We start from the raw sequence: 142,390 nt of genomic DNA, 5'->3' as shown, positions 1-142,390 counted from the left end.
TACCCCCCTCATCAGGCTCTGTCGGTGAGCCCAATAAACCCATTGGCTTGGGTTAGAATAGTCCTTTGCCATTCTATGTCCAAGCTGCATAAAGAGAGGTAGACGTGTCCCGGAGTGTCCACAACACCCAGGCTGACCTCAGTTTCATGACCCTTCTGCCTCAGCCTCCTGAGTTGCTAGGATTAAGACCTGTGCCACCTCCTGCTTCCGGAGTCAAGGCTTCCTTAGTGATGTTTACTGAGTCCCAGGGAGTCGGGCTTTTATTGTATGAATTATTGTCTCATCGCTACAACAAAAGACACCCCCACCCCCACCCCACCCCCGCAAAGGCAAGTTAAGGGAAACTCTCTTTTGGCTCACAGTTTGAAGGCACGCCCATCATGGAGAGGAAGGGACGATGGGAGGAGCCTAAGGCAGCTGGTCACATGGCATCCACTGTCACCGAGAGATGAATGCTGGTTAGTGCTCAACTCAATTTCTCATTTTAATGCAGTCCAGGACTCCAGCCCATGGGATGGTGCCACCTAAATTAGAGTAGGTCTTCCCGCCCCGGCTAACCAATCCAGACAGACATGGCGATTCTGTATCCCATTAAGTTGATGAGACTAACCGTCCCACTTGCCTTCCACCTGAATCAAGTAATGGGGAAAAAATGAAGGGGGTCAGGAGCCCCCTCTTTTATTTTATTTTTAATTTTTATTGTATGTGTGTGGGTGTTTTGCCTGCATGTGTATCTGTGTACCGGGTACCTGCCGGGTGCATGGACAACCAGAAGAGGACATCTGATCTCAGGAACTGGAGTTACAGGCAGTTGTAGGCTGCCACGTGGGTACTGGGAATTAAATCAGTACTCTTGATCCATCTCTCCACGCATCCCCCTTTAAATACTTATTTATTTTTATTTATATTTATTTATTATTTAATTAACTGAATTAATTAATTTTTTATTGTATGTGTATGGGTATCTTTACCTGCATATATGTCTGTGCAGTTTATGTGTGTCTGGTACCTGCAGAGGCCAGAAGAGACCTGTCAGATCCCCTGGAATTGGAGTTACAGACTGTTGTGAGGCGCCATGTGGGTGCTGGGTATGAAACCTGGGTCCTCGGAAGAAGCAGCCAGAGTTCTTCACCCTCCCCTGGAAGCCCCTCCCCTTTGAAAGTATCCATGGCCTGACTCCATGAGAGGAGAATGGGCCTGAGGAAAAGAATGCTCATGGTTAGCCGTTGGGGGGAAACTGAGGCTTGGTGGCCAAGAGCTTGATTGAAGTACAAGGTCAGTAGAGAAGCTGGGCAGGAGTCACAGCTGCAGAGGAGGAGAATCTTAGGATTCACTGATCTTGTAGAAGTTGATGTGTGGCTTAAAACAAGACACCCAGGGGGCTGGAGCACTGACTGCTCTTCCAAAGGGCCTGGGTTCAATTCCCAGCAACCACATGGTGGCTCACAACTGTCTATAACTCCAGTTCTAGGGATCTAGACCCTCACACAGACATACATGCAGGTAAAACACCAATACACATAAAATTATTAAAAAAAAAAAAAAGCGGGGCAGTGGTGGCACACACCCTTGATCCCAGCACTCAGGAGGCAGAGGCAGGCGGATCAGGACAGCCAGGAATACACAGAGAACCCCCCCCCAAAAAAAAAACAGTGAATACATTAAAAAATATGTAAATATATAAAAATGTAAAAGCTGGGCATTATAGCACATATCTGTAATTCCTGCACTCAGGAGGCAGAAGCCAGAAAGAGGAGTACAAGGTCAAGGCTTGGTTTACATAGCATCTTCCGGCCCAGACAGAGCTATTTAGTGAGAACCTGACTCATTAAAAAACTAGCAAGCTGGGGCTAGAGGGATGGCTCAGCGGTTAAGAAGACTGGCTACTGGTCCAGGGGACCTGAGTTCAATTCCCAGCACCCACACAGTAGCTCACAACCATCTGTAACTCCAGTTCCAAGGGATCTGCTCCTCTCTTCTGGCCTCTGCAGGCACCAGGCACCAATCTGGTGCACAGATGTGCGTGCAGACAGAACACCATACACATAAAAATAAAACCTAGGCTGGGCGGTGGTGGCATATGCCTTTAATCCCAGCACTCGGGAGGCAGAGCCAAGTGGATTTCTGTGAGTTCGAGCCTGGTCTACGGAGCGAGATCCAGGACAGGCACCAAAACTACACGGAGAAACCCTGTCTTGAAAAACCAAAATAAATAAATAAAAACAATTCCTAATTTAAAAATTAAAAAAAGCAAGCAGCTGGGCTGTGGTGGCACACGCTTTTAAACCCAGAAGCAGAGGCAGGCTGATCTCTGAATTTGAGGCCAGCCTGGTCTACAGAGTGAGTTCTTGGATAGCCAGGTTACACAGAGAAACTCTATCTGGAGAACATAAACAAACATCCCCCCCCCCCCGAAAAAAGAAAAGAAAACAGAGCCAGGCAGCGGTGGCACACACCTTTGATCCCAGCACTTGGGAGGCAGAGTCAGGTGTATTTCTGTGAGTTTGAGGCCAGCCTGGTCTACAAAACGAGATCCAGGACAGGCACCAAAACTACACGGAGAAATCCTGTCTCAAAAAAACTAAAAACAAAAACAAAAAAAAAAAGAAAGAAAGAAAAGAAAACAGGACCTAGGGAGATGGCTTTGTGGATAAAGTGTCGTAATGCAAGCCTGAGGACCCGAGTTCAGATCCCCAGCATCCATGTAAAATTGGGGTAGGCAAGGCAGTCCTGCTCTATTCCAAGCACTTGGGAGGCAGAGACAGATCATCTCTGGGATAAACTAGCTAACTAGATTAGCCAGAATTGGCCAGCTCCGGGTTCAGCAAAAGTCTTTGCCTAGGTAAATAAAGTAAGGAAAGATGGAGGAAGACACCATTCAGCAATTTCAGGCCCCCCCAAGCACACATGGACACACACACACACACACACACACACACACAGTAATGTTGTGGACTATTAGTTTAAGACGCGTTACATAAGCCGGGTGGTGGTGGCGCACACCTTTAATCCCAGCACTCGGGAGGCAGAGCCAGGCAGATCTCTGTGAGTTCAAGGCCGGCTTGGTCTACAAAGCAGTTCCAGGAAAGGCACAAAGCTACACAGAGAAACCCTGTCTCGAAAAAAAAACAAAATGTGTTACATTTGTTTATGCTGTGGAACATTTGTTTTAATGATGCAAAGATGTGTTGCATTCTTTATGTTGCATTTAACTCTGTAAAGGTGTGTTACTGTGCCCGTCTAAAACACCGGATTGGTCTAATAAAGAGCTGAACGGTCAATAGCAAGGCAGGAGAGAGATAGGCAGGGCTGCCAGGCAGAGAGAATACATAGGAGGAGAAATCTAGGTTTGAGAGCGAAGAGAAAGGAGCGAGAAAAGGAAGAGAGAGGAAGCCAGGGGCCAGCCATGGGGTAAGAAGGAAAGCAACAATATATCAAATAAAGAAAGGTAAAAAGCCCAGAGTCAAGACATAGCTAAAGAGAAACAGGATAATTTAAGTTAGAAAAGCAGAATAGAAACAAGCCAAGCTACGGCCACGTATTCATAAGTAAAAATAAGTGTCTGTGTATTTATTTGGGAGCTGGGTGGTGGGTCCCCAAAGAATTAAAAAAAAAATAACAAAAACTCACAGTCACTTAAAGTGCTCCCGTTTCTGATGACAGTACCAACCACCACCGGGTAGAGACATGCCACCAGCAGTGCCACCTGTTGGCAGCCTGTACAGGTCCTCGGCAGCGGCTGGCACAGGATAGGGGCCAGATGCCAGGCTCTGTAGTATATGATTCCCTGTGTGAAAGTGGAGGCCAGAGCCTGGAGAGATGGTTCAGACCTAAGAGCCCTTGCTGCTCTTCTAGAGGACCTGGGTTCCATTCTCAGTCCACAAATACCATCTCCAGGGGACCCAACACCTCCTTCTGCTCTCCTCCAACACCTGCCCACATGTACACATACGCAGTCAGACATGGGCACATGAATAAAAACAATTTAAAAAAAAAGAAAAGAAAAGAAGGGCTGAGAGGTGGCTCAAGAGGTTAAGAGCAGGGGCTGCTCTTCCAGAGGTCCTGAGTTCAATTCCCAGCAACCACATGGTGACTCACAACCATCTATAATGAGATCTGGTGCCCTCTTCTGGCATTCAGGCATAGATGCAGGCAGAACACTGTATATGTATATATAATGAGTAAATAAATAAGTCTTTAAAAAAGAAAAAGAAAAGAGCTGGGGGGGTGGCGGCGGGGGCGGCAGCGGTGGTGGCGCACGCCTTTAAACCCAGTACTCGGGAGGCAGAGCCAGGCGGATCTCTGTGAGTTCGAGGCCAGCCTGGGCTACAGAGTGAGTTCCAGGACAGGCTTCAAAGCTACACAGAGAAACCCTGTCTCGAAAACCAAAAAAAAAAAAAAAAAAAGAAAGAAAGAAAGAAAGAAAGAAAGAAAGAAAGAAAGAAAGAAAGAAACCCAGGTGGCGGTGGTGGCGCATGCCTTCAATCCCAGCACTTGGGAGACCAAGCAGATCTCTGTGAGTTCGAGGCCAGCCTGGTCTACAAAGGTAAGTTCCAGGACAGGCACCAAAACTACACAGAGAAACCCTGTCTCAAAAAAAAAAAAAAAAAAAAAAAAAACAGAAAGAGAGAGAGAGAGAGACAGAGAGAGAGAGAGAAAGGAAGGAAGGAAGGAAGGAAGGAAGGAAGGAAGAAAGAAAGAAAGAAAGAAAGAAAGAAAGAAAGAAAGAAAGAAAGAAAGAAAGAAGAGGCCAAATTCTGCCTCTCTGGACGGTGGAGATATGTTGACAGGTTTCCGTCTCCCACAAGCCCGCTGCTTACCAGCTCAGGGATGAGGCAGTCTTAGCCCCTCCCAGGGCTTGGACCAGGCGTCCCCAAGGAGTTGCTAGAGCTTCAAGGCAGTGACATGTGACTGCCATCCCAGCACTGGAAAGGGAGAAGCAAGAGAAGTGTGGATGAAAGACCAGCTTCGGGTACATATGGAGTTTGAGGCTAGCCTGGGCTACCTGAGACCTGCCTTAAAAAGCAAAACAAAAATAAACACAATACAGACCTGTGCCACCAGGCCTGGCTAAAAAGTCATTCTTGGCAGGAATTGCAATCCATGCAAAATATATTGATTTAGGCTGGGCATAGTGGCTCAGTACTTTAACCCCAGAATTCTGGAGGTAGAGGCAGGTAGAGCTCTGTGAGTTTAGGGCCAGACAAGACTCCATAATAAGACCCTGGCTCAAAAACAAAATAAAAGTGGGGAGGGGGGGTGCTGGTGGCACATGCCTTTAATCCCAGCAAGGAGGCAGAGGCAGGCAGATCTTGGTGAGCTCAAGGCTAGCCTGGTCTACAGAGTGAGATCTAGGACATCCAGAGCTGTTACACAGAGAAGCCCTGTCTCCAGAAAAAAAAAAAAAATGTCTTTTTAATTAATTATGGACTATGGTGGTGCACACCTTTAGTCCCAGCACTCAGGAGGAAGCGGCAGGTGGATCTCTGAGTTCAAGGCCAGCCTGGTCTACAGAGTGAGTTCCAGGACAGCCAGGGGGTACACAGAGAAACCCTGTCTCTTCGCCCCCCTCAAAAAAATTAAATTAAAAATAATGAATGGCAAGCCGGGCGGTGGTGGCGCACGCCTTTAATCCCAGCACTCGGGAGGCAGAGCCTGGCGGATCTCTGTGAGTTCGAGGCCAGCCTGGGCTACCAAGTGAGTCCCAGGAAAGGCGCAAAGCTACACAGAGAAACCCTGTCTCGAAAAACCAAAAAAAAAAAAAAAAAAAAAAAATGAATGGCTCATTGGATAAAAGCACTAGCGGCAGATCGTGGCGACAGTCTGAGTTTGATCCCTGGGACCCACGAGGTGGAAGGAGAGAACTGACTCTTGCAAATTGTCCTCTGATATTCACAAATACACAAGCAAGTGTGTATGTCCTCATTCAAGCATGCAAGTCCGTCCCCCCCACAACGTCTCTTTTTTGTTTGTTTTTCGAGACAGGGTTTCTCTGTATAACAGCCCTGGCTGTCATGGACCTAGCTCTGTAGACCAGACTAGCCTCGAACTCACAGAGATCTGCCTGCCACTTCCTCCTGAGTGCTGGGATTTAAGGCGGATGCCACCACCGCCCGGCTCCACACACACACTTCTAATAAATAATTTCAATGAAGAAGTTGGGAAGAAGGAGGAGGAAGAGGAGGAGGAAATCCCCCCACCTCTGACTGGTGAGGAGAAGAAGCAGAAGAAAGCCAGATGGAATTCTGAAAAACGTCCCCTCCTAGTCCCCCAGAACCTTGCTTGGTCTCTAAAGATTGCCTGTTACCTTGTCTCTGAACCCTCAAAGTGCCGTGCCCTGTGCCCTGCCCCGTGCCCTGCCCCAGCCAAAGGGAAGCCATTCAGGCACCTGCTGTGAGACACTAAGTGATGACTGAGGAAGCCACTCAGACAGGGAAGCTGGGGCTGCAGGAGAGGAAATAGAAACAGGGAGGCTGGAACGTGAGAGGACATTGTCACCCCTGTCCCAGACTGCCCAGCAGCCCATGAAGGGGAGGTGGTGTCAGGATGGCGCTGAGGAGCCAAGATCTGTTGACTGAAGTGAGAAGCCCAGTGTACGGTCAGCTACACTGTGGGTGTGGGATATATGCCTGTATATGTGTGTATGTGTGCGTGTGGGGGTGTGCTCATGGGTGTACATATGCGGATGTGGAGGTCAGAGGTCATCCTTTGGCGTCCTTCCTCAGGAGCCATCTATCTTGTTTGGTAGATTTTCTTTTTAGATTTATGTTGACTATCTATTTGTGCGTTTGTGTGTGCGCCCAAGCTCTCGAATGTGGACTGGTACCCTGCGAGATCAGAGGAGAGCTTTGGATCCTCAGTTGTCGGAGTTATAGACAGTTGTGAGCCATCTGATGTGAGCTCTGGGCTCTGCAAGAGCAGCAAGTGTTTTTAATCACTGATTCGTCTCTCCCGACCTTGTTTTAGTCTTTGATCGGGGTGTCTCAGTGCTCTGGGGCTGGCCAAGTAAACTAGGCTTGCTGGCCAAAGAGTCCAAGGGACAGTGCTACCTTCACCTCCCCAGCACTGGGATTACAACCACATGACACCTCTCCTAGGTTTTGTTTTGGGTTTTTCGAGACGGTTTCTCTGTGTAGCTTTGAAGCCTGTCCTGGATCTCACTCTGTAGACCAGGCTGGCCTGGAACTCACAGAGATCCGCCTGGCTCTGCCTCGCAAGTGCTGGGATTAAAGGCAAGTGGCACCACCACCCAGCTTGTTTCTTTATTTTTTTAGTTAAAAAAATTATTTGTAGGGCTGGAGAGATGGCTCAGCAGTTAAGAGCACTGACTGCTCTTCCAGAGGACCCAGGTTCAGTTCCCAGCACCCATATGGTAACTAACAACTGTCTGAAACTCCAAGATCTGACACCGTCACACAGATATATACATGCAGGCAAAACACCAATGCACATAAAATAAAAATTAAAAAAATTTAAAAATAACTTATTTGTGGTGGTGCATACCTTTAATCCCAGCACTCAAGAGGCAAAGGCAGGTGGATCTCTTGAGTTCGAGGCCAGCCTGGTCTACAGAGCAAGTTCCAGGACAGCCAGGGCTACACAGAGAAACCCTGTCTTGAAAAACAAAGAAAAATTATTTGTGGAGCTGGAGAGAGGGCTCAACAGTTAAGAGCACTGGCTGCTATTCCAGAGAACCCAGGTTCAATTCCCAGTGCCCACATGGCAGCTCACTGTCTGTAACTCCAGTTCCAGGAGATCTGACACCCTCACAACAATGCACATAAAAAAAATTATTTTATTAAAAAAAAAAAAAAAAAAAAGAACACTCACTCCTCTTACTGAAGAACCAGTTTTGGTTCCCAGCGTCTATATCATCACTCCTGTTCCAGGGGATCTGATGCCCCCTCCAGGAGGACATCTAGCAACTGAGGTGTCTACTGTCATGGTTCGAATTAGAGGCATCTGTCACTAGGAAAGTGAGCCTGAAGTCAGAGTTTATACAGAATCTCCATAAGATGGCAGCAATTCTTCACAGACACGTGAAAAACGCTCTTACTTGAAATTTTAATTATTTTTACTGGCAACTGAGATTGGTTTTTAGGGACTTCAACTTTGCCTGCCTTGAACTAAAATGTATAATTTAACAATGTTGAAACTGGACCAGGCATGGGGTGGTGTATGTCTGTAATCCCAATACTTCAGAGGTCAAAGGTCTGAAGTTCAGGGCCAGTCAGGGCTACAGGAAATCCTGTCTAAAGATGACAGAGATGGGCTGCCGAGATGGCTGGGTGGGTAAATGTGCTTGCCGCCAAGCCTCACGAGCTGGGTTTAGATCTCTGGGAACCACGTGGTAGGAAGAAAGAACCAACTCCCATGAGTTGTCCTCTGACCTCCATATGAGCACATGGCACACGTGCACCCCCATGCACAAATACACAAATAGATTTAAAAAAAAAAAGATGGAGAATGGTTAAGGGAGACATGGGGTGAGAGGTGGCGCACACCTTTAATCCCAGCACTTGGGAGGCAGAGGCAGGCGGATCTTTGTGAGTTCGAGGCCAGCCTGGACTATAGGGCGAGTTTCAGGATAGCCAAAGCTGTTACACAGTGAAACCCTGTCTCTAAAATAAAACAAAAAACCCAAACAAAAAGACATGGGACATTGAGCTCTATGCACATGCATAGCACATGCGCACGAGCACACACACACACACACACACACACACACCACAAATCTCTGAGTTGGAGGCCAGCCTGATCTACAGAGTGAGTTCCAGGACAGCAGGGCTATACACAGAAAAGACCAAAAAAAAAAAAAAAAAAAAAAAAAAAAAGAAAAGAAAGAAAGAAAGAAAGAAAAGAAAAGAAAATAGCTCCATTTGTGCATTTGTGTGTGTGAGTGCACATGAGGGCATGCCTGTATGGGCACAGGAGTACCATGGCATGTGTAGGTCAGAGGACTACCTGCTGGAGTTGGTTTTCTCCTTCTCAAATGGGGGTCCTATAGATCAACTCAGGTCGTCTGCTTTTGTGGCGAGTCCCTTAACCCGCCGAGCTGTCTTGTTGTTGTTGTTGTTGTTGTTACTGTTGTTTTTGGTTTTTCCAGACAGGGCTTCTCTGTGGAGCTTTGGAGCCTGTCCTGGATCTCGCTCTGTAGACCAGGCTGGGATCCAAGGTATGTGCCACCACCACCTGGCTTTCCCAGGTAATTTCTAAATTAAAAATTCAATTCCTAACAAGTGGAAACAGTATTTGTTGCCCTGGTGAATAAAATGAAGCGAGCTGTGAGTGATTTTTATCCATGGAAGTGTCTCATGCTTTGGAACCGATGGAGTCTGTCCGGTTTTCCTTCCTCAAGCAGGCTGCCCTGTTTGTTTTTTCTTCTCTCTCTCTCTCTCTCTCTCTCTCTCTCTCTCTCTCTCTCTCTCTCTCTCTCTCTCTCTCTCTCTCTGTTTTGTTTTGTTTTGCTTTTCAGGACAGAGTTTCTCTGTGTAGCCCTGGCTGTCCTGGAACTCACTCTGTAGACCAGGCTGGCCTCGAACTCATCTGCCTAGTACTGGGATGACAGGCCTGCGCCACTACCACCCGGTCTCTTTTTCCTTCAAAATTAATTTATGTATCAGCCGAAGTGCATTATTTAGTAGTGTGTGTATCCACTGGCATGCCCTTGTGTCTGTGCCTGTCACGTGGCATGCATGTGGAGGTCAGAGCTGGTTCTCTTCTCCCACCATGCGGATTCCAGGATCACCAGGGGCTGGACCAAAGGTCACCAGGCTTGGCCGCGAGCGAGCGCCTTTACCCGCTGGGCCACCTCTCCAGCTTTTGTGTCTGTGTTCTCCAGATTGATACTCTTCTCAGATTACATGGGGAGGAAACCAGTCAACAAATGGCCAGCCCTACCAGATTGTGACTGAGAACAGAACACAGAACGGGGCAGTCCTGACCCAAGAGAAGGGCTTCAGCCTGGGAGCCCACGGCTGGGAAGAAAGAGCATCTGAGCCCCCCGCTCCCCCTCCCCTTCTGACTCGCTAAGCAGTTTTGTTTTTGACAAGATCTTCTAGAGCCTAGAATGACCTTGAACTTCTGAGCCTCCTGCATCCGTCTCCTGAGTGCTGGGATGACAGAATTGTACAACCAAGCCTAGCTCTGTTTTTTAATGGTGTGTGTGTGTGTGTGTGTGTGTGTGTGTGTGTGTGTGTCTTCACATATTTGAAGTGAAGATCAAAGGAGTGATTTGCAAGAGTCACTTTTTGCCTATGGTGGGCTCTAAGCTCAAACTCATATTTCAGGCTTTTATGGCAAGCACCTTCACCGGATGAACCATCTCACCTGCTTTGGATTACTGTTTTGTTTTTTGTTTTTGTTTGTTTGTTTGTTTTTTAAAGACATTTTCTTTTCTTTTTAAAGATGTATTTGTTTAGAAGAGTGCATCAGATCTCATTACAGATGGTTGTGAGCCACCATATGGGTGCTGGGAATTGAACTCAGGACCTCCGAAAGAGCAGCCAGTTCTTAACCTCTGAGCTATCTCTCCAGCCCCTGAATTGCTGTTTGAGACCATATTACACTATAGCCCAGGCTAGTCTGGGATTCACTGTGTATCCCAGACTGGCCTTAAACACCTGCAATCCTCCTGCCTCAACCTCCTGGCTGCTGGGTTTCATTAAGATTCCATAGAGGCTGATTGGTGGTGGCGCATACCTTTTAATCCCAGCATTCAGGAGGCAGAGGCAGGAGGAGGATCTCTGTGAATTCAAGGCCAGTCTGGTCTACCGCCAAAGCTACACTTAGTAACTGTATCTCGAAAAACCAAAAAGAAAAAAAAAAGATTCCATAGCAAATTTTCATTCTTTGAAATGACATTGTTTTGTTGGGGGGAGGTCCACATCCACGGGTGTGGAGGTTAGAGGACAACCTGTAGGAATCATTTTCTTTTTCCACCATGTGGGTTGTGGGGTTCGAACTCGGGTCCTCGGCCTTGGCGGCAAGCACTTTTACCAGCTGAGCCTTCTCACTGGCCCCAGAGCAGCACTTTAACCATCCTTTTGGCAGAATGACTCAGCATTGAAAGGGGTTTGCTGGTGACCTGTAATTTGCTAGATCTTTAATTTAATATAATTATGACGCTCCTGAAATTCGTGCCTCTCTAACTGAAGCCATTGACGTGATCCTTGAGGACGTCACTGCTTTCCTGCCATTGACCCCTTGGTGTCTCTTCCCTAAAATGGTGCCTAAAATAAGATTGCATTCAGGGTAGTTGTTGTTTTACTTCATTATTATTATTGTTGTTGTCGTTATTGTTTTGTTTTCCAGACAGGGTTTCTCTGTGTAGCCCTGGCTGTCCTGGAACTCACTTAGTAGCCCAGGCTGGACTCGAACTCACAGAGATCCACCTGCCTCTGCCTCCTGAGTGCTGAGATTAGAGGCGTGCCCCATGACTGCCAGGCCACTTAACTGTTCTTACAGAGGACCTAGGTTTAGTTTCTCGTACCTATATGACTGTTCACAGCCATCTGTCACACTAGTTCCAGGGAATCTGATGCCCTCCTCTGGCCCCTAAGGACACTAGGCATGTTGCACAGGCAAACATTCTTACACATTTTGAAAAAATAAACCCAAATAGAGCAGGTGAGGGAGGGCCTTGCTGCCAAGCCCAGCTGGAATTCTAGCCCTAGGACTTAAATGGTAGAAAGAGAGAACAAACTCCTGAAAATCATCCTCTGACACAGACACACACACACACACACACAAACACATACAGACACACACACAAACACATACACACAGAGAAAGACACAGACACACACACACACACATAGTCACGCACACACACAAACACACAGATGCACACAGACACAAACACACATACACTCACACACAAAGACACAGGCACACACTCACACACAAACAGACACAAACACACATACACTCATCACACAGAAAGACACAGTCACACACACACTCACACACTCACAGAGACAGATGTACATACACACACAGTTGCACGCTCACACACACATTCTCACACACACACAGACACACTCACACAATGTAATTTTTAAAAATCAAAATAAACAAATGTCTCTCTGTTTGAACCGGTGCATACCCACAGAGAGGTTTCTCACAACACAATGTCAAGCAGAAACCGGACACGAAACCAGACATAAAAGAACGGAGGGGGGGGGGGGCTGGGGTGGGGCTTAGCAGTGTGCTTGCCGAGCACACACACAAGCTTGAGGTACATCCCCAGGGCTGCAAAACAAAACAAAGAAAGCCCAGCATTTTGGAGATCAAAACCCGAGTGCAGGTGTGGGAGGAGGCCCGGGGCTCAGTGCTGGGGCCTGGGAAACTCACAAAGAAAATTCTGGTTCTGCCGGTTTACCTAGGAGGGGTTTGTCTCAGCCCGCCTCTCTAATGCTGTCCTCCCCTGCCAAGTTGGCAAACGGTCAAGAAAGGTTAGATCTGGAAGGAACCAGGGGGAAGTGCCCTTGAGAACAGCAACAGAAACCAGCTAAAAGTTCTATACACATTCCGTGTCAGAGACTGCTATGGTTTTCTTTCTTCTCCTTTTTTGTTTTTGTTTTTTTTGTTTGTTTGTTTGTTTTGGTTTTGTTTTTTTGTTTTGTTTTTCGAGACAGGGTTTCTCTGTGTAGTTTTGTGCCTTTCCTGGGACTCACTTGGTAGCCCAGGCTGGCCTCGAACTCACAGAGATCCGCCTGGCTCTGCCTCCCGAGTGCTGGGATTAAAGGCGTGCGCCACCACCACCCGGCTGTTTTGTTTTTTTGAGACAGGGTTTTTCTGTGCAGCTCTGATTGTCCTGGAACTCACTCTGTAGACCAGAGGCTGGCCCTAAACTCACAGAGATCTACCTACCTCTACCTCCTGAGTGCTGGGATTAAAGGTGTGTACCACCATGCCAGGCCACCTTTTTTTTTTTTTTAAGATAGGGTCTCATGTAGCCCAGGCTAGCCTCGAATTCAAACTTGCTATGTAGCCAGAGATGACCTTGAATTCCTGAGCCTTCTACTTCCACTTCCTGAGTCCTGGCATTACAGGCATGCATCACTACATCTGGTTTTTGCAGTGCTGGGATTTGAACTCAGTACTTCTGTACTTCTTCCATGGTAGGACAGAACTCTACCATCTGAGCTACTACGTGCCCGGCCCCCTCTGTGTTCTTGTTCTAGACATTTGAAAACAAAAAACAAAAACAGGGATGCCTAGGGACAGTGATGAGATGGCTCAGTAGGTTAAGGTGCTTGCTGCCAAGCCTGAGGATCTGAGTTCAATCCCCGGAGCTCACACAGTGGAAGAAAAGAACCAGCCCTTCCAAGTTGTCCTCTGACGGCCACACACAAGCTGTGGCATGTGTATGCCCACACACATTAAATATATAAATGTAATAATAATAATAATAAAAAACAACAACACAGTGGCACCTAACCATCTCACCCTCCTTTAAAACTAAAGTCACAAAGGTGAGTGTTTGACGTAGCTTGCTGTCCACTTTTTTATTCTTTTTTTTTTTTTTAAGATTTATTAAAAATAAATATACAACATTCTGCCTCCATGTATCCTTGCATGCCAGAAGAGGGCACCAGATCTCATTATGAGCTCTCTGTGAGCCACCATGTGGGTGCTGGGAATTGAACTCAGGACCTCTGGAAGGGCAGTCAATGCTCTTAACCTCTGAGCCATCTCTCCAGCCCCACTTTTTTATTCTTTTTGAGAAAAGGTTTTACCGTGCAGCTCAGGCTGGCCTCCGACTTTGCATTGGTCTTCGCCTCCTGGCGCTGGTGCACCTCCACGCCTAACTACTGACTCTCCACTCTTACAACATCTGTGTTCAGAACCCCCAAAGGCATGCGAGAAGCCCCAGTTGCCTGGGGTCCCAGGAACAGCAAAACCTCACTGAGAGCTCACACTGTGATGAAATCACCTCCGAGAAGAAGCAGTTGCTTTGTGGGAACAAGCTTGTCCCCTCAAGCAACGGAGACTTCTTCAGAAACCTTGCAGAATGAGAGCTGAGATGTCAATCATGCAGACCTCAGCTTGACCATGCCTGCTTAATTACACAGAGCTCTCGAACCAGCCCCCATGCTTCCAGTGTTTAAACCTAGAGCTCCTGTCAGTACCCCCAAAGATGGATTTGGGGGCCAACGGCCCCTTTGTCTAGACTTTTTAATATGGAGTCTCTTTTTTATGATTTTCACAATTGTTCCCCCTCTTCCTCCTCCATTATCTTCTATATTTTCCCCTTTATTTTGTATGTATATGTATGTGCACATAGGTACCATAGTGCTTGTGTGGCACTCAGAGGACAACGGGCAGGAGTTTTTTCTCTCCTACCATGTAGGTGCCAGGGATTAAACGCAAGCTGTCCATCTTGACGGCAAGCACCTTTACTCACTGAACTAACTTGACAGCTCTTGTTTTTATTTTTGAGACAGGGTTTCCCATAGCCCAGGATAGCCTAGAACTTATGGCTGAGGATGAACCTTGAATTTTTTTTTTTTGAATTTTTTTTTTAAAGATTTATTTATTTGCTGGGTGGTGGTGGCCCATGCCTTTAATCCTCAGCACTCAGGAGACAGAGCTAGGTGGATCATTGTGAGTTCGAGCCCAGCCTGGTCTACAGAGTAAGTTCAGGACAGGCTACAAAGCTACACAGAGAAACCCTGTCTTGAAAAACAAACAATGAAAACAACAAAAATGTATTTATTTAATGCACATTGGGGTTTTGCCTGCATGTATCTCTGTATGGGGGTGTCAGATCCCCTGGAACTAGAGTCACAGACAGTTGTGTGTAGGAGTTTTCTGTTCCTCCAACTGCTCCCCAAATAAACACAGAGACTTAATATTAATTATAAACGATCAGCTGATAGCTTAGGATTATTTTTTAGCTAGCTTTTAGAAATTAAATTAACCCATTTCTTTCTTTTTTTTTTTTTTTTTTTTTTGGTTTTTCGAGACAGGGTTTCTCTGTGTAGCTTTGCGCCTTTCCTGGAACTCACTTGGTAGTCCAGGCTGGCCTCGAACTCACAGAGATCCGCCTGGCTCTGCCTCCCTAGTGCTGGGATTAAAGGCGTGCGCCACCACCGCCCGGCTTTTTTTTTGGTTTTTTGAGACAGGGTTTCTCTGTGTAGCTTTGGCACCTTTCCTGAAACTCACTTTGTAGCCCAGGCTAGCCTCAAACTCACAGAGATCTGCCTGCCTCTGCCTCCCAAGTGCTAGGATTAAAGGTATGTGCCACACCGCCCGGCTTAAATTAACCCATTTCTATTCATCTATGTGCTGCCCTGTGAGGGGTCCCTGAACCTAAGTCCCAGTTCAGGGCACCATCAGTGGGAGGACAGCTCCCACTTTTTCCTATACAGAGGAGAGAGGGATAAGAAATACCAGGTAGAGAGAGAGCTAGACAAGGAGAAGAAAGACAGAAACACAGGATATCTTCCAGGAGGACCTGGATCAAAATCCACTGGCCCAGAACTTTATTCAAAAGGGTTTTTTATAGCAATGCCAAGGGGTGAGGCAAAAGACCTCCCCCTTGCTAGATACAGCCAAGTGTAGACCCTTTCAAACACCTACTAAACACACCCATGGGTAAATCATCCCCATATGCAGCCCTGCTGGGTAAAGCAAGCTCAGATTATCTGATCCTGAGTAATTTGGACCTCCACAAATTCCCTCTTCTTAATAATATAAATCTCAGTCAGGCAGTGGTGGTACACGTCTTTAATCCCAGCACTTGGGAAGCAGAGCCAGGTGAATCTCTGTGAGTTCAAGGCCTGTCTGTTCTACATAGTGAGTTCCAGGACAGGCTCCAAAGCTACACAGAGAAACTCTGTCTCAAAAAAAACAAAAACGGGCTGGAGAGATGGCTCAGCGGTTAAGAGCACTGGCTGTTCTTCCGGAGGTCCTGGGTTCAGTTCCCAGCAACCACATGGTGGCTCACAACCATCTGTAATGAGATCTGGCGCCCTCTTCTGGCCTGCAGGCATACATGCAGGCAGAACATTGTATACATAATAAATAAATAAATCCTTAAAAAAATAATTTAAAAAAAAAAAAAAAAAAAAAAAAAAACAAGCCGGGCGGTGGTGGCATGCACCTTTAATCCTAGCACTTGGGAGACAGAGGCAAGCGGATCTCTGTGAGTTCGAGGCCAGCCTGGGCTACAGAGTGAGTTCCAGGACAGGCTCCAAAGCTACACATAGAAACCCTGTCTCGAAACCCCCCCCAAAAAAAACCCAACAAAAAACAATAACATAAATCTCAAGTGAGGGTACAGAACTTATTTCTATGCAGCTCTGAATCCACTAAGAGCTTGCAAGTATCTGGAATAATTATAGCAATACACCTGCTGCTTATAGCTGTTATGCCTCCTAGCAAAGGAGTAGAGGATGATAAAGATGGAATGGCCTTTTTGAATGGGTCTAAGATGTAGTCTTAGCTGTACCAAGCTCTTCTTTAAATCAACAAACTCCTGATGCAAACACATCAAATAAATCAGTAAACTCCTGATGCATTTGCATCAAACCTAAAAACTTCCTTAGCTTCACCAAACCATGGGTCATCAATATCAACAGGTTAACATAATTCTAGCATGAATATTACTACACACAATTACAATTCTTTTTTCTTTTTAATTTTTTTTTTTGTTGTTGTTGTTGTTGCTTTGAGACAGGGTTTCTCTGTGTAGCTTTGCACCTTTCCTGGAACTCACTCTGTAGTCTAGGCTGGCCTTGAACTCACAAAGATCTGCCTACCTCTGCCTCCCCAGTGCTGGGATTAAAGGCATGCATCACCATGGCCTGGCTTCTTTATGATTTTTTTAAACTTCATCTTGAGCCTAGTTAGAAAAAAAAAACCAAACTTCTACATTTTTACCCAAAACAGTTCATAAGTCATCACAGTTAATAGAGTCTATGGGTGAACCCAAAATTCCATTGCAATTGAATCACTCCTGTCTGTCCCATTTCTCAAGTCTGAAAAGTTTAAAAAGACAGTTTTGGTACCAGTTTTAAACATTCAAACTCAGAGCATGGCTCGTCAGCCACCCCTAAGTCTTTGTACAGCTGTCAGAGTCATAATGACTCTAAAGCAAACAGCTCCAAAAATGAGGAGTCCCATAACCAAAACGTTTTTTGTTTTCAGTTCAAGCAAGACTCCCTGAAACTTTCGTTCTCTGCTACAGCTGTGCTTTGCAGTCTGTAGCCTTTCCCCTAAGGCCATTTTTGCTCCAGGGCAAAAGCTATTAGCTGGTTGGGACAGTCCTTTCAAAAGAGACCTTTTTTTTTTTTTTAATTACACTCATGATATTAATTACATTTGTGGTATTCATTGATTACATTCACAATATTCATTCAATAATTATATTTATGATTTCATTAATTACATTAATTGTATTGATTTATTACATTCACGATATTATGTCCTGATACTACTGTCCATTTGTGGGGTTTTTCCATCACACAAAACAGAGATTCTTGCCGAGCGGTGGTGGTGCACGCCTTTAATCCCAGCACTCGGGAGGCAGAGCCAGGCAGATCTCTGTGAGTTCGAGGCCAGCCTGGGCTACCAAGTGAGTCCCAGGAAAGGCGCAAAGCTACACAGAGAAACCCTGTCTCGAAAAACCAAAAAAAAAACAAAAAACAAAAACAAAAACAGAGATTCTGTACTTAGGAAATCATTGCTCTATATTCCTTTCTTCTCCATCTTGAGATAACGTCTAATCTTCCTGTCTCTATGAATTTGCATATTCTAGATTTTTGTCTAATCTTCCTGTCTCTATGAATTTGCATATTCTATATTTTTCATGTAATATAGTTCTATAGTATTTGTCCTCTTTTTTTTGAATGTAAAAACATCTTATGTACAACTGCAGGAGAAATAATACACAGACAGCTTGAACATAAAAACAGGTTATAATTCGAAAGTCCAGGGTTATTTGAAACTGGAAAATATTTTCTCTGTAGAAAATAGTAAAAATGGTAACATTTCCCAATAAGCCAAAAGAGACTTTCTTACAGCCAGCAAACAAACTGCATGGCTTTTTGCTCCTGGCTCTCGCCCACTCTGTCTGTGACTCTGTAACCAGCATATCTGCCAAGGACCTCCATGTCCTGAGGCTAGAGGGCTTTCAGTCGCCTGGTGCCACATGGGCTCAAGATTCCTCCCACTGCTACAAGCCGCAGCTTTTATTCAGCAGCCCTGGCTCTGGGAGGAAACTCAGCCATGGCCAGTCAGAAACTCAGCCATGGCCAGTCACAGCCACAGCATTACCCACTCCTCTGGTGGTCCTCATGTCCTGTGCTCTGCCTCTTTTGTGTATCCAAACACCGATGCCAGGCGCACGGCTCTGCTTTACCCTGTCACTGGGTACTCGGTCTAGCCTAGGTTTCAGAGTCCCGAAGCACAGCTCTGCCTCACCCCAGCAGTTCCCTGGGCTCCAGGGATTCTCAGCTGCTCATCTAGCCGATGACATTGCTGTTCCACCTGGGGTGGCAGTCTTGTCTGCCATCTCTGCTGCTCACCACGGATCACTGTTCACCTTTCCCGGGATGTGGCATCTCTTCTGGGCTCTTTAAGCCACTGCCTAACACTTGCCTCTCTCGCTGCATGGCATCTCTGCTGCACTCCTTATCGAGGCTTCCTCTCAGCAGAAAGCTTGCTTACCCTGGCTGTTCCAGCTGCCTCTCGGGCATCTGCCGCCAGCACTGTGCTGATGCCTCTCAAGTCTCAGCTGCTGCTGCTTGGCTGCTGCTGCTTCATCTGGCTCTGGCGTCCCCCATTGTTAACGGCTTCTGGAGCTTCTGAAGCCACTCAGACTGCCAAGTTCTCAGTCTGCTATGGACACTGCTTTCTGCGCCCCCACGGCTTCTGGAGCTTCTGAAGCCACTCAGACTGCCAAGTTCTCAGTCTGCTATGGACACTGCTTTCTGCGCCCCAGGTTCTACTCATACTTGGGGAAAACCTACTCTACTCTAAATTACTATTTTGTTAAACCTTTACCATGTCCCTAGACTTAAAGCTTAAATTCCTCAAACTTTACAAAAACTTTTAAAATAATTTTTAAATTATTTATTTTTATTCTATGTGCACTGGTGTTTTATGCCATGAGTGTTGGGTCCCCTGGAACTGGAATTACAGGCAGTTATGAGCTACTATGTGGGTGCTGGGAATTGAACCCAGGTCCTCTGGTAGATTAGTCGGTGCTCTTAACCACTGAGCCATCTCTCCAGGCCCTAGTATACAAAAACTTTTTTTACAGCTTTAGAGAGAGAAACATAGAAACAGAGACAGAGACAGATACTTGATGCAGCCTAACTTTTACTACTCTCTTTTATATTTATAAGTACTCCCAAAGATTAAAATACTACTGCCTCAACTTAATTTACTACCAGGCATGCCCCCTGCTCTGTGGTGGCCCCTACTCTCCTTTTGCCAAGTCCCTAGTTCAGGTGCCATCTGTGAGGGTCCTTGAACCTAAGTTCCTGTTCAGGGCACCATCTGTGGGAGGACAGCTCCCACTTTTTCCAAGGTTCCTATGCAGAGGAGAGAGGGATAAGAAATATCAGGTAGAGAGAAAGCTAGACAAGGAGAAGAAAGACAGAAACACAGGATATCTTCCAGGAGGACCTGGATCAAAATCTACTGGCCCAGAACTTTATTGAAAAGGGTTTTTTTTATAGCAATGCCAAGGGGCGAGGCAAAAGACCTCCCCCTTGCTAGATACAGCCAAATGTAGACCCTTTCAAACACCTACTAAACACACCCATGGGCAAATCATCCCCATATGCAGCCCTGCTGGGTAAAGCAAGCTCAAATTATCTGATCCTGAGTAATTTGGGCCTCCACACGGGCCCGAGGCTTGTTTACCTCATCTATGAAGTTCCCATATTGCTTCTTTCATATCTAACTCCTGCCTCCCTAGACTCTGCCCTTCTTCCCAGCGTCCTTAGTCTGGCTCTCCCGCCCAATCTCTTGTTGCCCAGTTATAGACCAGTCAGCTTTTTATTAACCAATGAGAGTAATACTTATTTGCAGTGCACAGAGATTGTGCCACAGCAGTTGTGAACTGCCATTTGGGTGCTGGAAATTGAACCCGGGTTCTTTGGAAGAGTAGCCAGTGCTCTCAACCACCAAGTCATCTCTCCAGCTCCGACCCTTGATTTTTGTTTGTTTTGTTTTGTTTTTCGAGACAGGGTTTCTCTGTGTAGTTTTGGTGCCTAACCAGGATCTCGCTCTGTAGACTGGCCTTGAACTCACAGCGATCCACCTGCTTCTGACTCCTGAGTGCTGGGATTAAAAGTGTGTACCGGGGGCTGGAAAGATGGCTCAGAGGTTAAGAGCACTGACTTCTCTTCCAGAGGTCCTGAGTTCAAATCCCAGCAACCACATGGTGGCTCACAGCCATCTGTGATGAGATCTGGTGCCCTCTTCTGGCCTGCAGTCATACATGCTGTATATATAGTAAATAAATAAATCTTAAAAAAAAAAAAAAAAAAAGTGTGTACCACTATTGCCCAGTTCCAGATACATTGTAATGCTCTGTAAACTTAGCCACCTGCTTCTGACTCCTGAGTGCTGGGATTAAAAGTGTGTACCACTATTGCCCAGTTCCAGATACATTGTAATGCTCTGTAAACTTAGCCACCTGCTTCTGACTCCTGAGTGCTGGGATTAAAAGTGTGTACCACTATTGCCCAGTTCCAGATACATTGTAATGCTCTGTAAATTTAGCTCCTGGGTAAAAATCATGGCTGGCTGCCCTGTTGGTGGTGGAGCCAGCATGGGGACCAATGTAAGTCAGTAACCTGGGCTTCCTGGGCTGCTGAGGGACACTTGCAACTGGGGCCTGACCTGAGGCTTCTTTAGGGACTGTCCCTGATTTTGTTTTTAATTTTTTTTATAACTTTAATTTTATTTAAAGCCTACAGCACCCGGTATTCCTAGGTGGTCTCCCATCCAAGTACTAACCAGGCCCGACCCTGCTTAGCTTCCGAGATCAGACGAGATCGGGCACGTTCAGGGTGGTATGGCCGTAGACTGTTTTAATTTTATTTAACTTTATTTTATGTGCATTGGTGTAAAGGTGTCAGACCCCCTGAAACTAGAGTTATAGACAGTTGTGAGCTGCCATGTGGGTGCTGGGAATTGAACCCAGGTCCTCAGGAAGAGCAGCCAGTGCTCTTAACCACTGAGCCATCCCTCCAGCTCCTGTCGCTGACTTTTATATCATTCTCATGTAGGTGGGACACCTCAGGCTTGTCACTTTTCCCGCCTCCCTTTTCCTTCCTTGCTATGCCATTGATCTTGATAATTAGGTTCAATAAGCCGGGGCTGGAGTTTTAGCTCAGTTGGTAGAGTGCTTATCAGGCATGCATGAAGCTTTGGGTTCGAGTAGTAGCACTGCATAAAACCTGGTGTGGTGGTGCATGCCTGTAACCCTAACACCAAGAGGTACAGGGGCAGGAGGATCAGAAATTCAAGGTCATCCAGGGTCACATAGCAAATGTGAGGACAGACCGGGCTATGTGAGACTCTGTGATGACTATTGCTAATTGTGAACTTGGTGGATCTGGAGTTGCCTGGGGAATATCCAGAATCACCTGGAAAATGAGTCTCCAGCCATGCCTGGAAGGCATCATCTTGATGATATTAAAGGGTCTCACCGTGTAGCCCTGTCTGAGCTTAGAGCTCTCACTGGAAATCACCTGCCTGTGTCTCTGGACTTCTGCGATTAATCAATGCACCACCACAAGGGAAGAGCCATTTTACCTGTGGGCGGGACCTTTCCCTGGGCAGCAGAGTCTGGGCTGTGTAAGGGGAGCGAGACCACTGAGTAGCAACATCAGTCTTTCTCTGCTTCCTGGTTGTAGATGTGCTGTGATAGCTGCTTCAAGAGTCTGGTATCTTAACTTCTGCACCATGACGGTCCAGATCTTAAATAGTGAGCCAAGATTAATTCTCTCTCCCTTAAGTTTCTTTTTTGTCTGGCCTGGAACCTGCTAAATGAACTCAGCTGGTCTCAAATTCACAGAGACCTACCTACCTACCTACATCTCCCAAATGTTGGAATGAAAAGTGTATGGTACCATGCTTGGCTTAAAATGGCTTTTTTTTTTTTTTTTTCTGGAGCTGAGGACCAAACCCAGGGCAAGCACTCCTTTAAAATGGCTTTTATCAGAGTATTTTATCACAGCAAATGGAAAAAGAAACTAATATAGCCAGGCGGTGGTGGCACATGTCTTTAATCCCAGCACTCGGGAGACAGAGGCAGGCAGATCTCTGTGAGTTCGAGGCCAGCCTGGTCTACAGAGAGAGATCCTGGACAGGCACCAAAGCTACACAGAGAAACCCTGTCTCGGAAAACCAAAAAAAAAAAAAAAAAAAAAAAAAAAAAGAAAGAAAAAAGAAAAGAAACTAAGATAGACCCTGTGTCAAAACAAAGAAAGTACCATTCAATTCAATAATCAATCAATTCTATATCATAGAAGCTTGTGAACTGCCTACTCCCCTGGAGGCTATCAGTAGCCTAGCCATGTTCAACAGACCATCCCCACCTCTTTGTTGACCCATTTTCTTCCTTACAGTGACAGCCTTCCCCAAGTCCTTGTTCTCTGAGAGGACTCGCATTACCCCCAACTCAAAGGACACACAGCTTCATGTTTCTAGGGACTTGAGGCCACACCTGCTGGGATTTTTACATGGGACCCTGGGGTTCTGTGTGATGTTGCTGATGATCCAGATGTTGGGAGACAGGGGACTAGCCCAGGTTATGGTGGTCTGGATTGATCTTTACATGTATATCAGTGTGTCTGTGTACGCTCATATCTGTGCAGGTACACAAGGAAGTCAGAAGAGGGTGTCGGATTTCCTGGAGATGGCATTACAGACCATCAGGAACTGCCAGAAGTGGGTGCTAGGAACCGAACCTCAGTCCTCTGCAAGGTCAGCAAGTGCTCTTAACTGTAGAGCATCTCTCTAGCCCCTTAATGAATAATTGCCTTCTTCCCCCCACTCCCCAAGACAGAGTTTCTCTGTCTGTCCTAGAACTTGCTCTGTAGACCAGGCTGGCCTAAACTCAGAGATCCACCTGCCTCCTGCCTCCCAGTTTCTGGCATTAAAGGTATACACCACCATGCCTGGCAATTTATTTGTTTTTATTTCATGTGCATTGGTATTTTACCTGCATGTCTGTCTGTCTGTCTGTATGTGGGTGTCAGATCTCCTGGAACTGGAGTTATAGACAGCTGTGAGCTGCCATGTGGATGCTGGGAATTGAACCTGGGTCCTCTGGAAGAGCAGCCAGTGCTTAAACCACTGAACCATCTCTCTAGCTCCCCAGTGTTTTTTTTTCCTCTTTTAAGATTTACTTATTATTATTTTATGTGCATACATGTTTGTCTGCAAGTGTGTATGTTCACCATGCACATGCCTAGTGCCTGCAGATCCAGAAGAGGGCACTGGGCTCCCTGGAACTGGAGTTACAGATGTTTGTGAGCCTTCATGTACGTGCTGCAAACCAACTCCAGTCCTCTGAAAGAGCAGCAAGTGCTCTTAACCTTCCCAAGTTTGACAGTTTTAAACAGTCAAACACAGCTGGGTGGTGGTGGTGCCCAGCTTTCATGCCAGCACTCGGGAGGCAGAGGCAGGTGGATCTCTGTGAGTTGGAGGCCAGCCTGGTCTACAGAGCAAGTTCCAGGACAGCCAGGCCTGTTATACAAACAAACCCTGTCTTGAAACACATCCCCCACCTCCCCCCCCCCCCGAAAAAGTAAAGAAAGCGGGATGCACAATTGTGCCTTGGGGAGCAAACCAGTAAGCAGTGTTCCCCGATGACCTCAGCTTCAGTTCCTGCCTTCAGGTTCCTGCTTTGAGTTCCTGCCCTGACTTCTTTCTCTCCATGATGAACCATGATCAGAATGTGTAAGCCAAATAAACACTCTCCTCCCCAAATTGCTTTGAGTCATGATCGTTGTCATAGCAATAGGAAACACATTAAGACAGAGACATTATCTAGGGGGAACAAAGCGGGCAGCTTGGTTGGGCCTGTCTGAGTGGGTGATGTAATGGTGCCTGGAAACGGAGCCTGGAATGACAGGCATCCTGACCAGCGTGTCTGCCACAGACTTCTTGGCTGGCACTGAAGGACCACTGTGATCCAGGCCGGAGTGATTCCCCAGCCAGACCTACACCTGGTCCACAGTGACTTTCCGAGTCAGAGCTATAGCCAGCGCCAGCTACTGCTTGCCATTTGCTCTGTGAGCTGTGCGCTGTGGCACTTCCTGTGACCACATAGGCTCTACTCTGCGTGTGTGTGTGTGTGTGTGTGTGTGTGTGTGTGTGTGTGTGTGTGATCTGCATGTGTGTACCTGTGCATTTGACTATGTGCGTGTGGAGGCCAAAGGCTGGCGACAGGTGTCTTCCTCAATGGCAATTGCGTCTTTGCTAGTTTTTGTTTGTTTTGTTTTGTTTTTTGTTTTTCAAGACAGGGTTTCTCTGTGTAGCTTTGTGCCTTTCCTGGATCTCGCTCTGTAGACCAGGCTGGCCTCGAACTCACAAAGATCCGCCTGCCTCTGCCTCCTGATTGCTGGCATTAAAGGCGTGCGCCACCACTTCCCGGCTTGTTTTGTTTTTGAGACAGGGTCTTACTTTGTACCCCTGGACGGCCTGGAACTATGAACTGGTCTCAGACTCACAGACATCTCTGTGCCTTTGCCTTCTGAGTAATGGGATTTAAAAAAAAAAACAAAACAAAACCCAACTTCACCTTAAAATTTTACTTGTTCTCACATGGCTTTTCAAAGACCTCTCGCTCTCAGCTGGAGATACGCAGCTGCTGTGCCTGAGGCGGTGAAAAAGTTGGTAGACTCATCCCACTCTCCCACTCAGATCAGGAAGTAAGCTCTCAGATACTGCTCCAACACCATGCCTGCCTGCCTGCCTGTCACCATACTCCTCACCTGGATGGTCATGGACTAAGCCTCTGAAACTTAGACCATCTGTGTGAGGGAGGAGGCTGCTGCACCTGAAGGCCTTCGTGGACCTGCAACTCAGGATTCTCCATTTCACCAGCACTGAACCACCCAGAAGGTTCACAAAGATGGACGCAAAGGACCCAAAGACACTGTTAGATCTTGCTATCCAGAGTCTGCTGAAAAATGAGTCTGCAGCAATCCAAGCTCTGGAGGATATTCCAAGAGACTTTTTTTTTTAAATTGTAATTACTTTATTTGATAAACTTAATTACTATTTTATTTCAAAATAATCTCATTTACAGAAAAAATGCAAATAGAATTTATAAATAAGATTTTTTTTTCTGGCCCTTTTAGGGTAAGTGCTGACCTGATACCCTTTTACCTTCTACTGTATTAGTGTGGTTTTCCTACAAATCATCATAATCATACCCATCAAACTCTGGTAATTAACAATGTTTCATGACTATCCTTGAATCCTGAGACCTCCTACAATAGTCATGGGTCTTTAGTCTCCCTCTTTTGGGAATAGTTCTTCAGTCTTTGTGATAAACTTGACACAAACTGGCTATTTTGTAGTTTGTCCTTAAATTCCCTTGCCTCATGAGTAGATTAAGATTATGTATCGACAGTGGTAACATCACAGAAGTGACACTGTGTTCTCATAGCTCACTACTATCTGATGATCCATGATTTTTTTTTTTTTTTTGGTTTTTCGAGACAGGGTTTCTCTGTGTAGCTTTGCACCTTTCCTGAAACTCACTTGGTAGCCCAGGCCGGCCTTGAACTTACAGAGATCCTCCTGGCTCTGCCTCCCGAGTGCTGGGATTAAAGGCGTGCGCCACCACCGCCCGGCTCTTGATCCATGATTTTGACTTGACCTATGGGGAATGATATTTTCTCTGGTCACTTCGGTTGTTATGGTTGTTACATGCCAATTTATTTTCCAATCCAAAGAGCTTCCTTTTCTCTTTGTAATTAAGAAATATTCTGTAGGATTTATTTGAAACATTGAGTAATCCCACTCCAAGAGACCTGTTTTGTTCCACTGTTCATTGCTGCTTTCAAGGGTGGGCATGAGAATACACTGAGTGAGTTGGTGAAAGGTTGGCCCTTTTATTGTCTCCATGTTGGGTCATTAACTGTACAGGAGCCTCAACATGAACTCCTGAAAGCCATGATTGAGAATCTTCCAGTATGTTCTGCAAAGAACTCTGCTTCTCAGTAAGACTGTATAATAGGAACATGGAGAGACACAGGCGGTTATACCACAGCCTGCTACTCTCCCTGAAAAGAGTAACAAGTAAATGCTGAAGATTTCTGTGCGAGGCCAGGCCATTGGCCCCAGACTTGGTAACACATAAAGACTGATGGTATTCAATGTTCACTATGAAATCTGTTACTGAGGGTTCTATTGATGGATTTACGTTACAGTTGTTACATAAGAGAAAGACAGGAACTTGAAGACTGGAGAGGATTTAAGGTGTATAAAGGATTGGGGTGGGGGAAGGAGGTTGAATTTTCATGGGAAAGATTTGTTGGTAGTTAGTACAAGGAGTGTCAGCTATGGATAAAAGAATTAGTTCCTAGATGTCATCGTTGATTCTACTTGGTTTCATTATTGTTGGCTATTTCTCAGCTAGTCTATCTCCTCTTACCCCTACAGGAGACCTAAACTGAGGATCCTAGATTTAAGGCCAGACAATGACTGTAGGACCACATGCCATGAAGTCAGCATCAAGGAACCTTTCTGTTTTCATTCTTGTGCCTATTCTGACAGCTCTATCCTGAAAACTGAAGGACAGCTTCGTTTTGTATATCCAGAGTCCATGATTCAGTTCCCCAGGCTGTAGAGTTACTAGTGGACCTTTCCCCAGATGGCTCCTTAGTGGAAAAGGAACTCTTGGTTTTGCTTAAAATTAGGGAGAGTTCAGGGTCCTTGCACATATGCTGTCAAGATTTGCACATTGATAAACTGTGTGACAGCAAATGCACCCTGAAATTTCTTGATCTCAACTGTGTTGATCAGTTATCGATTGATATGGGTTTGCTGAGTGATATCACCCATGTCCTGTCTCCAATGGCCCACCTAGAGAGCCTCAGTCTGCCTAAAGTCACTTTCAGATCTCTGAGTGGGAAAGTCTTTAAAAATGTCCTCGGTCACTTGAGACATACGAACAACCTTAAGGAAGTCAGCTTGTCTTCATTCTTTCTCACAGATCATCTGGACAGAGTGCTCAGAGTCCTGCCCCCTGGTCTGAATTTCTTGTATCTGCCGTTCTGTGATCTTTCATACAGAGACTTCAGATTTCTGGCCCAGAATCCTCAGGCCTCCCCACTAAAGCTGCTGAATCTTGGCAACAGCCCAATGTATTGGGATGATTTGGAACCCTTTCAAACTCTCCCGGGAAATCTTTCTGGTACTCTTCGGCATCTAGAGGTAAATCATTGCCTTATAACTGATTCTGCAGTCTCTGTCCTTATCCCTGCCCTGATTCGTTGTACTCATCTCCCTCCATGTCCTGTGCTTTGCTTCTGACCAGATCACAATGTGTATGCTTGTGAATAATTTAACACCCTTGAAGAAGCGAAAATATGTGATTTATTCCATCCCTGTACATTGCTATGAACTGTGGCCTTTTCAGGGGAGTTTAGACCAAAGGAAACTTGCTATTGTACAACTACATTTGAAGGTGATGCTAGAGCTTGCAGAGAGGGCTGACATGAACGGGATCACTTACTTCGAATAAATTTCACAGTCCAACACAGTTTCAGCATGATATGTGCTATTTAAGTACTAAATGTTATTTCCTGGACCCCCACACACACAATATATAAGGTTCTTTACATTGTAGGAAATTACTTAGGGAATATAGGTATGTAACTGATTCCTACACAGAATAATTTAGAAAAAAAATAGAGGACTTTGAGAATTCCTGTGTATCACTTGTCTACCATTGATATATTTCATTTTACTGACCACAGTGATGTGTATTGCATATAATACAGGATGATCAGGTCCTAGGGTGCTCTATCTCTGCCCATACAGTTTGGTCTGCCTGTTGGTACATCACACAAATCAGAACAATGACAGCCTTGCCTACCTTTATTTGTGGAAGGGGCGGTGGTTTTTTTGAAGACAATGTTTTCATCCTCTAAGTTACTTTAGGCTGGTTTTGGTTGCTTTGGGGGCTCGATCAGGATTTAATAGTGGGGCCAGGAAAAAAAGACAGCAGAGGCTCTGAGGTTTCACTGGAACCTTCAAGAACATAATTATAATTCCCTACTTCCTTGATGTAGGCCTGCTCTAAAGTTTCCACTACTTCCCATGAAGTCCCCAGCTGGCTATCCAGCCTTTGTCACGTGAATTTTTTAGATGGGATTTAGGGTCCTTGCCATAATATTCCCCCACTTCCTTTAATTCTCTTACTCCCAATTCTATTAATCCTGTCATATCCTAGCTCTATAAACCATTCCCTATTTTGCTTCTCTTTTTCCATTAGCTGTGCCCCATTTGATGTGAAACATACTAGCCATGTGTGAGTACTGAGTCCAACTCATTTTATACTCCAGAACATAACATAATTATAAATTCAGTTTGCATATCCTACACTTGCTTAGAAATAATGTCTGTAAAGTCTATAGTTAATAATTTACACAGGGCTAAGGAAGTGCCTCAGTCATCCAGTTGCTTACCACACAAGCCCGCCTGTGCTCAGATCTGAACCTAGCGTTTGTGTAAAAAGCTGAGCATCTGCCGGGCGGTGGTGGCGCACGCCTTTAATCCCAGCACTCGCAGGCAGAGGCAGGCGGATCTTTGTGAGTTCGAGGCCAGCCTGGTCTCCAAAGCGAGTTCCAGGAAAGGTACAAAGGTACACAGAGAAACCCTGTCTCGAAAAACCAATCAATCAATAAAAAATCTTACTCGTATTGTTAATTTCTCGAAACAGCATACTGCATCGCAAAGACATGGCAAACATATAATTAGAATTCGTTCCCTCCACATGTTGAAATGCCAAAACGACTGCATTTCATGGACTGACTAACAAAACGAGTAGACTGTAAGTAATCATTTACACATAATGTTTTCTTATATTAGTAAAATATTAGTGAAAGCAATGGCTTAGATCCTTATATTGTTTTCGTTTTTAAGTGAGGTCATACTCGGTTTCAGTCTGACCACAGATAAAAGTAATTGAATTTGGTTTTTAGTAGTGATACTGGTAAATATATCAAACTATATTTTATAGGCATTATTATAATGAGACAGTTAACATGTGTTTTTTATTAATTTTTTTGGTGGTAACATTGTATTTCCAAGTTACTAAGAAAAAGCATGTTAAAATATACTGAAATTAATGTGTCATATTTCTTTTGTGATACATTTCAAATTGGTTCATATTTTCCATAATGCTTGTATCATGATATAATGCACAAAATTTCAAAGACTTACTAAAATGCCAGCGTAATGAGTGATTTACTTATATTGTTTCCAAGTTAAAAATTGTGGAGTTTCTGACACTTTGTATTAAATAAAAATATTAAAGATAGAAAAAATTTTTTTTACTTGTTTGGGTCAGGCAACGGTAGCACACACCTTTAATCCCAGCACTCGGGAGGCAGAGGCAGGCAGATCTCTGTGAGTTCGAGGCTAGCCTGGTCTACAGAACGAGATCTAGGACAGGCTCCAAAGCTACACAGAGAAACCCTGTCTTGAAAAAAAAAAATTACTTGTTTGTTTAACTTATGGTGTGTGTATGTGGCACATGTGTAGACATACTTGTTATGGTGTACAGATCCAACTTCATGGTTGGTTCTCTCTTTTCACCTTTATGTAGATCCTGGGGATCTAACTCTGGTTGCCAGGGCTTGCACAGCCAGACCCTTTACCCACGGAGCCATCTCACCAGCCCACTGCCTTTTTTTTTTTTTTTTTTTTTTTTTTTTTTTGGAGTTGAGGATTGAACCCAGGGCCTTGCCCTTGCTACCACTAACCTAAATCCTCAACCTTTTTTTTTTTTTTTTTTTTTTTTTTTAAAGGAGGCACTGAACCTGGAGATTGCCAGGGAACCCCAGGGATCCACACGCGGGTTATTCTCAAATACTTTGACTGCCTTCCAGCCTCCCCATCTTCTTTAGTGGTCAGTTGTAAGGCATGGATCAAGGCCTGGCTCAGGCTGAGAGTGGGCCTGTGTGCCTGTAATCCCAGCCTTGGTGATACAGTTCAGATGATGCTGAGTTCCCAACCCGCCTGGACTATTTAGTTCTGTCTCCCATGTGGGTCCCAGGATCGAACGCAAGTCCTCAGACTTGATGGCAAGTGCCTTTTATTCACTGAGTGTTCTTGTTGGTCCAGCCTGGACAACTTAAGAAGACACTGTTTGAAGAAAAACAAAAAAAGAAAAAAAAAAAAAATGGAGCTTGGCGGCGGCGGCGGCGGCGGCGGCCGTGGCACACGCCTTTTATCCCAGCGCTCAGGAGGCAGAGGCAGGTGGATCTCTGTGAGTTCAAGGCCAGCCTGGTCTACTGAGTGAGTTCCAAGACAGACAGGGCTGTTACATAGAGAAACACTGTTTCAAAAAAAACAAAAACCAAACCCAAACCAAAAAACCCTGAATGGACTAAAATGTACCTTTACTACCTCCGTGGGCACTGTATTATTTTCTTCTTTCCTTTTTTGATGGTGAGTACACATGTGTATAGTGTGTGTATGCAGTGTGAGTTGTCTGTGCCTGTGTCAGTGAGGAGGTCAGAGTACACAAGATTCCCGTTCTTACCATTCTCTACTGTGTTTCCTGAGACAAGGTTTCTCACTGAACCTGGATCTAGGCTGACAGCCCGTAAGCCCCAGTGGTCCTCCGGTCTTCACACCCCAACCCCCACCCCTGCACTGCCCTGATATTAAAGACAAAGACATCCAGCTTTTTTTTTCTTTTCTTTTCTTTCTTCCTTTCTTTCTTTCTTTCTTTCTTTCTTTTTTTTTTTTTTTTGAGACAGGGTTTCTCTATGTATTCCTGGCTGTCCTGGAACTCGCTCTGTAGACCAGGCTGGCCCCGAACTCACAGAGATCCGCCTGCTTCTGCCTCCTGAGTGCTGGGATGAAAGGTGTATGCCACCAACAACAACTATACCCAACTTTTCAGGAGGGTTCTGGGAATTTGAACCCAGGTCCTCAGGCTTGCATAGCAAGAGCTCTTAGCCACTGGGTCTTCTCCCCAGTCCCTCCCACTTCTTCTCTTTGTCAGGACCTTCCAATGCAGCCCCAGCCAGTCTCAAATTTTATCCTGCCTTAGCTTCCTAAATGCTTAGATTACAGGCCTGTGCCACCACAGCTGACTTATCCATGAAATATGAGTACAGCCCATCTGAGAGGAGGCCAGCTATAATAAAAGAAGGAAGTGTGGCTACTAAATTAATTAATGAAAGCAATGAATTAGTGAACGTTAAGACAGGGCCACATATCCCTGAACTGGTTATGTAGCCACAAATGACCTTGAATTTCTGATCCTCCTGCCTCCACTTCCTGAATTCGGGGAATAAAAGTCTACATCTCCACTCCCTGTTGAAGTGGTGTTAGGGGTGCAAGCCCAGGACCTCATTCATGCTAGGCAAGACTCCACCGACTGAGCTACATTCCCAGCCCTGGCACCTGGAGCATTCGAGACAGGGTCTCTCTGTGTAACAACTTAGGCTGACCTGGAACTCAATCTGTAGACCAGGCTGGCCTCGAACTTGGAGATCCGCCTGCCTCTGCCTCTTGAGTACTTGGATTAAAGACATATGCCACCACCGCCCAGCTCTTGGCAGATTCTTATGTAGTCCAGGCTGGTCTTGAACACCTGACCACCCTGCCTCCAGCTGCTGAGTACTGGGATTACAGATGTGGGACTTGCTTGTCTCTGAATAGGTATACTGGGACAAGTGGCCAAACCTAACCTGTCAGTCAGAGATGGGGCTTCAGTCCTACAACTCCAGCTGCATTCTGTCTGTCTGTTGATTTGTTTGTTTTGAGACAGGGTCTCTCTGTGTAACAGTCCTGGCTGTCCTGGAACTCACTTTGTAGACTAGCCTGGCCTCGAACTCAGAAATCCACCTGCCTCTGCCTCCTGAGTGCTGGGATTAAATGCATGTGTCATCACCACCTGTCTGCTTTCCAACTTTTTTTTTTCATCATTTTAGGTGCTGATTACAGGCCATGCTCAGTGTCTTTCATTTTTTTAATTGGAATTATGCTTGACAGATGAGTCGTGAACTCTTGCACTCAATCTCTGCCCACCCCACCCCACACAGCCTCCTGAGTTGACAGGACTGCAGATGCTCTCTACTATATCCTCCTGTACTTTGGAGATATATATATCTTCCAGAGGACCCAGGTTTAATTCCCAGCATCCTCTAGTGGCTCATAACCATCTCTAACTCCAGCTCTAGGGTATCCAACAGACTCTTCAAGCCTCTGCAGGCACCAGACATGCATGTGGTACACACATATACATGCAGACAAAACATTCATACATATAAAATATACACTTTAGGGCTGGAAAGATGGTTCAGTGGTTAAGAGAACTGGCTGCTCTTCCACAGGTCCTGAGTTCAATTCCCAGCAACCACATGGTGGCTCACAACCATTCGTAATGAGATCTGGTGCCCCTTCTGGTTTACAGGCATACATGCAGGCAGAACACTGTATACATAATAAATAAATAAATCTTTAAAAATATATATACATTTTAAAAAATCAGATGCGTGCTGGACATAGTAGCACACACATATAATTCCAACACTGAGGAGATCTTGGCAGTAGGAAATTGAATTCAAGGTCAGCCTGGCCTACACAATAAGCCCCTATGTCAGAGCTCCGCAAGCGTGAACCTCCAGTACTCTGAGAGGCAAGGCTTCTCAGTACTGAAGTCCAAGGCTAACATGGTCTACATGGTAAGCCAATGCTCCTGGTTCCTAGAATATTTAATATTCAGATGTAGCCATCAGAGGCTGATGGTGCAGCTTAGCAGACAGCATGCTTGCCGAGCATGCATGAAACCCTGGTTATCTCCTGTATAAACCAGGGTGGTGGTTCATATCTATAATCCTGGTACTTTAAAATTAGAGGCAGGGGGATCGAAGTAAAAACAAAACAAAACAAAACAAAACAAAAACTTCAGCTACAAGGTGAGTTGGTGAAGGTCAGTATGGGCTATGTGAGACCAGAATGGTCCAGTAGTTATAGCCCCTTACTGTCAAGCCTGAAGACTCCCCAAAGTTCTCCTTTGCCTCCAACACACTTGCCATGGCATGCATGTGTCCACAGACAGACATACAAATAAAGAGATGTAATTATGGTCTGGGGAGCTGGCTTAGCGGTTAAGAGTACTGGCTGCTCTTCCAGAGGACCTGGGTTCAATTCCTAGCACCCACAGAGCAGCTCACAACTATCTGTAACTCCAGTTCCAGGGGACCTGACACCCTCACACAGACACACGTGCAAACAAAATGCTAGTGCACCAAAAAATAAAATAAAAACAAACAAAAAACCAGCACAAGCTGGTGAGATTGTTTATCTCAGTGGTTCTCAACCTTCCAAATGCTGTGACCCTTTAATACAATTCCTCATGTTGTGGTGACTGTTAGGGTCCTGCTCTTACTTTTCCGGGTCTAATGTCTCTAATGTCTTACATCATCAGGGGGCGCAGGCGACTCTGTCCCTGCCTTAAAAGGCTGGACATGGACCCCCACCCTCTCTTTCTGTTTCCTCTTTGCTGTCTGCTCTGCCCCGCTTCCCTCCGCCACCAGGCCTGGCTTCTCCCTCCTATCCCCTCTTCTTCCTTTGAGGACCGAACCCAGGGCCTTGTGCTTGCTAGGCAAGCGCTCTACCACTGAGCTAAATCCCCAGCCCCGCTCTTCTTTCTTTCTTTTTTTTTTTTTTAGATTAATTTATTTATTACGTATACAGTGTTCTGCCTGCATGTATGCTTGCAGGCCAGAAGAGGGAGCCAGATCTCATTACAGATGGTTGTGAGCCACCATGTGGTTGCTGGGAATTGAACTCAGGACCTCTGGAAGAACAAGCAGTGCTCTTAACCTCTGAGCTATCTCTCCAGCCCCGTGCTCTTCTTTCTAATAAAAGCCCATTCTAACTCTGGTAGCCATGGCCCGTGACTTTTCCGCCGACCAACTAGCGCCGTTCATCCTTTCCGTGACCCCCACCATAAAATTATTTCACTGCTACTCCATAACTGTAATCTTGCTACTGTAATGAATCGTAATGCAAATATCCGACATGCAACCCAGGGGGTCGAGACCCACAGGTTGAGAGCCACTGGCATTAGTTGGTAAACATGTTTGTCAAATAGCTTCCTGAAGACTCGAGTTCGATACCTCAAACTCATGTTAAAAAAAAAAAAAAAAAAAAAAAAAAGCGTATGTGGTGACATCTGTCTGTAATCCCAGCGCATACCTCTGGCAAGATGGGAGGTAGATTCAAGAATGACCTGGAGCCGGGCGGTGGTGGCGCACGCCTTTAATCCCAGCACTCGGGAGGCAGAGCCAGGTGGATCTTTGTGAGTTCGAGGCCAGCCTGGGCTACCAAGTGAGTTCCAGGAAAGGCGCAAAGCTACATAGAGAGACCCTGTCTCGAAAAACAAAAAAACAAAAAAAAAAAAAAAAAAAAAAAAGAATGACCTGGAAGCTCTCAGTAAGCCTTGGGTAGAGAGACACAGCCTCAGCCCGGTGAAAGGAGAGGACTGATTCCAGAAAGTTGACCTCTGACCTCCACACATGCGCCACAGCGTGCCTGCACCCCCCCCCACACACACACATTAATAATACAAGGAAGTAAAGAACATTGAAAAAGGGGCCTCAGTAATGACTCAACAGGTAAAGGGGCTTGCTGCTAAGACCGACAGGCTGAGTTTGAGCCCCAAGAGCCACTTGGTGGGAGGAGAGAAACAACTTAGGCAAGTTGTCCTCTGACCTCCACATGCCGGCAGCGCACACGCGCACACACACACACACTAAATAAATAAATGTAAAAAAAAATTTATTCTAAGATGTGGGAGCTTGAGAGATAGCTTAGTATTAAGAGCGCTTGCTGCTCTATTGTCTTAGGTTTTTGTTGTTGTTGTTTTGTTTTGTTTTGTTTTTCGAGACAGGGTTTCTCTGTGTAGCTTTGCGCCTTTCCTGGAACTCACTTGGTAGCCCAGGCTGGCCTCGAACTCACAGAGATCCGCCTGGCTCTGCCTCCCGAGTGCTGGGATTAAAGGCGTGCGCCACCACCTAGGTTTTTATTGCTGTGAAGAGACACTATGACCACAGCGACTCTAATAAAACATTTCATCGAGGTGGCTCGCTTACAGTTCAGAGGTTTAGTCCATTATCATCATGACAGGGAGCATGGCGGTGTGCAGGCCGACATGGTGCTGGAGCTGAGAGTGCTACATCTTGTAGGCAACAGGAAGTCAACTGACTGTCACACTGTGTGAAGCTTGAGGAAAGAGACTTCAAAGCCTGCCCCCACAGTGACACACCTCCTCCAACAAGGCCACACCTCCTCCAACAAGGCCACACCTCCACCAACGAGACCACACCTACTCCAATGAGGCCACACCTCCTCCAACAAGACCACACCTACTCCAACAAGGCCACACCCACTCCAACAAGGCCACACCTCCTAATAGTGCCACTCCCTTTGGGGGCCATTTTCTTTCAAACCACCACATCTATTATAAAGTACCCCTGTTCAGTTCCCAGGACCCTCATCAGGTGGCTCACACTTGTAACTCCAGCTCCCAGGATCTCTGATGCCCTCTTCTGGACTCCACGGGCACCTGTACACACATACACATATAACATAACAAATAAATAATTTTGGGGTTTTTGTTTGTTTGTTTGTTTGTTTTGAGACAGGGTTTCTCTGTATAATGGATCCTGGCTGTTCTGGAATTCACTTTGTAGACCAGGCTGTCCTCAAACTTACAGAGATCTGCCTGCCTCTGCCTTCAGAGTGCTGGGATTAAAGGTGAGTCACCATGGCCTGGCAGGTTTTTGTCTTTTTTTGTTTTTTCTGTTTTTTTAAAGCTAGGATGTCTAGCCAGATGGGTGGGGCATGCCTTTAATCCTAGCACTTGGGAGGTAGGACCAGGCGGATCTCTGTGAGTTCGAGGCCATCTTTGTCTACAGAGCAAGATCCAGGACAGGCACCAAAACTACATGGAGAAACCCTGTCTCGAAAAACCAAAAAAATAAAAAATAAAAAAGATAGGATGGGAGCTGGAGAGATGGCTCAGAGGTTAGGAGCACTGGTTGCTCTTCCAGAGATCCTGAGTTCAATTCCCAGCACCCACATAGTGGCTCACATCTGTAATGGGATCTGGTGTTTACTTCTGGAATGCAGGCATACATGCCGGCAGAATGCTGTATACATAATAAATAAATAAATCTTAAAAAAAAAAAAAAAAAAGATAGGATGTCTTTTCTTCTCTGGTTCTCCAGGGGTCACATCACAAGCATGTACCACCAAACCAGGCTACAAGTCATAAGCTGATGCATTTACCAAATACAAGGCTGGTTAGCTTCAGGTATCTGGGCTACAGTGAGCAGGAAATCACCGCTAGACTCAATGGTATCATCTAGTAATGTCACTTTTAGATTGGTGGAATCTAAAAGTAAGTTCAACTTCGTGATACCCCCTGGACTTTATCTATTAGAATTTAGGTCAGATAGGAGAGTTTAGGTAACTGATCCAAGATAAAAGGCCTAGATATAGCCCAAGATAATTTTGGCTGCAGACCAACAACATTCCATGTCTGCCTCACGATACAGCAGTCCCTGGTAGCTCTAGATGGCTGCCCCTCCCTTAGAGATTCAGTTCATATTGCAGAGAAACCCTGTCTCAGAAAAATAAATAAGTAAAAAGAAAAAAAAAAAAGAAACTTTAAAAAAATGTTATTTTAGGTGTATGGTTGCTTCGCCTGCATGTATGTGCACCACATGGATGACTGGCGTGCTCAAGGAGGCCAGAAGTGGGTGTTGGATTTCCTGGAACTGGAGTTAACAGAGGGTTGTTAGTTGTCACATGGATGTTGGCAATCAATTCAAGTCTTTTTTTTTTTTCTTCTTTTTTGTTTGTTTGTTTGTTTGTTTTCGAGACAGGGTTTCTCTGTGTTGTTTTGGTGCCTGTCCTGGATCTCACTCTGTAGACCAGGCTGGCGGCCTCAGACTCACAGAGATCTGCCTGGCTCTGCCTCCCAAGTGCTGGGATTAAAGGCATGCGCTGCCACAGCCGCCACCACCACCTGGCAACCCATGTCTTAACTCTGAGTCAACTCTTTAGCCCTGACAAATTACTTTTTAAGTATGTATAGTCCTCAAAATTCTTTTAGTAGTAAGGGAAAAAAAATCTGAATGCAAGCTATCCCTTATGTGTAATAATTAGTAATGTAGCTATGATCTAAATTGAACTTCTGGTTCTCGTGTATCTTTGTGTGAATGGTTGAATTTTGTTGCGCACTTGCTTAGGTTGCTTAAGCCCCTTTTGCCTGGGCTGGAGAGATGGCTCAGTTGGTAATGTGCTTGCTCTCCAAGTATGAGGACCTGAGTTTGACTCATAGGTCAAAAAAAAAAAGAAAAAAAGCCAAACAAACCTGGGTGTGACAATATTTATTTGTAATCTCAGTCCTGGGGAGACAGAGACAGACTTGGCCAGCTAGCCAAGCCCGGTTAGTGAGTTCCAGACTAATGAGAGACCCTGTTTCCAAAAACAAACAAACAAAAAAACCCAACCAAGATGGTGGTATATTGTATATCAGGTGTAGGTGTTCACGTGAGTCTGTGGAATCAAGAGACAGTGGCACCTCAAGGATGAATCTACCTTTCCCAGCTGCAGGGGGCGGGGATTCACCTCTAAGGACTGAACCGCTCCAGTTTAGCAAAGGGCCCTTTTATCGGTACACAATTCACACCTTTAGCGAGTCAATTCTGATATGCAAATTCTCAGGAAAGGAATTCCCAGGTGTCCTGGGCTGTTCCTAATCTAAGTTTGCATAGGCTTTGATCCCCTAGGAAACTCTCAGATAAGACTTCAAACAGAAGGTCCAGGAGACAGGAGGTAGCAATCACAAAGGACAGATCTAAGCTAGGTGCTAGCACTCCGGAGTCAAAGCGGCTGTAGCTCTGTGGGAATTCTCCCATCGGCGGTATGTCTTTTTTGTTTCTTTGTGTAGCCCTTGGCTACTGTCCTGGAACTCCATCTATAGGTCAAGCTGGCCTCAAACTCAGAGATCCATCTGCCTCTGCCTCTGAGTGCTGGAGTTAAACACATGCTGGTGTTAAACACATGCTGGTAAGCACATTTGGGAGGCAGACGCAGGCAGATCTCTGTGAGTTCAAGGCTAGCCTAGACTACATAGTGAGTTCCAGGACAGCCAGAACTGCACAGTAAGACCCTGCCTCAAAACACAAAAAAACACCAAAAATCCAAGGTGTATGTCACCAAGAACATCACCCGAGGTTGACCATTGCCAGGAAGTCTGAAGCCCTCTTTTGACCTCCAAGGGCACCAGGCACACACACAATACACATTATCACATACATACATGCAAGCGAAACACTCAAACACATAAAAGAAAGAGACCTAGATTTTTAAATGCATATTTCATTTCTGATTATGTGTATGTTTGTGTGTTTGCATGTGGGTATGTACACATGTGAGTGCAGGTGCCCCAGAAGGCCAGAAGAGGGCCCTGTAGCTGGAGTCACAGTTGTAAGCAGCCTGATGAGGGTGCTGGGGAGAACATGGATTTTCTGTGATCTTAACTGTTGAGCAAGCTTTTGAGCCCTCTGGTTTTTATTTATTTATTTATTTATTTATTTATTTATTTATTTATTTATTTATTTGAGACAGGGTTTCTCTGTGTAGCTTTGGAGGGAGCCTGTCCTGGAACTCATTCTGTAGCCCAGGCTGGCCTTGAACTCACAGAGATCTGCCTGCGTCTGCCTCCCGAGTGCTGGGATTAAAGGTGTGCACCACCACTGCCCGGCTTGTTTTTATTTTTATTATTATTTTTTTTCCTGGGGTGTACTTTTTTCTTTAATATTTTATTTTATTTTTCTATCATCAGCTTGATACAGTACAAATTCTTATGCTAATAGTGAAATGTCTCACTGATGCTTGCCCAGTGATTGACTAAAACTAAAACTTATTATAAGCCACAGTCATCCTAGGGTCCGCCCTGCTATTCCTGTAGCCTCCCTGGATCTGTGGGTTGCAGTCTGATTGTTCTTTGCTTTATATCTAGTATCCACTTATGAGTGAGTACATACCATGTTTGTCCTTCTGGGTTTGGGTTACCTCACTTGGGATGGTATTTTCTAGTTCCATCCATTTGCCTGCAAATTTCATGCTTTCATTGTTTTTCTCTGCTCAGTAGTACTCCATTGTGAATATGTACCACATTTTCTTAATCCATTCTTCAGTTGATGGGCATCTAGGTTGTTTCCAGGTTTTGGCTATTATAAATTATTTTTTTAAAGCTTTTTTATTTTAACATTAAAGCCGTAGGTCCCTTTTTTTTTTTTTTTTTTTTTTTTTGGTTTTTCGAGACAGGGTTTCTCTGTGTAGCTTTGCGCCTCTCCTGGAACTCACTTGGTAGCCCAGGCTGGCCTCGAACTCACAGAGATTTGCCTGGCTCTGCCTCCCGAGTGCTGGGATTAAAGGTGTGCGCCACCACCGCCTGGCAGGTCCCTTATTTTTACACTTTATTCTTTATTTGTGTGTGTGTGTGAGAGAGAGAGACAGACAGAGATTGAGTGGATGGTGTAGATCAAAGGACAACCTTTTAAGAGTTGTATGTATCTGATGCTCTCCTGCCATCCTGGGAAGTGGAGGAGGCTAGCCTAGGCTTCCTGTGTCCCTATCTTTTTTTTTTTTTTTTTAACTATGTGCATTAGTGTTTTCTCCTACACGTAGGTCTGTGTGAGGGTGCTGGATCTGCTGGACCTGGAGTTACAGACAGTTGTGAGCTGCCACGTGGGTGCTGGGAATTGAACCCGGGACCTGGAAGAGTAGCTGTTGCTCTTCACCTCTGAGCCATCTCTTCAGCTCATGTGTGTCCCTATCTTAAAACCAAAACTTCTGCTCCATTCAAAGTAGCTTGAGGACATCTCCAGGGCTTGTAACCACCCTGGATATGATTCATTCCTTTGTCCAGGGCAGGCAGCCTGGGAATGACATCTGCCCTCTGGTCATACAGTCATTGTCTCCCTTATCAGATCTAGGCTTGAAGTATTGCTGATTTCTGTGGTTGCATTCAAGGAATGCTTGTTTTCCTAGAAATTGGCCTCAAGTTCAAGTGTACAGATGCTGTATCTTCTTGTCCTTTTGGCTGAGATGAAGGGCTGTAAGAATACTGATTGTGGCTTTTCTTTTCTTTTTTCTTTTTTTTTCACATATGTATGTGTGTATGGTAGGCACATCTGTGTGTGTTTTGTGGGTTCACATGTGTGTGTATGCATGTGCACATGGAGGTCAGAGGTAACACTAAGAGTCTTTGCTTGCTTACCACCCTACTTATTGAGATGGGCTCTCTCAATTGAACTCAGAGCTTGCCAATATGGCAAGTGAGCTTGCTCAGGGACTCCTGTTACAGGGATCCACCTGCCTCTGCCTCCCAAGTGCTGGGATTAAAGGTGTGTGCCACCACCACCCAGCTTGAAAGCTTTTTCTTTTCTTTTCTTTTTTTCCTTAGAACTGGCTGTGTAGACCAGGCTGGCCTTGAACTCACAGATGTTGGGGTATATTATTTTAAAGTGTGTTACTTTTGTTTATGTTGCATTTGTTTAACTCTGTGGAGCTGTGTTACTGTGCCTGTGTAAAACACCTGATGGTTTAATAAAGAGCTGAACAGCCAATAGTGAGGCAGGAAAAAGGGTAGGTGGGGCTGGCAGGCAGAGAGAAGAAATAGAAGGAGAAATCTGGGAGAAAAAGAAGTAGCCAGGGAAGGAGGAGGACATCAGGGGCCAGCTACCCAGCTACACAACAAGCCAAGGAGTAAGAGTAAGATTTACAGAAAAGAACAGGAAAAGCCCAAAGGCAAAAGGTAGACAGGATAATTTAAGGAAAGCTGGCAAGAAACAAGCCAAGCTAAGCCTGGACATTTTTTTTTTTTAAAGAGATTTATTTATTATGTATACAATGTATGCATGCTCACAGGTCAGAAGAGGGCACCAGATCTCATTACAGATGGTTGTGAACCATCATGTGGTTGCTGGGAATTGAACTCAGGACCTCTAGAAGAGCAGCCAGTGCTCTTAACCTCTGAGCCATCTCTCCAGCCCTAAGCCTGGACATTTATAAGTAATAAGCCTGCATGTGTGATTGATTTATTTGGCAGCTGGGTGGTGGGCTCCCCAAAAGAGCAAAAACAATAACACACAGAGATCTGCCTGTCTCTGCCTCTGGAGTGCTGGGATTAAAGGTGTTTGCCACCACCCAGCTGAAAGCCTTTTCTTTAAATGAAAAATTTCAAGTTAATTGGAAAGCCATGACGGGTACATATCTGTAATCCTTAAATACTCAGGAGACTCAGGCAAGGAGGATGGGATGTTTAAAGCCTTCCTGGGCTACAACGTTGAGTTTGAGAACAGCCTGGGCAATTTAGTGAGACTGCCTCAAAAGAACCTGTAAGTAAGGAGATAGCTCGGTGGTGGATTGCTTTGTCTAGAATGCTGGAGGCCCTGGGTTCAATCTCTACCTCTAAAGCTGAAAAAAAAAAAAAAAAAAAAAAGGAGAAAAAAAATCTAGAATCTCCAGTAAGGAGTCTTTTCTCTATTAAATTGTGAAGGAAAACGTTATCTTCTGTGTACAAAGATATTTATATGTTATTTATTAGTATTATATATTTATATAAGCCAGGTGGTGCACGCCTTTAATCCCAGCACTCAGGAAGCAGAGACAGGCATATCTCTGTGAGTTTGAGGCCAGCCTGGTCTACAGAGTGGGTTCTAGGACAGCCAAGGCTACACAGGGCTACACAGAGAAACCCTGTCTTGAAAAACCAAAACCAAACAAACAAAAAAAACCCCAAAGAAAAAAAGATATTTGTATATTGAAGATGAAAAGGGTTTTAACTTTGGGGGTTGAAGACAGGAACAGAAAACTTGTAGGCCACTGTGACTTGTCATAAAGCATTAAGCATCTATGGAGCCTTCAGACCCGGCATGTACTCAGAGGCTGACGAATCAGGGTTGGAAGTTCGAGGCCAGCTTGGGCTACAGAGTGAGACCCATTTCAAAGCCAAAAGAACACAATGACATCCAGCAAGTCCTCTCCTGAAAGGACTGAGAATGTGTAAGAGACGAAAACCATTTACTGCAGTAAGGGATGGTTACTCAGGAACCAGTTTGGACTGGAAAATACAAGTTGCTGGAGAGGCATTGCTCGCCCTGAAGGAGCTTGAGTACATTTCCAGCAGTGGAAAAGGCTGGCTGAAGATCAAGGATGCCATCCAAAGCCAGTCTTTCCCTGTCAGGAAAGTGGGCAGAAGGGTGTGGACAACTTTAGTATTCTGAGTGATGTTCACATAGATGTTCTGATAGTATATTGTTACGAATGGTTTATCATTATTAGTACTATTATTATTTCATACAAGGTCTCAATATCCCTGGCTGGCTTCTGATTCTCTGGATAGCAGAGGATTGCGCTGAACCTCCCTCTTCCTGCCTCCGTCTACCGTCTACCGAGGGCTGGGATTACCATATGTCCCACCATGTCTGGTTTATGTAGTGCTGAGGGTAGGGGTTTGGGCACGCTCGGCAAGCACTCTACCAACTAAGCTACATCCTGGCCCTGAATCTTCAATTTTAGTACTATTTATTTTTAATCTTATGTGCCTAATTAAAAAAAAAAAAAACCACTTTGTAATGTTTCCTTTCTTTGTTTTTTTGAGAGAGGGTCTTACCAGGCAACCTTGGAAGCCCCGAATTCCCTACTTGGACCAGTCTGACCTCCAATTTGTGTCCATCATCCTGCCTCTACCGCCTGAGTGCTGGAATTTCAGGCGTGTATCACCACACTCTGCAGAACTTTTGTCCTAAGCATGTATAGGAAAAAAAAAATCATAGTATGTAAGTTTGGACTGATTTCAGGCATGGATCTCAGAACACAACCCCCGCTGCAAAGGAGCAGGACTCTTGTTTCGGGAGTTTGGAATTTGGTTAAATATTCCAAAGATCAGTGAAATCCCAGCGCAAAGAGAAAGTTGTTCTTTTGACAACTTAATGAATAGCTCTGGACAGAGCCGACAAAGTTGAGTCAGTCACAATCGGATTAGGCAAGTGAACGAAGGGTGTAAATATTGTTAGGGGGAAATCGTAAAAAACGTAGGCGGCTTCTGTAATCAGATTGCTTCCCAGGGATCCTTAAAGACTCCGTGGAGTGCAAAGAAATCCAACATGGAGATTCTAGACGAGGCTTTGTGGGTGCGGTTTCATGCAAGAAAGTCGACCAGGGAACGCCAATCCTTGAACCCGAATTCAAAGGCAGGGTTTTGGAACTACATCAAAAGACTGGCTTGCACGGAAAGTTTTCCAGCAAGCGACAAAGAGGCTGGGAGGCTGGAAAAAGCCTTGTGGCCGCCACCTACCGAGAAGCAGCGGGTGGGGGAGGGCGCCCGAATATTCGGCTGGCGTAGGGGGTGGGCAGAAAAAGTAGGAAAAAACAAATGAACAAACGCCACAAATTCACTCAATTTAGTGCTTTGCATTAACATCCAAGTTCTTCAGACACGGGCTTTTTAAACTTTTGGATTTAACTTAGATGAACAGTTAGTTGTTACTCTCGAAAGTCACTGATCTTATTAAACAGTTGAGAAGTAAAAATAAATTTAATGGACGGAGGAGGAGCTTTAAGTTAAATCTCTTTGCAGTTGTGGGAACAGTCGGAATTGTTCCAATTGTCTTTCTAACTGTAGAGGTGTGCAAAGACTCGAGAGAGGAAAAGTGGAAATCACGAGTTCCCCAACCCCTCCCATCCGTTGCCTGTCCCAAGTTAGGGCAAGTCCGCTCTGGTTGCTTCTAAAGCCAGCTTTGAAAACATTGAGTTCTTTGTGTCCCGGAGCTGGGGGACTTCCCTCTGCAAAACAGGCGACAGGCCAGCCCCGGGGCTCCCCTGGTCTTTGCAACGTCCTCCAACTTTGCAATTTGCAAGGGAATGTAGGTTGCGAAGAGTTATTTAAGTGGAAGTTGTGGCCTGGAGCAGAAGCAAGGTGAGGAGGGCACCACGATCTAGATCTCCCGTTTCTTTCCACCCCACTCCCCTCCCCCATCCGGACGGCCGCGCAGGCCCCAGGTGCAGCCATGTTCTTGCTCCCACCACCCGCGCTCCTCCATTGACAGTCCTAGCCGGAGAGGGCCGGGCGCCGCGGCGCTTCGGCTCGGCCTAGAGGGGGGCGATGGGGGAAGAGAATCTGGGTTCATCGCGCAAGGCTGTCTGGGAGTTATAGTCCGGGGTACCCACCCGTCGCGTAGGTGAGCGCCAGTCTGGGACTACAACTCCCGGTGGGCGGTGCTGCTCGCGCGCACGCGCAGCGGCACCTTCGAGGAACAAAAAAAAAAAAAAAAAGGCCAAAAAAAAAAAAAAAGGGGGAAAAAAAAAGGAGGAGGAGGAGGAGGGTGAGAGAGAAGCTCGGAGAGCAGAGAAAAGGGGGCACCGGCGGCCCCCCCCCCGCCCGCTTCCCTGCACGCGCTCGCCGCCCGCCTGCCGCGGTTACCCCCGGGCTTCGTCCCTGTTTTTTTTTCCCCCCCCCGCGTGCGGCGATCCGAGCGAGGAGTGAGGCCCCGCCGGGGGCGGCCATGCGGCGGTGACAGGAGCACGGCCGAGACGCACGGGGCCCCCCTCGCCCTCTCACCTCCACCCCGTTCGCCAGCTCGCCTCCGCCGAGGCCCCTCCGGCCTACACCCGCTTGCTGTCCGCATTCCCCCCTTCCCCGACCCTCCCCGGCTGCACTTCGGGTGAGTCCCTGTCGCCTTAGAAGGGTTCCCCCCACCACCACCACCTTTTCCCTCGTGTCCCCCCTCTCCTCCGCCTCGGGGTGCCCTGGCGAACAGGGGCGTCTTTATTCGACACTTTTCTGTCCCGTGTCCCCCCCACCCACCCCCCAACCCCCGCGGCGGGGGTTCGTGTGCACCGACCCGGGTGTGAGAGTTGGAGGGGGGGGGCTCGCTCTTGGCGCGTGGGGAGTGACGGCGGATGGGACAACTTCGGGGTGAGGAGGAGACGGACGCGCTGTGACCCTTTCCCTCCCCCCCCCTCCCCAAAGCCCACTCGACTTGGGGGCCTCGGCCGCGGACGCGACGCGGTTCTGGGGGAGGGGGAGGGGGCGGCCGAGGTTGCGGGGCGTAGGGGGGGGAGAGAGAGAGAGAGAGGAGACGACAGTTGCACGCGCGCACCCGCGGTGCGTGGGGGTGACGGGGTGGGGTGGGGGGGCTCGCGGCGTCTTGCGCGTGCGTCTCACAGTCTATACCTAAGCTCGTGTGCGTGCATGCGTGTGTTGCGTGTGTGCGTGGTGGTCGCGGAGTGCGGGGAGGTGGGGGGGGGGAGAGGGTTGTCGGGGAGGGGTGGTCTCGCGCTCGCAGCCCCTCCGCGCCCGCGCGCGTGAACGAACGGGCGAGCGGACCCCGCGGGGCCGCGCAGCCCTCTTCTCCTTGGCTCTGATTGGCCGAGTCGGTTTTCCGGGGGGGCGCGCGCCCAGATGGGGGCGCGGTGCCAAGGGGCCCCCTCCTGAGCCCCGTGGGGTCGCGCTGGGGTTCGGTGTGTATGTGTGTGTATATGTGTGTGTGTGTGTATACGCGTGTATGTGTGTATCTGGGGCTCGCGGCTCCGAGGGCAGCAGACCGCGCTCGCGATTGGCCGGCGGGCACGGCGGGGGCGGGGCACCGGTGCCCTGGTAACTGCAGCGGGGGCCCCGGCAGGGGGGCGGGGAGCTCCCAGGCTCTGGAGCCAGCGCCCGCCCTGGCCGGCCGGTGCTCCGCCCTGCTCCCAGGTGGAGCCCAGCCGTGGGCTTTGTCCCGAGCTGTTGGCTTGCGGATCCCGCGGGGCCAGGACTTTTTTTTGGGGGTGGGGTGGGGGGAGAGGAGGAGATGGAAATAAACACAATGACCGGAAGGAAGACTTTAGCCTTGAGGCCATGGAAATAATCAGTATGGCTTGGGCAAGCTCCCAGACGGCGGGATTAAGAGAAGGGACGGGGGAAAGAAAAGTTTACTTGCACCTCCGTTTTTTTTTTTTCTCATCAAGTTGTTGCCTTTGGGGGAGGGGGTGTGTGGGAAACCTCAGCATGTAGCTCTGGCTGGTCTGGAACTCAGTTTCGCCTGCTTCGACCTCCCGGGTGCCAGTGCAACCACGTCCTGCCCAAGTTTGCTTATTTTTTTTTTTTTTTTAACTTTTGAATAAGGTATTTTTGTAGCTCAGGCTAGCATGGAACTCGCATTGTAGCCGAGGCTCGCCTTGAGCTCTCGATCCTCCTGTCTTCACCTTGTAAGTTTTGGGATCACAGTTCTAGCACACAAGTTTTGCTGTTTAGTGTATCCCCCCCCCCCCCCCCCCCCCCCGCGGCTTTGTGCTCCTTGGCTGCTGAGAGTGCAGATCTGAAATGGTGCTGGGGGAGCGCCGACTGTGTTTGGGAACAGGAGGTGGGGCGAGATGCAGTGACCTCTCACACTGCCTGGTTGTCTCCGGGCGTTTCCAGGGCAAAGGGGAAACTAGTTTGCAAATAAGGGGGTGCAGGTACGGTACCCACAAGCCTTGGTTTCGGATGTGGAATGGCTGCTATTTCCTACAGCAGTTTTTTTTTTTTTTTTTTTGAGTCTCTTGCCTGGGGCTTCTTTGTTGCCTGACTCCCGGGATTTTGCCTCACACCCTGGAGGCACGGGAAACTTTCTCACTTATCTACAGTCATTTCTGTAAGGCCTTTTATGTTGTGGGGTCACGAGTTGTTTTCTCTTTCACCCTGTTAAGATATAGACCGCGTTCTCTGTTCTTCGGGTCATCCTTGGGCAGGGGCATGATGATACCCATGTTTACCATTTTGGGAGACGAAACCTAGTACGTGCCTTAGGCAAGCACTCTACTACCGAGCAAAGCTCCCAGCTCCTTGAGGATTCTAGGCTGGCACGTCTCTCCCCCCACCCCCCATCCTCGCCCCGTTTTACTTTTTGAAATAAGAGTTTCACTAAGTTGTCCAGGTTGGCTTTGAATTCCCTCTGTAGCCCAGACCTAAACTTGGTAATAATTCCCTGTCTCAGCTGCTTGAATAGCTGGGATGATGGACCTTGGGGAGGGGGTTAGGTTCTGCTTTTGTCCCTTTGCTCTTTTTATTTTATTTATTTATATATTTCTTTTACACCCTGGCCCCAGTTTCCCCTCCCACCTCTCATCCAACCTCTCCCCCCTTTGTCGTCCCCCCCCTCACTCCCCCCTTTCTGTTCAGGAAAGGGCAAGTTTCCCATTGATATCAACAAAACATGGCATATCAAAGTTGCAGTAAGACTAAGCACCTCCCCCCAGTATGAGTGTCCCTTTGCTCTTTAGGTGGCAAACTCTGGTCAGGTCCTTGTCCAGTCCCTATGTCCTCTGCCAGGTGCCAGGTTTATAGTGCCACACAGCTGTATTTGAGTATGTTTTCATTGGCAGGTGTGCCCCTTAAACACTTCATGAAATTCCATTTGGAGACGAGGCCAGCTATCGAGAAGTTAGGTACTTACTCTCTGTAAGCCGGGGCCACGTGACTTCATCTGGGAGGTTCTGGTTCTCTATCCCACCCACCTCTGCTTCTGTAGAGGACTGATGAGGTCATTCCAGAGGCTGGGGTTCTGCAGGTCTGGGTTGGGGCCTTGACCATGTCTCGAATTGTGTGTAGCCCAGGCTGGCATGTAAATTGCAGTCCTCCTGTCTCAGCATTCTGAGTGCTTAGATGATAGCCATATACCACTACCACTTGTTTGGAAACAGGATTCACATGAAAATAAATGGAACTGTTTATTCTAGATTGCTTACAAGACTGGTTGAGAATTATTATTTTTTATATTGTATTTGATGTGCATTGGTGTTTTGCCTGCATGTATGTCTGTGTGAGGGTGTCAGATCTTGGAGTTACAGTTGTTAGCTTCCATGTAGGTGCTGGGAATTGAACCCAGGTCCTCTGGAAGAGCAGTCAATGCTCTTAACCACTGAGTCATCTCTCCAACCCTGGCTGAGAATTTTTAAAAAAAGTGAATCGTAATTACAAAACTCAGCTCCAGTTTGAAAAGTGGCTGTGGGTTCAAGTGCTGAGTTAAATTTGAAGTCTAAATAGCCCTGACGGTTATTCCACTCTGAGTTATTATTTTAGTCATGACACAGTTTTCCTTCTTTCCCTCCCCCACCCCTTCCACTCAGTGCTGGGGACAAAGCCCAGGCAGTTATCAGGGACTTTTATCACCCTGTCTTCTCCCAGGTGTGCTGGGAGAAGCACCCCACACTCCCCACCGAGTGTAAGGATGGGTTGCAGGCCAGAGTGTGGCAGTTGCACTGTTGGGACATGCAGAGGTGTCTTTGGGATTTGTTCCTCCCCAGCCTTCCTCTCTGCCCTCTGCAGCTTCCCTCCTGTCCACGGAACTCACCGGGGCCAGTCTCCCGATGGTTCTTTGTTCCCGCAGCCCTTGCCGGTTCCTGCACCGCCCGTCTGCTTATTACCACTTTGGCCAGTGGGAAAGTGAGAATATTTGGTCCAGCTAGAGATCATTGGAGGGCTTGGAGGGTTTTCTTGGTTGTGACCTGATTAAAAACAATGTAGGCTGGGTGTGGCAGCTCACCCCTTAAGTCCCAGCACGTCTCTCAGGAGGCCAGCCTGGTCTACATATCAAGTTCCAGGAAAGCCAAGGAGATCTTGTCTCAAAACCAAACCAAACCAAATGAAAATAGAATGGCTGAGTAGGGCACTGCTGAGTAGGAAGGCTGGGAGTTTTATTGTACTCCATATAGGACTCTATATACTTCTACCTATTATAGATATGGCAAACACACATATATACATATACAAATAAACACCCACAAACAGACCAAAAGCATGTATAGTGCTGGAGGCCTGCTTTACTCCTAAGCTGCATCTGCTACTTGGTCTTTTAAAGCATCGGTTTATTCAGACTTTGTATCTTTGAGAACCAATACTTCCTTAGGTTTTTGGTGGTAGTAAGGATTGAATGAGGGCCTCAGCTTATTCCAAGAGCTCCTCTACTAGCCACACCCCAGCCCCCATCACTGGTGGATGTAGTAAAGCTACTGGAGCTCTTCACATCAGCCTTATTTACCCCCCCCCCCCCTTTTTTTGAGATAGCATCTCACTGTGTAGCCTTGGCTGGCCTGGAACTCAGAGATCCAGTGAAATAAATACCTGGTTTTATCGTAGAGTTGATTTTTGCATTGCCTAGGCTTTGGACATGCTGAGCAAGGACTCTTATTACTGAGCTGTATCCTGGCCCTGGTCTTAGATTTTCTGACACTTAAAATTACATTATCTCATTTACGTTTTTTGACTAAGGAGGATGGCAACATCACAGAAAGGACAGGGAAGCCATGCATATAAAACACATTAACTTCATGCATTTCTTTTTCCCCTCCTTGGGACAGGGTTTCTTTGTAGCCCTGGCTGTTCTGGAACTCTGGTAGCCCAGACTGGCCTCGAACTCAGAGATCTACCTGCCTCTGCCTTCCGAGTACTGGGACTAAAGGCGTGCACCACCATGCCCAGCTGTTTGTTTGAATGTTTTCTTTGGGAAGAATTTGCATAGATCTGGGCAAATCTCTTCCTAGCATAGAAGCACCATGTAGGAATGGTTGGCTCCTTTGTGAAGAAGAAGCCCCAGGCTGCGTTTTCCGAGTGTTGATCTGGGTCCTCACACATGCTGAGCCAGGGCAGAGGCTCCCTCTTTGAATGTCAGCCCTGACTCTGAGCCCCAGATTCGCCAGTGCTATCTTTCATTGTTTCCACATTTTCTCACTTGACAGGTTTATTTGTGGAGTATTCATACAAGTACATAAAATTAGCTTAGATTCCGCCGCACATTTAACAAATCATATTCATAGAAGAAGGTTGTTAAGGCGCTTGCCAGGCAAGCGTACGGACAGGGGCTTGCTCTTCAGCACCCACATAGGGTAGTCAGCTGCAGCAGTGACAGGCTGTGAGCCTACTCCTGGGGGGCGGGTGAGGACAGCAACATCCCCACTCCAGCTGAGCCGTGAATTCCAGGTTCAGTGAGAGACTCTCAGAAACAGGTGGAGCTCCAGAGGAAGATCTCTGCTTCTCCACGGTGACAGACATCCGTCACATACTCAGAAGGATGTAGTGGCACTAAGGCACAGCTCAACTTTAGCCTCCACCTTCACTGAATATATGATTTTGCAGAGCACATTTCCCAGCAAAGACATTTTTGTGGTGGCTAAGTATACATATAAACATCTAAAGTCGGTGTTTACAAAATACCAGTGTGGGGCTGGAGAGATGGCTCAGCAGTTAAGAGCACTTACTGTTCTTCCAGAGGACCTGCTTCTGTTCCTAGCACCCATGTTGGGCAGCTTACAGCCCGCTATTCCAGCTCTGGGGTGTTTGATACCCGCTTCTGGCCTCTTCAGGCACCTGAATCACATGCATACACACAGACATATTTACTCATAAATAAAAATAAATCAACCCCCTCCCCTAGACATCATTTCTCTGTGTAATAGCCTTGGCTGTCCTAGAACTCGCTCTGTGGATCAGGCTGGCCTCGAACTTAAAGAGATCTGCCTGCCTCTGCCTCCTAAGTGCTGGGATCAAAGGTGGGTGCCCCCACCACCCATCATAAAAATAAACCTTAAAAAACGAGAAATTCAGCTATGTGCTTTAAGAAACTATGTAAGATACATGTTAAGCATAAAAACTAAAATATATTAAAAAAGCAAAAGAAATGGAAATAAATATATCACCATGCACAAATATACCACTAGTCACGGAAAAGCTGAAATGACTGCTAACTCACAAAATAAGACTTTGGAAAAGGCTGTGTTGTTAGGCACAGAAGAGGCGTACCATGATCAAAGATTGAGTTCAGAAGGAGTATTACAACACTTTAAAATAGTAGACAAAGCCCCAAACTGCATGGGTGCTGCGACTCCAACTCTGGTCCTCCTGAAGAGCAGAAAGTGTACTTAACTGCCGACTCATCTCTCAGCCCCTACATTTTATTTTATTTTATGTTGTTGTGGTGCTGGGGATTGAGCCCAGGGCTGTGTACCAGGCACGGCTCTACCACGGAGCCACATCTCTAGATCTTAGGCAAAGCAAGTCCCTGGTTTCTGTATTTTTAAAAATAGGCATTTGGAATAAGGTTCATTCTGATGCTGTCCTAGTTATTATGCTTCATCAGAAAATAGGTTATTTTATTTAGTGCAGGGGTAATTAGAGGAGCTGGCTGAGAACTGAGCCACTTTGAATTTATGGGGTTTAGGTATGAAGTACTTAGCCACATTCTTAGAACAGCCATTCAGGGTAAGGGTGCATACTTAGGCTATTGCTGTTTCCTAGGCTACAAAAAGTCCAGCCGGATGCAGGTCTTTAAACGCAGGTGATTTTAATGTGTAGCGTAAGGTCAGAGAACACATTGTTTGTGTGCTGAGAGCAGGCTCCTCATCAGGATGCTGGACTGTGGGCTTGAGAAGATGGTAAAGTCCGAGCCCAGGGCCTGAGCTGGTTCCTGGAACCTGTGTTACAAAGATTTGCAGGTGGTGTGTGCTTAAAGTCCTAGTGCTGGAAAGTGGAGCAGGTGAATTCCTGGGGCTCCCTGGCTAGCCAGCCTGATCTGTAAGTTCTAGGCCAATGGAGATTCGGTCTCAAAAACAAATCGGGCTGGGCGGTGGTGGCACACGCCTTTAATCCCAGCACTCAGGAGGCAGAGCCAGGCGGATCTCTGTGAGTTCGAGGCCAGCCTGGGCTACCAAGTGAGTTCCAGGAAAGGTGCAAAGCTACACAGAGAAACTCTGTCTCGAAAAACCAAAAAAAAAAAAAAACAAAAAAACAAAAAAACAAAAAAACCCAAATCGGGCACCTTAAGAACAAATGAGAAATTGACCACTGGCTCCACACCTGTGCTTGGGAGTGCACACTGGGGTGAGGTGGGGAGGGTGTTGATTTTCTTTTTTCTCTCTTGATTTTTGAGACAAGGTCTCATGTAGCCCAGACTCCAGTCAAACTTGCTATAGCTGAGGATGGTCTTGAACCCCCTGATCCTCTGGCCTCACCTTCCAAGTGCTGGGTTTACAGATGTATGCCACCACACCTGGGAGTGGGCGGTGTCTTGACTGTTTCCCTGGCCCTTCAGATGAATAGGAGTTACCCTTTGGATCCTGTTAGAGCCTCATCAGTGGGCTGTGCGCTCATCTCACCCTGACCTTGAAAGCAGAGCTACTCAAATTTTCTACTCTTCACACCCCTGTTCCTGAAACTTTTTATGTGAACCATGTATAGATTTAAAATCGGCATACGAATCAAACCTTTACTGATAAAAAGTGATGACTATATTTTAAACAGTTTTTGGAGTTCATACAATTTTACTTTTTATTAAAGATGGGACCTGCTGGGCGGAGTGGTGCATACCTTTCATCTAATCCCAGTACTTCTGAAACTGAGTTTGAGGCCAGCTTGGTCTACATGGCGACTTCCAGGCCAGCCCTGACTATCCAGTGAGACTTCGTCTTAGTTCCCTTGCCACACTCATCCCATTCAAAGGGGGGTTGGGTGGGTTCTGGGTTTTAGCAGCCTAGCCCAGCCAGGGCTGCAGTCCCCGTAGTGCTGGCTTGGGCACCTTGTGTTTCCCGGCAGTTCTTGAGCGTTTTTATTTTGAAGATAGGTTCTCACTGTAGTCTGGGCTCAGATTCACCCGCTGCTTTAGCACCCCAGGTTACCACAGTGCCTTCCGACTTCTGGCTTCGGAGTTCTGTAGGTACACTCCCCCCCCCCCCCATTTTCCGAGACAGGATCTCATGCAGTCCAGTGGATGGAACTTCATACATAGTTGAGGAATTTCTGATCCTTTCTCTCTCAAGAACTGTATTCCAGGCATGTACTACCACACTCAGTTCATGGGACTTGGGATAAAGCCCAGGGCCTCCCTTAAAGCTTTCTTGACTGACCTACATCTCCAACCCTTGACTCTTTGAAAACCATGGGAGTCATTTTACAGGGTCTGTGTCAACTTGGCTTTGTCCCTTTCTTTCTTCCTCATGGTTTCCCGGGTGAAGCGTTGAGGGCTGGGCCTAGTGATGTGTTTTCTTGGAGTTCCGTTGGGAGTTGTCTCCGTGTCTGGATCCAGTGTTGTTTTTCTCCCTTGGGTAAGATGGAGGCTCCTCTGTTTCACTTGGTGAAGAGATGGCACTTGGGGCCAAGGACATGGTTGTCCAAGCCCGTAGTCTAACCCCCTCTGCTTTTCCTTCTAGGGTGTTGGGGATGGGCTTCGGCCCTGACCTAAGTGCTGTGTCGCTGAGCCACACCATATCCCTACCGCTGTTCTTAGGTTACAGTGGAAAGTGTGTTGACCAATTGTATCAAGTGAACGTCAGCCTTTTATAATAAACATCAAGATTCCAAGATAAACCAATAGCATCAATAAACTACCTTCAACGTATCTAAAAACAGAAATTTAAAAACACATTTTTAATAAAAATTACTAAGGAAACAGATTAAATGGAAGTGTGTTTCTAAACTGTTGAGTGTTTGTTGGTGTTTGGGGTTCTGAAGAGCAGGTGCTTTTGGGTCAGTGCCTGGTAACTGTAGACAGAACAAGGGGTGTCTAGCACACACCACACCCTTGATATTACAGGGAGGAAGGCTTGGCAGCCTGAGGTGTTGCTGGAATAGAATATTTCACTGTTGAGAGTCCAGCACACTGCTGTGTGGCTGAACTTGTTAGGACAGCAGCGGACTGTTAGTCTTTCTTTGTGTTGTAGGCATCATTTTAGAACAAAGTGAGTGACTTTTTTTTTTTTTTTTTTTTTTTGTTTTGTTTTTGTTTTTCGAGACAGGGTTTCTCTGTGTAGCTTTGGAGCCTGTCCTGGATCCCGCTCTGTAGACCAGGCTGGCCTCAAACTCAACAGAGATCCGCCTGGTTCTGCCTCCCAAGTGCTGGGATTAAAGGCATACGCCACCACCGCCTGTACTAACCATTTTGAAGTATCTTTTATAAATAAAAGTTTTGGAGCTGAAGAAATGGCTCAGTGGTTAAGAGCACTGGCTGCTCTTCCAGAGGACCTGGAGCCCCAGCACCCACATAGCGGCTCACAACTCTGTAACTCCAGCTCCAGGGGACCTGACACCAAGAAAAGACAAAACATTTCTTGAAGTTAAAGATCTCATTTTAGTTTTTCCTTATAATTAAGTGGTAGTTAAGTTACTCAGGATTTGTCTTGTCTCTTTTAATTTTGTTGTGAGTTTAGCAACTTAAATGAGTTGATAAAATTGGGAGTTTAGTGTGTGTGTGTGTGTGTGTGTGTGTGTGTGTGTGTGTGTGTGTTTGTTTATGAGACAGGGTCTCTCTATATAGCCCTGGCTATCCTGGAAATCGATATGTAGATCAGGCTGGCCTCAATCAGAGACCTGCCAGCCTGGTCCTCCTGAGTTCTGGGATTAGAGGTGTGTGCTAGCAGCTTGGGTCTAAGTGCTCTTACTTTGTTGTTGTTGTTGTTTTTCGAGACAGGGTTTCGCTGTGTAGTTTTGGTGCCTGTCCTGGATCTTGCTCTATAGAGCAGGCTGGCCCCGCCTCCCGAGCATTGGGATTAAAGGCATGCACCACCATCCACCCCACCCCCCACCTCCGGACTAGTGCTCTTACTCTTAACCCTTGAGCCAACCCTCCACTCCCCATCTCTTTTTGTCAGAATGGTGATAATGTGCAAATCTTTACAAGCTCTCTTCCTTTGGCTCATGAGAAAAGCAAAAATATAGTCAGGACAGATTGACATGGAATTCATTACTGGCTTGTTTTGAGGTGCAGCAGATCAGAACTCTGAGGACACAGATGAACGTGATCCCTGATACTCATCTCCACCAGGAAACAGAAGAAGCTCTGAGAGAATGGACGGTGTCTGTTTTCAGAGCTGAGAGGAGGCACCTCATCTATTAGACAGCACAGCACAGAGAAATCATAGCGGGGGAGTACAGAGGGGATAAGAGAACTGCTACTGCAGAACCCCAGGCAGGAGACTCAAGGTCCAGAAGAGGTGGTAGCTGGGGCACTGCCGCCCGTGACCCTCACCACTCCTGTTCCGGCCTTGTGTGATTTGGGTTCGCTGGGTGGGAAAAGCCAGGGACAAGCAGTGGGTAGTTCCCAGGATGCTTGGCCTGGAGTAGCAGGATGTGAGCTCCAATAGGCTAGATGGGGCTCCTTCCTGTGTCCAGTGCTTGCTTAGCTGCCCTGGCCTCGGATCCTGGTCCCTTCGGTTCACATAATTTGCGTGGGCTTTAACAATGGCCGAGTACTACAAGTCCTCGTAACTACAAGTACAAGTAACAACGGGTGTACTGACTTCCTGGGTGTGTTTGAGGAGCTTCCGGGGCCTCCATTGAGTGAGAAGGTGCAAGTCCTGACTAAGTAGGAGCAGGTCTTGCATCTGACAGTTCAATTGGTGGAGGAGAGGGAAATGAACACCATATTTGTGGCTCTGTAGACCGCTAATGTCATGGCCACAGTGTGAGGCAGGTGCCTGGTGCAGATGGAGAAGGCACTGAGCCTGTGGGCGGAGGACACACCCTGCACCCGGGTACACAGCTGTGACGGCAGGCCAGGTGTCTGTCACCCCAGTAAGGGGTGGCTGCACAGATTCTGCGGCAAGTTGGCACTACAGAACCCAAAAGCCACTGCAGAGGTGGCAGCAGCCCAGACGTTGGCTCTGTTTCCTGCACAGTGGCGGAAGTTGGCCAGAGAGCAAGGATGCCACCCATCCCAGGCCAGTCTTCATTTCCATGACAGGCGGCCTAAGGGTGAGTACATAGGGATGACCCCACTTGGCTGTCCTTCCTCCCAGTGCATTTCGATAATTGCTGTTAGTCTCAGTGGGCCTAGGTCACAGTGAAACTTTGTCCCAGGTGTGACTGAGCAGGAACAAACCAGGATCTGCAGGGTTTTGCCCTGTCCCAGATGGTGGTGGTGGTGATGATGATGATGATGAGGAGGAGGAGGAGGAGGAGGAGGAGGTCCTCCTGGTGCCTGGCCTGCTTTTCCATCTCTTTCCCATGATACTGCTGCTGCCTTTGCTTTGTGAGAACTGTTCAATTTGCAGTGGACTGGTGCTGATCACAGCTGGTCCTGGGTTATCCTATTGTGGCTAGCCACTGAAATTGGTCCAGCCTAGGCTCCTGACTAACAAATTGTTTTTGCCTTGGGGTCATGGTAGAAGCATTGGCAAGCTTATGACCTGAGGCTCTTGCTTGTGCTTTGGGTGGGAATGGAGAAGACAGACAATATATTTTGTTTTCTTGAGCCTAGCTGTACATGGAATCCATGCAACCTTGAGAAATTAACTAAATTAATAAAACTGCTTTTATACTTGAGTTGGCCTGAGTTGGGAGTTTGTAACCTCACAATCTAAGATCTGCCTAATAATTCATACTGTTAATTAGACAATTAATATATTTACAGCAGGGCTAGAGAGTTGGCTCAGTGGTTAAGAACACTTGTTTTTCTAAAAGACCTGGGTTTGATCCCATTACCCACATTTTGGCTAACAACTAACTCCAGTCCTAGGGGATCTGATACCCTTTTCTGACCTCTGTGGGCACATAATACACAAACATACATACAGGCAAAACATTCATACACATAAAATAATAACTCTAGCTGGGCATAGTGGCACATGCCTTTAATCCCAGCAGGGAGGCAGAGACAGGTGGATCTCTGAGTTAGTCTGGTCTATGGAGTAAGTTCTAGGGCAGGCAGGGTACACAGAAAAATCCTGTCTTGAAAAAGAGAAGGGGGAGGGGATATGTAAAACAAAGGATATTTAAGGCACTAGTCATTCTTACTGAAACAACTGAGAATGCTCTGAAATTATAAAATCTTTAAAAAAAACAAACCCAAGAGGGCTGGAGAGATGTCTCTTTGTCTGTTCTTGCAGAGAAACAAGGTTCAGTTCCTATTATCCACATGGTGGTTCAATCATCCGTAACTCCAGTTCTAGGGGATCTGATGTCCTCTTCTGACCTCTGTGGGCACCAGGCAGGTATGTGGTGCACATAAATACATACAGGCAAAACACTCATACACATAATAAAAATCTAAAAAAATTAAAAAAAAAAAAAGCCTAAGAAATGTTCCCACAGAGAGGCATTTGGAGAGAAGAGGAAGGAGGGGCGCAGCTTGGCAGAGTGCACTTACAACCATTCTCCACACAAGACACACATTCAAGGGAACTAGATTTCCAGTCATAGAAATGGGAGCCACCGTGCTCCGTTTGGAAAGAAAGCACGTTGGGGTAAGAAGTTCAGAAATCAGCACAGGCATCGAACTCGTTGGTCAGACAGGAGGACCCTTCAGGTGAGATACAGATGGGCAAGGGTGGTGAGGACCCTTGTTTGTGGGTGGTCCAGAGACAGCTGTGGTGATTCCGGGAGGAAGCGGCTTCATCCTCCGATTATAAACAGCTTTACAAAATTAAGGTATCAGCACATAAAGATAAAATTAAACAAATATGTAAGTATAGGAAATAAGAGCAAGAACCACTAGAAATAAACAGCTCTACCAAGACTGGAGGTCTTTTAGTTACCAGAGACTTGTGAAAATTCTTTGAGGTCTGAACAAATATAAGACATTTTTAGGGGTAGGAGACCATAAATGTGACAAAGAAATAAGTGAAATGGAGGGTAAGTTAGAAGAAGTGTAGTTCAGCACCGAGGAAAGAATGAGCAATGGTAAGATGGTGAGAGACCTGGGATGAAGGTATTCACTATGTACAGTGAAGCTGAGCTGCCCTGGCTGGCCTCTGCCTCCCGAGTGTGTGGTTAAAGGTGTGAGCCACGGGCCCGGCTCAGGCTGAGGCTTCATGGGAGATGGAGAATGGCAGTCTGAAGAGGTGGGAGCTGAGTTTCCCCCAGCCAGACACTATAGCCCATCGTTAGCCCTGTGAGTAACAAACATGGAGTGAGAAGAAATCTGCCCTAGACACATGGGGACGCCATAGAGAGCGAAGACAAACGTCTTACAGATAGGCGGAGGTTACGTGCACGGGGATTATCTTTGGAGGACGCTGTCGGTGACTTTTCAGAGACCACAGTGGAGGACAAAATACGATGACTCCGAAAGGGACGAAAGGGCTTGAGTGTGCAGAATGGAAACAGCCATTAGGTGGAGTTTCCATTGCAGTGAAATGCCCCACCAGAGGAAAGAACTTTTAGCAGACAAAACCGGAGTTTGTCACTGGAAGGCGGTTCTGAAGGATTGATGTCAGGCAGAGGGACTATCTGAGACGCAGGAATAAGCAAAGAACATCACAAGTAAGTGATTGTTTTAAATAGGTATAAATTGTTTCAAGCAAAAGTAATGCTGCAGTAAAACAACTCAGAATGTATGGGCTGGAGAGATGGCTCAGTGGTTAAGAGTACTGGTTCCTGTTCTAGAGGACCCAAGTTAGATTTCCAGCACCCACATGAGAGCTCACAACCGACTATAACTACAGTTCCAGGGGATCTGACCCTGTCTTCTGGTTACCACAGGTACCAGGCACATACATGCATACATACAGGTAAAACACTCACAAATAAATAAAAGGATAAAATAAAAAACACTCAGAATTAGACCAGCAAGATGGCTCAGCAGGTAAAGGCACTTACCACCAAGCTTGGTAATTTGAGTTGGATCCCTGGGATCCATGTAGTGGAAGGAGAGACCAGATTCTGACTGTCTGTCCTCTGACTCAAGATATATCCATGGTGGCACATCCTTACCCCTACCTACACTAAACAAATGAACTTAAAAACAAAACCCAGAACCAAATACCGAAGGTGTTAACATCACCATAACAATTTCTAGAATAAAAGAAGAACAAGGGTTGGAATGATTGGTAATTTATACAAATAGTATAGCCAGCACCAGGCATTGGACATCATTGACTTCATGATGGGCACAGGGTATAAAGTGAAGATGCTTTAGAAAGGAACTTAGCTCTCCTAAATGTTGGTAAGTCTGATGGAGTTAGTATGTTTAAACATTTCTGCTATCTGTAGCATGAATCTTAAAAGTTCTTATTAATAAAATCAAACCCAGGCAGGTATTGGGGTGAACGCTGGAAAATCAGGGAACCAGAACAAGCCACAGCTAACCTCACCTGGCCAACTTCTCAGCTGATCTTGTTTCCTCAGACTGGAAGCTTCTGTGTCCTCATCCCAATGGCTCTCAGCTGAACTGCTGCTTGAAAGCCTGAAGCTTAACCAGCTAAAAGCTTAACCAGCCAAATCTTCTGGTTTCTGGTCCTCACGCCTTATATACCTTTCTGCTTTCTACCATCACTCCCTGGGATTAAAAGCTCGCTTTCTGGGATTAAAGGCGTGTGTCACCATGCCTGGCCGTTTTCAATGTGGTCTTGAACTCACAGAGATCCAGAGGGATTTCTACCTCTGGAATGCTAGGATTAAAGGTGTGAGTGCCACCATTTTCTAGCCTTTGTATCTAGTGGCTGTTCTGTCTCTGACCCCTGATAAGTTTATTAGGGTGCACAATATTTTGGGGAACACAATACCATCGATACCACCACAGGTATCGATGATCATATATCAGCTATAAAGACGTTTGTTTGTTTCAGTACTGAGAATTTTTAAAATGTTGAAATAGGGGCCGGAGATGTTGCTCAGTGGTTAAGAGGGCTGGTTGCTCTTGTAGAGAACCTTATTGGGTGGCTCATGCCTGCCAGTAACTCCATCTTCAGGGGCGACTCTTCAGGCACCCCAACAGGTACAGATACATACACAATGTGTGCACGCACATACACACTCACTCTCTCTAAATAGATAGAATCTTTAAAATACATTGAGATCAAAAGGTCATGGTACTTTTACTGAGCTGCTGAGAACTCCACGGCATTATCTGTTAGACTGCTGTGTGTGCAGGTAGGTAGGTGCTTACAGCTCTTTGAGAATGTGGAGACCCACTAACCCATGGACAAGGGCAGCACCCTGCGGTAGGTCCCAGTTCCATCCCCAGCTCTTCAGGCTCTTGTCTGCTGACACATGACTTGGAGCTGTGTTTGTGGTCTCAGACAACCTGTCCGTTTCCTTCTTTTTCTGTAGGTGTTCGGTGCCACTAACCTGTGGAGAACATTGTCTCTGAGATGAGAGACTTGCTTACTGCCTGAGGGTCCTTGCTGTTCAACCCTTGCCTAACTCATTCTGTTACCCCCAGGGTGCCTCTGGGGCTGAGAATGGAGATGAGTGTGTTCCATATAGCTTGGTCTCTTAGTCCTCCGAGGGGACTTTGTGTGATGATGAAAACACTCTGTGTCTAGGTGCAGGTGGTTCTTCTGCCCTTGAGGAGGTGGCTAGTGGTCCTGAGGAAGGAACTGAACCTTTAATTTGCTTCCATCTTATCCTCAATATGACTAACTGCGTGTGGCTGCTGGCTCCCACGCTGGAGGAGGACACTCCATGGGCTGTTTCTCTACTGCAGACTTTTCTGCTGTGGATGGTGGATGTCTTCTCCCCACACCCACCTCCTCAGGAGTGTGGGAGATGCACACACCCTGGGGAGCCAGACCCTCGTGTGACCTCCAGGAAGGGTCTGCTGTGCCTGTGCGTTCTCACATCAGTTCCCCTTTTCCCTTTTCTAATGGTACTGGGGCTAATGAAAGCTCAGAGTTGGTGACCAGCACCTTTGTTGATAGAAGACCCAGCCGGGCACAGTCCTGGGCTCTGCAGTTTCTGGGAAATGTGAGAAGGGACAGGCACCACGTGAGGGGCTCTGTCCGTGGCCCTTACAGGAAGACTGCTCAGGAAATTGCCTCTTGGCAATAGAGATGGGGCCAGTGAGGTACTAGAGCCCCTGACAAAAGTCTTCCCTGCCCTCAAGCCCAGCTGGACTCCTGCCTCCACAGTCAACAGCACTCTCCCTTCAAGGAGTCCGTCACCCCCCTCCTGAGTAGCTCCAATAAAGGAGGAGTTAGCAGCAGGTGGTGGGTGGCACCTGTGGGCTGTTGATGGGGGTGGCATTTGTCTGGATTAGACAAAAAATAAATGCGAGATCTTTATTTGAGAATTTCATACTTGCTTGCCCTCACATAGAATATATTTTGATCATGTCTCCCTTCTCTTGTTGAGACAGGGTCTCACTCTGTAGCCCTGGCTGGCCTGGATCTCACTCACAGGGATCTATTTGCCTGCCTTTGCCTCCCCAGTGCCGGGATTAAAGGCTCTCCGGTGTCTTAAAGCACATCAAGGTGACTTTAGGGCAGGTTTATGGCAAGCAAGTCTGGAGGCCTGCAGTAGATAAAACATCATCCTAGTTTTTTGTTCTGATTCCAGTTAGGGCCACATGGCTTGGACAGAGCCCTGCATGTGTAAAATGAGAACATCTTCTGTATTTATTTAATTATTCATGTATTTATTCCTTGCTGGGAAGTTTAAAAAGTGAGCTTTAGAAGAAATATGAGCTTTCAGAAATAATGACAGGATATTTTAAGTGAATATCTGTGATTATGGGAAAACGATTATTTAATTATGACACCTCTCTCTATATTCCATATTTATACAGGTTTATCGAAGATAAAAGAATGCAACACAGGCATTCCTGTGTGTTGTTTGCTGGCTTGTGGCTCCATCTCCTGACTCTGTCTCCAGTCGTCATGGGGGCCTTGGTTTTTGAGACAGTATAATAGTTTAGCAGAGGAAGGTGACCTTGGTGGGTTGGAGCCAAGGGGCACCACAGAGTCACCCCATGCAACAGAGCTCACGTGGGAGGTTTATTGGGGGGAGGTGCAGAGGTGGCCACTGAGGGAGAGCCAAAGGGGAGAGAGAGAGAGAGAGAGAGAGAGAGAGAGAGAGAGAGAGAGAGAGGTGGGAGTCTTGTTAGAGTCCAGCTCTAACCTGTTGAAGGATTCTTGAGGGGAGGAGAGAGAAATGAGGAAGGATTTGATAGAAATCTAGGCGGAGACAACAAGAAAAAGACACAGGATAGCTTCAGGAGGGCCCTGGGTCAATACCGAGTTGTCTTGAGGTTTATTCCAAAGGGGTTTTTATACAATGCCAAGGGGCAAGGCAAAAGACCTCCCCCTTTCAAGATCAAAGCACAATGTACAGCCAAGTGTAGACCCTTCAAAATACCTGGTAACCATGCCCATAGTCAAATCATCCCCTTATGCAGCCCTGATGGGTAAAGCAAGCTCAGACCTTCTGACCTTCTTACTAGGAAGCCTCAGGGGGCCTCCACAGAGGGAAGGGTTTGCCTTTTATAAGGGGATATAGCATATGTGCATAGGGGGAGTACTCTTCTTGGTGGCTGCAGTAGCTACAGTGTCAAATCTTGACTGCTGCTGATTAGGTCCCTGAGAGCAGGCCAGTGTAAATGCCTGAATGCTAATATTCCTCCCTCTTGTTTATTATAAAAAGGTAAGGAAGTTGGAAGGGATAGCTGGTGAAGTGGGAATGGGGGCATCATACTCTCTAGACTGCTTCCTGCTTTCTGGGGGTGTCAGCATCTTTGGGGGAACCCGAGAAAGCTGGGATGCTGGCCAAGTCCTGGGATGGCCGTGTGTTTCACTTCTGTCTGGTGCTAGGAAAGTGCAGGTCTAGTCGAAGCAGTCTGTAAGGTTGGACCACTTGGGGCTAGCCACTTCGAAGTAGTCCGGGATGCAGGTGTTGAGAGGACCTGGCAGGATGCTGGCAGAGCAGAAGATAAAGTTAAGTTTAGTAGGGGAATTTTTTCTTAAGTCCTGGTTATTAAGGGAGGGGAGTCCCGAGACCAGGGAAGGTGGGGGAGATCCCACCCTCAGAAATAGGAAGTAGGTCGGGAAACTTAGACTGTTGATTGATAATACTTATCTGGAGTGCATCTGACAGTGTATCTGACCTGTTTGAGATAGAGCCAAGTTGACTCCCTGGAGCTCAAAAGAATTTTTTGAGTTTACAAAAAGATGGTTTAGACACATCAGCATTCCCACTGTTTGTAACCTGTACTGAAATCCACATTGTAGAGAAGGCAGTCTACTCACGCCTTTGAGTCATAGGGGACCCAAAAATGATTCTGGTTCAAAGCATTAATGCTCTTTTCTCTATCCAGAAGACTGAGAGTATATAGATTAGACAGATGTTTTTAGCACAATGAGAAGCACTTTTAAGTCTATAGAAGACAACCAAAGGGAATTTAAAATCCTGAGCTTTTGGCTATGATAATAGTGGTACTCTGCTGGAGCTAGATTAGTAGCTTATCAGAGTTCCATCAGTTAATGTTAAGACTATGAACTTTTGGAGTGTTAATATACAGTAGAATAGCAAAGGAAAGAAATCTGAAACATTTCATCTTTTATATACCTTAAATCACTTTCTTTTTATCACCACTTAAGCTTTTTCATCCTCAGAGCTTAATAACTTGCATTTACACACCTTAAGTCACTTTCTTAGACCCTAAAACATCTTTCTAAGATCCTCACATCTTAAGCTTTTATATCTTCACATAAACTTTACACCTTAAAACACCTTCTTTGTATCTAATTGACCAGGAGATACAGGAGATTACTGAGAGAAGTCATTGTAAATTGAGTTCCTTTAAATAACAGAATAGTAAGAAGCTACATTGAAATCTGTTCTGTGAGTATCTCTTTTCTGAGTCTGGTAATGGGGTAAATTGTGTCTAGACCTAGTAGTAGCTCTAGCAGAGAGAGGCCCGTGGCCTGAGATTACACAAAGAGAACGAGAAGGCAGACAGCTGAAGCCTTGGTTGTTGCTCTTAAACTGACAGAGCTTTCACTAGCCTGGTGGCCAAACACGGTCAGAGTTCTGAGAAGGATACATTTTACCTGAGTTAGCAGAAGTGCAGACCAAGCAGCTTCCAAATCTAATAAAAATGACACTTACTTACCTACCCCAGGGTCCTCCATGGTGGTTGGAGGAAGAGGTCTCAGAGCAGCCCCAGTCTTCAGCTGCCAGGCCCAGAAGGTCCGACAGACTTTTCTGTGGAGATGGAACTTGGGGGGCACCAGCCTACCTTGGCTAGGCAAAGCGGGGCAATCGATTTCCCAGTGTCCTGTTTTCCACAGTCTGGACAGGGTCTTGGCAGCAGTTGAGGTGAAAGGCAGTTTTTTGCTTCGTGGCTGCATTGCCACATTTTTTTTTTTGTTGTTGTTTTTTGATTTTTTTTGTTTTTGTTTTTTTTTTGTTTTTTTTTTTCGAGACAGGGTTTCTCTGTGTAGCTTTGCACCTCTCCTGGAACTCATTTGGTAGCCCAGGCTGGCCTCGAACTCACAGAGATCCGCCTGGCTCTGCCTCCCGAGTGCTGGGATTAAAGGCGTGTGCCACCACCGCCCGGCCTGCATTGCCACATTTAAAGCAACCTCCAGGTGGAGGTTCTGGGCCCATCCATCTTGTTTGGAGGAGATGGGGGGCTGCCAGGAACTGGCATGTTTCTCTGTCACAAAAAGCTTTTTTTTTTTTTTTTTTTAAATTAAACATTTAAATGCCATAATCTCCGATCTCTGAAGCATTTGAGGAATGTCTGTGTAGTAGGTATATCTGCATAGACAAACTTTGCTTGTTTGTAGTTACTTATTTTAAGCTTAACTTTGAGAACATATATAGGGGACTAAGTAAGGTTTTTCCCTGTAATTATATCAGTACTTAGCATGTCTACAATTAAAGAACTTAATCATTTATAAGATGACTGACTATTAACTTGTGTTCCTTAATAGTCTATATAGTAAGTTAGTACCTTTTATAAGACTAGGACTTGACATTCCACTCCTGTCAGAATAAATATCAAAATAAAACTTTTTAATCATAGATAATGGGCTCAGTAAAGAAACCAAAATAGCCATTCTGTGGGTAAAAATAGGAACAAGTTTGTTCCAAACTGCTAAGGCTGTCTCCTGAGAAGACAAGTAATAATGACGGAAAGATCCCCAAGACCAAATGGGAACAGGGGGAAAGGAGCCTGTGAGCTGGGGTGGGGCCTGTGAGCAGGGACTGAGGGAGCCCAGAGGCCAGCACTGTCCTTGACAAGTCATGGGGGCCTCTGCCCAAATGCCCAACTCTGGGAAGGGACCCTCTCTGGAGACCAGAAACTCCATTATAGAATATATACATCTTATTTATCAAAAATGTTGCCATGTTACCTAAATTCTCTAGAAGCTTAGTGTTGAATACTTGGCAAAGGCATAAATACTTACGTTTAAATCTCTAAGTCAGCTTTTGTTAATCTGAGTAGACCTTTTGTAACCTCAAATTTTTATCACCATATAGAGTATATTCTAAACCAGAGTTGAATCACATACAGTATTTTGTAAAAATCTAACCTTATATTTCTATTATACTAAAGTCCATACCAACTCCAAATATTTGAGACTTGTTGCTTTTCTTGCTCTCATCTGCCTGCCTGTCTCAAGTCCCCACTGTTCTGGTGGACCCTCCACCTCAACTCCCCTCCCCTACCTTCCTCCCCAGACCCCGCCCCTCAGAAAGCCCCACAGCTCCTCCCCCAGAGATGATCAGGACCACTCCCACAGGGTATTTAAACTGCACCCCAGAAAACAGACACGTGGTTTTTCGGTCTCTCTTCCCAGTCCCCTCTCTGGGGGGCTGGAAAATCATCTGGGAGCACTTTACCTGTTAAATTGGGGTTTTTTTCTTAATTTGGTTGGATTTGGACTGATTTGGATTGCTACGTCAGCAGAGAGGCTTATGGGGTACAGAAACTTCTCACCCACTCCACACAGCCTTTCACCCTTTCGCTCTTCACTCTCCCCCTCCCCAATAAACCTCTTGCATGAACTCTGTTGTGTGTGGCGTGTTTGCTCAGTGGCACAGCTGGGCAGGGCTGGCAGAAAGGTACCCACTTCATGCTCATACCAGGGCTTGCAAACGAGGCCACAGAAGAGAAACGAGAGAAAAGAGGCAGAGAGGGAATTAGAGACCGAGAGGTAAAGAGGCAAAAAGAGCAAGCTGTGCCTGGCGGGCAGTTTTGAAGGGCACACGTGTCGGGTAGCTGACGGTGGAAAGGTACCTGGCAACAGGTAGTGACGTGACTGCTTTGGCAGCAGAGGCAGGCTGCTGTCCCCGAGGAAACTAACATGCCTCTTTGAGAGCTCACTTAAGGAAAAGGGGTCATGCGTCTTAGCCAGGCCATCCACCCCAGCTACCTCCCACAAAGGGGGAACTGTGGCGGGTTTAGGCTGGGTAGAGAGAGATGGAGGGGGTCCCACAGCGGAGCGGGAGTGAGTAACGGGGACTGAAGGCTGTTGTTGGAGTGAAGGTGGGTGCCAGATTGGGATGGTCAGAACGTACTGAGGAGGAAGAGGAGTTGTACATTTGAGATCCGTAAGGTGGAGCTCATTAGCAGGGTCAAGAGCACTGGAGGGTTCCTCTGTTTCAGGCTTCATAGCTACTAGGAGCTGAGTGGAGGCACAGGAAGAACAGAGGGAAGGCTTGGACATAGGATAGGGTACCTCCTTCCATCTACCCTATCGCTGGCAGAAGTTGCAAAGGTCCCGTTATAATATCGGGATCTAGGGTGTCCGTAAACGGCCACTTGGATTGATATCTAGAGGGTACTGGGGCCGGATTTGACTGCAAAGGTGCATAAGTTTAGAAGCCCTTAAGTCAGGTGCTAGGTGTAGAGGTCTGAGGTTTTCCAAAAGGCATCCCATGGGTGGAGCTTGGAAGTATGATGGAGGATGCAATTTCCATGAGTGAGGTAGAGGAAGAAAATCCAAAGCCTGAAAGTCCTGGTGTCCCAGGGATCCAGAGAGGATCGGATTGTGGGTACAACTGTTCATTATGTCGTCATGCAAGAACCAAGGGCTCTGAACCCCAGTGAGACATGGTCACCTGTACCAGGGCTTACAGACGAGGCCAAAGGACGAGAAACTGCTCGAGATTTTAAGCTCCACTCATGGGAAATGGCCAGAGATGAGTGAGTGTCGGGGAAAAGGGTCAACTGTAGCCTTAAAGACTGGTTGGAGGGTTGGAGATTTAGCTCAGTGGTAGAGCACTTGCCTAGCAAGCACAAGGCCCTGGGTTCGATCCTCAGCTAAAAAAAAAGACTGTGGTTGGAGGTTCCTCTGCCTCCAAGAATACAGGGTGGGTTGGGGGTGCTCAACAGACACTCCTGCGGATCGGATCCAGGGAAGTGTTTACGCCAACCCTTGGTACCAATGAAGTGGAGGAAGGTGACCTTGGTGGGTTGGAGGCAAGGAGCACCACAGAGTCACCCCCATGCAACAGAGCTCACATGGGAGGTTTATTGGGGGGAGGTGCAGAGGCGGCCTCTGAGGCAGAGCAGAAGGGAAGAGAGAGGGCTGGGAAGACCCTGCCTTTTATAAGGGGATATGGTGCTTCCACATAGGGAGAGGGCTCAACTTGGTGACTGTGGTAGCTACAGTATCACGTCTTGGCTGCTGCTGGGGAAGAGTCCTGCTAGGTCCCCAAGAGCAGGCCAGTGTAAATGCCTGAATGCTAACCGTTGTTTGTAAATGTGAGGTGGGGCTGGAGGGGCTTCTGGTTCTCAGTACAAAGCCTGCCTTCTAAGCAGGTATAAGTGAGTACTTGGTGGCACCGGAGTCCAGTGTCAAGGCAGGCACAGTCAGACCCCAGCCTGTACTGGCAGGAGGCAATCTCCCTCTGGGAGTGAGGGAGGATTCTCATGAGCTCTTCTGCAGAGCTCAGAGCTCTGTGAGTGCCACTCTGGAGCACCGGGCCCTTTCAGAGGCATCCCCAGCAGTTTGCAATGCAGTCACACACACAGGAGGATTTTAGAACTTAGTATTTCAGTCATCCTTCCTTAAGTTCATCTTATGGTAAAAATGGTTGCTTAAAATAGAATCTATTCAAGTTGAAAGATAATGTTAACAGGCATATGATTTGCATACTATTTATAGAAAATCAATTCTAGAGTATTTGGTTTAATTTTACCTCAGATTGTCTTGTGTCTCCCCTTCCGAATGCTAATGGAGTGTCTGTGTGGGGTCTTTGTTTTTGCTTCTGAATTAAGTTTGGCAAAATTGTATCATAAAAATTTCAGCCTTGGCTGTTCTCCAAGTGTTGAGGTTCCTGGCCGTCACTATTCACATTGTGTGGGACCAACCTTCATAATGGCACCTGAGTTCATTCCTTCCTGTCAGCCTCTCCCCTCTGCTCCCACTTCCCACTGTTCTACTTCAGCCTCACGATTTGACTCTTCTGGGTCCCCTCAGGACTAGAACCGTTCATTGCACTTGGCCTACTGCGTCTGACTTACTTCACTTGTAATACTCTTGAGGTTCATCTGTGTTACAGCATGAATCATATCTTAGTTACTTTTCTCCTGCTGTGAAAAGCACCGAGGCAGCTTATGAAAGACAGCATTTAACTTGGGGCCCACGGTTCTAGAGGGTTAGAGTCCATGACCACCATCGCAGGGAACATGGCGGCAGGCAGGCAGGTACAGTGCTGGAGCAGGAGCCGAGAATTCACATCTGATCTACAAGCATGAGGGAGAAATAGAGATGGAGCTAATGGGAGTGGCTTGGGCTTTTGAAAGCCCCAATGACACCTCCTCCAACAAGGCACACCTCCTAATCCTTCTCAAACAGTTCCTTCCACTGGGGACCAAGCGTTCAAATATATGAGCCTATGGGGGCCATTCTCATTCAAACCACAAGTCAGAACCTCCTTTTTTTTTTTTTTTTTTGGTTTTTTTTTTTCGAGACAGGGTTTCTCCGTGTAGCTTTGCGTCTTTCCTGGAACTCACTTGGTAGCCCAGGCTGGCCTCGAATTTTTTTTTTTGTTTTTCGTTTTTTGTTTTTTGTTTTTGAGACAGGGTCATTAGCCCAGGCTGGCACTGAATTTACTATGCGTCCAAGGATGACATTGAACTCCTGATCCTTTTCCCTCTGCCTCTTAGTGGTGAGATCGTAGCTGTACACAAGTACTGGGGATGGAACCCAGGCCCTTATGCATGCCAGGAAAGCACCTCAGCAACTGAGCCGCATCTCCAGCTCAGTATCCTTTTTTTTTTGTTTGTTTGTTTTTTCCTCTGTGTAGTTTTGGTGCCTGTCCTGGAACTCACTCTGTAGCCTAGGCTGGCCTGGAACTCACAGAGATCCTCCTGGTTATGCCTTTCGAGTGCTGGGAATAAAGGCGTGCGCCATCGCCGCCTGGCTCCAGTATCCTTCTTTTAAAGACTGAGTACTACTATACATGCATAGCTCACATTTCATTTACTCACATACTGGTAGCTTTGGAGTGTTGCCACTGTTAGACTGTTAAGAATGTAAGAGTACAATCCCAAATGTGGAATGGCTGAATTACATAATTCCTCCTCCACCACCACCACCACCGTCACCACCACCACCACCACCACAACCTCCACCTCCATCCCCAGAATGTTTCTCCATGTCGCCTTGGCGGTCGTGGAACTTGCTCTGTGGACCAGGCTGGCCTTGAACTCACAGATCTGCCTGCCTCTGCCTCTTGAGTGCTGGGATTAAAGGTGTGCACCACCACTGTCCAGCAATTTCAAGGGTTCTAAGCCTTCTACATCTTTCCCTGTGGTTACTAGTTTATGACTTTTTGTTGTTTGAAATTTGGCCAAGCCTTCTTGCTGATACCGTAGTACCAAAAACCATCTCTGAAGTGAGTAATGCGCTGTGTTACAGAGTTCTGGGTGCTACCCAGTGCCCTGCATCCTATTCCCTTCCTAGAGAGAAGCGGCTTCGCCCAGCCTCAGTACCGCCATCTGTTCCTCCTGTCAGTGCGCACAGGGGAGAGAGAGGCAGAAGTTGATGCTTTCCTGGGAATTGGATCATGAAGTGTGGCTCTCTCCCTAGAGAGCATGTCATTGGGCCTGGGCATCATCTGGGTTTAGTTGGGATGTGATGCTAAACTAATTTTATGGAAATGACACACCATGGAAAGTTAAGCATGTATCTTAAAGGAAAAGAGTTTGGGCAAATATGAAGCTCTGAGTGCCGTGGGCTGTGATGGATCCCTGGGGATGCGTGGAGAATCGGTCATGGCGGGTTTCCCACATTCACTTTCCGGTGTTTTTCTTGTGCAGGAATCATGGCCCAAGTAGCGATGTCCACACTACCTGCTGAAGATGAGGAGTCCTCGGAGAGCAGAATGGTGGTGACGTTCCTCATGTCTGCCCTGGAGTCCATGGTGAGACACTGGTAGTTCATTGTTGGATAGGATTGGGCTTCTAGAGAAAATGCTTGTGTTCCTATGAAACATTAAATTAATTAATTATTTTTATTGCGTTGCTGGGGATTAAACCGAGGACATTGCCTGTCCTAGGCCAGCACGCTACTGCTCTGCAGCACGCTCCAGCACCCTAGGTCTCTTTACTCTTTTTGAAGCCAGCTGACCCTGCACTTTGTGATCATTTTGTCTCAGTTGCTCCAAAATGCTAGGATTATGTAGGCAAGCACTCTACCAACTGAGCCACGTCCTCCCACTCCAAGATTTGAGCTTTCAAGTCGTATTTTATTGCTATGTTTTTGAGCATTATGTTGCTGGGACTCAAGCTAGGCGTGGCTCCAGCATTGTGCTATACCCCTACATATCCTCGGCCCTCAAATTCTTAAAAATACTTAATCTCAGATGGGTGGTGGTGGTGCACGTCTTTAATCCCAGCACTCGGGAGGCAGAGCCAGGCGGATCTCCGTGAGTTCGAGCCCAGCCTGGTCTACAGAGTGAGATCCAGGACAGGCACCAAAGCTACACAGAGAAACCCTGTCTGAAAAAAAAAAAAAAAACAAAAAACTCACTGGAGTAGCTTTAGAAAAGTCGATCAGAAACTGAGTAGAACCCTAACATTTTTGGAAACTGAGGCAGGAGGATCTTGTGTTCTAGCATAGTTTGGTCTATATAATGAGCCCTATTGCAGTATACCAAGAAATACTCCAACGAAGCAAAATATCTTAGGAGTGGAATTGCTTAGTGGCCATATGAGGGGGCTTCAGGTCTCCTCTCAGGATAACATCACCTCATTGTGTCTAGAGTCCCAGTCCTTCCCGGTGCAGCAGCAGCGACCCTTTGACCCTGCTCTGCCGCAGGCCTCGCAAGTGCAGGTCTGCAGATCTGAGCTTGTTCCTGAGGAGTCGGACTTCAACCCACAAAGGTTTTCGGCTTTTGTGGTTGTTCTTATTTTGTTTTGTCTTTGGTTTCGAGACAGGGTTTCTCTGTGTAGTTTTGGTGCCCGTCCTGGATCTCGCTCTGTAGACCAGGCTGGCCTCGAACTCACAACGTTAAGATGGTTTTAAGTGTTAGATTTTTAGATTTCACTAGAAAGCAATGGTACTTACATCGCTACGTGTACTCTGACTTTGACTGTTTCGGTTTCAGTGTAAAGAGCTGGCCAAGTCCAAGGCTGAGGTGGCCTGCATCGCCGTGTACGAGACGGACGTGTTTGTTGTTGGAACTGAGAGAGGACGTGCTTTTGTCAATACCAGAAAGGATTTCCAAAAAGATTTTGTAAAGTATTGTAAGTGGAATGTTTTTATCTTGTGTAGCTTGTACATTTTAAATATAATTATTTCTGGATAAGACATCTCAGACTTTGAAAGAGTGAGTTATGCCAGACAGAGACAAGAGACGTTCTGACTTGTTTGTAGGCGTGGTTGGGGACAAGTCTCCGAAGTGGTCACGTAGAAGGAAGTATGAGGAGGGTGCTGGCAGGTGTCTGGGGTAGCTGAGTGCATTTGCTTCAAGAGTGGACGGGAGCTGAACAACTCTGGAAGATGAAGACCAAGCTGCAGAGATGGAGGGAGGGCGAAGCCTAAGCCTCCAGGCCTGTTAAGGGACAGACCCTGGCTTGGGTTTTTAATAGGGCTCCTTGGTCTCCCCTTGCCCTCCTGGTCCTGTTTAGACAGCACCTCCAAGTCACCCTTGTTCTTTCTCTTCACAGTGGTCTTCTGGGTACAAGAAGCTGGCATCTCAGGGCCTGCCTACCTGTGTTCCTCTAATCTCTCTCCTTTTTCCCTCCCTGCTCTTGGGGGATGGGGTAATGACCTCTGGCTGCCTCATGGTAGAGTCTGTGGGTGGGGTGTAGGTCCAAGAGAAAGAGCACTCTTCTAAGGTGTCTCTTGGGGCAGGTTCAGGTGTGGCCACATTGGGGTGGGCAATGTCTCTCAGTCTCCATCTTCAGAACCAACTATAGAAGCAGAGGGAGTGGAGGAGAGAGTGCTAGAGGTTAGTAGAGTGTAGCCCCGCTGGGACAGTTGTTCCCAGGGAAGTCCTGTATCCCAGTAGCCATCAGTCCAGGCTAGTCTCAAGGGATGAGTCCAGGATCTGCTCTCAGGTTCTTTGGTAACGGTTGGAGTGGCTAGCATCACAGTGTCAGGCCCCTCCATAGGGCTTCTACAGAAGTTTAACCATCAATTGGTCCGCAAGTAGGCCCTGCAGTGTTGAACTGAGCTAAGGCCATGATGTCCTGTTATCTGAGTAGCATTTTTCTTATCCAGAAGAAAACCGCTAGAGAGAAATAGTTGCCTAAATAACCTCTCGTGGATGTAAGCCTAATGCCCAGGGAATGTGATTTCCTTAAACCATTAAAGAAACATGCCAGTGGGTGGTGGTGGCACACACTTTTAATCCCGGAAGTCAGGAGGGCTACGCAGAGAAACCCTGTCTTGGAAAAAACAAATAAAAAAAAACCCATGCCAACCATTTAACTCCACGGCTATATTTTCCTGCTTGGGTGATAAAGACCACACAGGTAGCAGGTCACATTTATTTTTTTTTACCGTCAAGGTCACTTGAGGATCTGGTCCACAGGATCAAATGGGCTTGAGAGGAACCCCTGTCTCCTCTAGCCTGCCTTTTAGCAATTATTCCATCTATGTGAGGAAAGTCAAAGGCCTCACTTGACCATGGCTTGAAATCAGGGAGGGAAATTTTCTTCTGTATTGACCCTCCTCTGTGTAGACTGGACACTGCTTAGAGCTCACCAGGCGGGCTCTCCATGGCCTCTCTAAACAAGAGAACAGGTGACACCACACATCTTTTTTATTTTCACACAAGGTTTCTCTGTGTACCTCCAGCTGTCCTGGAACTTGCTCTGTAGACCAGGCTGGCCTCGAACTCAAGAGATCTGCCTGCCTCTGCCTCCTGGATGCTGGGATTAAAGGTGTGCATCACTATGCCCAGCTGTGACTACCTACAATTATAAAATATTTTGAGAGATGCCCTAGTCCTGGGACCTGTTTGACTTTGGAAGGCAAGGTGAAAAATAGTCTCCCTTTTCATCCCTCTGACCACGTTAGTATAGCCTCTAAATGGCTGTCGACCACCCAGAAGGAGACTGGCCCTTTTAACTACTGTGAAATATTTACATAAAGCTTGGGCAAAAATGAAACAAATAAACTTTGATTCTGTAAGCCAGTCCTTGTAATTGTTACTGAGAGTAGACCAGTGACAGACTTGACATCAGTGTTTTGAACTTTGACCTTTTGTATCCCATTTATTTATTTATTTATTTAGTTATTTAGTTATTTAGTTATTTAGTTATTTTTGGTTTTTTGAGACAGGGTTTCTCTGTAGCTTTGCGCCTCTCCTGGAACTCACTCTGTAACCCAGGCTGGCTTCGAACTCACAGAGATCCGCCTGCCTCTGCCTCCCAAGTGCTGGGACTAAGGGCGTGCGCCACAACCGCCCGGCTGTATCCCTTTTATAACTTGTTCAGACTCTGGTAATTTGCTTAAGTTTCCCAGCTTTCTTTTCTGAAGAGGCATCCAGCCATCTGTGAGACAGATAACATTAACAAATGAGCAGTCAGTAAGCCTGGCTGTGGGGATCTTTTACAGGTTGTTACAGCTGACGTCATGGCAGTTGTTTGGCTTAGAAGATAGTGCCATGTAGTACCATCTTAATAAAAACACGTTGGAACCAAACTACACACATGATAAATCAGTAGTACCTGTGTACGTATGTACGTACGTACTGTTAAGCTCTGTTCCCAGGTAAACCTTCGAGAAAACACAAGGCAATCTTTCTATAGTATACAGAGTGATCTGCCCTAACGGTGCTTTAGGTTGTGAAGGAGGGTAGTAACAGATACCCAAAAGGCGTTTGTTCCTTTGTAAAACCTAATGATTTACACCGCGAGTCCGGTGACAACTGGCTGGACCCAAAGCACCTGGCTGACCTCTTTATAGCCAGTGTAGATTTTTGCAGATGAGTCTGATCACTAGTTGGGTCTTACATTGGGAATGGCATTGATCAGCTTTCCTTTCAGAGTCTAACTTTTATGAGGTCATGAGTGAGTGGCACTCTTAGTCACTGTTGTTCCCGCCCCCCACTCCCTGTGACAAAACACCATGACCAGGGCAACTTATACAAAAAAACATTTAATTGGGGGCCTGCTTAGAGTTTCAGAGGGTTAGTGCATGATCAGCATGGCTGGGAGAGTGGCTGCATGCATGCATGCAGGCAGGCATTGGAACAGTAGCTGAGAGCTCACATCTTATCTGCAAGCTGCAGGTAGACAGAGACAGAGACAGAGATGGACTGACTGAGACAGACTGACTGAGATTGGGCCTGAGCCTGGCAGGGGCTTTTGTAACTTCAAAGCTCACCCCCAATGACATACCTCCTCCAATGTGGCCACATCTCCTAATCCTTCCCAAACAGTTCCACCAATTGGGGACTAAAGATTCAATCATATGACCCTATGGGGGCTGTTCTCATTTAAACTACCACAGCTCGTAAACACCCACGATCAAAAGGAGGGTCGAGCTAATAGAAGTATCTGCCTTTACCTATGTCTAACCTGACTAGACTTGGGGTGACCAACTGCTTGGAAGCTTGGCACACCCTCTCTTTAGACTGTGCTAATGAGAAGACTCTGTGGATATGGTGTGTCCAAACTGCAAGGGAAACATCCCATGGGATATTGGGTCCTTGCTTCCCTCCCAACAAAAGGTCTGAGGGTCTAATTCTGTCCAGTGTGTGGGCAGCTGAGGGGCAACCTTCAGAGTCTTGGAACTAGTTTGCCCCATTTGCAATGAGATAGAGAAGAAAGAAACTGAAGTCTTGAGCATGGCTTGACCAGTCTGTCACCGGGAAGCAGCTGGTGTGATCTGGTCTGTCCCAGGGAGAGGCCAGACTTCGTAGGATTACCACACCTGTCATAGAGGTCTCCCGCCATCTCCCAGGTTCCTCCTTTAGCCTTCCTTAGGAGTCATATTGTGGTCTTGTCCCCTGGCCATGCAGAATCAGGTCCAGGTCTCCTTTAACTGTTTCCCAAGATATTTATGATGCCACCCATGCTCAGAACACTTGGTTAAAGCATACGGCTCTGACAAGCATTAGACGCCCCGTTTCCTGAATCCACTAAGCACATGCTATGTGATAAGACATTTCTAGGGATCAGTAACTCACCCAGTTTCATAGAACTGGAGACCACCAGATGCAAACAGGGAGGCAGGTAAGCTCCAATCCTGTAGGCGTGATCTTGAGCATCTCCAAGGGAGGCCCCGCCACTTCCCGGGCTTTCCCAGGGGCGGGGTCCGGAGAGAGAAAGGTATGGCCAAGGTGAGGCTTCCACCTAACCTCTCATCACATTCCTGCCTGATCTCCAGATGGGCAGGCTGAAGGCCTTTGGAGGTGACAGCTCCTGGTAGTGCCAAGTTCCACACCTGTGACATGGCTTGAGTCAAGTGTCGTCCTACCGAAACAAGTTACAAGCAGCTCCTGGGTCCTTTTAGATTTGACCATCAAGGTTCCAGGCACATACCGGGCCTGCATTTGGGCCAGTGCTGCTCTGCCCATTTTCAACAGCAATGGCTTCTTTTCAGATCCACCTTCCTTATTATGTCTCACTGACAAGAGGCCAGGAGGTCACGGGTGCAACACGCAGAGCCTGTAACATAGAAAGCAGTCACAGAGAGGGGACGCCTCAGCGGGAGAGGTCTGCAGCTGTCCCTGGTGGGACAGAGAGTGACGGTGCTCTGATCTCTGACCAGGCCAGGCACAGGCCCAGGGGCTGGTTTCAGAGGTGAAAAGGCAGCACTGGGACCAGTGTAACTAGGTGCTGGACCCCTAGGAGAGTCACTCCAGGTGCTCAGGACACAGTGGCCTGATTGACGTCACCAGGTTAACTGAGCCGGAAAAGTGACAGCTGTTTACATCTGCAACAGGAGAAGCCTAGGACTAGGACCCAAGCTGGGTGTTTTATAGGGTCCTGGGTCCTCCCTATCGCCACTGCCCCTCTTTAGATACCAGAGTGCGGGGATTACAGGAGCGCTGGGGATTGAACCCAGAGCTTCCTGCATGATTGTCAAGTGCCAGCTGAGCTGCGTTCCCAGCCTTCTGTTTTCTTGGGATACAGTCTCATGTGGCAGCCCTGGCTGGCCACCAAATCTCTCTCTCTTTTCAGACTTATTTATTTTTATTTTATGTGCATGAGTTTTTTTGACTGCATGTGTGTCTGTATACCACATGCATGCAGCACCCACCAAGGCTAGAAGAGGGCATCGGATTCCCTGGAACAGGTGTTTCAGAGGCTTTTAAGCTACTAATGGATGCTGGGAATTCAACCTGTATCCCTAGTCTTCCTGCCTCAACCTCCCCACGAGCTGGGATTACAGGTACAAACCACCTAACCCAGCTAATTTTATTTTTACTATAATTATCTATTTATTTATTTTTGGTTTTTCGAGACAGGGTTTCTCTGTGTAACAGAGCCCTAGCTGCCCTGGAACTCACTCTGTAGTTCTGGAGTTGGCTGGCCTCCAACTCCCAGAGATCCACCTGCCTCTGCTTCCCAAATGCTGCGATTAAAGTCTTGTACCACCACACCCAGCTCTTAAGTTTTTGTTTTTAAATTTCCCCTCGTTCCTTTTCTCCCTGAATTTTCATAACAAATTATGTTAGGATGTAGTGTCTGAGCGTGGTGGGTCATGCCTGTAAACCAGCACTTAGAAGACCGAGGCAGAAGGACTACTAAGAGTTCAAGACCATTGGTGGCCACATTGAGGCAAAGCTAGGTGATTTCGTGATACCTTATCTCCAAAAGGGAGGAGGGGAGGCAGAAAGTTAGGAAGGCTGGAAGAAAAAGGCATAATAAAACTGTTCTTTCTAAAGGTTAAGTAGTAAGGTGGTGGCTGTTCTAGTTAGCGTGTGTCAACTTGATACTAACCAGTTCCCTAGGAAGAAGGAACCTCACTTGAGTGATTGCCCCCAGCAGATTGCCCTGTGGTCATGTCAGTAGAGGCTTTTTCTTGATTGATGATTAATATGGGAGGGTCCATATTAATATGTGGGCGGCACCACCCCTGAGTAGGTGGTTCTCAGTTGTCTAAGAAAGCAGGCAGAGAAGGCAGTAAGCAGCATCCCTCCATGGCCTCTGCTGTCACTTCCCTCAATGACGTAAACGTTTTTCCTGCCATGATGGTGTTTATTGCGGCAACAGAGACAAACTGGGACAGTGGATGTGAGTCTTTGCCCCACTGGTTATTTTACAGGCGTTGAGGAAGAGGAAAAGGCAGCCGAGATGCATAAGATGAAATCTGCAACCCAGCTGAATCGGATGAGTGTGGACGCTGTGGAGATTGAAACACTCAGGAAAACGGTGGAGGATTATTTCTGTTTTTGCTATGGTAAAAGCACAACACATTGCTATTTAAGAAAAGTACCTTCTGTAATGGTATTTCCTTGTTTTAAAAAAATTGTGTTTGTGTGTACACACGTGTGCATTTATGGATGTGAGGGTCAGGACAACTTGATGGATTTGTTTCACCCTCAACTTTGTGTGGATTGGGGGATTGAACTCAGGTTTGTGCAAGAGTTCCTGTCTCTTCCCCTGGGCAGCCTCCCTGGTCAGTAAGATGCATTTTCTTTCTTTCTTTTTTTTTTTTGGTTTTTTGAGACTGGGTTTCTCTATGTAGTTTTGGTCCCTGTCACAGAGCTCCGCCTGGCTCTGCCTCCTGAGTGCTGAGATTAAAGGTGTGTATCACCACTGCTCGGCGAGATACATTTTCTAAATGGTGGGTTTTAGAATTGATTTGACATTCATATAGCATACTTTTACAAATTGAGTAGATTCATTTGTAAATTTAAGAGATTAAGTCAAAAGAATTCAGAAATACATATAACTTATTTTTTCCATTATTGGGCTGGCATGGTGGCATGTGAGTGGACCTCTGTGTTTCAGGCCAGTCTGGTCTACATAGTGAGAACCTATCTCAGAAGACAAAAAGAAAACAAAAAGTCAGCTGCAAATTTTATTGTTCTTCTTGTGCGTATGTGTCTGGGAGGGGCTTGCGCCTCCATGTCATGGTGTGCATGAGGAGTTCAGAGGGCAACTCTGTGGAGTCAGTTCTCCCACATTATGTGAGGTCTGGGTTCAGACTCGGGCAACAAGGCTTGCATGGCAAGGACCTTGATCCTTTGAGCCATTCAACTGGCCCGAGAGTTCCTTGTTTTGACATCAATGCTTGTCCTCAACTCTCTGCACTACCACTCTGCCTTAGTCCCGTCATATGGCACAACCAATTGTACTGTCATCATTATAATTTGTTTTGGTCTGGGGGTGAACCCTGAGCCTCACTAAGAAATTGATTGACAACTGAAATGCACTCCATCCTTAGCCCGATTTTTTTTGTTTTTTGGTAAGACAAGGTCTCAATAATCCTCATGCTGGCTTCGTATTCTCATCATCGTAGGCAGGCTTTGAACATTCCTTGATCCTCCTGCCTCAGTCTTCCACTTAGTTGGGCTTATGGATACACCACACTGGCTGGAGTGAGGCCTGTTGTGCATTTTGTATTCTGGGCCTTTGGGTTGATTTCAGCTTCCGGAATTAGCTGACATGGGAATTGATGTAGTGTTTCAGAGTGTTATTGGAAATTCTATTTTAAGCTAGTGTTGAAGTCAGATACTGTGAGAAAAATTAGACTGCCACTTACTGATCTCTGGCAAGCTGTTTTTATATATTTATTTGCTTTTTTATTTTCTTTCTTTCTTTATGTAGCCCTGGCTATCTTGGAACTCACTCTGTAGACCAGGCTGCCTCAAACTCAGAGATCCTCCTGCCTCTGCCTCCTGAGTGCTGGAATTAAAGGTGTGCGCCATCATGCTCTGCTTGTGATAAGCTCTTGACTGGTTACTTTGTATGTGTGTCTGTGGAGGGGGTATATGTGTGCAGATGTGTACCCGGTGAGTGCATGTGGGATGTGTGTGTGTGTGCAGATGTGTACCTGGTGTGTCTGTGGAGGGGTGTGTGTGTGCAGATGTGTACCCAGTGAGTGCATGTGGAGGTCATGTGTCTTTGTCATCTCTCGCTACCTCATATTTCTTTCAGAAATTTTTTTATATTTATATTTATTTATCATGATTGTACATACCTGTGTGTCTATGTCCACGTATCCCACAGTGTTATCCCGCTCTCACCTGCTGAGCTATCTTGTCAACCCTCCTTTACTGATTTATTCAATTAGAAATTAAAATGTTTTTATTTGTATGACTTGTTTTTACCTCCATGTGTGTCTGTGTACCATGTGTGTCTGTGTACCGTGTGTGTCTGTGTACCATGTGTGTGCCTGTTGTCTGTGGAGGCCAGAAGAGCATGTTGAATCCCTTGGAACTGGCCTTACAAACGGTGGTGAATGGCATGTTGTGGAATATTAGTTGAGGACGTGTTACATTTGTTTATGCTGTGGTATATTTGTCTAATGATGCAAAGACCTGTTGCATTCTTTTATGTTGCATTTGTTTAATTCTCTAAAGCTGTGTTACTTGCCTGCCTAAAATACCCACCTGATTGGTCTAAGAGCTGAACGGCCAATAGCTAGGCAGGAGAAAGGATAGGCGGGGCTGGCGGGCAGAGAGAATAGATAGGAGATATCAATGGAAAAGAAAAGAATGAGGAGGGAGAAAAGGAGGAGAGGAGGACCCCAGGGGCCAGCCACACAGCCATCCGTGGAGTAAGAAGGAAAGAGACATATAGAATAACGAAAGGTAAAGAGCCCAGAGGCAAAATGTAGTTAAAGAGAAACAGAATAATTTAAGTTAGAAAAGCTGGCTAGAAACAAGCCAAGCTAAGGCTGGGTATTTGTAAGTAAGAATAAGTCTTCATGTATTTATTTGGGAGCTGGGTGGTAGGTCCCCAACGAGTTAAAAACAACAACAACAGTGGCAGTGTGAGTGCTAGGAATCGAACTCAGGTCCTCTGGAAGAGCAGTGCTCTTAGCCACTGAGACATCTTTCCTGGCCCTTCCATCTTACTGGTTTTTTTTTGTTTGTTTTTTTTTTTTTTTCTTGAGACAGAGTTTCTCTGTGTAGCCCTGGCTGTACTAGAAGTCACTTTGTAGACCAGGCTGGACTTGAACTCACAGATATCTACCTGCCTCTGCTTCCTGAGTGCTGGGATTAAAGGCGTGCGTCACCACCACCATCTTACTTTTTGAGATAGGTCTTCTTACTGAATCTGGAGCTCACTGACTGCCTGGACTGGGTAGCCAATGAATCTCACAATTCCCTTTTTTCAACACTGGGATTACAATGAGCCTACCCTGCCCGCTTTTTATGTGGGTAGTGGAGATCCAAATTTGGGTCCTCATGGTTAAGTGGCCATCACTTTACATTCTGAGTTATCTTCCCAGCGGCAGTGATTTGGCTTTTAATTGTGACCATGGGGGTCATGCTAATTCCGTGTTTTCCTTTCATAGGGAAAGCTTTAGGCAAATCCACAGTGGTCCCTGTGCCGTATGAGAAGATGCTGCGCGACCAGTCAGCTGTGGTGGTGCAAGGGCTCCCCGAGGGAGTTGCCTTCAAGCACCCTGAACATTACGACCTTGCAACCTTGAAGTGGATTTTGGAGAACAAGGCGGGGATCTCGTTCATCATTAAGAGGTGAGGTGCTTTCTCCTCTGTTACCCACGCAGTTTGTGCATACGTGTTGACCGGATCTGTAACCGGATCTGTACAGCTGTGTGATCCAGATGCTGTTTGTGTTGCTGCTTATGCTCATCATGTGTTTTCATAGGGGGTTTTGTCTTTTGTTTTTATGCAGACCTTTCCTTGAACCGAAGAAACACCTCGGTGAGTACATTCCTTTGTTTACACCTTTGCCTGCTGGATTCCTCATTATTGTCGTTGATTTTCTTTGAGTCAGTGATGTAAGACATTTCTGAGTCAGGGTTAGTGAAAAACCTGTGGCAGCTCACTGAGGTAAATACGTGGAGGCTACGTGGTGTTTCCATTTCCCGGGTCCCTCTTCCTCTGCCAGATCCTAAGAGTGCCTGGTTGACTGAGTATCACTGGAAAGGCAGGGTAGTGTTGAACACAGGCGTGTGTTCACCACTGAATGTAGTACGTACACCTTTGAGTGTTGCTCATGTATTAGGAGATGTCAGTGGCTGTCAAGTGACCATGACCAAAATGTAAAGTCCCTATGTCAGAGCTGCTGAGAGGAGGTTCACTGGAGGACTGTTAGCAGGGCTTCATCTAGGGTGGGCTGGACATTCCACTTAAGTAAGACAATGAACAAGAGACAGTGGTACTTTCAAGCCAGGTCTATTTGACATGCCATGTTTTGTGTGTGGGTGGGGTGGGGTGGGGGAGCGGGGTTATTTATTTATTATGTATACAATGTTCTGGCATGTACATGCCAGAAGAGGGCACCAGATCTCATTATAGATGGTCGTGAGCCACCATGTGGTTGCTGGGAATTGAACTCATGACCTCTGGAAGAGCTGCCAGTGTTCTTAACCTCTGAGCCATCTCTCCAGGCCCGTGTGTATGTATTTTTAAAGTTTTATTTTTATTTGTGTGTGTGTCCATGGAGGCCAAAAGAGAAGGCATCAGATTCCCTGGAGCTGGAGTTCTAGGTAGTTGTGAGCTGTCCATTGCGGCTGCTGGGAGCTGAACTCAGGTCCACTGTAAGAGCAGTGTGCACTCTTAACCCCTGAAGTGAGTTGCTGGCCCCTAGGTGACATGTTTTAAAGGTGATACTCGGTACCGTAGAAGACCTTTCTAGCACATAAAGACGGAAGGGAAAAGACACATGGAGTGTGTGTATGAGTGTGTGTGTGTGTGTGTGTGTGTGTGTGTGTGTGTGTGTGTGTTTCTCTGTGTAACAATCCTGGCTGTCTTGGAACTTACTTTGTAGACCAGGCTAGCCTTGAACTCACAGAGATCCACCTGCCTCTGCCTCCCGAGTGCTGGGATTAAAGACGTGCACCACCGCCGCTGGGCTGGATCAGTTTTATTAAGATGTAATTAACATACTTAAATTCACATATTTTAAGAGTAGACTACATGATTTTTAGTAAATGCACAGTCTAACCATTTGAAATCAGGGCTGGGAACACAGCTAGTGTCAAGAGTCTCGGCTCAATGTGGAAGGCCGAGTTCAGTGTCCAGCACTGGAAAGGCAGCAACAGGTTGCTTCTTGTTGGGTTATTTGAGCCAGCGTGGCCTCACAGCCCCAGACCTCAGCCTCTCCTCTGGAGCTGGCCATTGTGGGCAGCACCGCCATGATGAGCTCAGTGGTGGTCAGTCACTGACAAGCGCTGTCTCCAGTTCTGTGAATTGTCTTTTTGCTTGCTTGATAGTTTTTTTTAAAATTCATTTGATTTTCTATTATTTTGTGTGTATGGATGTCTGTATGTTTGTCTTTGGTGTCTGGTGCCTGAGGAGCTCAGAAGGCCACATCAGATTCCCTGGGACTAGCGTTACCTGTGGTTGTGAGTCAGTCCCCTAGTAGGTGGTGAGAATTCAACTTAAGATATCTGGAAGAGCAACCAGTTCTCTTAACCACTGAGCCGTCTCTCCAGCCCATTTGCTTGGTAGTTTCGTTTGTTTGTTTGAGACAGGGTTTCTCTGTGTAGCCTTGTGTCCTGGAACTCACGGAGATCTGCCTGCCTCTGCCTCCCCAGGCTGGGACTGAAGAAGGAGTGCTCCACCACTTCCTGGCTGGGAGTTCTATTTATTTATTTTTTTTTGTGTTGGCACCATTATTATGTCTGTGTACTTGTGCGTGTGTGGATCTGTGCAGATGCCAGAGTTAGCCGATACTGGATTATTCCACCGTCATTCTTGTATTTGAGACAGGGTCTCTCACTGACCTTGGTGCTCACCAGCCGGCCGGTGAACTCAGTGGCTCTGCCCCTGCTTCAGCTCCAGCTTTTATGAGGGTACAGGGACTCCAAACTCAGGTCTTCGTGCTTTTGTTACAGATCCTCAAGCGACCGAACCATCTCCCCAGCGCCTAGTTTTACATTAAAAAAATATTAAATTAAATGTATTTCATGGCAGGAGGGCACATGTGCTACAGCACACGGTGGAGGTCAGAGGGCATCTTGCTGGACATAGTTCTGTCCATCGTAGGAATTCTAGGGACCGAATGTGGGTTTTCAGGTTGGCAGCGAGTTCTGTCGCCTGCTGAGTTGTCTCGCGAGGCCCAGTCTTAATGTTTAGAGGAAATGGTTTTTCTCCGCTTGTCACTGTGCCCTGGATGTCTGTCTTCTCTGATGAGCTGTCGTTTGGGGGCTGGGAGGTGACTCAGTCCATGGTGCTTGCTCACCGCTCATGCTGTGGGGTTGTATTGAAGAAAAAGAAGGAAGACATCACCTGACCTTGGGACGTGGACCTTGGCCTTGCAAGTGTTCTTCTTCTCCAGGTTACAGCTTTTTAGCTCCTGGATCGAGTTCTTCCATTTCCAGTGGTGCTAGCTAGGACTGGAACCCAGGGTGTCGGTCGGTGCCAGTCACAGCTCACTGAGCGACACCTCCCAGATCTCCAGTCTATTTTGGGTTTGTGTATTTCAGAATGTAAAGGCATAAATTTGTCTCTGCATCTGGGTCTCCAGTGTTCGAGCAGCCATCAGTGAAGAGCGCACTCTCTCTGCGTCGTCTTGGTAACTTTGCTGGAAGTCAGCTGACCCTGACTCTATTTCTGTGGTGTCTTCACAGCAAATGTGCGAGCCAGAGAGTGTCCCTCTCCTTCCTGCCACAGTGTGCCTTTTGTTCCTGACCCTTTGGTCTGGCTAGGGTTAACACCTTAGCCAGAGGCCACCTTGATGTCTGTGCTGGGAGAGAACAGTCTGTCACCTCCACATTGTTCTCCGTGTTAGGTGAACATTCCCCTTTGACGTTAAGAGGGAAGGCATCAGTGTGTGGGGTCCTTTTTAAGATTGAGAGAGGCTGGGCAGTGGCGCACGCCTTTGATCCCAGCACTCGGGAGGCGGAGCCAGGCGGATCTCTGTGAGTTCGAGGCCAGCCTGCGCTACAGAGTGAGATCCAGGACAGGCACCCCCCCCCCAAAAAAAAAAAAAAAAAAAAAAGGAATTTGTAGTACCAGAGCTTTGCTGTGAAATGGAAGGCAGAGGTAGGAGAATCTGCACACCCTTGAGCCTCCAGTAGTTCTGAGTACACAGAGCAGAGGAAAAAAAAAAAAATAGGAGACCATGCCTCAATAAGGTAAATAAGGTATCCTCTGACCCCTCCTTGTGAGATGCATGTGGACACATGGTTTGTGTACACACTCGTTGGGGGGTGGGGGTGGGGATCGGGGGCGGGAATGACATTTACTGTGAGTGACTTGGAGCTTGTGTTTGATGCGTTCATTGTGGGGTGGCTGTGCCAGCTGAGGAGCATCCCTTACTCTGTGGGCTTTGGTTGTAAGTGATCATTCATTTTGTGATCAATCTTTTACTTAAATAATAGAAGTCATCAATTAAAGTACTGAGTTAAATTTTAGTTCTTGCAATCAATCCCAAGATCTTGAGCATGGTAAGCACATGGTGTGTCAGTGACTTACATATCCAGTCCCTGTTTTTTTATTTTGTGTGTATGTTTGTCTGTGTGCATGTCTGTGTGTAAGGGTGCACCTAGGTGTGTGTGTGCATACATGTGGAGGCCAGAGCTTAACAATCAAGTGTTGACCTCTGTTGCTCTACACTTTATTTAAAAAGTAATTGAATTTATTTTAGGTCTGGGTGTGGGTACATGTGCCACAGCATGTATAGGCCAGAGAGCCTTATTTATTTGTTTATGTTTATGTATCTGGAAGCTTATTTAGAGACACTCTTGCTCAATAAAGTTAAGATTCTCCTGTCACAACCTCCTAGGCAATCAGGAATTCGCTCTGTAGCCCAAGCTGGATTTAAACTCACAGAGATCCTCCTGCCTCTGCCTCTGGAATTCTGGGATTAAAGTCATGTGCTATCATATCTGGCTAAAATAAGTTTGTTTATTTTTTTCTTTTTTGGTTTTTTCTAGACAGGGTTTCTCTGTGTAGTTTTGGTGCCTGTCCTGGATCTCGCTCTGTAGACCAGGCTGGCCTCCAACTCACAGGGTCTGCCTCCTGAGTGCTGGGATTAAAGGCATGTGCCACCACTGCCTGGCTTTGTTTATTTTTAAAAAGCAAACAGAGTATATAACTTATTCTCGGATGTGGGGGGGGCGGGGGGCAGCATCTGGTTGTTTCTTTGTTGTGGGAGGTTAGCTCCCACCTTTTCTAGGGTTCTTAGGAGGAAGAGAGAGGGATAAGAAAATATCAGATAGAGAGACCTAGCCACTGGATCCAGATAAATACTCAACGGCCTCGAGGCTTTATTCAAAAGGCTTTTTATAACAATGCCAACTGAACTTAAAAATGGTTACAACTGAAAATATTATGTTCATTTAAAAAAATATGGTGGAATGTAATCACCATACATTATATGTGTGTATGAAATTGAAGACAGTGATGTTCTAAAATAGAAAATGGTGATGGTGTCATGGGCCTAAGAGGATGCTGGACTAAAGTCTATCAAACTGTGCAAACAGGCAAATTGTATACTGTGTGAATTATTTGTCAATGAAGATTTTATAAAACGTAAAAAAAATAAATAAAAATCCCAAGGGGAGGGGCAAAGGACCTCCCCCTTGCAAGATCAAAGCACGCGGTACAGCCAAGTGTAGACCCTTCCAAGCAACTGATAACCACATTCGTGGTCAAATCATCCCATCATGCAGTCCTGCTGGTAAAGCAAGCCCAGATTCTCTGACCCTGAGTAAGTTCTCACTAGGAAACCTCTGTGGGCACACACTTTCTTTTCTGACAGACTTTTGCTGTGGCGTCTTATGACCTTTAGCTCATGGTCCTTTTGCCTTGGTCTCCCTAGTGTTGTGATTACAGAAGGCCACCATGCCCACCTAGGGATCCAATCGAGTTTGAAAAAATGGTTATTTTGGAGGTGGGTATGTGGTTCGTGTTAGGTCAGGGTGAGGCAGGGAGATTGTTTCTCGCTGTGGCCCTTAGAGTGCGTTCACGGCCAGCCTGGGCAACTTCATGGAATATGTACCAAAATAAGTAAGAAGGAGGCTGGAGAGCTTGTTCAGTGGGTAAGGCCTTGGCAGCCAAGTTGGGTAGTCTGAGCTCTACCCCTGGGACTCTCACCGTGGGAAGGACAAAACCAGTTCTTGCACGTTGTCCTCCGACTTTCACGTGGGTGCGTGGTACATGCCTCCCAATACTCAACACACATAAGTAAATACATTTTTAAAAGTCAGAGACGGAGCCAGGCGGTGGTGGCGCACGCCTTTAATCCCAGCACTCGGGAGGCAGAGGCAGGCGGATCTCTGTGAGTTCGAGGCCAGCCTGGTCTCCAAAGTGAGTTCCAGGAAAGGCGCAAAGCTACACAGAGAAACCCTGTCTCGAAACCCCGCCCCCCCCCAAAAAAAGTCAGAGACGGGCTGGGCGCAGTGGCCCACGCCTTCAGTCCCAGCACTCAGGAGGCAGAGGCAGGTGGATCTTGGTGAGTTTAAAGCCAGCCTGGTCTACATAGTCATTTCCAGACTCACCAGAGTTACATAGTGAGATCCTGTGTCAAAAATGAAACAAGATAAAACACGAAACAAGAGCTGGAGACAGAGTTTTCAGGGTGGAGTTCTTGCCTAGAATCCCCCTGACAGGCTCCGGATGGTCCTCCTAGGCAGAGCACTTGAGGGGGGACATAGGTTCAGTCCTCAGTACAGCTAAAACCAAACAAATGGCGTCTCACTACCTGACTTCAGGAGTTTTGATGCCTTCTAGAGGTGTGATTGACACACAGTGAACTACAGAGTTGTAAAGTACACAGTGTGATCAGTGTGGACCCTTGTGTGCCATATGACCCTTCACCACCACAAATTGAGTATTTCTTTCATCCTGCCTCCTCATGGTTCCTGCCTGCTGTACCCCCAAGCTTTCATTAAGTCCTTTCCTGTCCCTGTAGGTTTACTGGAATTTCCAGATTCGCTTGCATGTATGTAGGTACACCATATTGCATGCCTAGTCCCCACAGAGGTTAGGACAGGGCATCAGTTCCTCTGGAACTGGAGTTTTGGGTGGTTGTGAGCCATCATATGGGTGCTGGGAACCAAACCCAGGTCCTCTACAAGAGCAGCAAGTGCTCTTAACCATTGAGCCATCTCTCCAGCCCCAGCATTTCCAGATTTTTACATGGATAGAATGATAATGTGTGTATTCTCTTGCTTGGCTTCTCATTTTGAAATTACCTGTGCTTTATATAGTAACAGTTGATTCTCATTTTACTGTTGTGTTGTGTGCATGTCTCCTTGGCCCCCCACCCCCCCCACCCCCCCCACTTGAACAAATATTGGAAACAGGGCCTCTCTGTGTAGCGCTGGCTGGTCCAGAATTCACAGAAATCTGCCTGCCTCGGTCTCTCAAGTGCTAGGATTAAAGGCGTGCTCTGTCACACCCCAGCTTTTGCTTGTCCGGACTTGGTCTTGCTTCCTAGGTGGTCTGGACCTTTTGATACAGACCAGGCTGTTGGCGAACTCAGAGCAGGCCTCCTGCTTTTACCTCCCATGTGCTCTCCACAGGCGATTCCCTTCTTGTCCACATTGTGTCCGTGTTATATATAGATACAACACAGTGTTTACTTGTTCCTCAAGTGAGGAACATCCATCCTCGGCTTTCTCAGGAAGGGCTGTGTAAGGTCGGTGGAGGTTTGACTCCACCAGCGCCCTCCACAGTGCTGGTGAGGTGAGCCGGGGGCTTGTACGTGCTAGGTCAGTGGTCTGCTGAGGGTTGTGCCATGTAGTCAAGACTGGCCTTGAACTTAGGTTCCTCCTGTCTCAGCATTCCTAGTGCTTGGATTCCCTGTGTGCCTCCAAGCCTGGCAAGACATTTCTTTTTGAGGGAGTGGGGGGGGGGGGCGGCATTTCCGAGACAGGGCTTCTTTGTGTAGCCCTCTGTCCTGGAACTCACTCTCTAGACTAGACTGGCTTTGAACTCAGAGATCCGCCTGCCTCTGACTCTCAAGTGCTGGGATCAAAGGCTTGCGACCCCACTGCCAACAGTTCTTTTAATTGCAGTATAATTCACATTTTAAAGTGTATCACAAGTTGGCAGCTGATCATTATGTTACTGTGAACACTTCCATCATATCTCACAAAAGCCCCCGCACTGACCCTTAAGTAGGGTCACATTTGTGTCAGCAGGCTCATTGTATGCCACTCAAGAAATGAATGTTTGATTTCTGTATTCAGCTCACTGACCAAATATTTGTGTGAAGTGAAGGTGGATAAAGGCGGTCAGAGGCTGTGTTTGCACATCTGTGTTTGCACGTCTGTTTGCACGTCTGTGTTTGCACGTCGCAGAAAGTTTCTCCTCCAGGTCCTCTCACGCCACCTCACATCCCCCACAAGCCAGGTCATAGTAGTTTATGCTGTAATCCCAGCACTGTGTGAGGTTGAAGGCCAGCCTGGGTTACGTAGCGAGACTCTACGTACAAACCTAAAACAGCAACAACAAAAGGAGTCAAATGTGGGCGGCACGGTGGCGCACACCTTTAGTCCTGGCACTCAGGAGGCAGAGGCAGCCTGATCTCTCTGAGTTCGAGGCCAGCCTGGTCTACAAATCAAGTTTCCAGGAGCAGCCGGGGCTGTTACACAGAGAAACCCTGTCTTAAAACAAAATAAAACAAAACAAACACCCAACAAAAAAGGTGGAGAATGGTTTGGGAATATTAAAATATCAACCCTACTTAAAATGTTGTTAAACCTGAATGTAATTTGCTTTCATTTGTAGGTGGCCGAGTGATGGCATCAGATACTGAGAGGACCATCCTGTCTCCTGGTGGAAGGTAAACAAACCATCCCTCACCAGCACTGTTGTGCCTCATGCCCAGAGTTACCAAAATAGCAGACAGCCTCGTGCCACACATCCAGAGTGCAAATGCAAATTTTGTTTTTGAGAAAAAGCCTTTCTTTCTAGTAGCCCAGGGTAGTCTCATATCGGAAAAACCGTGCCTCGGCGTCCTACGTGCTGGGGTTGAAGGCGTGTGCCACCACCGCCCGGCAAGGCCTTACTTTCTAGTAGCCCAGGTAGTCTCGTATTGAAGTCATCTTGCCTCGGCCTCCTACGTGCTGGCATTGCAGGTGTGTGACACCGGGCATGTCGGTTCGCCTCAGGAGTTGTGCACAGTGGCACTTCTTACGGAAGGCCGCACGTCGGGGAAGCTGTTAACTGCTGTGCAGGTGGCCCTCACACTTGCACCCCGTGATCCACGCCTCTCCCTTCTTTCAGTTGCGGCCCCATCAAAGTGAAAACGGAACCCACGGAAGACTCTGGTATGTACTAGTACTCTTAGAATCGCTTATAAACGTAGTCTTTTCCTTAGTCGTCGAGGAGGTTATATTTTGAGCTGCTAGTTACTGTGTCTTGTTATGCTGACCAGACTGGCGTCTTAGGAGCCTCCTGCCTTGGCCTGGCCAGTGCTAATATTTCAGGCATGTGCTGCTCTCCCTGGTTTCATTGTAGGAGGGGCCTCTAAAGATTTATTTATAATTAATCATTAATTTCGTGCATGTGCCTGTATGTAAATATGGTATATTTGTATGCATGGGTGGGGCGGGAAGTTGTGTGCCTGTGCATGCTCCAAGGACAGAGAGGGCGCCCAGTGTCTTCTACTCTGACTATTCCTTTGAGGCAGGGTCTCTCAGAACTCAGGGCCGGCTATCTGGGAAGCTCAGTCCCGTTACCCTTGCCTCCCTCAGGGCCGGTTTGGTCCACCTGTTACGAGAATCCTGAGATAGAATGAGCTCTGGTGCTCGGGATTGTGTAGGAAGCCTTCTCAGCCACGGAGAGGTCTCTCAAGCTCCCTCACTGTGGTTGAATTTGTGATTTCCTCATGGGAGATGATGATGAACATTTCTTTCATGCACTCATTGGCTGTTCCTGTGTCTTTGATGACATTTCTTTTTTTTAATCGTGTGTGTGTGTGTGTGTGTGTGTGTGTGTGTGTGTGTGTGTGTGTGTATGTATGTATGTAAGAGAGAGACAGACAGTGGGGGGAGGGAGGGAAGGAATGAATCCAGGCACATGTGTGCCACGGTGTGCCTGTTGAGATCAGGCAGCAACCGCGAGCGTTGGTCTGAGGCGTTTTGCTCCTGATGGGCCAGACCCTCTGACTGAGAGTTTCCAGGGATTCTCTGCCTTCCATATCACTGTAAGAACAGAGCAGGCATCAGAGACACACAGCACCATGACCCACTTTAAATGGGTTCTGGGTGCAAACTCCAGTCCTTCTGCTGTGTGGCAAGCTCTTCACCCAGTGAGTCCTTCTCCAGCTCCTGTTTGCTTTATTTTTAACCTGTGGTTATTGGTGTTTTTTTTTTTCCCTCCCCCAGTTTTCAGAAGTTCTGCATATTTTTTTGGATACAAGTCAGAAATATGGTCTTGCAAATGTTTCTTAGAGCCTGTGCTAGGTCTTTTTATTTTCTTTAATGGTGTCTTTGAAACTCAAAAAATAACAAATTGTGGTTACTATGTTTCCAAGGTTGTGATTTTGTTGTTTTTAGATTTAAAACATGTTTTGCTCTTTATTTTTATTTTTTATTTTTTTGAGACAAGGTCTCTATGTAGTGCCTGCGTCTCCATCTCCAATTTCTAGGATTAAAGGTGTGCACCACCACATCTGGTTTAATTCATTTAAATTTTTTTTTATTTTCAAAGTTATAATTATATTATTTCTTCTTTTCTTTCCTCCCTCTAAACCCTTCTATATACTCTGCCTTTCCCTCTTTCAAATTCAGGTCACATTGTTATTACATTCTCTCCCCCCACCCCCAAATATAACCTGCTCAGTCTGTGTAATCTTACTTATATGTAAATTTTAGCAGAGAAGACTATTTCTTCCTAATCTCAGTATTTCTTAGTTGCCTGTGTTCTTTGTATAGGATTGAGGTCTCATGGGTTTAAAAAAAATTTTTAAACTTAATTTTCAAAGTTAGCATTCAAGGCAGTGGATTTCTCTGTGGCATTTTTTTTTTTTAAAGAAAATATTTTTTTAAAGCTGGTTGGTGCTGCACACCTTTAATCCCAGCACTCAGGAGGCAAAGGCAGGCAGATCTCTTGAGTTCTAGGCCAGCTTGGTCTTCAGAGTGAGTTTCAGGACAGCCTGGTTTACAGAGCAAGTTCTAGGACAGCTGGGGCTGTACAGAGAAACTCCGTCTCAAAAGGAAAAAATAAAAAATTTTAAAAAAATATGTATATATTTATTTTTGGTTAAAAAAATTTGTATGGGGGCTGGAGAGATGGCTTCTTAAAGGTTAAGAACACTGGCTGTCCTTCCAGAGGACCCAGGTTTACTTCCCACCACCCACATGGCAGCCCAACTGTAACTCCAGTTCCAGGGAGTCCAACCTCCCTTTACACAGACACACATGCAGGCAAAACACCAGTGCACATAAAATAAAAATAAAATTTAAAAAATTGATGTGTATTTGTGTGACTATGTAGTTGGATGTGAGTGCAGTACTCATAGTGACCAGCAGGGGCATCAGAGCTTCCTGGAGCCCGAGTTATGGGTGGTTCTGAGCTGGAGGAGGAGTCCACGCTCTTAACCTCAGAGCCATCTCTCCAGCCCTGTCACTGCGGCATTTTCGTACACAGATATCATTAACGTTTTTCTTATGCCCTCCTCCTCCACGGTACCGCCCCCATCCTCCCGCCCCCTTTCTGTTTTATTGTCCTTTAGAGACAGTATGGCTCTGTGGCTCTGGCTGTCTGCTAATCCTGCAGCCTCCTGGCGGCTGAACCAGACACAGGGTTTCCTTTTATTTTCTTTTTACCTAGAAAATACTTGTCTAACCTAAAGTCAGCAAAGCTTTGTGATTAGGTCTCTTCTGAGGGTTTCTAGCGTTAGTTCTTAGGCTGGTCTGTGGGATGGAGAGATTGTCCTTAGGCATGTTGCGAGGTAAGAGCATAAATCACTCAGGTCATGTGAATGCTGAAGACCTTCCTGCTCTACTGAGTGACTTTGAGTCTCTGTCAGAGGTAGCGGAGTATTACCTCTCCCTTCCCCAGCCAAGAGCAGTCGGGCAGCCATATCCCACTGGTACTCTGTGTTCTAAAGTTTCCTTCCTGTCCTGTTGGGGGCGAGACGAAGTGAGCATTCTTCCCTTCCTCTCCCCTTTTTCCTAAGTTGATTTTTACTGTGACGTTTGTTCAGGTCGGTCAGTTGGTTGGGTCTGTCTGTCTGTCTATCTGTCAGTTGCCAAAACCTTGGCTTGGTTGGGGTTGCAGGTGGCTTCCTTCAACACCTACCTGATAAGCATTTGCCCTTTCAAAGTCTTTAATGTGTGTAAGGATTTGAATGTGCAGTGCCCTGGAACTGTGACCTACTGGAGACTGTCACTTGTTTACATGTATAAGGACTTTAATGTGCAGTGCCCTGGAACTGTGACCTACTGGAGACTGTCGCTTGTTTACATTGTATAAGGATTTTAATGTGCAGTGCCCTGGAACTGTGACCTACTGGAGACTGTCACTTGTTTTGTAGGCATTTCTCTGGAAATGGCCGCTGTGACAGTTAAGGAGGAGTCAGAAGATCCTGATTACTATCAGTATAACGTTCAAGGTAACCATTGTTTAATGGGGTCTTTCTTCCTGACACTTGGTGGTGGCGTTCAGCTCTCTGAGCCAATAGCCATCTGTGCCACAGTGCCTGTTCCTAGTTTCCGTCCGAGTCAGGCGAACGTGAGAGTTCTGGTCCCCATCCGTGTCTTCACTTGTATGGTCAGCCCGAGTCATCTTAGCAGTTTCAGCGTGGCGTGGTTAGCACATGCTTGTGTGCTCAGCACTCAGGAGGCCAAGGCCAGCCAGAGCTACGCAGGGAGACCTCGCCTCAAACAAACGAACGTTTTAGTGGCTGCTTCAGTGTGTGTGTTGTGAAATGTTCACGGAGTTCTGGTTTTCACTTGCCTGGGAGACTTGATTTTCTTTAAAGTGATAAGCCTTACTGGCTGTGGAGTATCTTACAAATGCCTAGAATAATATTTCATGACGTTTAAGCGTGCAAATATCTGTGTTCATGTACTGTCACTGTCAGTGACAAAAGTTGGGGGTAGGGTGCCCGCATATGGAGGTGAAGGACAGCTAGGAGTTGTTTCTTTCCTTACACTAGATGGCTCCTGGGGATTGAACTTGGGTCATTAGGCTTGGTGGCATGTGCCTTTACCCCCTAAGCTCTCTTGCTGGCCTTTGAACAGTTTACTGATTGTAATCCTAGGACTTAAAGCTGACATCATCATCATCATCATCATCATCAGGATTCTTTTTATGGTTTTAGAGTTAGAATATAGCTAGACTTGGTTGGTAGTGTCTTGCTCATGTACATAAAGGTAACAGGTAGATTGCTAAAGGTGGGGACATTTTATTTCAAACATCATTTTCTTCATTGACATCATTTGCATTACCTGCTGTGAGTATAAGTCCCCCACACTCCTCCCCCCACGCACACACACCCTCAACACTCACACTGTGAAGGTGACATTTCTTTGGTATTTTTTGAAACAGGGTTTCTACTATGTAGCTCTGGCTGCCCTGGTACTCATTAAGTAGATCAGGCTGGCCTCAAATTCACAAAGGTCCATCTGCCTCTGCCTCCTGAGTGCTGAGATAGAAGCATACGTTGTCACTCTTGGGCTTAATTATTTTTTATTGGTGTGTGTTCACTGTGCAGAATGGCTTGGCTTGCGTCAGGGTCTCATATATCTCAGGCTGTCCTCAAGCTCCGTATGTCACCGAGGATGAGTTCTAACTGTTTTCCTCATTGAACTGTTTCTTTAATGCAGTTGAAGAAGCTAAGCTACACATTCTGCTGCCCATTCCCCAGGCCAGTAGAGTAGTGCCTTGTGGGTATTTCCCTTTTTTCTTTCCATCCTTCTCCCTCTGTCTTCCTCTCTCCCACACTCCCCTCTTTGGACTGGAGATTGACTCCAGGGCCTTGAGCTGCGGGGCGAGCAGGTCTTCGGCCCCTGAACCACACACCACAGCCCTACGATGTCTCTCCTTTGTGACGTGTCTCTGCTTGTACAGTGTGTTGGTGTCTTTGTGAAGTTCCCTATGTGCTGTTGCAGACTGTTCAAATGCAGTGGTTATCAACCTGTGGGTTGTGACCCCTTTGGGAGTGAATGACCCTTTCTCAGGGGTCATAAGACCATCGGAAAACACATTTATGTTACAATTCATAATAGTAGCAAAATGACATTTATGAAGTAGCAGGGAAAATAATGTTATGGTTGGAGGTCACCACAACATGAGGAACTATGTATATTAAAGAGTCGCAGCATTAAGAAGGTCCAGAACCACTGGTCTAGGGTGTTTTGTGTGTTGTATTTAGATAGTGTTTTGTGTTCGTGTTTTCTTTTATTATGTATATGTGGTTTTGCTATGAGCCGAGGTCCCCAAACCCAGGAGTCTCCGTGCTCTCTTGAGTGCTGGTGTTACAGACTGTGGCTTGTTGTTTATTTGTTTTATGTTAAAAAGTAGCCATTGAAAGTAGCGTTTTGCTTCTTTCAGTTCATGAATTCTAAAAAGCCTGTTCAGGGTCTCGGGCTTTAGCTCAGGGGTAGTGTTCACCCAGGATGCCAGAAGCCTTGGCGTCCATCCCCAGCACCATGTAGACTGGCCACACTGGAGCACGCTTGCGTTCCCAGCACTCCAGAGGTGGAGGCAGCAAGACCTCAGAAGTCAGAGGTCAGCCTGGGCTCCATGTAACTGTCTCACGTACAGTGGAAACTTATCTGTGCTGTGTTATTAGATCTGTGACTTTGTGTTCTGTGTTTCCTGGTGAATGAACCTTCATCATGGCATCTTCATACGTATGTGTAGTGAGTGTACTTGGACCATAACCCTGTGGCTCTCTTTGTGTACCCAAATCCCCTTCCTCTCTCCCAAGTAATCCCCCTTCTGTTTTATGTATTTTCAAAATACTTTGACTAATGGGAAAACTTTGTTAACTTAATGAAAAGGATTCTGGACCAGCAAGTGCATCGATCCCTGCCTGGTGGTTTGTTGTGTACGCCTCTGTGGCGGTTGAGGCTTACTAGTAGTGGATGTCCTTCAGCAAGCCTGGGGGAGGTTTAGAGTCTCACTAATCCCTGTTTGGAAGAAGCAAACAGGAGGCAGGCGTGCGCAGTCAGCGTCCGCCTTTCCTGAAGCGAGCAGTTGTCCGTTTGAACCACTCCGAGCCTCCATTACAGACGCGCCATTACCATGCCATCCCGTCCTGTCTGTCATCCTCAGTCTCCTTAACTGTGTACACAAACCTTTACCTGAACACACTCCTCCCATCCACCAAGACCATCCACCAAGACCATCCACTAACATCCCCCCCCCTTTTTTTTTTTGCCTGTTTTTATTTCTAAAAAGGCCATCATTCCATACCCTCACCCAGATAGGCACTAATGTGACCAACATATGCTTTGAAATTCCTTTTGAAGCTTATCTTTGTATTCCAAAGCAGGCCCTTCTGAAACTGATGATGTTGATGAAAAGCTCCCCCTTTCGAAGGCTTTGCAAGGTATCGCCTTTCACTTCTGCTCTCCCACATCCTGTTCGTATTTACTGTTTCTTTATATTGGACAGACTGTTTTAATAATTATAACTATATTACTTTTCCGAATGGAAAAGGAAAAAAAATGTATTGGCCTTTTTTTTTTTTTTTTTTTAAACATAAATGAACTTCACAAGCAAAATTTTTCAAAACCAATTTTCCCTTTTGTGAATCTAGTAATGAATCTCGAAATGGGTACATGACACACTTTCCTATTGAAGGTAAAGTACACTTTATACCTTTATCAGCATAGTCAGCAGGCAGGCTGTTACTGGGGTTAGCAGTGTGAGCAGTGCTAAGGCGTGGTGATGCTTAGCTTGGGAAGGATTGCAGACTATCACTTGTGAATCCCTGTGCTTACTGAATGACTCCTTGGGTAACTCTTGTGCTGTGTCTCCAGACTTGGTCATAGTCTGTTAGTGATGGCTTCTCCTCTGTCCCTTCTGGCTTTGATCTCATGCGATGTATTTTCTTTAGTGTCACTCTAAAATGTAAATAGAATGGTCTCTTCCATTTTCATAGATTTTAGTAGACGAGAGAGGACACACAGGGTCATAGTATGCATGAGCAGCCTCCCTAGCCCGCCCTCGGTATCTCTGCCATGCTGTGGCCGGCCGGCCTCTTCTCCCTTCTCTCGTGTTTTGGCTTCACATCTGTTTCCTTTGACTTTATACAGTCAAAGAATTTACAGCTCCGTAAATGCACAAGTGAAGGTCCACCAAGCATAAGAACGTATGCAGAGGAAGCACACTGTGCCTGCGGCTCGCAGGTCGGCTTGTGAATATAGTGCTGCCTGCCCTTAGCTTTGTGTTCTGGTGAGTTCCCACTGTAGAGCACGTGGGAAGCATCCCGAGACAGTCAGGGCATGACGGCACAGAGCATTGCGACACAAAGACAATTTGTGGGCACTGTGAGAGCTCTGAGGCCCTCCAGGTCAAGTGTACCGATGACCTTGGCCTACCCCTTAGGCAGGAGCTGAGCACAGTCGTCAGGAGACATGCCCCTCGGTGACTCCTGTACTGGCAGGTGTCTGTTTTCCTTTATGCACGATGGTGTTTTTCCTCTTTTCCTGTCCCCAGCGTAGACACTTAGAGATTGAGGATGCACTTGGGGGCAGCTGTGCACTGGATCCCAAGGGGCCGTTTGGTGTCCTGGCTGGTGGCTCTCGTGCGGTGCCTGGTTGGTCCTCTTGCTCTTCCTGGCTGCCTGACCCAGCAGGTGGCTGGATGTATGCCCCATGTCCAGAAGCAGGCAGGTCATTTCCTGAACTAAAATGCTTTGAAACTAAAAATAGTCTCTAGAATTTTAATTCAAGTGTTTAAGTACAACTTTGATTGAATTATGGACTAGTGTCCATAGCTTCTGTCACGGTAGAAAGGGAAAGAGGGGACATTCCACACACAATACGCCTTGACTTTGTTTTGTTTTTGTTTTTTGTTTTTTGTTTTTTGTTTTTTTGGTTTTGACACCTTGTTAAGTCTCTAGGCAAAGAAAGACTGTCTTCTGATTTGGTGGTTTGTTTGTGGGTTGTTGCCCGATGAGCATGGTACCTGGACTGTAACGGCTTCTCGGCTCCCAGCATCCCTCGGCAATCTAGCATGTGTGACAGTGACTAATACCAGAGCCCAGCCCTGCAGAGTGTCGTTCTGGACGTTTGCATTTCCAAAAGTTCGCAGCTTCCGAATAGCAGAGTTAAAGATTTTTCCGAGTTAGCAAACATTGTTTGAATTTATGGCTGAGTTAAAAAAACCTTTGCGTGTATGTTTATTATATTAAAGTGTATGGTCACACCTAGTGTTTCTTCTTTTACTGCTAGTTTTTTTTTTTTTTTTTTTTTTTTACTGGTTTAGTATATGTTGTTCGTTTTCTTTGTAGGAAGCCGTCATTCCTCAGAAGGCAACGAAGGAACAGAAGTGGAAATACCCGCAGAAGGTTAGGAAAGCAGGGCCTTGAATTTTCCCCTGTCCGTTGCCCGTTCTTCGGAGATGAGACGGTGGTGGTCCGCGCCTTCACGGCGAGCACCTTCAGTTTTAGAGAGGAGGCATGTGGTGGCCCGCTCTCACTGTGCTAAAGGCACTGGGCCTGGCCGCCATGGTTAGTGATGCTCTTGGCCGTGCCAAATCAGTGGGTCCTGTTTCTTTTTAGCTTTCTTGTGCCATATTGAAAGAGGAGGAAAAAAAAAAAACTCCAGTATTTTATTTTATTACGTGAATTAATTATTTTTCAGTAGATTCCAGTTAAAATGATTCCTTGGTTGTATTTCTTTAACTTTAAAACGTGGTATTTATTATCCCCAGTTTGTTCGTAGGGCAACAGATAACTTTGTGACAGAGACCCCGGGAATGGCTGCCACTCAGTTAGCCACTGAGTTCTCCTTAGCACTCCCTGGGCAGCAACACACTGAGGAATGTTAAGCACCTGACTGCACAGCGTGCGGGAGCGCCCCCTGCTGGGTGGCTGGCGTAGTTCATAGCCCTCCCAGGAGATGGCTGGTGGGTCATCTCTAGTTGCAGAATCAGTATTCTTCTCATTAACTGTTGTTTATACAACACAGGGGGAGTTTATCCTGAAACTTGACTTTCCTTGTATCTGCTGTTTCGTTTTATTTAAGAACTCATGGATTTGACCTTTGACCTTCTAGTGAAGGGGTGATCTTAGCAAAGACATGGGCTGATCTATGCACATTCAGCTGCAGTAGGCTTCCTAGTAGGAATAAATTTCTCTCAAAAGATGTTCTAGCTGGGTGTGGTAGCGCACACCTGTTATCCCAGCACTTGGGAGGCTGAGGCAGGAGGATCACCCTTGAGTTCCAGGCCAGCCTGGGCTACGTAGTGAGACCCTGTCTCAAAATAATAAAACAGAAAAAGAAATACTTGTGCATCCTTGAGATGTTCTTCACAGGTGATTGTGTGGTGAGCGCCCTGTTGGGTTTGGGGAGGTAATGTGATGGCAGGTCTTAGGTTGGGGCGGGTGATACTGCTAACAACAGGCCTCTGTACAGGACCTGCATGGTTCATCCAGCACCCAGACTGCTTCACGGTTTCACAAGTCTGTCAACACATACTGGGTCTCGGAGACTCGTTTCTGATGAAATTCTTACCGATGTGTTCCAGTGTTAACAGCCGAGTTAATTTGAGTGCACTTGAGTCCTGCTCTTTATTCCTATACTAACAGCAGACATCGTCTTTGGCAAATCAGATAATCTCTCAACCTTTGCAAAATGAAAGACCGCTAACGAAAATTCCCTGTGCTTCCGGCACTAACATTTCCCGTGTACGTACGTTTTGTGTCGTAATACAAATCCCGGTCAGAGTCCTGCAAGAGAGCCCGCCGCAGTCCTGCATGCACCTGTCACCGCCTTTCTCTTGATACGAAGGTCTCCTTTGCACAGAGTTGGCTGTGGTTTTATTTAACAGTATATATAAACCACGCGTAGGGTTTCTGGAAGGACAGAGGCCATAGTGTCCACACTAGAAAGCATGTTTTTATCTGGCATCCTCCAGTTAGAGCAAGGAAACAACTGTGAGTCTGCTGTACCCACATTCCTCCAAGAACACGGGGCTCTTGAGTCCACCGATGCAGGTAACTTGGTGTTCTCTTAACACTTTCCAGCGTTTTCTACGTTTTGTTTTCTTTTATCCCTAGTGGTAATCAAGGGTCAAACCTTTTTAATGAACATGAAATGAATTCAAATGCCAGTTGCCTTTTATTGTAGGCTTCTTTTGGAGCACCAGACAGTAAGTGTTGGAGCACATGGAACATGCTGAATAATGAATGTCATTTTAGAATTTTATTTTTTTCAAGATTCTACTCAACATGTCCCTTCAGAAACAAGTGAGGACCCTGAAGTTGAGGTGACTATCGAAGGTTAGTTATTCAAGCCTTGACTCCAAGAGTCCACTTCTGGTCATGAGCGTATATGTCACAGTCACATTTGAGTCTGCATCTCATTCATTCTGAAAGACAGAGCAGCCCACGCCCCAGTAGGGCTCCCCGGTTGCTTTAGGAGTGCTGGGTGACAGGTTTAAGCTGTGCAAAGTAGATTTGGCCCGGAGGTAGCCCAAACTATGCTTTCTGTCAGTAGTAATTGAAAAGTGGAGGAAAAAAAGGCATCCCAACCTAGATCCACACACAGAGACAGATTCGAGGATCTCTTGGGTTGTGATAGAAGAAACTGAAGAGGTGCTGGAGGTCCTAGTATCTCAGTCAGCCGAGGGGAGGAGAAGGCTGCCCAAGATGGCCTCAAACGTGTAGGCTCCTGCTGTCCTAGCCCAGTTTCCCAAGTAGCTGAGACTGTAGGCATACGCCATCATCCTGGGCGAGTCAGTAGCTTTTAATGCAAGTCCTTCCCCAATGCCACTTACTTGTCTTTTGAAAATGTTTGGAAGCAGTGGTTACGAATAAAAAGGAAAATAATCCCCAGTAGCTAAGTTATCTTAATACTTGTTTGCTTGTTTGTTTTGAAATGGGGTCTCACTGTGTATCCCTGGTTGGCCTGGGACTTAGTATGTAGACCAGGCAGCCTTGTATTCAGAGTGATCTGCCTGCCTCTGCTTCCTGAGTGCTGAGGTTAAAGGCTTGTGCCTTTACGATTTAAAATTTTTTTTTCTAGAGTAAGTTCTCACTATGAGGCCTTGGCCGTCCTGGAATGGCTTTGTAGACCAGGCTGATCTTGAACTCTTAGAGATCTGCCGGCCTGTTGTCCAGTGCTGGGATTAAAGGTGTGTAATGCCATCCAGGTTTTCGTCCCCTTCATTCCAGTGTCTCCCAGGACTCCTCTGTAAGTGCCCCTCAGTGTGGTACACTTGTACAGCACTGGAATCTAGGGACTGAAGTTCTCACCCAGTCTGCCCCTTCATCTGGGGATGGTGGCAGTACATGGCTGATAGGTTATTTATATGCACATGCGTATGTGTGGATCTCTGCATTTTTGCAAATGTATAGGTGCATTATGATGCAAGTTTTTGTCACAAAGACCTCCACCTTCCCAATACACACAGTTGGCAGTTCTTTTTTCCTAACCACAGCATAACCTTTCTTGGTTTGGGAGCTTGGGTGTGCTCTGTCTCCCTCTCTCTGTCTCTCTCCGTGACCTGTCCTATTGTGTCTCCATTGTATTGAAGATGTATGATGGCTTTCACGTGCTAGAAGAAATCTTTTCATACTTCATGTTTCAGTTGCAGTAAATTAATGCATAGATTTGTCTTCCTCATTAACATCATTTTATTAACCTGAAAGCTACTTTGAATTCTTTGTAGTCAATTAGAGAATTGAAATTTTGTCACCTTTAGCTGGTAGAGGTACTGTCACCAATCCTGACGACCTGAGTTCAGTCCCCAGGACCCACATAATAGAAGATGAGAACTACCTCCTGTTCTCCGAAACCGAGTGATAGGTGCCGGCGTCCCTCCCAAACACATACAAAAACGAATAAATAAATTGTACATCTTAAAAATGATTTATTTTTATTTTTGTGCATTGGTGTTTTGCCTGCATGTATATCTGTCTAAGGGAGTCAGATCACTGTGAGCTGGAGTTACAGACAGTTGTGAGCTGCCGTGTGGTGCTGGGGATTGATCCCGGGTCCTCTGGAAGAGCAGCCAATGCCCTTAACTGCTGAGCCATCTCTCCAGCCCCAAATTATAAATTTTTAAATAAAAAACCCCAATTAACTTCTAGAAGATTATAAGCATGTAAATGAGATAGTAATCAACTTTATCCTTTATACAGAAATGAGAAAAGTAAGTTCTTTGAATTATAGAAATAAAACTGGATAAGATGAAGAACCAATTTGGGGTTGGAGTTTTGGGTTTTGTTATTTTTTGTTGTTATTTTTGTTTGTTTGTTTTGAGACAGGGTCTCTATGTAGGCCCAGATGTCCTGAAACTTGATATGTAGACCAGTAGACCAGGTTGCCCTGGAACTCACGTGGATCCACCGGCCTCTGCCTCCCGAGTGCTGGGATTAAAGGCGTGTGCCACCACACCTGGCACCAAGTTAGTATAGTGGCTGTGTTGATTATTTACAAAGTAAATCCTGTCTTACGGCGCCAAAGTCACACAAGTAAAGAACCTGAAGGATGGCAAAAGGTCCCTAATGTGTATTATGTTTAATGACAAGGAAAATCCCTGTCTAATGTGAAGGAAACCATTTTCAGAGGAAAAGCCCAGGGCTACAGAGATGTCTCAGCAGTTAAGAGGACCCGTATGTTGCTGACAGTCTTCCATAACTTCAGTTCTCGGGATCCAGCGTCCTCTTGTGGACTCCAAAGGCACCAGGCATGCATATGGTACACATACATTCATGAAGGCAAACACTCATACACATAAAATAAAAGTAATAAATCTTAAAAAACATAAAGGAAAAGCATGACTAGAGAAGAAACTTGGTTTTCTTTAGGGATGTGCTTCTTCTACTCTGAAGAAAGGCTTAAGAAGAATGAACCACTCGGGATGCCCGGGACAACTGTTAACCCTGTTGTATCTTTCTACATATTCTTCGGAGTTTATAAAAAAGAATAAGGAAAAAAAATACTTGTTGGGCAGTGGTGGTGCACATCTTTAATCCTAAGACTCAGGAGGCTGAGGGAGGTGGATCTCTGAGTTTGAGGACAGCCAGGGCTACACAGAGAAACCCTGTCTGGAAAAACCAAAAACAAGAAAACTTTGGTCATATTTTATAGTGTTTGACTTGACCCTTCCTGTGTCTGTGAGTTTCTGGACTCTTCTTTGTGGTGATCCCTCCGCGGCTAGAGGCAGTGGTTGGCAGCTGTCGGCTGCCATAAGTGAGCTGTGTTTGGGTGGCTCTGGAGCTGTCTGGCTGCGTAGGCCTCAGTCTTAAACATCACGCTTACCGCTGGGGCTTAGGTCGGGTGCTGTTCCCTTTGGCATAAGCAGAGAAGAGAGATGTAGGGCGTGTGCAGCGCACACTCCACAGTCTCCGCACTCAGGAGGACACTGAGGGAGAAGGATTGCCACGGAATGACTGTCCAGATCCTGTGTATGGGGATGCATGGGGGAGGGCAGAGCTTGGTAAGTTGTAGCTTGCTTTTGTGAGAGTTCTCCTTAGCTAATAAAGAGACTTTTTGGAAAAGCTGTTTCCTTATCCCATAGTTGTCTTTAAGGGTGCTGCTCCCAAACCGAGTCCTTTATGCACACGTGTGCTGCAGCCCAGCCTCTGACCCTGACTTTATTTCACTGTTTTCTTGAAGTTGCTTTAAAGTAAATTTGCTTTCTGACTCGGCTTGTGTTTTCATGGATGAGCTACCTTGACTTTTTTTTCTGTTACTGTTTTTTTTTTTTTTGTAAGGCCATACAAATATTTCTGCATGCTTTTGGTCCTTTTGACCACTCAACTGTGCACCGCCACAGACGGTAGTGCAGAGGTGAGTGTGCCACACACTCGGACAGCTGTATTATTCTGCTTCAATGTAGTAACCATTTTCGTATGTATTTCATAGCATGACAACCACTTGTTTACATGCAGATGAGAGGTGTGAGTTTGCACAGTGTTCTTCAGAGCCGTGGTGTCATCGGAAAGCTTAGGGTTGACAGTCGGTAGATGTCATTTTCCAGAGAAGACTTTTTTTTTCTTTCTTTCTTTATGGTGAAATTAATGCTGAGGGTATTGGCCGCTGCCTGAATGGAATAGGACATGTGTTCATGTAGTCGTTCCACAAACATCGGAGCTTTACATATGCCTGGTAGTGCTCCTGTCCAGTAGAATGCTTTACCTGGAGCAGGAACAGCTCATTCCCTTCACCTTGAGGCGACAGACAGGGCCACGGTGTGAAGCAGTGGTATCGGAAGGAGGCCTAACCCGGGCAGGGCGGGTGGAAGCCACTGGGGCTGCCATTGAGTTTGTGGGCATTTGACTCAGCCAGCATTTAGAATGCTTTAAACAGCGCATGCATAACCAGATAGGAAATTCCAACTTCTGGATTGGAGCCCAGGAAAAGATGAGGCACACCCCCCAGCAGCCCGACTAGGGGCTTTGTGAGCAATTGCTTTCCCGCTGAGCTGCTCCTCCTGACCCAATTAGGCCATCTTCATAAAACATGCATCGGTGTATCTTGAATTCTGAAATGGGTTTGACTGACTCAGGACTTAAGTGAGGTGGTTTTGTTTGTTTGTTAGTTTTTTTAGGCAGGCTCTCTCTATGTAGCCCTGGCTGTCCTGGAACTCACTATGTTGACCAGGCTGGCCTTGCACTCAAAGACCGCCTGTCTCTGCCTCCCAAGTCCTGGGATTAAAGGTGTGAGCTACTATATCCAGCCTAAGAAGGGACCTCTTGACACTAAAGAAAATCTGCCATGATGTTTTTCCTCAGCCTCAGTTTGAAGTAAACCGTCTTTTGAGAGGCCTAGTAGAAAGACTGAAACCCAGAGTCTGTCTTCAGTCTGAGCCCCAGTTTTTTGGGGCCAGATCTCAGCCACTGGCTAGCCTCTCTTTGTTTCTTTTTAAAATGAGACAGTGTCTAATGCTCCCAGGTTGGCCTTGAACTTACTGTGTAGCCTACCTTGAACTTCTATTCTGTGCAGGGATTACAAGTGTGTGCCATGACACCTTTTCCTCCCTGTGTTTGGAAGCCCAGACTGGCCTTGACATTCTCTTTTTCTCAAATTGAGTACAGATTACAGTCTTGTGCCACCACATCTGGCTTCAACTTTTTTTTTTTTTTTTTTTTAAAGACAGGGTTTTTGTTTGTTTGTTTGTTTGGTATTGGTGTTTTTTTTTTGGCGGGGGGAGGGGTTTCAAGACAGGGTTTCTCTGTGTAGTTCTGGTGCCTGTCCTGGATTTCGTTCTGTAGACCAGGCTGGCCTCGAATTCACAGAGATCTACCTGCCTCTGCCTCCCAAGTGCTGAGATTAAAGGTTTGTGCCACCACCACCTGGATTTTTTTTTAAAGATTAATTTTATTATGTATACAGTATTCTGCCAGCATATATGCCTACATGCCAGAAGAAGGCGCCAGATCTCATTACAGGTGGTTATTAGCCACCATGTGGTTGCTGGGAATTGAACTCAGGACCTCTGGAAGAGCAGTCAGTGCTCTTAACCTCTGAGCCATCTCTCCAGCCCCCATTGATTGATTTTTGAGATAGGATCACTTGTATTCCAGGGTGGTTTTGAATTGGTGTTCAGCTACGGATGACCTGGAATTTCTGATCTTCCTGTTTATACTTTTCTTTTTACCTTTCTGAGACAGAATCTCACTGTGGAGCCCTGTCTGGCCTGGAACTCACAGAGATCCACCTGTCTCTGCCTCCCAAGTGCTGGGATTAAAGGTGTGCGCCACTATACCTGACATTCTACACTATGTCTTTAAGATAAAGATTCTGTGAGCTACATTTGCAGACGATGTTGGAGCTGACATCTTAGCTGTGGGTCCTAACCATCTTGGGACCAGATGACAGTGGCTGTTCTTCCTTGGGCCAGGTGTCCTTGGCGTTAGTATCAGGTGCATTGAGAGACGGGATTTTACTTGCAGGTCCCTTCCATGCCATTGAAATAAGCATGAACTTCCCAAGTGTGCTGACCTGTGTGTACTCCATGCTCCCGTCCTGCTGGGTGTTTGTACGTGGTCCTGTGTCGAGGGAGTCAACATCTCTGTTCCTTTCTTTCTGGAAACTTTGTGCTATGGAGACTATTTACAGAGCCAGCTTGGTGGAGCTTTAGGAAGCTGAGGCAGGAGGATCCTGAGTCCAAAGCCCCCTTGTCTCAAGTAACAGCAACAAAAAAAGGCTGGTGTGTGCTTTAGTGGGAGAGCCCAATGCCATGGAATGTCCCAACAGAAACAAAACAAAACAAAAATCCCCAAACTAACAGTATCCAAGGGCAGGCAGTATTGACATACCCCCCCCCACCCCCCTTGTTTGAGGCCATTGGAATAATTTGTAAGCTTCCATTCGGGTTCATCTTCCTTTCCTCATAACACACCTGCATTGTTAGTAGTAGGAACAGCTACCTCCATTAAAACCTTTCTTTCTCAGAGCACTTTAATCGAGCACAACTGTGGTCATGGAAGCTTTTAGAGGAGAGAACTGGTCAGAGGGGCCGAGCAGCTGGCCTGCGGGGTGGTGCAGCTGGTGGTCGTGTGCCAAGTTCCCCTGAATGCCTAGAGTTGTCCTCGCCGCTGCACTGGGGCTCCAGCAGCTGGTTCCTGCAGTAATGAAGGTTTTCTTTCTCAAGATGACGAGTACTCCCCACCCACCAAGAGGCCAAAGAGCAACGAACCGCCCCCTCCTCCGCCAGTCCCAGAGCCCGTCAACGCTGGCAAGCGCAAAGTCAGGGAGTTCAACTTCGGTGAGGACCTGCGGGGGGTGGGGGGGTGGGGGGGGTTGGGGGATATGAGGGGGGAGGGCTAAGAGGTGGGCAGTGGGCAGCTGTGATGTAGGAGGTAGTGGATCTGTAAGCAACCGGGAGTAGATGGCATTGTGTTGGCATTTGGCGCCCCATTATTCAAAGCCCCCAAACCTACATTTATGAACTTTATCTCTCCTGGTATTCTGTTCCACTCTGTTGCCTACCGGCTACTAATTGTACCTCCAGTGGCCAGTATACTTCTCCTAAGGGACTGAGTAAAACGTTAGGGGTGAGTTAGTTGTGTGGTCCCTATTTTGAAGACCACTTCACTTTTGAAAATGTCTTTGTTTTGTCTGTCCTGGGGTAGACCCCAGGGCTCCATCTAGGCCAGTGCTCTCCCAGCACTGAACCCCACCCCGGCCTTGATGAAGGCAGCTGGATCTCCCACATTGGTTTTGTTGCATCTACTGGCTCTATCGGGATTTTGTGTGTGTGTGAGTTTGTTGAATGTCTCCAGTGTGGGGGAAGTTGCAGCTACTCCCTATATGTGGCCTTGCTTCTCCACAGCTGGCATGCTTCAGGGGGTGCCCCCCAGGACCCCTGGAGGCCTCTCTTTGCTGCAGTTTTGCGGTGCTCAATTGGACTGGTCTTTTCCAATCACCCTTCTTTAAGAAGTTTAAAATCTACAAAGGCAGTCTGTAGACGGTTCTAAAAATAAGTTTCAAATGTCCCTCAGCCTCCAACGGCTTCTAAGAGGCACAGAAAAGGGGACACACTTGAGAAGTCAGGGAGAAGCAGCCTGGGATGGGCTGACAGGCAGGTTGTCTGCTGTTGAGAGCGCCCAGTGCCAAGCCGCCCTTGTCCTGAAAATCGCCTCCTCTCGTTTGCAGAGAAATGGAACGCGCGCATCACTGACCTACGGAAACAAGTTGAAGAACTGTTTGAAAGAAAATATGGTATGTCTGCAGAGTCGTCCTCTCAGGCCATTGCTCAGATCAGCCAGGCACGTCTGCCGGGAATTATGTCTTCCTCACATCTGTCTCTTAGAAGGGCATATTAGAAACCTAAGTTTCCATTAAGTGGAGGTAAAGCACACACACACACACACAAACACTTCATGCTCTAGGGTTTTTTTTGTCTTTGTTTTTTGTTTTTTGAGGCAGACTCTGACTATGGGGCCTGATTATCAGAATTCACGATGAAGACCAGCGTGGCATCCAATTCACAGAGATCTACCTACCTCTACCTCTAGAGTGGTGGGATTAAAGGTGTGAGCCTGGCTCAGATCCATACAGATTCAAATTTTGTTGATCTTGGCACTTGGAAACTTTTAAGACAGGGTTTCTCTGTGTAGCTCTGGCTCTCCTAGATAGAACTTGCTCTGTCAACCAGGCTGGCCTTGAACTCACAGAGAACCCCCTGCCTCTGCCTCCTGAGTGCTGGGATTAAAGGTCTGCGCCACCGCTGCCCAGGAACCTTTTTTAAAAAATGATTTATTTATTTTTATTTAGCTTTATCAGTGTTTTGAGTGCAGGTATGTTCTGTACCCCCATGTGCCTGGTACAGAGATGGTTGTGAGCTGCCATATGCACACTAGGAACTGAACCTCTGCAAGAGCAGCAGATGCTCTTGACCACTGAGCTATCACTTCAGCCCCCAACGTGTATTTCGTCACTGTGGCTGAGAACTACAGTGAAAGTCTAGAGTTACAGTCTAATGAATTTGCTAAATGTTACGTATTTTCCTTTATTCCCTTTATGGCTCCCTTAGTTAGGAAACACAGACACAGTCTATGTAAAAGCAGTGAGGTCCAGCAGGCAGGGCATGGCTAGGCCTGGGTGCCATGTCTTCATGCTCCTGGCCTCCTCTTCTGAGTAGACATCTGGTAAGACGGCACAGTCCTTGCAGGATGCCGGCTGGTAGATGGTCTGTGCTCAGACTTTGTGTTTTCATATTTTAATTAGCCCTGTTCTGCACTAGAGTAGTGTAGTATGACGACAGATCCCTGCCCTGTGCTCCTCAGCCATGGAGAACCAAGGCTGCTGTTGAGACTAATGGATTGGATTGTTTTGTTTGCTTGGGATAAGATCTCACCAGGCACAGGCTGGCATAGAACTCACAGTGATCCCCCTGCCTCCTGGGTGGTGGAATCACCACCAAGCCCATCAAGATTCTTTTGTATATAAGGAAATAAATGTGTGCCAACTGCTATGAAATGATCATAACAATCTTTATGTTTTAAGAATTGAAAGCAGCTTGGGTGGTAATTGGCTGAGGAAGAGGAATTCTCACTGTGTTCTATAACCTGGTGTGTGGGCTCAGGGGATTAGTGAGTTTGTGATTAGTGTCGAGCTGAACCACTGACACATATCATACTTGCAACTTTAATGCACATGGTAATGTTTATTGGGTGCACTCGTACCCAAAACAGCAGCGACAGTGATGCTGGGGTGACGGGGACCCGGTGTATTTGGTGACCGAGTCCTCCCGGCTGTGACACTTCTGTAACTGTTGCATCATTTTACCCTGGGGTAAAGAGGTGTTATCGAACTTGTGCAGATCAAGAATATCTTCCTTCCTGTTACTTAATTTAGAAGTTTAGTCGTGAATAACGAGTGCTTATGTTCTAAAGACTTAGCAGTTCCATTTGTACCATGCACACTAACCGTGGTGGTTTGGGCTTACAGGGCTCAGGAGGACAAAGCAGCATTGCATGTTCGGGTGACATTGTGTTCTGGAGTTTGCGCAGACCTTGTCTTGTACTGATGGTCCCTTTCTCTTTTCATCCTAAAGCTCAAGCTATAAAAGCCAAAGGTCCGGTGACGATCCCATACCCTCTCTTCCAGTCCCATGTTGAAGATCTTTATGTAGAAGGGCTTCCCGAAGGGATTCCTTTCAGAAGGCCATCGACATACGGCATTCCTCGCCTTGAGAGGATATTGCTGGCAAAGGAGAGGATCCGCTTTGTGATTAAGAAGTAAGACGCGTGCACTTGTATGGGGCTCTTGTCTGATTTGGTTGGTGCATTTTTTTTTTTTTTTAACTACTGGCAGATACTCATTAATCAAGGACTGTATTTTAAAGCTCGGATGATTGTGTGTCTCTTTATGTCCCACTCTGTTCCTTTTTCTTGTGTTTGTATGTGTGGTATGTGTGTGTTGGTGGTACGTATTTGCATATGTGTGTGCTGGTGTGTGTGTGGGGGCCTTGAGGTTAATATCGGGGTGGATTGCTCTTCCACCTTCTTCTTTTGAGACAGGTCAAACCCAGGGTTCCTCATTGGACTTGTCTGTTTAACCTATATCCCTCTAGGGATTACATCTCTGCTCTCTGAGGCTGGAATTACAGGTGGGCCACTGTGCCTACCTGACATCTGTTGAGTGCTGAGGATCTGAGCTCTGGTCTTCTTGCCTGCGGGGAAAGCGCTTTACTGAGCCGTCTGTCTGCCCAGCAGCCTGACTTCACCTTAGATTGTGTGTATACATGACTGGGGTTGGCTCCTGCCCACCCGGTCGGCCTGCGGTCATCCCTTTCCCTCACTGTTTTCACACTGAGGAGAGTGACCACAGCATCTGTGTATTGCTTTTAAGTCTGGAAAGTTGAAAGCACACGTGAGCCTGAGATTGGAACGTTAAGATAAGCAAAGCTGGTAGAAGAGTGAAAAGGAAAATGAGGCAAAATGTTGGGGTAATGAAAGCTTTTCAGGTGCCTGCTCCGAAGAACTTTCTCCCTCCCGGAGTCTAGGGAAGGTGCTACTGGGGGGGGGGGGCGGGGGGGGGGACGACAACGAATAAATCTACCTACGTGTGCTCTTTCAGTCCGTCCACTATATGTTCTAAGCAAGCTTCTGATCTCTCTGCTGTTCTCTCTTTTTCTTCTGCTTCTCTAAATCTACAGCTTCTTTTCAGCTCTCTCTCTTAGCTCCTCTCTTGCCTGACTATCCGTACATCTCTAACAGGAGACTCCTTGTCATCCTGAGAAAAATTTCAAAACCCTCAAGGCCATCGCACATTCCTAGAATAGAAGATAAGGAGCAGAGCCATTACCATGGTAACGCAAGGTTCCAAGGTCTCAGGACCAGAGGGAGGGGGCGCAGTGCCCAGTGAGACAAACTCTGGGACCTAGCTTTTTATCAGCAGACTTGGCAAGCGAGGAATTGGCAGGCTTTTCCTCGGGTGTTTTGTGTTAGTTTCCTGGGTAGACATCTGCGACTCTGACCTTGAGCATACTGTAAAGTTTTAAACTTATGATCTATTTACAAAGGCCTTTAGTCTAGTTTGAACTTGCTGTGAGGTAAAAATGAGCTAAATGCATGCAGTTTGTGTTAGACTCAGGAGAGATTATTATTTTCTGTGTTAGTCTGAGCACAAGGAACGAAGCAGGCTTTAAGTGTCTACAGTCTCATGGGACGATGGATCTGGCTATGAAGCATGTCCTAGTATATTACTAAATATCCAAATTATACAGGTAAATGAAAAATCATCTTCCTGACCACCCACAGATTTATGTGCCCATAAGATTGAGATGTAGGGCCGGGCAGTGGTGGCGCACGCCTTTGATCCCAGCACTCGGGAGGCAGAGGCAGGCGGATCTCTGTGAGTTCGAGGCCAGCCTGGTCTACAGAGCAAGTTCTATCTAGGAGAGCCAGAGCTACACAGAAAACCCTGTGTCGGAAAAAAAAAGATTGAGATGTAATCATGAGATTACATGTATACATTTTATGAAAATGCATGGTAATGGGGAGATGTCATAGCTGTACTTGCACAAGAAGTTTACAAGAAGAAACAGCCAGTTCATTCAAAAGGCAATAACTCCAACACACCTTGCCTGATGGCTTAGTCCTCTACCAGAACCCTCGGTTCTGATAGGTTGGCCCTTTGAACACTAGTTGTCACCTACTGTATACTCCCATGGCCTTTTGCTACCAGCAGCTCTCAATATCGGACCCCCTTCGCACTAATTAGAAAAGTGTATGAGGACGGCTCCTTCGCTGTTTGCTAATCAAGTGCAGCCACCAGAGGTGATGGTGGTGGTGAATCGCCCCTCTTAAAATGTCAGCCACCCGTACAATGCCATAGTTCCTTTTTCCTTCTTTGTTTTTTACATTATTTTTCTATGTTTATGCATGCTTGTGCATGCATGTACATGTGGAGGTCCAAGAATGTCAGGAGTCAGTTCTCTTCCCACTGGGTGCATTTTCATGGATCAAACCCAGGTTGTCGTGCTTGGCAGTATGTGCAGAAGTCATCTTGCTGACCCCACTTCCATATTTCTTGACTGAGATTGCAGAGTAAAGTGTAAAGATCTGGGAGGGCGTTTTGTAAAGTGATAGCACCAAATGAAGATGGAGGAACCCTTCTGTATCCATGAAACAGTATGTGCACTTTGAAGGCGTAGCTGGAATGTAGTCCAGGAAACTAAAATACAGCAGCAACCCTGCATTTCAGATGTGAGGGCTGGAAGACTGTCAGTCTAGTGAGTAGGTCTGAAAAAGTGTGCCAGGGCAAGGGAAGGAAGTCATGTTTCTGTAACATGGACCTTTAGTTTCACCATTCAAGAGGCAGAGGCAAGAGGATCTTTATGAGTTTGAAGCCGTTCTGGTCTGGCCAGGGAGGCCTACATAGCTAGACCTTGTTTCAAAAAACAGGAGAAAAATGAAATATTAAAAGTTTGTGACAATTGTTTTACAAGATTGAAAAAGTCTTTACTTTCTACAGTACTGGGCAGTGTGAGTGAGGGGTCAGAGTTCACAGGGGTCAGTGTCCCTGTCTACAGTACTGGGCAGTGTGAGTGAGGGGTCAGAGTTCACAGGGGTCAGTGTCCCTGTCTACAGTACTGGGCAGTGTGAGTGAGGGGTCAGAGTTCACAGGGGTCAGTGTCCCTGTCTACAGTAATGGGCTGTGTGAGTGAGGGGTCAGAGTTCACAGGGGTCAGTGTCCTTGTCTATAGTACTGGCTGTGTGAGTGAGGGAGTCACAGTTCACAGGGGTCAGTGTCACTGTCTACAGTACTGGCTGTGTGAGTGAGGAGGTCACAGTTCACAGGGAGTTGGTGTCCTGAGTATCTAGGAAAAGCTTACCTGCTTCACCTGTCCATTCCTAGAATTAGCAAGCGCTTTCCAGCACAGCCCACCATCATTCGGCGTCGTGTCCACTGACCCTCGCCTGACTTCCCTCTCTTCCTCACGCCTCAGGTTGTTCAAATAGTCCTCCTGCTCTCCACTCCAGTAAAGAGCTCCTTGGGACTGTGTGAATTAGGGTTTGTTTGGTGGGCCGTTTGATTGTTCAGAAAAATACAATGTGTCTCTTGCCTTGCACCTACAAATGTTAAATATATGCAGAGCTTAAAAGAAAGTTTATAGATGTGTGGAAGAACATATTTTTGAATATAATATAAAGTTAAAATATTTCTGGCATGTGCGCACAGAGGCTCCATGAAGCATGTTCCAAGACAGCTGGCATTTAATGCTCTGTGGAAACCTGTGTAGTTCAGTGTAACTGTGCTGGGGTACAGGCAGTCTTGACGACTGAATGCTCTGTGTATGCTCTGTTTGCTCCCTGCTGGATACCGTCCGGCAGGTACTGACCATTGAACTCTTGCCTTTCAGACACGAGCTTCTGAACTCCACACGGGAAGACTTACAGCTTGATAAGCCGGCATCAGGAGGTGGGTGTCTAGCCTCTGTTACTCCCGGCAGTGCGCATGGCAGTCGTGACCACTCGGGGCAATATAGCCTCCTCTGTAGGTTGCTGTCCTCACAAAGGAATAGGCCTTTGGGTGGTGGCGCATGTCCTGACTTAGGAGGCAGAGGCAGGCAGATCTCTGTGAGTTCGAGGCCAGCCTGGTCTACAGAGCGAGTTTCAGAGCAGGCTCCAAAGCTACACAGAGAAACCCTGTTAGAAGAAGAAGAAGAAGAAATAGGCCTTTGACTAGCAACTGTGAGTTGTTACAGTATTGGAGACTATGGGGGTCCAGCCCCTCGATAGTCTCCTCCCAGGGCCCGGGAAGAATCTACAACCAGCTGATAATTAATCTTTGATAAAAAGAAATGAATCTATGTACATGAAACTCCTTAGTCCATACACTTTATTATTCTGTATCAGTTCTCTCTCTACACAGCTTCTGTTCTGCTCTCGTGCCTAGCTCCTTTCTTGCCTGATTTCTCTCTACATTAATCTGCGGTCCCCTCTAAGTTCTATCTTAATTCTCTCATATTAGTTCCGCCCCTTCTAGGTTCTCATCCATCTAGTTCTTTCCCAACTCAGCTCCGCTCCCATCTCCTTCTTCCTCATCTTGTTCTTCCCCATCTGGCTCTTTCTCATCTTCCGTCTCGTTCCTCTAGTCCTCTCTTCTAGTCCTTCAATCTAGTTCTTCCCATCTTGTCCGTTCCTTCCCAGCTCTTACCCTTCTAGTTCTTCCGTTCTCTTTTCTATTCTCCATCTCATCCTCAAGTTGTATCCTCTAATCCTCCTCCAAGTCTCCTGTATACCCCTCAGTTCTCCTCAAGTCTCTAGGGTATTCAGGGATTGGTTAAGGGAGGAGGTCACCTGAGAGCTAAGGGTCGGTTAGTATATCAAGAAGGGGGTCTATGTGCTCAGTCTACATTCCTAGAAGAAGGTAGGTAAGAAGTTAGGAGTCGCCGGGCGGTGGTGGCGCACGCCTTTAATCCCAGCACTCGGGAGGCAGAGCCAGGCGGATCTCTGTGAGTTCGAGGCCGGCCTAGGCTAGGCTACCAAGTGAGTTCCAGGAAAGGCGCAAAGCTACACAGAGAAACCCTGTCTCGAAAAACCAAAAAAAAAAAAAAAAAAAAAAAAAAGAAGTTAGGAGTCTATAATGTTAGTAATAGGAAAGGAGGGTCTCAGATAGCACAAGAAATAAAGCTATCCGCCTGACAGGGAACAGGCGTAGTTTCCACGTAGATCAGGAGATTGCTTGGCCTTGGATGCTTGATAGGTATTTTAGATAAATACACTGTTAGGAGTTCTTGGAAGCATGCATAGCATTACAAGAAAATCACTGTAGGAACCAGCTAGTATATATATAAAAGCTAAAATATCACCAAGACTTCTAAAGCCATGGCTTGACCTTTGGAAGACTTTTCCAAGTAGTAGCTTTTGTGATAGTAGCTGAATTACATTACATTTTCCTGTGGCTTGCAGCATTCCAGAACATGCATTCCAGAACCTGAGTACCCCATAGAAGAGTCATACTTATTCTATAGCCACAGATAGATGGGTAGACTGTGCTCTAAAACTAGAGTGCTAAAACTTCTCTGTTGCTGTGATAACACTGACCAACAGGACTTGGGGAGGAGAGGGTTTATTTGACTTACAGGTTACAGTTCATCACCACAAGGGAAGCCAGGGCAGGAGCTCAAACAGGAAGCTAGAGGCAGGAACTGAAGCAGAGCCTATGGAGGAATGCTGCTTACTGGATTGCTCAGCTAGCCCTTACACAGCCTAGGCCCCCTTGTCCAGGGATGTAGCACCGCCCACAGTGGACTGGGCACTCCCACATCAATCAGCAGTCAAGAAAATGACCCACATAGCCCCATAGGCCAGTCTGGAAATATTCCTCAAATTAAGATTACCTCTTTCACCCAGGCGTGGTTGCGCACACCTTTAATTCCAGCACAGGAGGCAGAGGCTAGCATGGTCTCCAGAACAAGCTCCAGGATAGCCAGGGCTACACAGAGAAACCTGGGAGATAAACAAAAAAAAAAAAGTTCCCTTTACCTGGGCATGTCTACTTTTAGGTCAAGTCATGGAAAGCTGTGACACATAGACAGATAACTACCGCAGTTTTGGACAGACCTGCACAGGTGGCATGGTGGGTCATGCTTTTAATCCCAGCACTTGGGAGGTAGAACAGGCTGGGCTTCTCGGCAAGTTCCAGGCCAGCGGGGCTAACGGCTACTGTTTCAGAAATACATGAGCCAGAAAGTGTACTGTGTGCTGGGTGTGGTGGTGGCGCACGCCTTTAATCCCAGCACTCGGGAGGCAGAGCCAGGCGCATCTCTGTGAGTTCGAGGCCAGCCTGGTCTACAGAGCGAGATCCAGGAAAGGTGCAAAGCTACACAGAGAAACCCTGTCTCGGAAAAAAAAAGAAAAGAAAAAGAAAGAAAGAAAAGAAAAAAAAGTGTATTATAAAGTCTACATTTGTCAGTTGGATAAGGGGTCATTAACTGTATCTAATTCAGGACATAGAAAGGTTATCTTTTTAGAACATGGAGCCATGAATACTGTCATGTGGTTTTGAAGGAAAGAGGTCATACTTTGTCTTGTGTTCCTCTGGATGGAGTAGGAGTTGCCCCATGAAGATTAATAAATATTTCCTGAAGCTTTTGAGATAACTTCTGTCAGAGAATGGGAGAAAAATTAACTTAGGGTGTTCTCATAACGTTTGACAACCTAAGTAAGTAAAAGCTGTTGAACTGAGGAAGCTCTGCTGTCCCCTCACAGTGAAGGAAGAGTGGTATGCACGCATCACCAAGCTGAGGAAAATGGTCGACCAGCTCTTCTGCAAGAAATTCGGTGAGTATGCTTTTCCCCCAAACCAAACGTTACAGAGCGACTGCTATGAAATGATATATGACAGGGTTGGGGATTTAGCTCGGTGGTAGAGCGCTTGCCTAGCAAGCACAAGGCCCTGGGTTCGGTCCTCAGCTCCAAAAGAAAAAGAAAAAAAAAAAAGAAATAATATATGTGAGTTTATGTGACTTTGTGTGAGGCTGTGGGTGCCCACAGATGCCAGAAAAGGGTGTCGGAGCTCCTAGAACTGGAGTTACAGGCAGTTTTGAGCTGTCTCATTTGAACGCGCGTCCTCTGGAAGAACCACAAGCACTCTGAACTGCTGAGCCATCTTCTCAACAGCCCCAGATGGGTTTGTTTGTTTGTTTGTTTGTTTGTTTGTTTGTTTGTTTTAAGGGTTGTTTCATTTTAGGGATGAAATGAGATGATTTGACTTAACCTCGTGTTTTCCTGTTGCTTTTAGTGAAAAATAAGTATAAGTTTTAAAGCTATATGCCTTTAATTCCAGCACTCAGGAGGCAGAGGCAGGGGGATCTGTGAGTTTGAGGCCAGCCTGGTCTACAGAGTGAGTTCCAGGACAGTCAGGGCTACACAGACAGAGATAACCTGTCTCAAAAAACCAAACCCTCCACCCCCAAAAAAGACTATATAGAAGACAGCAGAATAAACCCTCAGTATATCCTATTTCTTTTTCTCTTTGGGCTGGGGTGGATTTGATCCTGCACACCCTGGGCAAGTGCTTTATCTCATGCTGGCCAGTGTCAGGCAGGTCCTTCATTGTGAGCCACACCCCAGCCCTGAATAATTGCTTCGTACAGTCTCTTGTATGCAGTGTAGCTATGGGACCGTTTGGGTTCGTTTCTCTTCGGATCCCATGTCACTGTGTTTTATGAAGTGAGAAGGGCATCAGGGCCAGGACATGCAACTGTCCACTGGCTCCTAAAGAGTCACTGTGATCAGGTTCTATGTTATCTTGGTTTTTGCTGTTTATTTATGTTGTTTTGCGACAGTCTCACTGTGCAGATGGTATGTAGACCAGGCTGGCTGCAGACTCACAGAGATCCACCTGCATTTGCCTCTGAGTGCTGAGATTTAGAGGCACAGTTTACCATCTTGGGTTCAGAGCTTGGTGCATACTAGGCAAGTACTCTCCCACATCCTCAGAACCCACGTTTTGGGTGATGGTTTGTTTTGTTTTGTTTTGTTTATTGTTGTTTTGAGGCAAAATGTAGCCTTTGCTGGCCTCAAATTTGCTCTATCCCAAGCTGGCCTTAAACTAAAGGTGTGAGCCACCATGGTTTCCTTTGAGTCCTACACATTTGGACACATGTATTTGGTTTGTTAACATTGCAGTGCCTTAAAAAAGAAAGAAATCGGGGTTGGGGATTTAGCTCAGTGGTAGAGTACTTGCCTAGCAAGCGCAAGGCCCTGGGTTCGGTCCTCAGCTCCGGAGGGGGGAAAAAAGAAAGAAAGAAATCTTATGTATAGGTGTCTGTCTACCTGTGTGTCTGTTTCTCACTGCAAAGTCTGGTGTCCATGGAGACCAGAAGAGGCCTTGAATCCCCTGGAACTGCAGTGACAGGTGCTTGTGAGCTGCCGTGTGGGTGCTGGGGACCTCACCCAGGTTCTCTGCAAAGGCACCTGGTGCTCTCACTGCTGGGCCATCCCTCCAGCCCCCCAAATGTCCTTTGTTACTGTTCTCTGCATTAGGAACAAATCAAGTTTCTTTTGGGAAAGGGAATTTTATTTTTTCTACTCCACTGGGGTAGTGGCTGGGTTGTAACTAAATAAATACCATCCACCGACAAGTCCGAGTTTGAGGCTTCTCATCCTCATCAGTTTCCCAGCTGTTCACGTGAGTCGGGTCTCAGCAGTATCTTCCTTCCCATCTGGGTATAAATCAGTCAGGGAACAGTAAAGAATCCCCCCTTCGTGCGTGTGCCGTCAGTACTTTCCTAGACATTTAGCAACCTGGGTCAAGTGATGGTCTTGTTTGTTGTTGGGCCTGTCCCCATTGTGTCATTGTGGTCTGCCTGTAGGAGAGACACGTGGTTCTGAGTGTCTGGCACCCTGGGAGTATTGCTGGTGTTGGCGGCTGCCGACTTCACCCAAGGAGTGGGAAGGAAGGAAGAGGGGGGAAGGAGAAGTGGCCGGTGGGAGATGGCTGGACTTTGTCAGACCTCTGAGGAAACAGACTCGGGGGCTAAGGGCTGGCTCTTTGTAAGGTGTTTGCTTGGCGGGCCTGAGGCCCTGGCTTTGAGCCCCAATACTACAAAATAATTTTAGAAAACTTTTTTTTGTTTTGTTTTTTGGTTTTGGTTTTGGTTTTGGTTTTGGTTTTTCGAGACAGGGTTTCTCTGTGTACTTTTGGAGCCTGTCCTGGCTCTCGCTCTGTAGCCCAGGCTGGCCTCAAACTCACAGAGATCCGCCTGGCTCTGCCTCCCAAGAGTGCTGGGATTAAAGGTGTGTGCCATCACCACCTGGCTAGAAAACTTAAAGAGGGAAAGTAGGTAATTAAGAGGGTTGACAGTGTGGTTCAGTTAGTAAAAATGCTTGCTTGGTATACATGAAACCCAGAATTTTATTGCCAGCGACCACCATCCAAAAAAGAGCTGTACTGGGCTCGGTGGGTAGCATTTTTGGTGGATCTGGAAATGTGACTGTTGGGAGCTGACTCAGCGGCTTTCGGTGCCCTTTCTGAGGTTCCTAAGGCAGGAGGGGACTCGACCTCACTGTTTTCATTCAGGAGCTTGCTCCACTTTCTCCAGCACCCACCGCCTGTCACCGGCGTCTGCACATTCCTGTGCATTCCTGTGTATGGTGCAGACAGCTCAGGAGGGAGGTGACCCTGCCCGGCCCCACCTTGGGAGCATTGGTTCCTGTCAGGCAGTGGGCAGGACTTCCTGATCCATGAGCAGACTAAGCGGGGTGGGGCTTGGAGGGTAATACTAGACAGCTGGAGAGCTCACTGACCAGTAGGCAAGGTCCTTGACCTTTGCCCTTTCTTTCCTTTTATTCTCTATTGAGACAGGGTCTCATTCTGTAGCCCAGGCTGGCCTCAGACTCACAGCACTCCCTCTGGCTCTGTGAGTGCTGAGATTAAAGGCCTTTGCCACTACAGCCAGCCACCACCTTTTTTCTCTTACGTGCTGTCAATCAAACATGATTTTAATTCATAAAAAGCCTGTTAAAATTAGGTGTCGAGATTGTCTTCCCTAGCAGATACAATAGTTGTAGATCTGAACTGTGGCCTTTTTTTTTTTTTTTAAATGTATGATTGCTTTGTCTGCATGTACTCTGGTACACCAGAAGAGGGCACCAGATTCCATTACAGATGGTTGTGAGCCACCATGTCGTTGCTGGGAATTGAACTCAGGGCTTCTGGAAGAGCGGCCAGTGCTCTTAACCACTGAGCCATCCCTCCATCCCTGAACTGTGGCCGTTTTCTGACCCTTTGGGCATATTCCTTTTACTGCTGTGGTGGTGATGACCTCGTATGTGGTTTTTCTAACACTAGAGCCCTTCAGATTTGGTGTTGCTGATACAAAGGGAGAATTAAGACAGAGTGAGTTGGGAGGATAGTTCAGTTGTCAAAGTGCTTGTCTCAAAGGTGTGAGCTCTAGGACCCACGGTAAAGGAAAGTGGACGTGGTGGTGGGTGCCCTCGTATCATCAGGGTGGGGAGGTGCCGACAGGAGGGTCCCTGGAGCTTGCTGGCCAGCCAGCCCAGCCTACACGGAAAGCTTCAGGCTCACCAAGAAGAGAGCAAGCCTGTCTCAGAGACACAGGTCGGCAGCTCCTGAGGAACTACACTCCGGACTAACCTTTGTCTTCCACATATATGCGCGTGTGCACAAACACGTCCTCGCCTACTTGGACAGAGGAGTTAGGACAAAGACCTTAAATGTGAAAGGAAAGTCCCTCCGAGAACAAAGCAACTCAGGCTAGTTGTGAGCCCCGGATGATCACTGGATGGATGATGCAGGGGTCACCTACAGGTCCAGGTGCCATCTGTCTGCTGGCTTGCTGCCAGTTGTGGAATATTTCTTTTGAGAGCTGTTTGGATGTAGTTTCAGACTAGAGATCAGTAAATGCATTAACCCCCTCCCTCCTTCCCATACAGGGTTGGGGTCTCTCTCTCTCTCTCCGTCTCCCTCTCTCCCTGCTGCTGCTCAGGTGACCCTGGAACTCCATATCCCCCAGCCTCAGCCTCCTGCGTGCTGGATCCCAGGCTCACACCCCGGGCTGGCTCTTCTGTGTTTGAGTGCGGTGTTTGAGCTTTGCTCTGGGGTGTTCCTTGTCTGTGACTTCCGCCTGCGTCTCCTGACTTGCTCTCCTTTTCCACAGCGGAGGCCTTGGGGAGCACCGAAGCCAAGGCTGTACCTTACCAAAAATTTGAGGCCCACCCCAATGACCTCTACGTGGAAGGGCTTCCAGAAAACATTCCTTTTAGAAGCCCCTCGTGGTATGGAATCCCAAGACTGGAAAAAATCATCCAAGTGGGCAATCGGATTAAATTTGTTATCAAAAGGTAAGATTATTATCTGTGGAACGGATTTAAAATAATGTTTTTTTCTGACATCTGAAGATGGGTCTTTTCTCCTGAGTGGTTCTTTCTGTGTACACGGTAAATGCAACGTTTCATTTATGTGAGCTGATTGAGCAAATGTTTCTCTAGTACAGTACTGGGCTGTACCAAATGGGGCCCAAGAGCAGCTGTGTTGTGAGCTTAATACTCTATCAGGGCAGTGAAGAGAGAGAGAGAGCATCTGGAATGCAGGGTGGGCACGCTTCCAGGTTGTCATTGGTGTAGAGCTGAGAGCAGTGGAGGCAGAAGGGGTCAGCTGTGGCTGCACTCTGCCAGTGTGAGGAGCGGGGTGCCACCACAGGGGAGGACGGCGCACACAACGGTGTGTGTATAAAGGTCCTGAAGCAAAGTCCGCGGTGGTCCTTTGTGCTGGCTCTGTCATGTTTTTTTTTTTTTTAAAGATTTATTTATTATGTATACAGCATGTATGCCTGCAGTCCAGAAGAGGGCACCAGGTCTCATTGCAGATAGTTGTGAGCCACCATGTGGTTGCTGGGAATTGAACTCAGGACCTCTGGAAGAGCAGTCAGTGCTCTTAACCTCTGAGCCGTCTCTCCAGCACCTGACATGGTTTTATTTTTTTTTTTTTGTTTGTTTTTGATTTTTCAAGACAGGGTTTCTCTGTGTAGTTTTGGTCCCTGTCCTGGATCTCGCTCTGTAGACCAGGCTGGCCTCGAACTCATAGAGATCCACCTGTCTCTGCCCCACCCCACCCACCCCCAGTGCTGGGATTAAGACGTGCATCACCACCGCCCGGCGGCTGTGTCATGGTCACAGTGGCTGCGTTCTGAAGGGTGTGCTGCAGATGGGTGATGTGTGTAGAGATCAGCACAGAAGGCTGGCCTCACTCACTCCCAGACGCGTTGGGGTGTTAGTCAGGATGGGGTGGTAACGTGGGACAGCAGTGTTTCAGGTGTCCAGCTCCAGTAGGACAAGAGGTGGCAGGGTGAGTTGGTTTGAAGAGAAAGTGACTGGCACACATTTATTTCCACAGAGACCCCATAATCCACCTGAATTTGCCGTTTTCAGAACGGTCACCAAAACGGTTGGTTTCGCTGCCCCAGAAGGCAGAGTGGGTCATATGAAAACGTCACTGAGCATGTACGGCTGTGTGGGAGTCTGGACGCTGCTCCTCACTACTCTGACCACTAATGTTCTTAATACTTTCACAGGCCCGAACTCCTGACTCACAGTACAACAGAAGTGACTCAGCCACGGACGAATACGCCAGGTATGGTTGCCCAGAACCCGTCTGTCTGTCTATCCACCTTTCCTTCCTTTCTTCCTTCCTACTATTTTATTTATTTATTTATTTATTTATTTATTTATTTATTTATTTATTTATTTATTTATTTATTTATTTTATGCAGGGTTTCTCTGTGTAGCCCAGGCTGGCCTCGAACTCACAGAGATCCACTTGCCTCTACCTCCAGAGTGCTGGGATTAAAGACATGTGCCACCACCACCTGGCTCCTTCCTTTTATTTAAATAATTAAATATTTTGGAAAATTTTTTTTCCATATTGGTGGGAACCATGCCCAGTGCCTCGTGTATTTGGCAAGAGCTCTATGTGGAATGATGTCCCTAACACTCTTTTGCCTTTTGATTTTGAGATACACGCCCTCTAAGTTGCTCAGACTAGCCTAGAACTCACTTTGTAGCTCAGGCTGGCATTGAACCTGATTATGAGGTGGCAAAAGCCAAACCATGCCTGAGGAGTTCTCCAACACTCCACCCCTCCCGCCAGCCCTGACATTTCTACACGTCTCTTCTCTGATGTTCCCGTGCCTTGGAGGGAGTGCTACAAGCTTGTCTCCAGAGCCTTAGGCCTTTGTACCATGGCAACACAGCACCCTGCCAGCTTGACCATAGTAACCACTTTAGAAGTTTCTTATGCTGGGCAGTGGTGGCTCACTCGGGAGGCAGAGGCAGACGGATCTCCGAGTTCGAGGCCAGCCTGGTCTACAGAGCAGTTCCAGTACAGCCGGGGCTGCACAGAGAAACCCTATCTCAAAAAACAAACGAAATTCCTTAGCTGATGTTTTTATGTTTATAGGCCATGGCAGGACTTCTCACCTGTTGGAGATATGTATACCTCACCCAGGAATTTCACAGCTGAGCCTGCCCTCTGCACCCTGTGTGACAGACAGACTACCCCGTTAGGTGTGCTCACATGTATGTTAGATGCTTTGCTTCTGGTTTGAGACAGGGACTCTTTATAGCCTACACTGGCTGTAGACTTTTGGCAATCCTCCTGCCTCGTTCTCCTGAGTGCCCATGTGCTTGTCTAAATTGGTGACACCCTCAGAGAGGAGCATTACGTAATGGGAACTCTACTAACCACACTAGCTGTTAGCCACAGTTCGGTGTGGGCCTTCCCGGCACCCTCCGTGGTCCTCAGTGGCAGGTGCCTGTGGCCAACCCCGTAGAGACGGGACAGGATCAGTGATGGCAGCTCCTCTGGTTTCAGGGTGGCACCGCCATGTCCTACCTGGAGCCGGAGTCCACGGCGTCAGTCACTGGAAAGAAGGCGTCTCTTTTGTCCCTAAGTCCTGTGATTTGTGTCAGTCCTGTAAACAGCATTATTGGTTACATGCGATTTTGCTTCTTCTTTCCAGTCAAGGAAGATTGGAATGTCAGAATCACCAAGCTTCGCAAGCAGGTGGAAGAGATCTTTAATTTGAAGTTCGGTAAGTGAGGTATAGTGGTTGTGTCTTAGTTTACAGACAGTGCCGTGTTCCGAATGAATTTTAGAAGTTCAGAACGTAGTGAAGGGAGGTGGTACTGAGTTCACGCGTTAATGATTAACCAGTGGCGTTATTCATGTCTCGCTGCCTGTTTTCTCCTGTGTCACAGGGAGAGGGAGGGGCCACCGTTCTCACCTGGAGAACACATGGCTTCACCGTCCGCCTCGGCTTAGAGGCGTTGACAGTGTTCCGGAGCGCTGTGGAGAAGTGAGGGTCTCAGTTGGTTCTCCAGTCCGTCATGGAGAACAAAGGATGACGGGGAGTGGTGTACATGCAGATCGAGCACTCTTAGACACAAAATACATAAATAAATAAATCCTAAGAAAATAAAAAAAGTCGTTTTCAAAGTACTGTTTGTTTTCCTGGGTATGGTAGCTCATGCCTGTAGTCCTAACTCTTGAGAAGCTGAGGCAGGAGGACTAATATATAGTGGGCTATGTAACAAGAACCTGCCCTAAAAAAACAAAGCAAAATACTAATCTTAAAAAGAATAATGGGCCAGGCGGCGGTGGCACATGCCTTGAATCCTAGCACTCGGAAGACAGAAGCAGGCAGATCTCTGTGAGTTCGAGGCCAGCCTGGTCTAGAGAGCGAGATCCAGGACAGGAACCAAAACTACACAGTGAAACCGTGTCTAGGAAAAAAACAAAAAAAAAAAAGAATAATGGGCCGGTTGGTGGTGGCACATGCCTTTAATCCCAGCACTTGAGAGGCATAGACAGGTCTCTGTGAGTTCAAAACCAGCCTGGTCTATAAAGTGAGTTCCAGGACAACCAGGGCTACACAGAGAAACCCTGTCTCTGGGTGTGGGGGAGGGGTATAATTTAATTCACTTTTAAAATTCTAGATTTCTTGGATTTTATTTTATGTGTATGAATGTTTGATCTACATATATGTATGTGCACCACATGTGTGCCTAATGCCTGTGAATGTCAGAAGGAGGAAACAGATGCCTGGAACTGGAGTCATGGATGGTTGTGAGCTACCATGTGGGTGCTGGGAACTGAATCCCAGGTCCTCTAAAAGAGCAACAAGTGCTCTTAATTGCTTAGCTATCTTTCCAACACTGACTTTTATTATTATTATTATTATTATTATTATTATTATTATTATTATTTACTTCCATATTGTATTAAGCTAGGTCTTAACAGTGAGCGTCTGTGTGGTTAGATTGCCAGGAAGTTAGTGTGACCTGGTTGATTACAGATACCAGCAGAAGGGGCCTAGGCCTGTGTGAACTTCTGTGCTCATGAGTCCGCTTCTCTTTGTCTTTCAGCTCAAGCTCTTGGCCTCACAGAGGCAGTGAAGGTGCCCTACCCTGTATTCGAATCGAATCCGGAGTTTCTGTATGTGGAAGGGCTGCCTGAAGGGATCCCCTTCCGAAGCCCCACCTGGTTTGGGATTCCACGCCTTGAGAGGATTGTCCGTGGAAGCAATAAGATCAAGTTTGTTGTTAAAAAGTAAGCTGCCTTTGCCCCCACGGCCATGTGCCGCGGTCCCAGCCTCGCTGTGCCTCGGAGAGTTCTTGGCTAGACCCCCTGTGTGGGGGAGTGGTAACTCCTCCCACTGCCCTGCAGACTCCGGGCACATGCAGGCTCAGAACACCAAGCTTTGCCAAACTGGGCATCAAACCCAGGGCCTTGCACAATCTAGGCAAGCGCTCTGCTGCAGAGGCTCTAGCTCCTCATTGTGGGGGGATTCAAGGAGAGGGTTCTCTTGCTGAGCTGATCCCCACCTCCTCATGATAGATTCTACCATTGAACCTCTCTCAGCTAAAGCCCAGGCTGTCTCCTCTGTTTCCCCAGTTCATCAGTGATGGAGTTACGTACTTTCCTGCAGAGATTCAGTGGTTGAAGGAATTGATCTAGTGTTAGTTTGCTGTTTTTAAAGGAGTCACAGGAGCTGGGGAGGTGGCTGTCTTAGTCACTGTTCTAGTGTGGTAAAGACACTATGACCATGGCAACTCTTATAAAAGAAAGCCTTTCACTGGGGCTGGCTTACAGTTTCACGGGCTTCGTCCATGCTCATCCTGGTGGGGAGCGTGACGGCAGCCATCGAAGGCATGGTGCTGGAGAGTAGCCGCGAGCTACGTCCTCATCCACAAGCAGTGGGCCTAGTGTGGGCTTTTGAAACCTCAACAGGCACCCCCAGTAACACCCTTCTTCCAGCAGAGGCCACTGCATGGTGACTAAGCACTCAACTACATGAGCCTGTGGGGGCCATTCTTATTCACACCACCACATTCCACCCTCCGGCCCCCACAGTGTTACAACCACATCATAATGCAAAATGCGATTAGTCCAACTACAAACGTCCCCAGAGTCTTTCACCGTCCCGACACTATTTAAAAATCCCAGTGTTCAAAGTCATTCCTGAGACTCATGGCAGTCTCTTAACTGTAACCTCCTGTAAAATAAAAAGCAGATTGCGTACTTCCAATATAAAATAGCACAGGGTATACGTTGCCATTCCAAAAGGGAGCACCGTGAGGAAATGTGGACCAAAGCAAGACCAAAACCCAGCTGGGCAAACCCCAAACTCTGCGTCTCCATGTCTGATGTCAAAGCACTCTTCAGATCTCCATCTCCTTTCAGCTTTGTTGACTGCAGCACACTGCTTTCTCTTGGGCTGGTTCCACTCCCTGTTTGCAGCTCTCCTCAGCAGATATTGTTACGCTCAGATCTCTGGGGTCCCCAAAAGACCACCACAGAGACCGAATCCCATAGGTAAAAGCAAAGAGCCTTTACTTCAAGCTTGGAGGAGCTTGGTCTCTCTGTCTGTCTGACACAGAGGCGGTGAACCCAGGCAGGGTGCGGTTTTTATCATAATAGAGGTTGAGGTGAGGGGATTTCCAGGGTTCAGGACTGATTGGCTAACATTTATCTATGTGTATAGGTATAGGTGTGTGCTGGGAATGTTCGGAATATCAGGTATTTTCCCTTAGATGCTGGTCCCCTCTGGGTGGGCTCAGCTTACGGCTTTTCCTGGACCTGGGTGTTGCCTGCCAGTAAGCCTGTCACAGAAGCTGTGTCTGGGCCCCTAAGTCTGTCATGGCAGCTGTGTGGTCAAGCCGTTTGGGGGCCCCCCACAGTATCCCATTGCTCTGGCCTCTCCAGTATCTTGGGGTCTCCAGGGCAATCCTGGCCCCTTCTGTGGGCCTCCATGCAGGGACACCCCTGACACACGCCTGGCCTCAGCAGCTTTCCTTAGCCATGGAGGGAGATTCCAAACCCCTCTCTTGTATTCTTGACGCTAAAGCCAGAACCACGTGGCCGAAACTCTAAGTTCTTCTGTTTGATGGGGCTGCACTTGCCCCAGTCCTCCAATTACGTTTTCATCATCAACTTCTGCTTATGGTTTCTGTCACTCCTCAAGCTTTTCTTTAATTCCTTTTCACGGGTTGAAAGCTTAGCTGGGTGGAGTCTTGCCCTGAGGTCACTACTCCCTTTATTCTATTTAGCATCAGGTTTTTCTATCTCCTTGAGCACTAGACTTAGCTACATTTCTTCTCCTGGTGCCCCTTTCCTCCTCATACTGTACATATTGTACTTCTCTGTCCACCTTGCTCCTTTTCATTAGAGTTCTACCGAAGAGTGATTACTAATAACCTCACGACACAGCCAGTGCTGGGATGTCTGGACATCTCTGCCAATAGCATTCATCCAAAACTCTTCAATTTAACCTCAGGCAGATTTTTAGGACAGGTCAAGAAGCAGCCATATTCTTTGCCAAAAATATCCCAAGAACAGTCTCTAGGCCACGTACTGATAGTCTTCCTCTCTGAAACCTCTTGAGCTGGGCCCCCACGGTTTCCTTGTCCTCAGTACTAGCTTCCATACTCCTACTACCGTTAACCCTTGCTTAAAGCCTTCAATGGAGTCTAGTCTAAAGTTCACGTGGTCAGGCTTGTCACATCAACACCCCACTCCCTGGTACCAACTTCTGTCTTACTGGTAGTGTTCTTTTGCTGTGAAGAGACACCATGACCAAGGCAATAGAAAGCAGCATTTAATTGGGGGCTGGCTTACAGTTTCAGAGGCATAGTCCATTATTATCATCGGCAAGAGTGCTGGAGAAGTAGATGAGAGCTACATCCTGATCCAAAAGCAGAGGGGTGGGGGGAGACTGGCCTGGTGTGGCCTCCTGGGTGTCCACTCTCCAATGACACACTTGGCCACCAACATGGCCACACCTACCCCAACAAAGCTGAACCTCTTAATCCTTCTCAAATAGTGCCACTCCTTGGTGACTAAGCATTCAGATCCTTGAGCCCATGGGGGCCATTCTCATTCACACCATCACAGATGGCTCCAGTTACGAGGCTACTCTTCCTCCCGAATTCAGTTCTTAGTACTCACACGGCAGCTCACAATTGTCTATCTCCAGTCCTGGGGATCCAGCACCCCCTTCTGACCTCCTGGGCAATTGGCATGCACATGGTGCACAGACAGAGACACACATGCAGGGAAAACACCAACACACACGCTTTTCTTTTTTAGACACGGTTCTGGCTGTTTGTGCTGTGTGTAGAGTGACACACTGTATGTTCTTTCTAGGCCTGAGCTAGTTGTGTCCTACCTGCCTCCTGGGATGGCTAGCAAAATCAACACTAAAGGTAAGAGGCAGCACCCCAGGGCATGAACACATGGCGTTCTTTGCTGCTGTTCCTATGTCACCGGAGTCCTGTTGCATTGACACCGTGGGCCTTTGGTTTCTTTCTTTTAAGCTGTTTCACTTCGTGGGTCTTTTTCTTTCTTCTGTTTTCTCTGCATCTCATCGGAAGTTGATGTTTGCATCCCCCCTCATTCATGTCTCCACAGCTTGTTGGCACTCATGTGGAGGATTACACTACCCGTTTAATGCTTCAGGTTTCTTTGAAAAGAGCCAAACTGTATGACTTTTAATACTCCGCGTTTATAGAGCACCTTCCGCGTTTTATAATGCAGCTTGCAAAGGTAACCTTGCACTTTGCCTTACAGCATTGCAGTCCCCCAAACGGCCACGAAGCCCTGGCAGCAACTCCAAGGTGCCTGAGATTGAGGTCACTGTGGAAGGTGAGGTGCTGCACACTTTCTCACGGCTCTTTACCTCACAGTTGTGTGGACTCCGTAACTTCTGTGCATTTGAGGTGTTATGTTGGAAAAGCAGCTGATGCTGTTTATGAATTTTTTTAATGCATGAGTATGTATGTGTGTGTGCGTGTGTGTGTGTGTGTGTGTGTGTGTGTGTGTGTGTGTGTGTAGGTGTGCATTGTTACAGGATATCCCAGGTGTCACCTTCAGGAACATTGTCCACATGCTTGAGAGAGGTTCCCTTTTTAGGCCTAGATCTAGCTGGGGAGTCTGCCCTTGAGGCCCAGGGATGCACCTAGCAAGGGATCAAACTCAGGTCCTCGGGGATGGGAGTCACGCACTTCAGGGACTGAGCTCTCTCTCCCCCCCAGGCATAATTGATGCCTGTTTGTAATTTGTGGGTCCTGTGAAGACGTACTTGAGGAAAACCTCCCGGGTTGTTTTTCCATAATGATAAAGTGAGGCAGATGTAGCACACAGAGATGTTTCCCGTCCTTTTTCCTGTTTTTCCTGCTTCTGGTGGAATGTGTTTATCGGTGTTTGAACGGCAGTGCGCTTGCTCAGAGCAGGTGTGCGTCTTGACGTACCTTCTCCTTCCAGCCTCTGGTGTGCGGCACTGGCCCCTTGGGAAGTTCGTCGTCTAAGATGCCTGACTGACACAGTAACAGGCATCCTGAGCCCACTGCTGGGCACAGTTTCCATTATGCAGAAGGGAACAGCTGCCCAGGGGACTCCTGTCCCTTGGTCCTCACTTTCCGGTGTTCTCTCGGCCGTCCCCACTTAGTTGTACTTGTACAGAGCCCAGCTTCTCAAAGCAAAGTGAGAGACAACCATGTCCAGTGGTTGGTAAATAATGGACCCTGCGAACCGGATTAAACAGCCCTGATGAGCAGTGGCCCATGGGGACAATAAACTTCCTTTGCTGTTTTTGGAGAAGATTTGAGTCCCAGGACTCTGTGCCTTCCTCGTGATCACTTGTAAAGTGCACGTGATATTCCTGTTAGTCCAAAGACTTCACCCAGAAGCCAAGCCAAACCCGGGCTGAGCCCCGGTGACCCGAGCATCATCAGTGATGCTGCATCAGCGGGAGGTTTCGTTCTAAGGTCCTGGTCCACAAAGGAGATGACGCTTCCTTTGGTCTAGTTGCCAGATACATGTTGAGGCGGAGCACAGGAGGCCCCTTCCTGGAAGGCAGGGCTGGGAGCAGAGTGCTGATGATGCAAAGCCACAGCCTGGCTGTGTGTTCTGTTCTCATCTGTGCCGGGTTCAGGAGCCTTTCACCGTCTGTTGCCAGAATCCTAGGGTCAGCTGAGTTAACGTTCAGGTGTGTGTGTGTGTGCGCGTGTGTGTGCATGTGCATGCGTGCGTGCGTGTGCTGTAATTTTTGTTACATTCTAACAACAATGAGCGCCCGGTGACTGGTTCGCCTTTGAATTTTCTCTAGGCCCCAACAACAACAGTCCTCAATCCTCCACCGTTCGAACTCCTACCCAGACCAACGGTTCAAATGTTCCCTTCAAGCCTCGAGGGAGAGAGTTTTCCTTTGGTAAATACATCTTTTATTTCTCTCGATTTCAGCATTTCAGATAAAAAGAGTTAGCGTGTCGTGTCAGCAGGATGGTGGTTTTTCTCAGGTGAGTCAGTGTGTGTCAGATTTTCACATGCAGCAAGAGCCGGGCTGCCGGAGGTTGACTCTGGTACCTTCACTTTCTCCTGTTCTGTGGGTGAGGCTCCTCTTCCTGTGGGCCGTGGACAAAGTGTACACCCCAGGGGTGCCTGAGGACTGTAAGTTGGGTCACTGCATGTACCCAGAGCCGGAGCTGGCACGTGGTGGACACTGTAACAGGCCAGGAGAAGTCCTTTGTTCATTTCAGCATGGGTCAGACTGTTGGTAATCCACCCTGACAGCTTAGTTTAGTTGTATGAGGATTGGAGGGGTGGGCGAGACAGCCGTATTACAAACCTGTGTGTTTCTTTTGTTTGTTGGTTTGTTTTCGAGACAGGGTTTCTCTGTGTAGTTTTGGTGCCTGTCCTGGATCTCACTCTGTAGACCAGGCTGGCCTTGAACTCACAGAGATCTGCCTGGCTCTGCCTCCTGAGTGCTGGGATTAAAGGCCTGCGCCACCACCGCCCGGCCTGTGTGTTTCTTATATGGAGACTTAGAATCCTGTGTGGGTACATGATGTGGAAGGAGTGAAGCCGTCTGTGGGACATGGATGCACTAGGGGCAAGATAGAGGGAAAGAGGGAATGTGCTTATGTACTCTCTAAAACGTCTCTGTCACACAGTGACACACAGTGTGAATGAAGGAAACAGCCCGCTGTGTGTGTGTTCTCCTGGGCTTTGTAAAGCTGCAAAGTAAGGAGACGGAACCAGGGTGTTAGCATGCTCCTCCAGTCCCAGCACTCGGGAGGCAGATACAGAGTGAGACCCTGTCTCAGAACAGCGTGAATGGAGAAATTAAGTTCAGTCAATGAAACGGTCAGGTTGGAGACCTTGCTGACCGGTGGCTGCTGCTCTCTCTTACAGAGGCCTGGAATGCCAAAATCACAGACCTGAAGCAGAAGGTGGAAAACCTTTTCAACGAAAAGTGCGGTAGGTTTGTCTGGAAACATCGATTATGAAATAGTTCTCTAATAGAAAGGGTGTGAATTTGATGTTCAATGTCTTCGGAATTGGGTTTCAGCCTTCCGTTTCTACCCATTTTCCTGAGTATCAAGAATTCCAAAATCCTTTTCCAAAATTAAAATGAATATGATTTTTCCCATAAATAAGGATTTGTAGTTGCTGCAGAGTGTTGCGAATGGCTTTCTAAGTCGTGCTACGGAACGAGAGTGTCGTGTGTTACAGGGGAAGCTCTTGGCCTTAAACAGGCAGTGAAAGTGCCGTTTGCGTTGTTCGAGTCCTTCCCGGAAGACTTCTATGTAGAAGGCTTACCCGAGGGGGTGCCCTTCCGAAGACCATCCACATTCGGCATTCCAAGGCTGGAGAAGATACTCCGGAACAAGGCCAAGATAAAGTTCATCATTAAAAAGTGAGGCCTTAGGTGGAGAAGACGTCCGTGGGCTGGCGTCACAGTGTGGTGGCCTGGGTTGACCAGTGGTTAAGAGTGCCTGCTGCACAGCTTTGAATTCAGACGCCACTTCCCTCTTAATAAGCTGGGAGGAGCCTGTAATCTTAGTGCTGGGGGTTGGACAGAGGCAGGAGGATGACTGGGGCCCGCTGCCTGGGGTGGTCATTGAGCTGCAGGTTCTAGGAGAGATCCTGTCTGAAAGAGAGTAACACGGGCCAGCTGGCGCCCTCCCCCGGCCTCTGCACACACAGGCCTGTGCACCAGCACACGTGTGTACATGCAACACAGGCCCTTTTGTTTGTTTGGAGGCAGGGTGTTATTTGCACATGTTCTTCATGCATGTACCCAGGCAGTGGGCAGTGGGCAGTGGGCGTTTCCTGTTTCTGCTCTTGGGTCTCACACTGATTCTCATGACGTGCTCTCACCTTGGGAAGGAGATGGCCGTGAGACACTGGTGTGTCCAGAGAGGGTCCACCAGCAGTGGAGGCCAGTGTCATTGGCCTGCTTGGGCCCAGGTTGCACCCAAGTGCTGCACATTGTTTGCAGAGCTGCACGCTCCAGCATGCTGCACCTTCCCTGGATGCAGCATGCTGCACCTCCCCTGGGTGGGTGGCTTCCTCTGGGTTAACCAGCCCACGCCTTTTTCCTCTTGCTCGTAGACCTGAGATGTTCGAGACGGCCATCAAAGAGAGCACCTCTTCCAAAAGCCCTCCGAGTGAGTGTCCTTTGAGAACAGCAGCGTGGCAGCTTGGCTCGTGGGCAGTCGTTAATTCTAGAGCAGTGAACGCTGTGCACGGTGTTGCTCCACACCAAGACACAGCAGAGCAGAAAGATGGCCCCGTCAGAAAGTCAGCCTTCTTTAGTGTCTTACTGAACTAAACCAGCATGCAAGTACCAGCCTTACAGGGCCAGGCTGTGGCCAGCTTGTGGCTGACCGTGGGCATGCAGCTTTGGGTTATTAGAGAAAACTCTGACTATACATGTTCTGTCTGAACCCTAATCTTTAGCTTTTGCTTTCAGGGAAGATAAACTCCTCACCCAACATTAATACTACTGCATCAGGTGTGGAAGACCTTAACATCATTCAGGTGACAATTCCAGGTATGATTTCTGCCTGCATCGTGGAGTCTTTTGGACTCCAGAATCCTTCGGGGACAGCTCATGTAGTACAGCGTGTTGTATGTTCACCCAAGCCATGCCTCCGTGCTGCTGAGCACCGCACCTCCATTCAGCCCTGCTCACTCCTCCGGGTCTCTGTTCTTCAGAAAGTCTCTGTGGAGCCTGGAGAGGTGGCTCAGTGGTTAAGAGCACTTGCTATTCCTGAGGACTCTGGTTGATTCCCAGAACCGCATGATGGCTCACAACCATTTGTAATACATTCCCATGGGACCTGATACTCGCTGCTCATCACCTTGGGCACACACAGAGTGCATAGGCATATATTCAGGCCAAACATCCATCAATCTTTAAAAAGATAAAATCTTTTTTAGCCAGGCGGTGCTGGCACACACATTTTACTCGGGTGGCAGAGGCAGGTGGATCTCTGAGTTTGAGGACAGCCAGAGCTACACAGAAATCCTGTCTTAAAAAACCAAGTAAATAAATAAGATCTCTTTAATAAACCATCTGTGTGAAACAGTCGGGGATATTTGCTCAACAGGAATGGAGTTGTAGCCTCTTGAGTTGGTTTTAGAACTTTTTTTTTCCCCTTTTTTAAAAAATGTTATTTTATGGTTATTTCTTTTTGTCTTGATGATGTCATAAAGTGGAAACCCTCCCTTTATTTATTTATTTGCTTATTTATTTGTTTGTTTGTTTATTTTGGTTTTTCCAAGACAGGCTTTCCCTGTGTAGCTTTGGAGCCTGTCCTGGATCTTGCTCTGTAGACCAGGCTGGCCTCGAACTCACAGAGATCCACCTGCCTCTGCCTCCCGAGTGCTGGGATTAAAGGCGTGCGCCACTACCACCCGGCTCCCATTTTTTGAAAGGTCAGGGTCTCATTATATAGTCTTGGCTAGCCTGGAACTCAGGAATCCACCTGCCTCTGCTTCCTGAATGCTGGGAGTAAAGGTGTGCTGTGCCACGCCTGGCTTACAGACCTTTCTAGAAAACACGTGAGTCGTTTGCATGCACGCTCTCCGCTCTCCTCTTGCCTTTTAGATGACGATAATGAGCGACTCTCCAAAGTTGAAAAGGCCAGGCAGTTGCGCGAGCAGGTCAACGACCTCTTCAGTCGGAAGTTTGGTAAGTTTATAACAATCGAGGAAACTGTTTCCATCCAAGCCTTTGAGTAGATTCCCGTCAGGTAGTTGTGAAAGGTTACTGTTCTGTTGGGGAGTTCTGCGTTAAGAAAACATCCGATGTCAGCTGCCCCGCCTGATGATGGCCAGGGTGGCTGCTCGCTCTGTGTCTGATTGCTTTGAAGATGACGTCACACCGGTCCCTGTGCTGTTTGTCTCGCTGCAGGTGAAGCTATTGGGATGGGCTTCCCGGTGAAGGTTCCCTACAGGAAGATCACCATCAATCCCGGCTGTGTGGTGGTCGACGGCATGCCCCCCGGGGTGTCCTTCAAAGCCCCCAGTTACCTGGAGATCAGCTCCATGAGAAGGATCTTAGATTCTGCCGAGTTTATCAAGTTCACTGTCATTAGGTGAGAATTCCCCGCTTAGTCAGAGCGCGTGTGGAGGCCTCGAGGCTGGCACTTCCCAGAGTACTGCCGAATGGAGTCGGCAAAGCAGCGGATGGGTGACGAGGTGACGGGCACTCGTTTAGTCAGACAGCGTTGGATTTCTCTGCCTGAGTTTCCTCACTCGGTCACTGTTTGGTTAGTGCCGCTTCACCAGCCCAGTGTCCTGCCGAGCTCCAGGCTTCGCTCCTGTGGACTCTCTTGGTGTTTTTGGACAGTGTCCCACTGGATCCCCGGCTGGCTGGCTCAGAGCCCCAGAGATTCTCTGCCTTCCCACTTCCGGGATTGCAGGTGTGGGCCACCGTGCCTGCCTGTGTCAGCTTCTCTGATAGGACCTTGCGGTGCAGCCCAAATTGTTGACATTTTCGAGCTGTTTTCTCACGCCGCTTTAATGAAACACCAGAGTAATGGAGCCTACAAAACCTCAAATACCTGTTAATTGTCACGGAAGAAGTTGGTGTCATAGAGCATGTGGTTAGGGCCTTCCCGGAAGCTGATGGTCGGTAGAACTGTCATTTTATCTGATGGCGCCTTTGACACTCCCAGCCAGCCAGCCAGCCACCCCACCCCGCAATGGGGAGCACTTTTTTGTTTTCTTTCTACTTTAGTGAACCTTTTGGTGGGTGTTGGATAGGACAGTGTCTCACCATGTAACTCTGACTGGCTTAGAACCCACTGTGTAGGCCATGATCTCCTCCCGCACTCAGAGACCTGCTCACCTCCCTCCCATGGGCTGGGATGAAAGGCATGTGCCACCATACCTGTCTCGGTTGTGGCACTTTCCAGTAGTGACCTGCATATCTTATCCATAACACATCAAACGCAGCTCACCTTGCCATATGCACTGTACACATTCCCTGTGACCAGTTACCAAATAACTGATGTGTACATTGTATATGATACATATTAACACAACTGGAGTCACTGTCACAAGATAGTAATTTCATATGCATCTTATGTGTGTTTCCTGTAGGTTATAAAGTAGGATATAAATAGCATAAATTAAGCAAATGTTCTTTAAAAATAAAAACATTACATTATACACTTTGTTTTTCCCCTTTAGACCATTTCCAGGACTTGTGATTAATAACCGTGAGTATTTCATGGAGTTTGGTTTGGTTTGATTTGTTTCTTGGGATCCGAGAGTGCACGTGGGTGTGGGTGTGGGTGTGGGTGTGGGTGTGGGTGCAGTGCAGCCTGCAGAATAACAATGATGTCATCCACCTCTTAGTGTGCACCCCGCCTCCTTGTGAAATTGCTCCTGTTGCCTGACTTCCCTCATCCTCACTTAGTCAGAAAATGGTAACTGGGGGAGGGTGGGCGGAAACCATTTTGAAAGGGCTTATTAGGAGCAGGACTTGGCCAGGTCCTGCCTGGGTTAATAAAGCTCCATTATGTAGACACAGCACTGACGTTCAGGAGGACTGTAGGCCACAGAATGCTGGGCCTGGAGGAGGAAAACTGTGATTCCAGTGCTTGAGAGGCAGAAGCAGAAGGATCAGGATAGAGTTCAAGACCAGCCTGGGCCACATGAAACCCTCTCTCCAAAAGGAAAAGGAGGAAGGGCTGGTGATGGACCCACATAAAGGTGGAGAGAACCACCTCCACAGAGTTGTCCTCTGGCCTTCACACGCACGTTGTGGCATGCATGCTCACACAGACTTCATATACACACAATTTTTAACAACCCATGGTAATTTTTTGTTGTCGAATCTCCCTTGCGGATTTCAGTTCCTCTGGCTTTTTTAAGACAGGACACATAGTCCCCCTGGCTGACCTGGAGCTCAACTTGTAGACCAGGCTAGCCTCGAACTCAGAGATCCACCTGCCATCGTCACCGTGACCAGCTCTCCTGCACCTCTGTATGATTTTAATTTCCAAAGAGCATTGTGTTTCGTAACCTACCATTGAGAGGGTCCTATATATGATGCTCAGCTTTATTCTTTGTCCTGTACAGGACTCTGTGGTTCGACTTTATGGTAACTGCTGTGAAATTTGTGATTTTGGTGGCGTCTACTAGGACCATTAGTGTTCTTTTTTCCTCTTCCCTTTTCATTTATTTATTCGCGTGTGGGGTCCTGAGGTGCTCAGAACTTGCCATTTCACGCACAGTGGTCAGAAAGACAACCTGTGGCAGTCGGTTCTCCCTTCCCACCTTAGGGGGCCCAGGGATCGATCTCAGGTTGTCAGGTGTGCAGACGGCCTTTACCTGCAGAGTTGACACGTCAGCATAGGGATGGTCAGGTCACGGGTCAGTAAGTCATCTGACTGTTCCATTTTCTTGCAGAGCTGGTTGATCAGAGCGAGTCCGAAGGCCCTGTGATACAAGGTAAGAGAAGCACAGCGCCCTGCTTACATGGCTGCCCCAAGTCCTGGTTCACACTCTACCTGCTTTCAGTCACAGTGCACACCTGCACACCCTCAAAGTCACACTTGGTTCCTTCCTCTCCTGCCATGTCTGAAGGCCAGTAACCTTCGGGAGACTTGAGCTGTGGCTCCTGCATGGTAACTGGGCCAGACCATGTAAACCTATGATCCCAGGCCATTCATAATATCCTGGTGCTCAAGACCAGGGGCCTAAAATAAAACATCAAAATGAGAGGGCTGCCTGTTGAAGTGTGTGTTTGTGCAGGTGTGGGTGCACATGCATGTGGATATGCACGTGTGGGTGAACATGCATGTGGAGGCTTGGGCCGGAGAGATGGCCCAGCGGTTAAGAGCACTGGCTGCTCTTCCAGAGGACCCTGGTTCAGTTTCCAGCACCCACATGGTGGATTGCAACTGTCTTTTAAGTCCAGTTCCAGGGAATCTGAAGGCACCAGACACGTGCCTGGTAGACACACACGCAGACAAAATAACCAGATAATTACAACAAGAAAGTTGACGGGCTGTTTCCATCCCTGGGGCTTTCTCCTTCCTTCTCCTCCTCCTCCTCTCCCTCTAGGCTCTTTAAATAGTTTAAAGCAGCCTTTGAAAATTGTCCAAACGAGACTTGCTGTGTTTCTCTTTAGAGTCCGCTGAGGTGAGCCAGTTGGAAGTTCCTGCAACAGAAGGTAAGGCCTGGGCCGCTCCCATCCTAGAGATCTGGAGTGACTGGTGCCTCAGGACAGCATGACCGAGTTCACTGTGGTGTTCATGCTGTTACTTCTTGGCCCGGTGGTGGTTTTGTGGTGTTTTTTAACGTGTATGGGTGTTTTTGCCTGCTGTGTGTGGTGACCATGTGTATGCAGTACCCAAGGAAGCCAGAAGGGGGCATCACACACGCATACACACCCCAGAATCTAAGTTAGGTGGTTGTGAACCATACACACACCCCAGAATCTAACTCTAAATTAGGTGGTTGTGAAACGCACGCACGCACGCACGCACGCCCCAGAATCTAGCTCTGGTTGTGACCCTCCATGAGGGCACTGAGAATCGAACTCAAGTCCCCTGGAAGAGCAGCTAGTGCTCTTTATTGCTGAACCGTCTGTCCAGCCCCAGATTGATAAGACTTCTGGAGACTCCAGGCAGGCTGCCTCTGTCCTGCGTGGCTCTGGCTAAATTCTAGATCCCTCTAGCCTAGACATTGCATGACCCCAAGTACACACAAAGCAATATGGAATCTGCTACTTGCAAATCAAGTCATGGGCTGGCTGCGGCTCAGATGAACACTTGGCAGGCATGGGCAAGGCCCTGGGTTCCATAAAAACACATTGGCGGCTTCCAGGCAGATCTTAGGTCTGTGTGGTTCCCTTTACAGGCCGGCAGGCTCACATCAGTAGCGCAGCTCATCATCACCTTTTCTTCCTCTCTAGAAATTAAAGACACGGATGGGAGCTCACAGATCAAGCAGGAGCCAGACCCCACGTGGTAGACCACGTCTCCAGGGTAAGCGCCTCTCCCCAGCCCCCCGGTCCGTACCTACCTGCAAGCAGGTAAGCACCTGCCACTCTGCTTTAGCTCCAAGATGTGGCGGAGGCCACCCTCAGGGGACACATGGCCCTCACAGGCCTGAGTGCAGGCCAGCTGGGAGCCACAGGCCAGAGTCTTCTCTCACTCCGAGATGTAGAAGTGGGTGTATCTGTCATGAGTTCCAGGCCAGCCAGGCTACACAGTGTGGCTTGTCTTGGGATAGAGGGTGGGAGGTAACGTAGAAGAATCTGTATGCCAAGATCACCTCCTCTCTGGACTGACCTCTTCAGGCCAATGACCAGCCCAGCCCCGTGGTTGCTGACTTGCTGAGTGTGACCCAGCCACTAATGGGAGGGTTATCTGTAGCCCGCAAGTGAGGAGGCTGCCTTACCCTGTCAGGTCACAGACGAGCTTTCACAACTGCCTTTGGGCCCGGCACTCTTATCTGATATGTGTGAGGGTGTGTGAGGCTTGTCTTGCCCTGTTGTCCGGTTGACCCGGTGCCTCTTTGTTCTTTTTCTGCAGTTCAGCTTCCAGTGTGAGTGGTGGAGAAGCGCTTTCGGACCCGCCTGCCGGCTCTGTAATATACTTGTATAACAGAAATACCTTCTATACAAACCTTCTTTTCTACTTCTAGATAGAAATGTCTACTTTCTCAGCAGTTCTGTGAATTGAACTACGCAGCAGCGTGACGAGAGGCGCGTGCCTGGCTGGCTTGGGAATGCACTAGAGGAGGATTTCACAGCCGTGCTGGAAAGAGACAGGGAATGGCAGGGACGACTCTTAGATTTTTTTTATGCATTGGGCAGAGCCTTGGGCTGCGGTGCGTATTCCAGTCAGTGGAGATACTCCTACTGGGCATCTTGGCTTCCGCAGCGAAGAAACCCCTGTGCTAGTCAGTGCTTTAGTTCTTCTATTGAAAATCATTTCCGTGATCTTGCACTCGGCTCCCCTCCCTGCCTGAGTGGAGGGCTGCTGTCTGTATGTCTGACTAAGCCTTTGCCTAAGCTCTATCATGGTTCCTCTTGTTCTCACTGTAATTCAGAGCGAGGCTGGCCGCCTCACCCGACGGACGGCCGCAGAGAGAGGACATTCTCAGAGCCTCTTTTCACCCTTACTTTGCAGCAAGTACATGTCTGGGTGTACCCTGAAGGTCAGAGGTCGGAGGTCAGGTATGCATGCTTTAGCAGCTGGATGACTAAACCCTCCCCAGCTGGGAGCCACAGTGGCCTGGGGTGCCCTGGGACGCAGCTCGGGGTGGAGTCGGGCCGGGCTGCGTGTCTGCCCGGTTGGTTGTCTAACCGCCTGTCTGGCCGGGTGTGGGGAGTGAGACAGGCGGGCTCTTGTGCACCTCCGTGTTCACACCCTCTGGGCCTAAAAGTGGAGGCTCCCGGACGAAGCAGTTGTAGGAAATCACAGCTCTCGAGAGTTAGAGGATGTGAGGGCACGGCGCGGCACCACGATGTTCACGATGGGAAATTATATCACACGGTAGCAGAGATAGGCATTTTTATGTGTTCCTTATATTTTACCTCAAATTGTAGATATAGGGTAATAAATAAAATCCATCCATGCCTTTCACACGCAAATTCATTCTTTTTAAGTTCATATGAGTGTCTGGGGAAGGGGGCGTGGGCTGGCGGCAGGAGGAGACAGAGGGCAGGCCGGGGTGTCCACCTTGGTCCCACTCGGATTGGATGCCTTTGTTCCGGGTCACGGGTTCGTCCCAGAGCTGTGCCCAGCCGCTCCACCCCTGTGTCTTACCGCTGTTGGAGACAGAACTGAGGCAAAAGCCTCACCACGGAGGGGACTTTGAGTCCCTGCACTTAGAAGCCATCTGCTGCCCAGAGCAAGGGAAGAATGGAAGATGGTGCCCACTCAGGCTGCGGCCACCCAAGGCTGTGAGGGGTGGCAAGCGTGCTGGCCCCCTGCCCCCAATGGTACCTTAGTGCTCTCTGCGCATTCCCTGGTCGGGGAGTGCCAGCAGCAGTGTGTCAGCTGTCATGGTAACAAGATGCCTGGGAGCGCCAGCCAGGAGGGAGAGTCCTCATTTCTTACCTGACATCCTTCAGACCATGCTCTTTGACCGTTAGTAGGCAGCGTGTGGTCACAGGGCGCACCCCTTCAGCTCCCACCTCCTTCCCACCAGACCCTCCTCTCAGCTTCTGCCACCTGCCAGTGGCACCAAGGCTGAGGTCATGCTCTGATTGTGTGGGCCTTTGGGGACATTACCCATGTCATAGCACACAACAGAACTGTCCCTGGGCCAGACCCGGCTTGTTGACAAGTAGGTGGCATAATGGCTTTCTGTGCTGGGGGGCTGGTAGATGATGAGCACCGAGGTGGTCGGGGTGGAGAGGGTCGTGGGCACCAGTTCTCATGGCTGGGGGTGTGGTCGGTTAGTAGACGCACGGAAGCCAGAGTTCTGTTCCAGCCCTGTGAACGCCAGGTGTGGTTGTGGGGGGTGGGGCCAGGTCTTCGAGACATAGTAAGTTCAAGGCCAGACTGGGTTAAATTAGACTTGGTCTCATTTAAAAAACAAAAAAAAGCTTAGTGGCATGCACTGTCGTATTGGAGCTCGGGAGGCTGATAGAGGGTTGACCCTCAGGTTGCCCTGCCATCTAAGTGACCTGACACTTAGTAGGTGGCCCCTCACCTGCCACCCCCCCCCATCTTGTGGTCTGGTTTTGAGGAAGGCCCAGTGCCGAAAGCTCCCCTGACACAATGCCGATTTGTAAAGTGTTTCCTGCCGCAGAGGGAACGGAAAAACAAACCTCGTTATTTATTAGTTTCAACTTGTGCACCGTGTCCAGACAGCTCCCCCCGGCGATCGGACGAGAGAAGGGCAGAAGCCCACCACGTCCAGGAGCTTCAGGAGCTTCGGGGTCTCCAGCTGGGGGATGTACTGTGCGCTGCCGGCCCACCGGAACTGCCGCTAACGGTTGCGATGAATTTCTCCGTGTAAAGGGCTTCGTAGAGGCCACCTGGTACAGCCAAGCGTGGCAGAGCAGGCCTGAGATCCCGGCACTCAGAGAGTGTGGGCAGGAGAGCAGGGCCTGGCTGTGCCTCCAAAACAACAAAACAAAAATTCAGCACGTGTTCAAAATGTCAAGTTGAAAGCCAGGTTAAGTGTTTCCATGCCTGTCAGGAGGTCATGGCCGAGGAATCAGTTCAAGGTCATCCTGGGCTAGTTGACTGCAGGAGACCTTGTCTGAAAAAAAAAAAACCAGTACTAAGATGCTTTGAGCTGAGCATGGTTGGAGAGGCCTGTGATTCCCCCTCTCCAGCCCTGTGGGAGGCAGAGGCGAAAGTCCAGGGGCCCCATACTCGGGGCTGCAGCATGTTGGAATCTTACGCCTCGGTGACTGCTTATCCATCCCACTGAGTAGTGGCTTCTGTCCTTTGGAGACAGTCTGGTGGGTTCTTGTGTGCAGTGTGCAGAGACAATGTGTCCCATTCCTGATCCACACCCCTCCCAGTCATATTCTGAGAGAAAGGCATTTGTGTAGCCCACTCTGTGCTGTAGGGGATCCTCTCTCCTGTCCTGGGGCACCCCTTCGGAACAGCAGACCTCTTCCCCCTGTGGGTGACTGCCGGCATTCTCCTGGCTACAAAGATCTGGGAATGCTGAGTGCCCTGGGGCTTTTGCCTTGGCTGAGCGTGCACCCGGAGACAGAGTTGGGGAGCAGGCTTAGGTGTGGGACACACAGCCTCAGCCAACGTAAGAGAACTCAACGCTCTACAGACCTGGCCATAGCTTCTGCGGTTGGTTTGTTAATGTGTACGGGTGTTATGCCTATGTGGATGTCTGCAGAGTGTGCCTGGTGCCCACCAAGGCCAGAAGAGGCCATTGAATCCTGTGGGACTAGAGTATGCTGGGAATTGAACCCAGGTCTTCTGGGAGAGCAGTCAGTGCTCTCAAGCATGGAGCCATCTCTTCAGCCCTTCTCACCCGCCTGACAAGCAAGGCTCACTTCCAGCCTGGGTCCGGGGTGCCGGGCGGGCCGACACACCTGCTCTACACTTCGTTAGTTTAAGACCCAGGGCTAGGTGATGCACGCCTTTAATCCCAGCACTCTGAGAGGCAGAGGCAGATGATCTCTGAGTTCGAGGCCAGCCTGGTCTACAAAGTGAGTTTCAGGACAGCTAGGGCTGTTACCCACAGAGAAACCCTGTCTGGAAACCGCCGCCCCACCCACCCACCCAAGGGGGGAAAAAAACTCAGCGCTGACTGAGTTTAGTGCCTAGGACCCACATGGTGGGAGGAGAGAACCAACCCCAAGTTTTCCTCTGACCCCCACGCTATTGCATACATACATGTGCTTTGCCCCCCCCCCCCAATAAATGTAAAAAAAAAAACAAACTGTTGGCTGGGGATGTGGTTCAGTTGGTAGAATACTTGCTGAGCATGCACAAAGTTGTGGGTTCTATCCCCACATAAACCAGGCATGGTGAGCCCTTGC

At 47.3% G+C, this 142,390-nt stretch overlaps 1 protein-coding gene, 1 non-coding gene and 1 pseudogene across 10 annotated transcripts; 2 read left to right on the top strand and 1 right to left on the bottom strand.

Annotated features, from left to right (window-relative positions):
* Window positions 1-20,933: 20,933 nt before the first annotated feature.
* On the bottom strand, window positions 20,934-21,052 carry LOC131898688 (5S ribosomal RNA). Its single transcript, XR_009375995.1, has one exon. It is a non-coding gene; the product is annotated as a 5S ribosomal RNA (ribosomal RNA).
* A 4,059-nt stretch (window positions 21,053-25,111) lies between these two features.
* On the top strand, window positions 25,112-27,733 carry LOC131898490 (melanoma antigen preferentially expressed in tumors-like; annotated as a pseudogene).
* A 16,373-nt stretch (window positions 27,734-44,106) lies between these two features.
* On the top strand, window positions 44,107-139,516 carry Gtf2i (general transcription factor IIi). Of its 9 annotated transcripts, none has more exons than XM_059249643.1 (34): window positions 44,107-44,236; window positions 70,257-70,360; window positions 71,546-71,684; window positions 77,665-77,799; window positions 80,869-81,052; window positions 81,213-81,241; window positions 89,225-89,279; window positions 89,723-89,766; window positions 92,979-93,056; window positions 97,911-97,967; window positions 99,840-99,902; window positions 106,226-106,339; window positions 107,230-107,295; window positions 109,133-109,316; window positions 112,946-113,004; window positions 115,800-115,871; window positions 120,215-120,398; window positions 121,628-121,686; window positions 123,074-123,145; window positions 124,479-124,662; window positions 127,759-127,817; window positions 128,182-128,256; window positions 129,719-129,820; window positions 130,804-130,869; window positions 131,125-131,308; window positions 132,007-132,062; window positions 132,368-132,448; window positions 133,508-133,591; window positions 133,814-133,997; window positions 135,097-135,125; window positions 136,321-136,362; window positions 137,045-137,086; window positions 137,831-137,903; window positions 138,453-139,516. In XM_059249643.1, exons 2-33 carry the CDS (start codon window positions 70,262-70,264, stop codon window positions 137,887-137,889), a joined length of 2,940 nt encoding a protein of 979 aa, XP_059105626.1. In that variant the 5' UTR covers window positions 44,107-44,236; window positions 70,257-70,261; the 3' UTR covers window positions 137,890-137,903; window positions 138,453-139,516. The 9 variants fall into 9 exon arrangements, with proteins under 9 accessions (XP_059105626.1, XP_059105625.1, XP_059105623.1 ...); XM_059249642.1 differs by lacking the exon at window positions 44,107-44,236 and adding an exon at window positions 44,761-44,981; XM_059249640.1 differs by lacking the exon at window positions 44,107-44,236 and adding an exon at window positions 45,185-45,235.
* The last annotated feature ends 2,874 nt before the right edge of the window (window positions 139,517-142,390 follow it).

This window comes from Peromyscus eremicus, chromosome 23, assembly GCF_949786415.1.
Source record: "Peromyscus eremicus chromosome 23, PerEre_H2_v1, whole genome shotgun sequence".
NCBI classification, from domain to species: Eukaryota; Metazoa; Chordata; class Mammalia; order Rodentia; family Cricetidae; genus Peromyscus; species Peromyscus eremicus.
Note: the sequence above shows the minus strand (reverse complement) of the source record. Positions and strands in the feature narration are given on the sequence as shown.

Excerpts from the sequence above, each read along its gene's own strand:
- Gtf2i (XM_059249640.1), top strand. Across the intron at positions 70,361-71,545 it reads TGTCTGCCCTGGAGTCCATG|TGTAAAGAGCTGGCCAAGTC; the intron begins GTGAGACACTGG and ends TTTCGGTTTCAG. Across the intron at positions 133,998-135,096 it reads ATCAAGTTCACTGTCATTAG|ACCATTTCCAGGACTTGTGA; the intron begins GTGAGAATTCCC and ends TTTCCCCTTTAG.